Source organism: Balearica regulorum, chromosome 3, assembly GCF_011004875.1.
Source record: "Balearica regulorum gibbericeps isolate bBalReg1 chromosome 3, bBalReg1.pri, whole genome shotgun sequence".
NCBI lineage: Eukaryota > Metazoa > Chordata > Aves > Gruiformes > Gruidae > Balearica > Balearica regulorum.
The window spans coordinates 38,877,880-38,984,451 of NC_046186.1; the positions used below are offsets into that span (position 1 = coordinate 38,877,880).

The window sequence follows — 106,572 nt, forward strand, 5'->3', positions numbered from 1 at the left end:
ATTTACTACTAATTAACTTCTAAAATTTATTACTTATTGAATAATTGACAATCCTGTCTTTGAACACAAAGTAACTCTGAAGGCATTGATCACAGCTGCATCGTTTCCTCAAGGAGGGAAGGATGCTGCCTGAAATAAAGTCCAAATTTCACTTCTCCATGTGCCATTTTTAACAAGAAATTGTGATCCATGGAACAGACAACACTCTTAACTTACCTTGACTTTGTGGTCATTAAATTTTTATGTTCAAGCAAACCCAACTCTTTTTCGTAGAGGTGTGTCATTTTTTTATTCATACTGACAAAGCGCCAGCGTTTTGCCGTCAGTGGTGAATTGCTGTTGTATTGTATGGGGTATTGATTGATGAGAAGCTCAACATGAGCCGGCAGTGTGCGCTTGCAGCCCAGAAAGCCAACCGTGTCCTGGGCTGCATCAAAAGAGGTGTGACCAGCAGGTCAAGGGAGGTGATCCTGCCCCTCTACTCCGCTCTCGTGAGACCCCACCTGGAGTACTGCGTCCAGCTCTGGGGGCCCCAGTACAGGAGAGACATGGAGCTGTTGGAGCGAGTCCAGAGGAGGGCCACGAAGCTGATTGGAGGGATGGAGCACCTCTCCTATGAGGACAGGCTGAGAGAGTTGGGGTTGTTCAGCCTGGAGAAAAGGCGGCTCCAGGGAGATCTAATTGCGGCTTATGAGTATCTGAAGGGAGCCTACAGGAAAGATGGTGAGGGGCTGTTTATCAGGGAGTGTAGTGACAGGACAAGGGGTAATGGGTTCAAACTGTAGGAGGGTCGATTTAGATTAGATGTTAGAAAGAAATTCTTCCCTGTGAGGGTGGTGAGGCACTGGAAGAGGTTGCCCAGAGAGGTTGTGGATGCCCCCTCCCTGGAAGTGTTCAAGGCCAGGTTGGATGGGGCTTTGGGCAACCTGGTCTAGTGGAGGGTGTCCCTGCCCATGGCAGGGGGGTTGGAACTAGATGATCTTTGAGGTCCCTTCCAACCCAAACCATTCTGTGATTCTATGATTCTATGATTAATAATTACAATAATTGTACAATTGTAATAATTGCATTTTAATACAATTGCGGTTGTATTGTGGCTATGGCCATCGTGCTCAGGGGTTCTTCATTGACTGTCACTTGTCCAGCTTCTGTCTGCTCTCCCTTATGGCTGAGAAGAAATTAGCCATGATCTGCAAAGGAGAAAGCTCCTCTATACTTTTGCAAAAACAAAAGCCTGTCAAGAGAGGGCAATTTCATCTCTTGGCTGTGCCAAATCAGTAAAGCATAGCTGCCATCCTGAAGCCTAAGCCCAGTCTCTCACCTGCTTGTCTGGCTCTTGGCAGCAAATCTAGGTGGCAAATTGTCCATTTCTGTAGAAAGGGGGCTGCCATTAAACAGTAACTTTAATGTGCTGAATACTTTTTGGTAAATTATGTGCATTTACAGCATGTTTTTATTTTACATGTTGTCCAGTATCTGCAGGAGCTGATGGACAGACAATGTTAGGCAAAAGCTCTTAAGACAGCGGGCCTTCAGTCAACGCCAGAAAGGAGAACCCACCTCCTGTTCAAGAGCTCTGCCAGGTGACGTGAACTGTTTATTTGAGCTTTTCAACATCCTAGAAGCAGGTTTTAACCAAATGAGAACTTGATGTATTGTAAAAAGAAGCTGAACGACAAGGAAGAAGTTGCTGGGGTTCAACATAATGCATTTTCCTCACGGTCAGTGGAAGAGTGGTGCCCTCCAAACTTCAGGACTGAACTTTCAACCACATACTGCATGTCCCGTCTGCTGCTGCTCTAGGCTCAGAAATACACAGCTGTACAGTCAAGTGACTGCAAAGTACTGTCAAAGTCTGCTAAGAAATTTCTGAAGTTATAATTTCAGTGACAGATTTGTTCAGCAGAGGCTCAATAGATGTCAGTTACACGTCAAATAAAAGTAAAATTTTCAACCCAGAGGGTAGAATAAGTTTTAAGCAAAAAAAGAGAAGCACGTGTTTAATAGGGGAGGGAGATTATGAATTGTAATACGTTATAACCAAATACGGCCTCTGTTCACTTGAAAAGAAGCTGGATTAGACGGACACGTGAATGTATGCTAAAACTTACGTATATCGTAGTGATTTTTTTCCATGTTTTTAGTAATACTTAATTCCTCATCTTGTAATAGTTCTGGTATTTTCAGTGCACATTATAATTTTGCTAAGGCCTCTGAGCATGAAGCTCAGTCTCTAAGACCAAATTCTTCAGCTATGCTTTTGAAGTAATAGCGTGACTGGTATGGCTTGGTATGTTCTCACTTCCTACTCTTCCAAGCTTGAAGTTGCTCTTCAATCAAATCCGTCCACCCACAGGAGGACACTTTCGATTGTCCTGGCCTCCAGTGGCAACCTAAGGGCCATTTTGGTGGTGGGATGTAGTCAGTGAACTCCTTCTTCTTGACTTCATGCATTATACATTTAATTGGTCTTGCACAATGTTGACTGTGTCACAACCATATAAAAGACTAAGCCCTTCTGATTTTGGATTGCTTGGTAAACTGGGATCATTACCAACACTTTAGTACAGTCAAGTACATCTATCTAGAAGCAAATCCTATAAGATTACTTGCTGGAAAGCTTTTACTCTGAAAAAGGATTAGGGGTCATAGCAGGCAAACAACATATTTGAACTTCCAGTGTGATGCTGTGTGGAAAGACCTGGTCAGACTTACGACTTTATAATCAGATACCACCAACAGGACCAGGGTGTGATTTTCATTTCTATGTATGGCATGGATGACACTGGCACTACAAGACTGCTTAAATTCTGATTTTCATGGCCTCTTTAAGCAATTTTGAGAAAATGGAGTAGAGTGTTAGGAGGCTCTTTCTGTCCTCTTGAGAGAGAGGTTCATGTATCTCCTCATGATAGACATATGGACCATGGCTGTAGACTGCTTTCCATAAAGGGGAAGATTTTTTTCTACTTCTGCAAATTAGCTAAATCATTTGATAAAAGATGAAGCAGAAGAGGCCAAATAATTTTCTTTGTCAGGAGCATCTGTAAGAGGTAGGATTTTATTTCTGGCATTTTCTTCTGCCCAGCTATAGATGTGGCTACTATTTCTGTAGGGAGAGAAATGCATCCTTTTGCACAGGATGGCTGGTTCAAGCTGCCTCTGAGCCAAAAGAGACATTTTCCACTGGCTCTCGCAGGGGCAGGACTGTACTCAGGTTGTTTGCTATCTCCAGGCCTGACATAGAGAACTGTAATGAACAGTGACAAATGTAAGTTCCCCTACCCATTCCTTACCTCACTGTGCAGTGTGATAACAACTGCTTACTTGGAAAAAAAACATATATTCCAGCACAGGAGGAAAATTAACCACTCCTATGTTTGCACACACCCCATGCAGGTGAGTATTTGGCATAGGCATTGCCCAGTGCAACCCTGATGCTCGCTGCTGCTCTTCCTTCAGCAGTTCTATCCAGTGCCATGTTTGCGTGCCTGTGGGGCATTGCCCATTTCTTTTCTTGTATCTTCTGGTTATGGGATGATTTTCTCACTTCGTCAAAGCTGCTTATACTTGAATAGAAATCCAGAAAAACAGTCCTCAGTTCCTTGAAATTCAGGACTATAAAAATCAGAGGCATGGATTTGGCAATGGGTAGACAGTTGAGTTCATTTTATTCTTAAGACCATGGTAGGAATGTTTCCTTGTAGGCTATCGCAAGAAAGCATAATTTCCACAGCAGGTGCAGGACCTGCCTTTAGTTAGTAAATTAAAATATTACTTAAAGAAAATGCATCACAGTTAATATCTCCTTGAGTTTTGCCCAGTTGGGTAAGAACAATGTTGACTGCTCAAAATGTACAAAATTATACAAAATGAAGAGGTATTTAAACATCATCTTTAACTAAGCCAAACTGTGTTTATCTTGCTGCTGTAGAATACTGACTCTAAGAAGAAAACAATTACTGGTTAATTACTTTGTGTTCAGAAAAAGAGCCAGACATTTCCTGATGCAAGGTTGAGTTCAGCCTATGAGAAGAATGAGTCCAACATTACTGAGGTTTTTCAATCTTTGTTTAGCTATCTGATGAGACAGCCTCTTTTCTAGAAGTGCTGAGTGCCAATGCTCTCCTTGGAAGAGGAGGCATTATGAGTACCTTGCAGCTCTGGAAAGTGGTGGTGGGTTTTTTTAGGATCCAAAGATTGACAGGAGCAAGTTATTCACCCTGCCTCAGATTAGATATTACATATGTGGGAGCTAATATTTTGTTAAATTTGGGGTGAAGTAGGGAATTCAAGGCTAGAACTAGAAAATGCGATGCTGTTAAGCATGCACGCTTACATATGTAGCATGCATGGATTAAACAAGAAATGCTGCTTCCAGTGGGCAGAATGGCAAAAATGATCTCTAGGAGGAACTGTGATAAGGGAAGTGGCTTGATAATCAGATTCTCCCAGAGCGAGGCCAGACAAAGAAAGCGTAGTAGGGCCTGCAAGAGCAGGAGGCTAAAGATGATTATAAGTTCTTATGCTTGAAAGAGAGGAACAACCTCTAGAAGCAAACATGGATCGAGACCAAGATGTGGACAGGGATTGCCTACCCGACCATGTTTACCGGGCTACCTATTCATATCCCTGGGTATATAATTAAGTGCCTGTGTGGAAGACTTCACTCTAAAATAATAACTGATCCAGATCTAGCAGGAGTCTCATTTCTATGTGTTGCTAATAGAAAAATCATGGCCGTTATTGAATAGTATTGATTGTTGACATTTTTGCTTCACAATGTACTTTGCTTTAGCCTTCATTTCTATGGCATCCTCCATTCAAAGAACTCCAGGTACTTCACAAACACTAATTTAACCTCTCAACTTCACTGTGTGGAAGGTAAGTATTATTACCCCCAGGGACTGCCTTCTCTTTATGTTGGGGAAGTGCTTACCACATTGCTGGCACTGCTAGAGACTTTCTATAATAAGCTGTTTGCAGCGCTAGATAGCTAAGGAGCAAAACCAATGAAGGGCTATCTTTGTTCAATGTGAAACAATTCTGCTAGTAAATCTCTAAGCAGTGAGTTTAAAAATGGGCAGGAAAATGCAGTTCGGTGAAAAAAATAATCAAAAAAGACACAGCAAGGATGTTATATAGAAAACATGTATGCCATATTATACTCCATTGATATTTTGGTGTAGAAACCACGTAAATAAGCACGTGGATGCATATGTGTGGCTTTCAGCTGTATAGATGGCAGTTAATGAGTCTTACGGCTGTACTTATGAGTGGAGAATATGCAATTTTATCCTTTTACATCTTTTTTGCATTTACAGTGTCAGACGTGGCAGATCAGGGCAGAACACTCAGTATTTGTGGGTGTTTCATCTTGATGAGTTTGAGTGAGACTACTGTAGCAGGAGGCTAACCCACTGCATAGTGCTAACATATTTATATTTATATGTCTTTTCAATAATTAATGATATGCATTTATGTCTCTTTAGTAAGCATTCATTGGAATAAACATCCTTTTCTGTAGACACTGCTTTTTACTTACACTGAATTTCACTGGAATTATACAGCTATTTGATACCTATTCATGACAAAGACGGAAGGTCCGTACCATGACTGTAAGCCTGGAATGTATGCAGTTTATATGTGCATTAACAGTAGTATCAGCATTAAAGAAATTAATTTTTTGATAGGGATGAATTGTTCTTTCTCTCTCAAGACTGATGTTGGAGGGTTCACTGAATCCATTATGAAAGTTTGTTACCCAGAATGCTTCGTAGTCATTCTGATCTCTGATAATGACTTTGGAATAGATGTAATGAAGTGGAATAACTCATTTAGGTGGCATCTTGTCAACATCATTATTAATTTAAAATGCCCATTTTTGAAGATTAAAAGTAGCTGTTGACGATCTATATTGGCAAACAAAGACCTGAGTGGAACAGTGGGGCTGGATTTCCAGCCCGCTGCTGCCCTTTCATGTCACTCCTGCCCCATAAAGGATCTGGAAACCTACCGGGATCATCCCACAAGTATTTCTATTGGCATATAAACAATATATGGATGGCATGCTGTGTCTTTCCAGCCCTTGGGTAGGAAAGATGGCTGATCTCAACCATGAATGACAGTAATGGGGACAATGCAGCCCTTCATCATGGTTTTTCTAACCTATATCAAGCACCAAAGAGAATTCTAGTGGTCACTGCAATGCATCAAATAGGCCATAGCTCAGCCAAGCTAGGCCTAAATTGTGTGATAAGCCTTTATTTAAAATGCCAGAGCAGTTTGTAGAGTTAATTCAAAGTGTTAGAGATTACCATAGCATTTAGACTGTTTGGATGATATGAGACAACGCAGGAATACCCCTATGTGCTCTGATTTTTCGTGTGTTGGTTCTTCATTGCACTCAGACATCCTTGAAATGTTATTGAACTGCCTCAAAAAATTCTGAAGGAAGAAAAAGAAGTTTGCTTCTGTATCACTGGCTCACAAACTGGGAAAAACAGAACCAGTACTCTTCAAGCTTGCTTTTCTCTTGTGCGCTGGCAGCAAAAGATCATGAGGTAATGCCTCTTTACCCAAATGAATCAGACACAGGCAGCCTTGCCCGTGCATCCCTTGCACACTTAAAATTCTCTGCACTAGTTACCTTGAAGGGTTAATGTCTGATTGCCTTATTTTATAATTCAGCCATGCTCTGGCCCAGTATTCCTGTAGAAGGTTTTCATATAGATGTTTTATGAGAGCATGGAATGTAAGAGGAGGGTATATACAAGTACAGAATATAAAATGTTAAAATTTGGCAGATTTTCTGTATGTGTTTGATGCAGATGCAAAAGAAGAACCTGGGTCTTACAGGCTTCATTCACAACCAATGGTTTGAATTACACTAAGTGTAAAACCTTGCACGAAAGCTTTGTAAGAATGATACGATTCTTCTGAGACAGAGTGGGGGTGAGGAAGACAGAAGTCTTCATGAAAATCAAGCACATTCTCTTTACAATCCAAAATCCCGCTCAAATACAGGAATCTGAAGAACCTGGATACAGTAATGTTTTTTTATTACAGTTTTGTTGTTCACATTGGTGTAGAGGTTTATCAAAACTTTCAGAAATTTCTCTATTCACAGGTCTGGAAGTCAGGTTTCATTATAACCTTTGCTGTCAATCCTGACACACAAAGCTATAAACAAATAAAAATTCTCTTTGAAACTCACTGAGCCATCTTTAAGTTTTGCACTGAAGTTTGCTGATTTTGAACAATTAGATGTGGTGGATTCTTCATGATTGCTAAGCACTATGAGTCCATAAACTTAGTTCTGGCTTGAGTTCAATCCACAGCAATGAGAAACTTTTTTTGTTATTTTAGGGGAAAATTATATAACTGAGATATCTGTTCAAGTGCATATACATCTTCAGGTTGTAATTTTTTTTAAGGCAAGGATAACTAAGCATTTCTTCTCCATGTAACATACACAGCAGATAAAGAATTAGATAACATTTCTGAGTGGCTTTGGATATATTCCAGCTTGGGTCATTATATTTCTGTTGTCCCAAAAGGACAATACTAAACCACAAAAATTCACAGCAAAGAAAATAAAATAGGGTGTTCTTAAAACAATAATAAAAACTGCAGTGAACCTGCTTCAAGCACCCACTCGAGGGACAAGTAAAAAACCAGCTACTTAACATTTAATGATCTAAAAAAGATGAGTTGAGTCATACTCAGCTTGAAATCAGCTGAGGATACTTTGGGGATAGTTTCTGGAGAGGAGGTTACCTAAGCAAGGAATACTTTCATGTTGCTTTTTACAGTACCTAATGTATAAGTATTGTCTTGAAAAGAGTAAACAATGTGAAATTTTCTTAGAAAAATAATCACCGGGGGAAAAAAAAAAGGGTAAAAAATGTAAAAAATGAAAAGAAGCTAGACACTTGTAACAGGCAAATCACAAGATCATTACAGAAACATTGTTCTCCAGTTCTCACTCAGAAGGGTGATGTCCTTGCATTGGCTGTTTCTATATTCTATAACTTTTTTCAAAGTTATGTGTGGTGTTAGTTCTCATTTACACTCCTGTCATCATTGCAGCAGAGTACATTACTCTGGCAATATCACAGGTTCGAAGAGATGGAGATTGAGTTCTAGGAATGTGATTCATTTGTTGAAATGTGGACATCTATCTGAGCTATTTATCTGCTTTTTAGCCAAGAAGTGGCAATTCTGAGGTACAATCCATCTCATCATAAAATAGGTGTCTTCATTAAGACCAGATGAATCCCGCATATTTCTCTCTCTTGACGATAAAGGAAAGCCAGGTAACGAGCTCACGTACAAATATCCATGGTGTGGGCATCTAAAGTGACGTAAGATGAATTTTAGTCCTGGCTTCACTAATACAATGAAAACTCCATGGCCTTTATTTCCCTGCTAAGACTGTTATTAGCCCTGAATGAATGAAGCAAAGCAGAGGTGATAGGATAGGACACTTGACAAGTATTAGCTCTGGGAAGCATGTAACATGCTGGAACCTCTCCAGTGTCTTCTTATGCTTCTGCCAGGGATTTCAGGAGTGTAAGCAGGTCCTTATAGCTGACAATTTTGGAGGCTGCTGAAGTGCAGGATGAACACCTGGTCTTCAGCAATAATAAAGGCTCCGGGCTGTATCAAAGGTCACAAAACCTGAGACCTGCTGAGCTGCTGAAAATACTTCAGATCATCCTTTTTTGCAGTCCTCTTCTTTTAAAAGGAAAAGAGATTTTAGAGGGGGTAAAATTAGAGCTCTCCACAAATCCTGAGTAAATGGGTTTTAATATTCTTCCTTGAAACTGAGTGGGAAAGGTGGGGAAAGAGAAGGGAAAGGAAATTCCCTCTGTTTTGCAGACGCAGATGGAGGAGGAACAGGACATCTGCTCCTCCAGCGGGCTGCAGTAGTGGCTGCTTCCCTGGAAGAGACCATCAGGAGGGTTTCTGACCTATTTGTGCCATGTCCTTTTATCTCCTGCTACTTACATGACCCAGTAATACTAGAGCAGAGAAAGTTACTGGGATTTATTCGGCTGTTTCAGGGACTTCCCTCTCACACTGCTCAAGCACCCCACAGCCTAATCCTGTCCCCATCCTGTCTGTGCAGCTGTGTAGGATGGGTAGAAGGGTTTTCCCTTCATATTACCATCCCATTCCCTCAGCAAGTCGACTTCACTATGACAGATTTCACTAGAAATACAACACTGATCTTCATCCACTGTAAATCAGAGTTATTTTGTCTTAGGAAAAGAAACTGTCTGCAAAATTTCGAAAAGACGCTCTGTACTGTTGTACCCAGTTTAGTGACACAGACCCAGTGACAGCTCTAGTGCCTTTTAGCTAGTGGGGGTGTCAGAAGAAAATTTATTGAGAGACTGTGTGTGTGCATGCACGCAAGTGTGCAAACAAGCACACATAACACGATGGAGATTTTAGAGATCACGATGACACAAAACAAGAAGGCACCATAACACATGGGAAGTATATGAAGATGTGCCCACACAGTAGCCCTCGGTGCTTTTTCTAAGCTCGTACAAAATTGGAAAAAAAAGTCTTTCCTTGAAGGAGAATACAATTTCGATGTAAGCACCAGGGAAGCAACTGGTAGGAAAGATGCAGGTCACTATGTATCTACTGAAAAGTCCCTCATTGTGGAAGGTGAGCGCTGACTATGGGACTATGAAGGGAATAAGTTATTCTTTGATGAGTATAAAAGTTTTAGAATTTGAATCTAAGAAAGCATCCTGAATATGTTTAGACTTCCCTTCCCCAATTTTTGAACTGACATAGAAGTGGCAGACATAGATCATGACAACATACACTGCTCCAACGCTCTTGCAACAAATAGCTAATGCATAATCTTTCAGAACTGAAAAGACTCTTCATTTCATTTACTGTTTCTCTCTGCGATTCAGTACCCTCTGTGACTTCAAGATGCATTTGATTGCTGACAAATATATATATATTTCTTGTACTTAGTTATTTAGTTTAAAAAACCGATGCTTTCACTGCCAGAACATGAACTTTAATAAATATTATTCTGCCTTGTGACAAATCTTTTTTTAAATTTTTCTCTTTTTTGTATAATAACAGATGACCAACAAGGTACGTATTTCATTCCAGATTACTATGTCTTGCTTCTATAATAAAACAAACTGGTATTTGATCACCATATTTGATGCTAGCCTGCATTCTTGCTACAAGTTTTGAAGACACAGCTAGACATAATACTAATTCTACTATCAAAAAACTATCATGGAACAATTCACCACTCTAAACCTTGAATTCACCCCAACCTGCACACACGTGGGAGATGCTAATCTTTTTAATTTTTTTTCTTTTTTTTTTCTTTTTTTTTTCTTTTTTTTTTTTATTAAATATCTGTAAGACCATGGAACAGAGTTAAATACAACATTGATTTTACATGCTTGCTTTCTGGCTCACTTGTGATGGCAGTGCTCAGAGCATGCCAAGCAATGCTTGTTTGACATGATTTACATAGTTATTCTTCCTGATTTTCCCCTCTAAAATCCATCTCATTCTGTCATTGGTAGGACCAAATATCAAAAATATGAATCAGTGCAGTTGTTAAGGACACATATATTTAAAGAGTTATTAAAATAAACTACAATTTAATTCAGTGGGCTAACAGTCAGTAAAGGCTAAGTCCTATTTGCCTTACTTATGCGAGTTATTACATTGCAATGAGATTAGTCACCTAACATAAGTAGGAGTTGGTTCTGTAACAAATCTGCAAACACACACAAAAAAATTGAGTTAATTCTGAAATACCATTTTTAGCTTGCTCTCATTGTGTCTCTTTAATATTATAGAGGTCTCCTAGTAGTGACAGTTTTAACCTTGGCTCTCTTGCTTTTTGAGAGATGAGGTCAGCCCTTCATCTGAATGTTTTTTTCATAGTTTAATATCCTCATCATTTTTACTTGAAAGCTGGGCTAAAAAAAATGAATAATAAATTTGATGAGAGCTGGTTAAAGAAAGCATTGCATTGAATCTGGATTGCTCCCAGCTGTCTTAATTGAACAAAGGGAAAGTTTCCAAATACACCTTCTATATTGGCTGACTGCCTTAAAAGTTCTCTGAAGCCAGAAGAAAAAGTCCTTCCTCTCCAAATTAAAACACATACTGTAAAAAACCCCAAACTATTAAAATCTGTTGTATGAAGTTAGACCAGAAATAATACAAAACAGATTATTTCATTACAAGTTGGTGTCAGAATTAAGCTATATTACGTATCTGGTTTGGTGTTGGAATATATAACAGGGTTCTAGTTTTTGTCATTGTGTAATTTTGCATATGGATAAAAAAAATTATTTTTAAAAGCAAAAAGTCCTGTTCTTATTTGGGTAGATGTAAGTCAGTAAAAGTACCTGCACCATTTCCTAGTGATGTGGAAGTCAGTCTGCAAGGTCTGGCCCCAAACTGAAATGGGGGCTGCCAACACCTGAAAGCAATTGAAGAGAGATGGCTGGTGGCATCAAAAGAATTGGCTGGAGCTTGGATTATTTTACCAACTAGAGAGAAGATAAAACCGAAATGTGGTGTTTCATCAAGCCACATCGTCCCTTCAAAATATTACCCCAAGGTCTGTCGTGGCCACAGGTCTGCATAGCCTGGTTTTCCAGCAGCAGCTGAAGGGCGATGCGGTAAGTAGGTTGATGACTACCCGTGAAAAAAATTCCAGCCTTATTATATTGGTGCTTTCTGACAGTAGGATAGGGTTTCTGCATCCCTAAAGTGCCAGGGAACTCCCTCTGGTGATGCAGAGGGCCCATAGGAGATGCACAATGAAGCTTGTGGTGGCAAAGACTTACATGGACTTTTGTTGGGGTGGAGGAACAGCAACGCAGTAGTTGTTAGCAGTTGTTAGCATCCCTCCACCATGCCTGTTTTGAAACACAAAATCCATGCATCGGTGAGCAAAAATCCCTTTAAAATCAGCACGTTCTGCTTTTGCCTAGTATGGCACTCCTGGGGTGCGGTCTGCCAAAACCCACCGGTGGGATGTCAAGGGCCTTATGGAGATTGCTCTGCAACGCTGTGAAGGTGGTGCTTATGTAACCGAAGGCAGCGGTTTGTATGTCGTGTGTAACAGCCTGTGCTCCCACCATGAGACCAAAGATTTTTCCATGTGGAAAAGTATACCAGCTTGTCAGGAGCAGCAGAAACATGTGATTTTCATAGTAAATAAGCCAGAGCAGAGGAAGGCAGTGCAAATAAGACATATTTAAAACAAAGGGGCATTATTGATTTTTATCTGTGCATGACATTTCAGTCTGCTTGCAACAGCAATCCGGCTTGCCTTCTTTGTACATAATTCCCTGTACTTGTCACATGAATTTCAAGTTCAGGGGAGCTGCTATTTGCCATTGGGTTTATGGCAGTTACACCCAAATTATACTTAAAAAAAAAAAAATATACAAAGACTTCAGTATGTAGAAGCATGTAATAAAAGAATGTTAATGTTTTTAAAGAGCTATTCAGCCTCTTAAAAGTTAGGGAGTGCCAAAATTAGGAGAGTAACTTGAATTTAGCTCATTTATGAGTACAGTTAATAATACCGTACCTAATGACACAATCACATCCTTTCCCCACAGCACTCCTGCTTATTTTGTCCGCAGGATGGACAGACCTCATTGAGGGGCAAGCCAATCAAATATTCCACTTCCAGTAAGCTCAAGCCTTAGTTACACATTATTAACACAATTATTCAAACCCTCTATTGAGTATTGAGTATTGAATACTTGTCATGAGATTTATGACAATGATCTCTTTGCAATATTATCACTGTTTACCAACATTAATTAATGTATCTCTACAGCTCTGTTTTGAGGTTAATCTTCCCTCAATTTTATGCCCAGGGACCTGAGACAGAGACACCTGAAGAATAGATGTTAAATCCAGAATTATCAAGTATTGTCTAAATTTGGGTGCCCAATTTTAGAAGCTCAGAGCCTGATTTTTTCCATGTGTTCAAACTGCAGCTAGGAATTTTAAGTGCAGCTGTGAATGTTCAGCCCTTTTCTAATTTAGACCCAGATGCCTCCCATTGGGCCACAAGAAAATGAAAAACGACAGAGGCAGGGATAGCATCAGTCTCCCCAGGGCAGCATTCTATTGCCTGCAGTCCCCGGCCTCATTCGCTGCATGGTTTGTAACTCCTGGAGCTAGTGAAGCAGGAGTCACACTGACAATGGCTAGACCAGCTACATGACCCTGAAAACCTCGTTAATTATATGATTGCATATGGGTTTTTTCCAGTTATTTCTGCTTATTCAGAGTAGAGAAAGAACGATCTTCAGGAAAATACCATAATGAAAACAGACCAAGTTGCACATGAACCTTCATTCCATCCCAACTACTGAGAGCCTGACTTTGCAAACTCTGCTTTCTTTGACTGCATGCTGCCTAAGCCTTCTCTAGTACATCAGTGCACTAACATCCTGGGGGCATCTCCATGCGAAATATTGAAATTATTTCTTAATAAAAGGCCTTTTTCTTTTTTTCTCTTTTTTCCCTTTTTTTTTTTTTTTTTCAGCGTTATTCTCTGGAGAGGAACAGTCTTGTGGTGAAAGCCTAAGGCAAAGAAATAGGAAATTTAGTTTGAGAATTGGTTCTTCCATAGACTTTCTTAGCGACCTTGGGCACTCCTTATCCTTGCTGTCATTCCCTTTCATCATCTTGAGGTTGGGACTAGCACAAGGTCTGCTTCAGGGCAGTTTTGTGGAGCTCAACTCATTATTCTTGGTAGAGGATCAGATTCTCAGGTGGAATGAGCTATGAAAGTGTGAAGTATTATGCAACAGCATGCTGCAACAGAAGTGTCAAACACAAAGCGGTGTTATGAAATACTAATAATGGTATAATTGCATTAGCAGATAAGCCTTTATAAATTATTTACCTGCTGTACAAGATACCTTTATTAATATCACTATTTCTCCTTATCCTGACCATGATGATTATGTACCAAGGCTCTGATGGCTAGGATAAAATGTCCAGCATCGCTGTTTGGCTTCAGAGCTGTATTTACCCAGAACACCAAGTAAATACATACAGCTTGCCTTTAACTGGGATGACTTGGAGTCCAAATGGAATATCACTGTAGCTTTATGTATTTAATACCCTGCTTCTGGCAATTTCTTTACCTTTTCCATTTGCTGCTATAGCCTTAATCTTGTCAGCTTCATAGGAGTCTTGGCTACAGAAGCCTGGCCCTACATATTCCATTTTTCTGTGGGACTCTGACTTTAGTTGATAAATGTAGCTGTGTGATTGCCACCTGAGACACTTTTGTAAGGACATTCACCTGGCTTTTTGAGTATGGTTAAGCAGCGCAAAATACCAACAGAGAATATTTAAACAGGACTGAGAACAAGCTAAATGAAACATTTCAGAATTATCCTTGGGGATTACTATAAAATGTGAATATTTCTAATGGCACTCTACACAGGATGCATGGCTGCAGCGTATGCAATGCTCTCTGTGATCTAGAACAGATCTATAACACTCCTGGTGTGCAGAGGACAACAACTGGCAATATGGTAATGATGAGGACTGGGCTATCATACACACTGATCTGAACTATTTGGTTAACCACACCAAAATAAATTTTAATGTCACTCAAAGCAGTCATACATCTGGGAACAATGTACTCCAACTGTGTCTATATAAGGGAGATGTGTCCAGGAGGGCACGTAAGGAGCACAGCAGACAAGCTGCTCACCGTGAGAACTCAGCACCACACACGATGTGCTCGGATGGGGTTGCAACCAGCAGAAGTGTGGGAAGATAATGCTGTGGGTGGAGCTGGTGAGATGGATATTGAAACACCACACAGATTCCTTTGTATGCATCTTTAGAAGATAGGGGAGAATGAAAAAAAAAAAAAAAGTACAGGCAAAAGACACAGGAACGAGATAATTTCTGGCAAAGTGCCAGAAATTGCAGTTATTACTTTGGGTAGTTAAAGATGTTAGAATTTTAGAAAGAGATTAAATTACAGTGAATCAACCTCTTTCTGGAGAAAGTATGATAGGTAGGATAAGTCTCTTCAATTTGGGAAGGAAAGTGATAAAAAAATCAGTGCCTGAAATTTTAAACTGGGCAAGCTTAATAGGATAAAAGATAGGATTTTTTTTTTAGTGGGATGGTAACTAATCACGAGAACATGTCACCGCCAAGCATAGTGGTGGATTTTCTGTCCCTTTGGATTCACAGCTTGGATGCCGTCTGGAGGATAGGCAGTAGTCCAACACAACATCAATATCAATGATATACAGGACGATCTAATGATCCCTTTTGGCCTGATACTCAAGGAACTGAAGTTCACAGGAGTTCTGCCACTGACTTTAACGAAGACTGGATTTCATCTTCTGTTCCCAAGGCTTTAATAATGGAAAAGGCATTAACTACCTCTGCTCAAATGAATGGAGGCAGAGTGATGTGCGATACCGTGGAGGAAGGCTGCCAACTGAAAGCAGCAATGATGCAAGTTGAAACCAACTTTTTTTTTTTTTTTTGAGTATTTTCTGCATTTCAGCTGCATAGTCTCTTGAAGCACATCTGTGTGGTCAGTTCTAATTATAGAACACTCCTGAGACATAACCCCTTGTACAGTGGGAACCAGGGCTGCATCTTGGGCTTTGGAAAGCAGCAGATGAGAGGGGACATCCTAGTGATCCAGATTTCGCCAAAAGAATGAATGCAATTTTGGTAATTGAAGGTGAGCAAAGTTGTCAAAGATGGGGCAAATTGAAGGTTATTTGCATTCTCAGTGAAGGGAAGCAGGATTAACATCAGTGAATAATTCTGGGCTTTGGAGATGACTGCATCTCTGTCAATGAGCTGAGAAAAGATAGATTCTTCTGCTTCAGCGGGGTTGACCATTGCTTCAACTTCAGACACTGGCTTATTTGTATAGCTGCATTTAGATGCCTTGCCAGAAGTGAGGCTGCTGGCTATGTACTAGTTTCTTTTAATAAAGACATGTTCAAATGTTACAAATCTGCAAATGTTTCTTTCCTGTCTCTGCAGCATACCCTGCACATAAAAAACTGATGAGTTATTTAACCCCTTCCATATTAAGAAGAGCTAGAACATTTGCTATAATAAAAAAAATATTCTGGATTTAAAGGTCAAATACAGCAAATACTCTAATAAAGCTGCAGTTACTGAAAGTATACTTTTGGTTTTCCTGTTTTTATTTAGATTTACGTTTTGAGGCACCGGATCATGAAATGCAAGAGGTCCCTCTAAAGTATGAACATGATCCAGTAAAATATGGACATATATCCAAGATGAATGCAGACCTACAGGCAAAACCACAAATGTACCATGGATCGGAAAGTCCATGAAGTATTGCCCTAAAGGATTTCAATGTCAAATATTTCAAATATTTTTGATAGTAAGTACGTACAGTGAAGCCATCAGAATAGTCAAACAATAATGATTAATTCTATGCTTTAGGTCTTTGAAAATGTCAGTTCTTCCTGTAAACATGGAGAGAGAAAAATGCATAAAAGAGTGGGCTCCAGGTTATCAACCCTCCCTGGTATATATATGCCTTTCTCATTCAGAAAACCCTTAAATTCCAAATTGAGTTTGTAACAACCTCATCCTGGAACAAAGGTGATGTGAATACACCTCTACCCTAGCAAATCAGACACAGAGCTTGATCCCCTTGATCTTTCTTGGAAGCCAGAATCCTTTAGGGGCTGGTCCACAGAGTCCCAAGTTTGGCCTCTGCTTGGGGGTGACCGATGCTGCGGCCTGTCTGGTGCAGCTGAGCAGAGACAGAGCTTAGGAAGACAAGACAGCCAGCTTAGATCACTGCACTGAGGCCATGTGAAAAACCCTTCTTCCTACTCTTACAGGCCTGGTGTGTGAAAAATGTCAAAAGAAGGGTAGGGTCCGTTAAAAACAGTATTTTGAAAGAGCCAACGGGTGTTACACCATCGTATGATCTACTGTGAGTCTCTGCTGGGGCTACAGATCCCAGATTGGGACACCCTCATGCAAAAGAGACAAATTATAAGCTCCTTATAAATGGCTAGGCTCAAAAGTTCATCATCTAATCACAGGGAGGTAAATGTCAGGCCATAAATCCAAAAAAGAAATTATAGGATATATACTGCAAGGATTAAACTATATATGTTTATACTACACTGACCAGTCTAATAAAAAATGGTACGAATATGCTGAGATCCAAACAGGAAGTGAGAAAAAGCAGCACTCGTATATTGCATTTATTTTCAAATATTTGGAGATGACTGCATCTCTGTCAATGAGCAGAGTAAATGCTCATTGTCAATGAGCAGAGTACACAAAATGATTTGTGTAAAATTGCTGTGTTTTTTCATAATGATTAGACCCAGGACATATGAATTCTATATTGCTCTTTCTACCATAACCTATGATCTAAAGAATTCAGTCTCAATGTGTCTTCATCTCCTTACCCAAAACCAAAAAAAGGTTTTCTGTACTGTTGAAAAAGATGCACTTGTAAGTGCCAAGCGTTAGAATCCTGTCGTCTGAAGACGACCAAACCCATCATTTCAAGCGTACGTTGCTGAGGCTGGCCGCAGTGTTTACCACCGTTAAAGTAGTTGCACTTGTAAAGCTTAAAACTTAATTTCTCTGACTACTGATTGATCAGCTTGATTTTCCAAAACCAGATGCCTCTTCAAGGCTTCTATACACCACATTCAATCTGCAGACAATGCCAGTTATGCCACACCAACATGGTCACTTCAGGGAAAACATCTGTACTTCTGAAGTTCGTTGTTCCTTGGTATCCCCACTTCTTTTTTTCCTTTTCTGTCAGGCAAGAGGAGAATGACAGCATGTCAGAGAGGTCTGCCCGGTCCTGCCTTACTTCTTCCTCCACCCTAAATTGGAAAATAATAGGGTAATTGAGTAAAAGATCTCTTAAGAAATTGCTACGATTATTAGACTATTAGAGGATAGTTTTACTATCACTGACCAAATTCAGACACTCTTGACGGTGCCATATCCAATCCTATTTCCTGTTCTTTTGATATTACAAAAGCAATCAAAATTCTTTACAAGTGCTGCTGTAATGTAACATCTACTCACCTTGAGAAGAAAAGGTCCTAGTACTACAATGTTTTTTTTCATTTGACAGGTTCATCATATTAAACTCTCTTTTTCAGTGATCCTGCACCCACTTGTGGTATATTCACAGTTGGCTTTTTTTTTCTCTTTAATATTCTTGTATATTTTGTATGTTGGGGATACACATCTGGTGTGGTTTATGGGGTTGTTGTTTTTTTTATACTTCCCAGCTGTATTTATTGCTTTCTATTATATATATCTCTTAAATAGTTTAGAAAACTAGCATTGGTTCATTACATTTGGTTCCTACAGATGCTGGAATACTTGGAAACCATACCTCTTTCTAAGTATTGTCATTTTCTAAAATCCAACAAAGTAATTTACACCCTGTTGAAAGATAAACACAAATAGTGAGGAGCTTTCAAATTCTGAGCCTTCAAACCCTTGACTAGTAAAATTCCGGCTCATATGTAGTCTACAGCAATGCTATTATCAATGTGAAACAGCGGATCTTAGTCAAAATCTGGGAACGCATCTCCCATCCCCTTTCTCTGGCTCACAGAGACAACGTGTATGCACAACACCTTCTTCACTCGAGTATTACATCAGAAACCTCACTGGTGTTGTCAGGAGATGCACTGCATGAGTAAACATCAGATGATTGAGACTATAGATAAAGATCCGTAGACAATTTTTGAGTCATTTGGCTATTTAAATAATCTGTTAAAAGATCCTTCTTTTAAATTCAGTGGAAGTTCCCACAACCTGAACTGACTAACAGTTGCAGCTATGTCAGTAGAAATTATTGGTGCAATATTATGAGTAATTGGAGGAAATTCTGCGGTCTGTTTTACATAGAGACTACACCAGCTGGTCGTGTGTTGCCAGTAGCTCTGAAAAGATAGCAATACAGCCAGTGGGATTCAGCTCCAGGTCAACACATCTGAATTTAAGTATCTTCCATTGCCCACACACAGGCATCTAGAGCCTTTTGAACATCCCTTGGGTGTCCTGCTGGGCCACCAGCTCCTGCTGCAGAAGAGTTTGGGTCTCCTGCAGGTCCTGCTGTCGCATGTGGCAGCTCTCTGTGGATGAGTGAGATGATACACAATGGCATCTGGAATCACATGAGGCGTGTGTGCGTGGGCACTGCATCCCACTCATGCCCTCTCTCAGTGGTGGGAGTCTGGATGCTTGGCTCACATGTAGACCTAGATATGCAGACATCTACGTGCGGGTGTTTGCATCCTTCCCTGTATATCATCTAGGAGAGAGACTCATTTGAAGAGACTGTTTAGGCATACCCAGGGTTGGTTCTAGCCTTGGTGTGCCCTAAATTTCTCCGGAGATACTTTGGGAGGCCTCACAGCTGTCCACAAACGCAGAGTCACAGTGGGACTGAATGGAGAGGGACGAGAGAGGAGACACGGGGAGGTCTCCTCGGGACGGGGAGGTTCTCCAGGCAGCCCTGGGTTTGTGCACATGTCCTTGCTGCTGCTGCTAGCTGCCCCCACCCCCCAGAGGAGCTGCTGCTGGAGAGGGAGTCAATAGGCAGCACTGCCAACATTGATCACCAAGAGGTGGACACACAGACATGCTGGAGCACGGCTGGGGACAAACGATGCTGCCAAGACCTCTGCCTAGCCACTCAGTAGGGTTTTTTTACATCTGAGAGCTGGCTTTGCAAAACCACAGGCACAGCCAGACAGCATACCCCCAAAAAAACACAGCAACCTCTGGCCATGGCACGGACTGCTGCCAGTCTTTGAGGATGCATGGGAGGAAGAAGGGGAAAGGACACAGCAACTGATGTTTGTAATAAATGCATCATTTGTGTAGAAAAACAGATGTTGTATCTTCTCTGGCAACATGTTTCCTTTTCTCCAGTAGTTTCCTAACTCCTACCCCAAATTAATATACTCTGCTTTGGCTATGAAGGCAAATCTGAAAAGTATTTAGTACCTTCAGAAGCTACTAATAGCCTATAGGAGCTCACTGGTAGGATCCAAAAGCTGGCAGAGAAGTGATGCACTAATATCCATAGACATATTTATAGATGCATTGTGTATGAGTGTAGTTGCTGATCTCATTAAAAAACATCTGCATGCTTGCCTTCCTAAAATGATCCCGGGATGTGTGAACGATTTTCAGTATCTGGCCATAGATGGCACCAAACATCTACGAGCGGAGCAATCCCTTCTTGCTGCTGGAGCAGCCCTGCTTGGGGCTGCTGGCTTGTGGCTGCACCCCAGAGCAGCCCCAGCAAATGGGCTGTCTGCCATGAGATGCTAGAAATTTCACAACTTCTTCCAACACATGATTCTGCATATCCTAAAAAAATCAAATAGCTTTTCTGAGCTTCACAACTATTTTTTGTGTGTGTGTTTAATTCCCCCCCAGTCATCTTTCTTTTTTTTAAATACAGCAGCAAAAAAAAGCCCCACCATGGTCATGGATGGCACTTTGAAAGAGCACAGGAAGGGACCGTTGCTGCTCTGAAGACCCAGCAGTCTGAACAGGCTGTTGCACAGGATTGTAAGGGACTTCAGAGTCGTTAAGCCTAATTTTTGCTTTTGCAAGCAGTTAGGTAAAGTAATCCTATTCATAAACTGATGAAGCTCTATCTTAAATTCTAATTACTGGGGTTTATTCCCACAACAGCTATTGGGATTGCGTTTTGCTTCTGTACCTCTCTGCAGCTTAGGAAGGTGTTAATTTCCAGCCTAGATTCATTTGCGGACATATCATCCTTTTTCATTCCTGTACCAGCTTTGTTTTTTAGCTTGAATGGCTCTTCTCCCTACCCAGTATTTCCTCCTCAACAGAACTTCCCACTGGGCCCATTAGACTGCGTGAATCCCAGCTACATGCTCACAGGCTTGGGAGGAAGACCATGTGCTCTTTCAGCCTTCATCTCCCTACCCTGAAGATACGCCCAGAGCTTTTTGCTCCTAGGCTCTCAACAAAACGCCCAGCTGCCGGTGGTGGTGGAGCATCGCAGCCCAGGCAAAGGGCTTAGAGACATCAGCTTGCTGAGGGCCATCCGGAGGGTGTGAGCCAGGTGAGATTAGGGTGTGAGCAGGCGAGGAAAGAGGTGAGGGGATGGGATCTCTGGAGAAGAGGCAGTGGGTTGGGCAGTGGTGCAGAGAGCTTGGGGCACACGGTGTCTCTTGACTACTTTTGGAGGCTTCTGCCATTGCCTGTTATAAGCATAACAGAGAGTCTAGAAAACAGGCATCATAGACTGCACATGAGGTCGAGGGCTCTCTCAATTCAGTACACGCTATTACCTGTTGTGCTGGAGTCTTGCCATTAGGCTTATCAGTCTCCTCCAGCTTGCTGGCTGGACAGTCCTCTGATGTGCTGGTGTCCCGCAGCTGTGTGCACCTCGGTGCACACCCGTACCCCAAACTTGGCCATTAAACTGGATCCCAGTGGTGAACCTCCAGCACTTCTCAGACTACCTCCTTCAAATCATTAGCTTGCCTTCAGGTACAATGAGCTGTTATTGTCCCATCCCTCCTTCTCCTTCCCTCCTCCTCAGTTATGGCCACCTTGAAAGACCATGCCTTCCTTGTACAGTTGAACTAATAATTTTCCCTTTTGGAGTGCTTATTAAATACTTTGCAGAAGTCCACTCAGGCCTCTCTCTCCTCTCTGAAATAGGTCATCTGTTTTGAAAAGAGGAAACTGAGAGTAAGATTAAACAAAAACCTGGTGTGCTGATAACACTGGAGGTTCATCTGCAGTACTTACCCAGAGGTGGGTAATTTGCCCCCAAGCATAGCTGCTATACTTTTGTCCAACTCTATTACTCTTTTTGCAAACTTGAATGCACACATTGCAGTTTTGTGTATCCTCAGTAAAGAACAGGGGCTGGGAAGTTTGCACGTTGCTGGGGCTGAATGTCTGATTTCATAATCCTGAACCCAGATGTGCGGTATTACATCTGAAAGGAATCCTTTCCTTTCATTACATTTCCATTTCATTGTAGTCAATGAGTATTGACTGAGACTGAGCGATTGCTCCTGGGACTACGAAGAAGAAAGTACCACATGGATATGTAAACAGGATGGGCAACTTTTTATTTTGCAAACACAAATTAAGATCTTTAAGACTTTGTTCAGCACAGGTCTCTCATTAAACATAGATTATAAGCTCCAGAAATCAAGGATTGTCTTGTGTACTCTGTAGCACACTTTAGCTTTGAAATCAATAATAATTCTATGGGGACTTTTGCCTCAGTAAAGACTGAACACAAAGTGCAGAACTAGAATATATAAAAGGCTCAGTTGGCTCAACCCAAAAATTCATATACAGTCTTCATCCTAGGAGAAGGCAAAAAAAAGGACAGGGGGAACATAAAAGGATATTGCTTTACATCTGTAGCTTCCAGGAGTCTGGCTCTTGTTCTGGTTCATGTTCTGCTTATTTTCAACTCAACTCAACACTGTAGTAAAATGCACTTGGAGAAGTTGCATCTTGTTAAATAAGTGAGGGTTAATAGCTCTTGTTGCTTAGATATTTCATGTCTTTGATATCTGTTTCTTTCCTTTTGACCATGTGGTGGTGGCAAAGCTAATGTAGTCTCAAGGCCTCTGACTAACACTAACATTTATTTGAGCAGATGCATAAATTATGTGGAAGATGATAGACAAACTGACACCCAGGCTCAGATATCACAGCTTCTTCTCTCAGCACAAAGTAAAATATCCTGAGCATCCCTCTTCTAATGTATTTGCTACTGGTCATGCATGATTACTGTGATATGTCCAAATAACATCTGTATCCCATGTTCACAAGTTTTCTGTAATCTGTATTAGTATATTTTCTTCTTTAAAGTACATTTCTCCACTACTGTCCAACAGAATGAAATGTTGATTAATGTCAGCTCACAACGGGAAGGAAAGGTGGGATAACTAGACTGGCCACTACCCTTATCTGAGTCTGCTGGAATTAAACAACCATTTTCTATCACTATTTCTGTTTGTTTAATAATGTAACAGCAATTATATTTTATAGCTCTCCCTGAACTTCATCTGTCCTTCCATTCCTTTTAGCCGTTTAGTCTTTTTCTTTTTCTTTTTTTTTTTTTGCTTGATTTTCTGCATTACCAATGACCGCCTCTGAACTGATATTAGTATTAAAAATTGAGAACATTTTCAGCTTCCGTTTGGAATTTATTTTCTATCATCTCCTTCACAGAAATGAAGTCCAAAGCAGAGTACCAGATAAATTCACCTGCCTTCCTGCAGGTCCCAGGACACCTAGTATCAAACTGTTGTTTTTAGATAGCCTGAATGTTTCTCATTTTCCACAACCTAGCAGCACTGAGGGTGGGCTTGTATGATCTAAGGCAGTAAAACCATTTCCACATGCACAGGCAGGTAGGAAGTTCCCAAGGTCCTCAGCACGCCTGAGCTCCTGGAAAATGAAAAGACTCTCCCGCCAGGTCCCGGAGGGATTTGGAGCATGTACTGGTGGTGGCATGGAGGGTGTTATTTTTTCCTGACCCTGAAGCCTTGAAGCATGAGATTTGATTATAATCATTGTCCCATTGCAGAGCTGCAAAATTTATGAGCATTAAGAGCACAGCAGTGAGTTTTCTTTTCTCTGTAGAAGACCACCAGTGGGTATATGGGGTGACCCCCCAGATTTCAAATGCACACACACAGCTTTCTCTATCCACAGGCAGGAAGGAGACAGCTAATTCACCTGAAAGCACCTGAGCAGCATGTATTGCTTTCCTGGGTAAAGTGATCAGTCCTTCTCTCCTCTCTCTGCTCAAAGGAAGCTTCATTTCATCTAAGCTCAGCTGATAATTCCTGGACCACGTTTTGCTCCTATTTCCAAGGATGAAACCACCCCAGTGGTCAAACAGCTTCTCCATATGAGACTCGGTTATCGAGTCACCTCCTAGCTTCCTTTTGTGAAAGGTTTTTCCTAATCTCTGGATTATTCCTGGGTCTCTTCTCAAGGCCGGTGCAGTGCAGGAGCTCTCCCAGGTGGGCCGCTCGGGGGGCAGGTTTTGCCTCCTCGCTCACAGGCCACCTCCCTCCTGAGGTGCCCTCTCCTTCCTTACAGCTGCAGAAGCAGTGGTGTACCACAATTTGTCTTCTCCCCCATGTTTCCCTTTCCCATTTCATTCTCCTCAGAGCTGCTCATTTCCAGCACCTTCTCTCACACTGAAAATGTGTAGAAATAAGCTTTTCCCCTCAATAACAGGATCTTTCTTTTGTAGATGTTAGAACAAACCCTACTGCACCAGAACAATGTACACAGCAGATCCAGAGCACTAAGAAGCCAATTCTTAGTATGTGTTACTGATGCAGTCTTCTGAGATCCAAAAATCTTGTCAGCAAAGACTTTGTGACTCACCCTGTGAATCATCAGCGTAAATGCTGAATATCCTTGGACGAGAAACTGAATGCTGGGAGACCCAACAAAACCAGCCCGGTTCCCTGGAGGTCTCCATTCTCATCTAGCTTGAGACCTGTCTGTGAATGTCTGGATTTACCATTTGCCTTCTTAATTTCACCAGATAAAAGGTTTTAGATCTAACTCTATAAATATAAATACACATATTAAATATATATATAAATATATATATATAAATGCTCTGTGGAAACTCAAGTAGATGGCATTGACAAATTGTAGCTATTGCCCAAACTGTAGCCAAGTCAAAGACAGTGAAAATTCATTTGATGAGATCTACCTTCCATAAAACCATGACATTCATTATCTGTGGTTTTAGCCTCTACCTCTTTGCTGCTACAGTCTTACAGAAACTATTCCAGTGTTTTGCCTGTTAGGCTACCTTCTGTATATTTTCCTCTCTTTTTCATATTGCAAATGAATACATTGAAATATTAGTGTTAGTGGTTACAAGGTGTCTTCATATATTTCCTTTAAACTTGTTGGTGTGAAATCTCTAGATCTGTACATTTGAAAATGTTTAAATTTCGTAGGCACCGCTTTGCATTCTCCTGTGTTAATTTTATAAAAATGAAAAAGAAAACTTCTGTGCCAGCTGAAAAATTGTTGCTGTGGTTTGTTTTTTTTTTTTTTTTTTTTCTTTTTCCCTACATGAGAACCAAACAGAGCAGAGAGCTGGTTCTTTCATACCCCTGAAGCCTACAGAGAAAATCTGAGCCTCCTGTGAGAACTTCACCCAAAGGCTTTAAGGCAGCAGCTTTGGGGAGCCCTCCCTGCCACTGTGGCAGTGGGTGTTTGGGGTTACCTTCTGTATCACACATCCCCTGGCCACGTTCACCATCGCCCACAGCACCCTCATGGCTATTTCATCTTCACCTTCCTCTTGAGAAGCAGCCGTAAATCAAATTCCCTTTCAGCTACATGATTTGCAGGTTTTGGATTTGCATCTCGATCGGATATAATATGATTGACCAGATGATTTTTCTAAGCATTCAGAGAGCTGCAAAGAAAGCAACATTTCTGGTTTTAGTGCTCTAACCACTGTTTAATGATATGCTGTGCCTTTACTCCCCCCTCTGCTCTACAGCTTTTCTCTCCCCAACACTTAATTCTGATCTTCAGCGTGTATTTAAGCCCTAGAAAATTTAGTGGCTTGCAAAGTAGTTACTGTGTATCTTGGCAGTAATTCCACAGTTATTACTTATGATACTTATATCATCAGGCCTTCCTCTAGAGAGCCTAATTGATATTGATGTTATTGATGACTGTGGTTTGGGAATTCTGCCTCTCTATTGCGGTAGGGCATTTTGCTCTCAGATTGCACCAAATCCTAATTATCATTTTTAGTGTATCGAATTTTAAATTACAGAAATAGGAGCAGATTATTTAAATCACTTTGCCTTCACTATTGAAATAGGCTTCCTACAGCTAGCTTACATCCATCACTGGAGTCTCACTTGGTGAGACATAACCCATGGGCTGAGACTCATGGGCTAGCTTACATCTATCACTGGAGTGGATTTTGGGGAGACATCACACTGTGGCCACAGTAACCCTGAGCAGGCCACTGCTGGGGTGGTTTGGGATCGCTCAGTGCACTCCACCAATTTCCCTGTGAACTACAACCATCTTTGGATGTTTCCTTCTTGTCATATTGCACAATGAGAGCCAGTATTCTTTCCTCTGGACTATCATTGCTAATGAAAAATCATGATAAAAAGTCTGCTGTTTCAGAAAGCTTCCCTTAACCTGAAGAACAGCATTCATGGCAGGATGTGAAAGTGCCGGGAATTGGAGGGAGAAGCAGAGGCAGCAGGAGGGAAGGGCTGGGGAAATGCCAGGTCCGCCAGCCTGGGTGTATACGGCTCACAGAGTCACAGCTGCTACAGCACCACTGTGAATATTTCTTCTAGTAAAGAGCCAGGTCACGTTTACAAACCTGCCATCCTTCTGTCCTGCTAGACAAGACACAGACAGAGTAGCCCAGGCACACAAGGCCCCCCATGTTGTTCCCGATAACACAGAAGTGGGGGAGAAGAGGCACTGACTGACTCCAAGGTGTGGTCCCCTTTCCTCATTGCTTCATTTCCATAGGAGCTGCTGGGATGGAGAAATGGAGGTGTTGGTGCAGTTACCCTTGCTTTCTGCTAAGCTCAGCGGATGGAGCTGGATGGTTGGTATTTCTGAAAATCAGACTGGAATCCCAGCCAAGGCTCCAGTTCTGACAATATTATTATTTGTCATTTGGTCAGTAAAACAATAGTTTTCTTCAAGCCTAATTCTATTCCTGCTTGGTTTAAGTGTTGGGTTCTCATGTACTATGGGTGTGAACCTAAGCATCAGCTGCTTTAACTGAAATATTAAAAAAAATCCTAAAGGCTTTCTGCTGTCAGTTTGTTTTGTAAAACACTTCTGATGCTTTAACCAAATTGTCCACAATAGCTAGGCAGGTAGACAAAATCATGTCCAGCTAAGAGAAAGGGATATGCTCAAATAAACTGAACTATTGCATTATACTATTTTGTACTTAAATTATCTGACAGCATCTTTTTAAGTTAGCATATCTTTGAAGGCATACATGTGTAAGCGTAACTCATTCTTACTGTGTAAGAGCATGCACATTTAATCTCTCGCTCCTGTTAAGTGAGCTCATATTCTCAAGGAAGTTATAAAATACTAATGGGAAATATTAAACACAATGCTATGTTTTATAATTAATAGCTATGACCCCAGTACAGATGTGAAATGCTAAAATATGTTGATTAAATGCTGGCCTATGTTGGGCGAGCATGTGGAGCAGCTGAAGAGCAATATAATCATAAACATATAATTAAAGGTGGATTCTTCATCCTAAAGGAACCAAGTCAGACCTTCAAGGAACTGCAAAACCTGGGAAGCGTCGCTGACATTGGATCAGTGCACAGGCTGAGAGCAGTTACTGGCCCTCCATGCCTGGTGGTTCTTTCAGCTGAGCTGTGGTTTGGTTAAAGTATTAAAGATGCATAGCATCAAAACAACTAAATAGCATAATCAAGCCTTTTTAGATCACTCTGCTTTTTATACGTGACAATTACAGGTTCCCTAGACAAGCAGTGATTCAATAGATACAACATTAACACAAGTCACGCAGGCAGTCATAGTGCAATAAAACTGTTAGTGGACGTCTGGGAAAGCATCACTTTTATTACAAAACACATCTGTAAATGCATTTGCTTTGTGTGTGAGCTCCTCCACTCCTCTTTCCATGAGACACAGAGGGTACGATGAAAATATCAAATGAAACCAAATGAAACACAGTTTAAGACTAGAAGGTGTATTTCCCTGGCTTCTTGTTAGAAAAGCAATTAGCTTCCCAGACTGTCACTTACTTCCTTCTGTGGGTAGCATGGAGGATGCAAAAGCTGACAGTGTTCAAGTAGAGCCACAAAAGATGACAAGTGATAGGGAGGTTTTGTCCCCAGATCCTTTTAATGGGGCACGGGACTTCTGCAGTCTGCACAGCTCCTCGGCCTGAAATGATGGCAATCCCCAAGAATGCTTTGAGTGATGGCTTAGCGACGTCTGAAATCAAAGGCAATTGCTTTCAGTGAGCTGGTCTGAACACGGGAAGAATAATATATTTTTGCTGACGCTTCCCCAGGGGATACCCATATGGGAATTATAGCTATAATGTGGTAGCCAGTTTATTCAAAACGCAGTGCTTTACTTACTTAAAAGATGTGAAACCGTAACTCAGGAGTTACTCCTTACCGGCAGTTGGTTCTGAACTAATGACTTGGTTATAGTAAGTGTAAAAAAAGCTGTTCATCTCTAACGTGTCTAAGCTAGTAGAGCAGTAAAAGAGACTAAGCATTAAAGTACAGAACATGCTCAAATGAAACATTGTCATTAAAAAGCTTTTTTAATCAAGTGTCTGGTGTTGATACTTTGTACCATGAAATGTAACACGTATAGTTGTACTTGCACAGCCGCAAACCCCAACTTTGATGCTTTAGCAATTGTGACAAATGTGAGATGATGAAAACTTCAGGATAAAACGCCTGTCAGGGACCCCCCAAATTGAATTTCTCGGGACATTGCTCTATTTTGTGCTGTTAAATCTAGCTGAAAGAAAACAGGATCTCTGTTTCTTAAGACTTTGTTTCCTTCCACTATTTCTTTCCTATACTAAGCCGCAGATTGTAATCCTGTTTGTCATCATGATCTGTCGTGGGAATTATGATATGATGCTGTTCCCACTGATGGCAAAACTCATTTTGACTCAGGACCACAAGCAACCACATTGTATAATCTCTTTCCTCAGTTTGTATGATATAGAGTCAGTCCTAAGGTATCAAATGGGAAAAAGCATAAAACATTCAGTTCTCAAATAAGGAAAAGAATTAGAAAGCTGAATGTTCTACGTATAACAAAAATAATCTGATTGATCTGTTCCAGCGTCAAATGCCTTAGGTAAGGCCTTTCAGGCTTGAGGCACACAGAATCAGAGATTACTTACAAAAATTTCATCCTGGGCTCTATGTGTTCCACATAAGATTGTGCAAACTGTCCTGCAGAAGCATGAGATCTGCGTTGGATCAGGAATCGCCAGTCAGAGAGGCACCAGCACTGCTCAGCATAGCATGGTTCATGGCAACGTAAAGGGATGCTCTGGGAACTGAATGAATCCCCAGGACCAGTCTTATGTAATTTGCTTTCTTTTCAGGGTGACTCCAGTTTTCATATCATTTCATCATGAAGAAGTCTTGACCTTATTCAATCCCAACTGCTGTTTCCCTCCACTGCCCTCTTGTTAAATCAATATTAGCACAGGCAGTGAAATTTGGCTTATGAATGTTGGCATCTAATCTGGATCTTCTAAAAAATTGGAAAGAAAGAAACGAAAACATCAATAACTCTACAGAATTTTTCTGCTATAGACGGAACATCTTTATTGGAAAGAAAAGGTTATATAAGAAAAAATGTGCAGGGTACTGGGTGCAACACAATGATCTGCAGATTTCCCACTGTGCTTTTAATGCACCTGGAGCAAGGAATGTACTTTCAATCTATTTTTATTTTACATTATGGAAATATGCAGCCTAAGAAGAATACTGCATTAAATCTCCATGGGTTAGGAGAGAACATAAAGCTCATCCTCTAAAAGACTGCTCACTTTGAGTCTCTCCATGGGTGCTGCCCAACAAAGAGACAAGCAATCTCTATACTTACAAGGAATCGTACCTGCAAACTCTATACTTTCCTCACCTAATTTTGTGCATTGTGTCAGATGAAGGTACAGCCAGATCTGCTCAGAGAATTGTTGAGGTTATCAAAATACACTCTCAAGGTTTACAGCAAGGAAGACAAAAATGAAATGTTTCATACTAGCAGCAGAAATAATGAGGGAAGAGATTCAGACAGCACATGTTTGGCTTCTTTTCTCTGCTGATGTCTGGAGAAAAAGCAGGTCATTCTCATATTGAAGAAATGCCGACAGGCGGAGTTTAAAATTGGAACTCAGAAATCCTGCACTAAATGTAGGGAAGGTGAGTGAGCAGGAAAGTAAGGTAAAATCAGCTCTGAGAACCACTGTATCAGTGACACAGTTGGCAAAGGAGGATCTCAAGGAGGAAAAAAGAAGACACAGGAAATGCTTCTGTACAAGGAAGTCCTGAAAGCAAAGAAAAAAATAGACATATGTATTTGAGCTACAAATTACATTTTAACTACCTATCCTGTGAATGAGGATCTTGAGAACACCACGACTTTCCTACTTCCAGGATAATCATGCCAATAGATATAAATCACATTTATGCATTTGACAGCAAGCTCCTCATGTAGACTGCAGGTGGAGGTGTCTGTAGTAAGGCACTCACACCCGACGGCTGTGTCCTCTTCCTGCCAGCCCAGTGCCTCTGCTCCCTGTCTGGCAGGTCTTCCTCCTGATCTGCACCCCCCAGGTGTGTTTCCATGTGTCCCCCTCCTTATACTCATTTTCCCAGCCAATGTAGCTGATGTGTTGAGAGGGTTCAGGCTCCTAATGTCCTCTTGTGACCTGTTCACCTCTGCAGATTTGGGAGATGCTTTCCTCTATCTTAGGACTTGTGAATCTTGAAAGAGTGTCCTTGGGAGAGTTAGAAACCTTCTCCCTCCCCCATCAGGATGGCCTCTTGTCTTCTGATTAGGCCTTTTTCCAGGGAAGTTGAAGACATAAGCTTCAGTTCTTTCAGCTTGAAATAACTTGAGGACAGACTATTTAGTAGGGCCTGTAGCGACAGAACAAGGGATAATGGTTTTAAACTAAAAGCAGGTAGATTCAAACTAGGTATAAGGAAGAAATTTTTTATGATGAGGGTGGCAAAACACCGGAACTGGTTGCCCAGAGAGGTGGTAGATGCCCCATCCCTGGAAACATTCCAGGTCAGGTTGGACAGGGCTCTGAGCAGCCTGATCTAGTTGAAGATGTCCCTGCTCATTACTGGGAAGATGGACGAGATGACCTTTAAAGGTCCTTCCAACCCAAACCATTCTGTGATTCTATTATTCTATCACAGTTAAACAGATATGTCCTGGGGCAAAGCTCAGCTGAGATCTCCCAGCTGGTTTATAAGAATCACCAACCCCTCTTCAGCTGATAAATAAGGCAGATAAAATGGACATAACAGACTGTGGTCCACCCTGCCTTATCCTAGAATTTAGCCCTCCAAACGCGGTGATTTGTTTTTCTGCACAGTTCAAGATATACAACTCTGTGGGTACGAATAGGAAGTTCCTGTGCACATTACGTCTACAGCATTTCTAATTGTAATATAATTTTGACTTTCAGGAAGGCTGGTCAGATGTGAAAATGTAAAGGGAACTGATCCTGATGATAACGATAAGGACAACTAACTAACAAAGGGGTGTGTGGTGTTTAGCTCATGGTCTCTGAGACAACAGCCTGATAATAAAAGGGAACAAAAGAAACGTGATGAATGAGAGTGGGACTTCTAAGAGGAAACAAAACACAGTTGCAAACAAAGATAGCAAAATAATAGGGATCCTTTAAACCAGTCAGTGCTTTCCCACAGAACCTACAAGACGCAAAATTCACATAGGCCAAAAAGGCTGATTGCTAAACATGTATGCATTTGTAAACAATATGTAGTTTGGAGTCAGGAAAAGGATAAGGACTAGATGATGTGTTGATTCAACGGAACATTAATTGGGTCAATTGAGCCTTCAGTGCTCATAAAACTTCAAAGACTTATTTAAATAATATTCCTATCCTGTATTTCAAATGCAAAATAATCCTGGATGCAACACAAAATTTGCCACTTAGCAGCAGAACACAAAGTGACAAGTACAAAAACCTCAACAAGCGAACCTTTTTTTTTTTTTTTTTTGGTCCAGTTTGGATGAAATAATAGAAATAAAAAAGAGTATCAAAGGAAGTAACCAGGCCGAGGCCTGATGTCTTCCAGTGCAAATGGATGCAGGTACTTTGGTTTCCTTTTACAGAAATACTGACAATTCAGAAACCCCTTCAGCTTTCTCTTTCTACAATGTAACCAAAGGCATGAGAAACAAGATCAACAAAAAACCCATTTGACCATATTTTCACTGCTGAGTTTAAACATTGCTTAACTCAAAAGCAAAACAAGATCCAACTTCACTGCTCAGTCTCATCAGCCCTAAGTTAAAATTGCTGGATTTCTGATGCATCACTGGGCCAGCGTGCAATGCTCACATCCCCACAGCGCTCCTGAGCTGCCTTGCCCAAAACCCCCAACAGACCCTCCAGCTGGTCCACAGGACCTCAGCCATGCGGCCGCTGGTAAACCATCGCTCTACCACATCGTTGCTCCCAAAAGTTCTTCTTGTGAATGAGTTAAAGAGTTAATGGCTGGAATGTTGTTCCTCTGAGTATGCCCTGAGCAGAGTGCTCCTTCCCCAAGAAACCCGGGAGCTCCAAATGTGCGATCATATGGCACTTCCACAGTATCAGGATGGACAATTCCTGTACGGTTCCTCTGCATCCCCACCTGCCCACCTCAAACACCAGTCAGCGGTTAAAAAACCAACACAAATAAAGTGAATTCTGAGGAGTGTAGCGTTACACAGCCCCTCAGATGGGGAGAAAGGTCTGCTGGGGGAGAGTGAGCAAGCGACTGGCCTGGTACAGAGATGCAATCCCTGTGCTGATACGGCCACCTGAAATTTCCAGGAAATGCTGGTACGCCAGTGTTGGCCCTTATTGATCAATATATGAGCCCATGTATAACCATGCACATGCCTACACATGTGTGCCTTTTACATATCTGAAAAAAATGTAGATTGGCCAGATACAAACTTGGACAAAAGTAACTCTAGCCCCTCCAGTGCCAGAGGCAGGCTGTAAAAAATCCAACCTACTCCATGTCACTGGGGAATATTTGCAGGTTTAAGTTCTAGTTCCTTAGGGGGATGGGGGTTTTTTGTTGGTGGTTTGTTTTTTTTTTTTTAACCTATGGGAGAGCCATTTAGAGGCTTCTCAGCACAGATCCCCCCCTCATCCTTATCCCAAAGAAATCATTTACTGCATTCACACAAGAGATTCCACTCATAAGATACAGAATAACAGAGCAAAATTACCTTCCTAAGTGAGAAGTGTGATCAACACTTACTAGAAAATCTTTCAGGCCCATTTGCAAAAATAGCTACAGTTGTGTTGTTGATACTAGCACTCGGAACCATTCCTAAGCTGAGACTGTATCTTCATGTTTGCTCAGGCATAAGGAGGAGTGTTAATGTTTACTGAGTCAGAATGTTGTTGCTTAAGGAACTTAATTAAATTTATCATTCCTGGCTCATGGTGTCTCAAGACGAGTCACAGAATGCATCGAGCCACCAGAAAAAGGCCAATAAGCACACCGCCATCTTCCTTGATTTCTGAGTAACCAACTGTGACAAGGGGAAGCATTGGTCTGAAAATACCCCTGTTACTGTTAACAGTTTTTCTTACCAAATTCTCACTATAACAGAAGAATGTGAAAGTGGAACTAATTGAATTGCACATTGAAAGGGATATATTTCATATGAGTTAAAGATGTTTATCTTCATTGAAATATCCAGGCAGGGGGCTGCTGTGTTTCATTCAGTTAGGAAAGACTTGGTATTCATGTTTATTTTCCATTTACAAATGAGACCCCCTGGGGTATGATAACTTAGCTGGTGCTGTTCATCTTGAAATTATCACTTGGAATCCAGCTTGGTTTGCAATACTCAAAGGTTATTATCTGATGGGTAGAAGTGGAGAAAACAATAACTAGGTTTTTCCTCCAACTTTTAAATGACTTTGGTTAGAATATAAGAACAGCTATCGCCGGCTAGGAAGGGCGCCTGTCCAGTTCATTCTCCCACGCTGGATGCTGAGAAGGCTGGGATGTATCTGCCTTATCTATGTCCCATATTTTTTAAAACTCCTCTATGCTTTTGGTCCCTATGGCACCCTGTGGCAATGAGTTTCTCAATTTAATTACACATTATATGAAAAAGCAACTTCTGTTAATTTTAAGCCTGCTACATGGCAATTTTATATGATGCTTCTAGATCTCTGGTTATGAGAAATAGTGGTTTACTATCTCTATATCATTAATGATTTACAGATATACAGTCAAATTCTTTAAGTCACTTTTTTTCTAAGCTGAACAGTCCTGTAATGTTTCCTCCCCTTGCCTAGATGTTGTTTCGTCTCTGATCCTAATGGCTGCCTTTCTGTACCTCTTCCAGTTATACTGTATCAATGGAGCAAAAGCCCATGCCATACTCAAGGTACAGCTTCACCAATGGCTCACAGGGTGGTATAATCATGGGTTTTGTTTCATTTTGATATCTGCACTGAGATATTGATACCTTAAACAATGTCTAGTACATTGGTAAAATGTGACTTCAACCTTTACAAGCCACACTTACTCCCTCACATATAAAACATTTACCTTTATTCTTTTATGACTCTTGCACTTTACTTTTGATGAGCTTCATCATTTGTAAGCTGCTCCCTTCTTGGACTTGGGATGTTGGAGCCTTTTCCTTTTTCGCAGGGATACTGGATTTGAATACCTCAGACTCACCACTACAGAATTATTCCTCTGTAGCCATATGGAGAAATAGCTCCTGCAGACTGCTCAGGATTAAATCTAGAGTGGCTTTTCCTCTTGTGGATCATCTGGCTAGTTGGGCCAAGAAATAAAACTGTCTAAAACTGTCATAATAATAATACTACCATGCTCTGAACTTCTCCTAATCCCCCTGTTACCACTTGGGAACTTAGCTTTCTTTTAACAAAGATTACTGCTCCTCTAACGGTGTAATCTTCTCTCTTACTCAGATATATTTGTACACTCTTGTATTATAGTAACCCACTGAATATTTTCTAGCAAATGCCTACTATTACAAACATTTTAAATTAAATGTTCCATTTCACTAATCTCCAGCCTTAGATTCCCAGTAGTCACACAGAGCACTTTTATGTGCAATATCGATCTAATCCCTTTCTGTATGTGCGATTTTCTTTGGATTGTTTGCGCCAATCTTTGTTGTTTCCTATCTGGATTTTGTCATCTTCTCTCAGGCACGCAGAGTGTTTTTGGTTTTACCCTTTTGGTAATGAGGCACTCCAACTGGCATGCCTCCTGCACCTGTCATCTTATCCTTAATCCTCCATTTAAAAATGTTCCTACAGTCTTTTTTTCATTCTGAGTGCTAGCAGGCTCCTTCCACTCCGCATTGAAAGCTGGGGTTTTCACACATTCTGCGTTTGCCTTTATTCTGTTTACTGGAATGCTGCTTTATGGAAGCAAACACTCTTAAACACAATACTGGAGATGTTCAGGGAGTAGAAATCTTAACTGATAAATATGAATGTGTGTAATGTCCTCATGGGAAACTTAATCATAGCAGTCCAATTCAACAAGAGGGCAGAGAGACACGGTGAGTCTCTCCTTCTCACTGACAGACTTTCTCGAGGCAGCTCAGTTTGGTTAGGAGGAACTCCAAAACCAGTTCGTGCATAATTTATTAGAAACAGAGATGCCTGTTTTCAAATAAACAAGCAGAATTCAAATATTTCTCAGCCTATTCACAGCTATATTACAAAAATAAACACGTACGCTCGCACACACAGAGATGAACATTTTGAAATAAATGATTTGTTGAAAATTATATCCTCAGTTCCAGTGTTCACCGAGGCATGCTGTTAAGCTGAGCTAATTTCTTGTGTCTGCCTCAGAAAGCCATTACTCCAACTGTCGCTATGGTTTGCGCTCACAGCACAGAGGAGGACACAAAACCCGTGTCCTCCTCCTCCAGGGAGTGCTCCCAGAAAGCTTACACCGCCACTGCTTTCCATCCTTGAGATCCATCCAGATTTGTTCTGCTACTTGGCCCGTGACAGGGAATCCCGTGTCCGTGTAAAGCCCAGGAAAATAACACAGCCTTATGCCACGCATGCCTCTACTCTTTCTCCACCATCCGCCTTACATACAAACCTGAAGGGTGTCCTGGGGAGGCTGGTGACATCCATAAATCCAAGTCTTTGCAGAGTATTCCTGATGCTTCCTCTCTCATTCCACTATGCCAAGGGCATCTTGGATGCAAGGGAGGATTAAGCCTGGTCAAGGCAGTACTTCCCAGGGATATTATCTACCCTCCCCCCCGCCCCACCCCACCCTCAAAAAAAAGGGAATTCTCCAGAAGATTAAAGCTATTAGCATTTATGATATGATGCCTGAAAGCAAGGAACTGAAAACTCCACATGGAACTTCCTGTATGTTTTGTGCATGCAGAAACCCTTGGGTATTTTACACAGAAATGTTGATTATAATTATAGTACTAGAACATCTTTATCTGCCAAAGCGTCTGCCTTGCACCTGCTCTCCTTCCACGGAAAGAGAGCAATGAGAGAGAACAGAGGCTGCAGCAGGAAAGGGAAGAAAAATAGTAACCTCTTTAGAGAAGCTCCATCAGTTTTTCTTCAAACAATTCTTTTCTCGGCCTCAGCGCGGGGAAAAACAAGCACGGTTCCTCTGCTGTTCCTTGCTGACGGATATAAGCAGTCTTGTGAAGGGCATCTCAGCTCTACAGTCCTTTGAAAAACTGAAATGAAAGGATGTGTTCTCAGGAGCGGGTATTTTCTCTGTCTGGTTGAGCAGGGACAGGTCTAGCGGTGTCAGGCCACGCTTTCTTTCCCTCCCTCTGAGAGGAACGTGTTTATTGGCACTGCGGCATCAGCTGAGAATCCACACGACTCCCTTGCAGTTCAAAGTAAAATCGCTGCAGGTTTCTGAGGGAGCCAGGGCAGGCTTTAAAACTGCATTTCCTTTTGAGGCCATTGAATCCCTTCTAGATTGCCAGCGTGCTGCCAGTCAACATGAGGGGGTTTTCTGCTAAAAGCAAAAAATGCACCAGGAACTGAAAAACCCAACTATTCTGCAGTTATTACATAGCCCTGTTTTTCACCCATTACTAATATAGGTCCCAATTCAAAGAGAAAGACTTTGTTTCAACAAAGTGCGTAAGAATGTATATGTATAAAAGTTGCTTTAACAGAGCATTCACTTAGTATTTGTACAAATTTCACACCTAACACTCCCTTTTCATGTCCTCTGAATCCCCTCTAAGGAAATCAGTAAATAAATAAAACCACTGTCAAATGTACATGTTTCAATGTATTTAAAATATTTATTTCAGACAAAAAGCTACTTGGTGCGCATGTCAAACAATATTTTGTTTCGGAGTATTTGCCGAATGCTAATGTGACGGACAGTATGAGTGATCTCTTGCAGTGCTGAGATAATGAATACCCATGGTAATCATTTCCATGATGAGCTCTGCATTTCAGCTGGAAAACACTCTGAACATTCGTTGCATTTTAAATTATTTCTTCTTAATAGCAGCACCCATTTTTAAAAATATGTATTTGTCAAAACTTAGGTACTTAGGAAGAGATATCTGGCAACGTTTAGATTTGTTCTGTGTCAGTTTCCAGCTAGGTCATATACATTTAGGTAAAAGTTAATTTAATATGTATTTTGTACATAAATGTAAACATACCATATATATTCACAATATCTATATCTATAATACATGGTAATAATATATATTATTCGATATATGTTTTATATAATATATATTTGCACAGCATAAGTATAAATATATAAATATATATATAAAAATATATATATAAAAATATATATATAAATATAAATATAAATTCTGTGAAGGTAAGAAAAACCAAATGGCAAGAATTTACAATGTCTAGTATAGCCATAAAGTGTTTCAATAACAAAAAAAAAAACCCAAAACCAAAAAAAAGATACAATACAAACTGTTATTTTGGAGAAAGAACTAGTTTAAGAAGACAGGAGGTAAATGTAATGGAAAAATTTCAGACTTTTTTTTATACTTACGCTGCAGTAATGCCTGGAGGCCAGAGAGATACTTGGCTGACTAACAAAATGTTAATTATTCGGAGACTTCTGTTCCACAGAGTAAAACCACATCAGTAAGTTGGAAAGTGGGATCCATGGAATTCTTAAAGTGTACTAATGAAAAAGAATCCGTCAGGAGAAAATTTAAAAGGTGAGACAAGAAAATTTTCAATCATGTGATACCACACTGATTTGCTATTCTGTATTTCATCTTGTGATGCTAGGATGTACAAGAATGCAATGTGTGATAATGAGACTGTGGCTGCAGGTCGAAGAGGAAAGAAATCAATAAAATGTTGAGCAGAGAAAGCTGATAAAAATATTGAGGAATCAGCTTTAAAAACATTGTGATAGTGACCTTCAAGTTGTTTAAAAATGACAAATTTATGCCTCAGAGAAAATTTGCTATCATCTACTTTGGAATTTTTCCCTGTAGTAATCTGAGTGTGTACATATATATACATATATATACACACACACACACATATCAAAGCCAAACATTGCATCTCATAGTTTATCACCCAGTATAAAATATATTTAATATTATGATATATTTTATAGTGAATACTCTAATATCTTCACTATTAAGTTGGGGCATATAAAAACATGCACAGAAGCTTTTGAGGGAAATTAAAAAGGGGAGGATCTTAGGCAAAATCTCCAGATGGAATAAACCAGACATATCTGTCTCACATTCCCAGACAATCGTGTATCAAAACAACATTATTAAGACTGTGATAGCAAACGCCAGAAAGTTAGAAAAATGCCGGTACCATGGTTGGCTACACAACATAAACTCAGTTTGTGGGTGTACATGCATTATGGCCGTCAATGGTATCACCATCTTCTGTTTTTCACAAGTCCCTTCCCTCTCTCAGTGCCCAGAATAGGCGATGACAATGTATTGAATTGCTATTCAATATATCATTGTTCTCTGTACAGCCTGCACGCTCCGATAGTTTTCTTGCACAGCAGAAAAACTTACAGACGGGATTTCAAGATGCTGCTCTGATGAGTTTTCTGCAGTGCCAGTAACCGTGGTGGCTGCAGCAATTAATGAACAGGCTCCTCAGAGCCTTCAGGGATTGGAGCTGCCTTACTACTCCTGCCATTTTATACATAGGTAGCTAAGGACACACACTAGCATTAAAAAGGCTCTTCAAACCTGACTGGCCAGTTTGAGATAATGATGATCTCATTTTTCCATAGCCTTGAATTATACAGTACCGCATTTCAGCCATAATTCTCATTAATTTCAGCGGCATTCATGAGCCCCAGATCCACAGTGTCCGAGGTATTTAGGACACACAAATGCAAGAGGGAATTTGCACTTACAAACCCTGGGAGGGCTGGACTTACATATTTCTACAAATCATACTGCTGACTCTCATATCAGACACACAAATACAGAAACATGTCATTGGGATTCACATTACCTAGCTTAAGACATCTAAAAGCTATTTTCAAGCTGAACTGGATGTTTCTAAGCTAAACTAGTCATCTTTTAGAGTGAGTAGAGAGACAGACTGTGCCAGAGAGCTTGTCATCTTGCCTGCCCTGTACATTTTAGACATCCTAGACATCTCATCTTCAGATGAAATTAGTTGTCACCTGAAGGTTTCTACCTAATGGCAGCCTGAATTCACCATCTTAGACTTAGATGATTAACCATTAAACACTTAAATTAGATGAGATATAACTCACATGTGAATCTCACAGATTTTTCTAATTATTTTTTTTTTTCAAAAGTTTCAGGATTTTTGAGTGACAGACTTTGCAGTGTTAAGTGTTCCCCATCACAGTCTGGAGGTGAATTCCTGTGTTTGTACAAATGCAAACGGAACAACTCTGTGGGGAAAAATCATCAGGTAATGCAATAGTAGGATCTCAATAGGAAACTTCAGGTCTATGATGCTGCCTCTTGTTACTCGAGCGAACAGAGCAGCTGTTAGTGGCACCAACTTGGAACCTCCCTAGAAGGAGATGGGATCTTGCCAGCAGGTTTCTCAGGCTTTGCTGGGGTAGAGTCTCTCCAGGTCCATCCCAGGTTTTGGAAAGTTGTACACTGGGCCGACTACTCCTATATTTATGTTTTTCCAAACTTGATTCCTCTCTCCCTTCCCATCAAATGTACTAATATTTTAGTCATGACTCTTCTCAATTCTCTATTTCTTCTCTATTTCTCTCTCCCGTTGTCTCCTCCCATCCATCTTTCACCCTTCACACAGAACCTGTTCCTGTCTGACATCACCATGTTACTCTTTTCCAGTCCAAACTGTCCTTCTCATGCTCAGTGCTTTCTTTTGTCAGCTCCTGTTCCAGCTGTTCTTGCTTTGCTTCTGCAACCTTGCTCATCAGTGACTTGTCCTGCCCCTTCTCTCCTCCTGTTCTCCACTGCCCATTGGGCAGTCTCCTTGTTCAAACATGGTCTGTTCTCCCCACATCCTCAAGCTACCCTTCCCCACATCTACTGAAGCCAGCTCCTCCAGGATGCCTCCCCAGGACTTAAGCTCTTTGGTCAGCCAGCTGTGATGTCCCTCATGAGCTCAAGCCCTGGCCTGGCTGTCCCCTGGACTCAGAACACATGGGTGTCCTTCTCTCCTCACCTCTCTCCTCACCAAGCCTGGTTCCAGTGTCAGGGCTCTGGGTGCACCAACAGGCTCTGGCATGCAGATATAGGAGCATTATCTTGGTGGCCAGTCTGCTGGAGAGGGAAGGGTGACCCACTCAGCATGGAGGAAGTTGCTGTGACCCTGGAGGTTTTGCTCCAGGATCTGATTGTCTCTGTCCATGGGATGGCGGGTGGCTTGAGGAGAAGTGAGTTGGCCTTAGAGGAGGTCCAGGAGCTACTTCCAAAATCTGTGAAGAGGCTCCTCTTCATCTCCTTTTCCAGGCTTAGTCTTCCACTGGGCTAATCAAAACCCCCCACTACCTCCCCTGAACATAATTTCTAGTCCTGGTTCTCAATATCCCACAAACCCTAGCCTCAGCCCCACTTCCCAGTGTGTGTCTGCCAACAAAGCACTTCTCTACTTCTTCCCCTTCTCCTCCTCTTCCTGCCACCCTCCTCTTGCTGCAGCCCAGGTGTTTGGGCAATTCAAAGGAAGTGGAGGAGAGCAGAAGAAAAGCAAGTGTCTCCTAGTATGGATAACTCACTTCAAGATCTACGCCAGCCTCCAGCAACACAAAGTTCAGGTTGCAAGGAAAGCCCTGATCCGTTCTGGATGAAATGAGCCCCAGGCAGATTTAATTCTTCACAGAATTTAGTAAGTAAATTCTTCAAAGTTGTTTTAGTGAGCCACTCAAACTATGATTTTTATAGACCTGGAAACTGGCTGAATTTGAGTGGATTTTCAGAGAAAAACCAAAAGACAAATACCTGCAGTGATGGCAAACTTCATGGTCCAAAACCATGCACTGCTCCTGTACTTGTTAATCTCCTCCCCAAAAAGGGCACTGGAAGTTTCTTACGTTGCAAGATGATGTTTCTACCATTTCTCCCTCATTCTTGGAAAAGGCTCAATGATTTGAGCTGTCTTATTTTGATCACAGTTTTCCCCCAAACTAAGCCTGAATAAACCAACCATGGAAAAATTTAGTCCAAATAAAATTTGGTTATAAACCATGGAAAATGTTATTTTTAAGGGAACTGACAGGCAGTCTTAATACTAATATTTGCTGTTGGTACCTCTGCCATTCATCTCCATCTTCATTAAGACAGGCCTGTACAATGACCTTCCTATTCCCTGTGTTCAGTGATACCATTTAGGATCACCGGTTTGTGATGATAAGCATGCGATGAAAAAGTACTGAAATTCTGCCACGGTGGAATTTGCAGCCTCATAACATCAATCACCAGAAGCCAAGGAGGAACCACAGGACTACGGGGTCTCTGTCAGTGCTTATCTCCGGGCGCCTGTGTAAGAGCTCTGACATCCCTGCAGCGCAGTACAAGACACCGCGTGTGCTCCTCAGAGCTGGCACTGCTATCTTTAGGACTCACGTTGCCTTTCTCAGGTGCTTGTTTGTCAGAGGTACGGCTCACGCATCGCCATTTCTTGCAATTCATTCCCTCCTGCCAGAGGTTAAATACTGCGTTATATACATCACCCGCTTAGTGGCAGGCATCCTTTTTGAGAGTTGATGCTGTGCTGATGCCTTAGAGATACAGGGGAAATTGAAAAACCACCACTTTGCTTCCACGACTATCTTTGCAGCCAGGAAAGCAATAAATCTGAAGAAACAGTTAATTGAATGGAACACTGTGAGAGGAGAGATGACACTGCTAGTGTATTACTGTATTACCAGTCAGAGAAGTCAGATCAGGACATTCCAATGATTATCTAATTTCTACATCTCTTCTGTCATTAGCTGTTGGGCTGGAGCGACTTCATTTCATTTGGCTGCCTCCCACTTCTTTTTAGAGGTGAGAGGGCAAATCCTGCCAGTGCCACGCTGCAGCACCGCGTGCCCCAACTGCAGCAAACGCTGTGACATTATGCTGCATTACGCTGAGCGAGCCAGACACTTCTGCTGAGCCCTGGCATTAATGATGTATCAGTGTTTCACTGACTCCCATTCTATTAAAAGAAGTTACAAGATTGGTGTTCAGCACCGATGTCTGTTTCTTATCTGCATGGAATTTAAAGTGCCCATAACTCAACAGCAAATGATATTCTTATTTTTAAAAAGATCCACGTAACCAGTGGCTGATCCCATTACACATTCTCAGTCCCTTAACGTGTCACTTTCCCATGTGGATACATTATCCTGGACCATTTGCCAGCCTGGGCCTGGGAGCGGAGTGCGATGGGGGAGGGAAACGAGGAAGCCCAACCTGCTGTGGGGAGTCACACCTTGCCACATGGACACGCGGGGGCCTCAAGGAGGTGTGCCACACACACACACACACACAGAGACGTATTGCGTATTCCACAGCAGATATCAACATCCACCTGAACGTGCTCATGTGACCACAAATTTATAACAGCAGCAGGGCTGGGATAAATCTTGGAAAGTTGGAGGTTTTCAGCCTCACTGACAGAGCGGACTGTAGAGCTGTGTCCCGTCGAGTGAGGCCATTCGCTGTTGGATCCTCTAACCCTAAGTCACCGGGAAGAAGGTTTCCACGAGCACAAAGAGGGTGAAAAGCCATGTGCCTTCCTGGAAATGCATCCCTCCTTTTCCTAAAGTTTTCCTTCCAGCGTTCCTGCAACCTTTCACATCCAGTGGAATAGAGGAAGGGGAAGAATAACTTTCTCCATAAAATGGCAGAATGACGTTTAATGCTATTCCAGCCTAGTCAAAATCCAGAGATGGGGAGAAGTGGGATGGATGTTTCCACCAAAGAGGGTTCCATCTCTAGCCTCCAAACATACCTCTCTGCAGGAAACACTGGGCACCCGGGCTTAAATGGAGTTACACTGTTTGAGTATGTGCTGCATTTTTGTATATAAATAGGATGGAAAAAATACACAACAGCAATAAGACAAGCACGGTCTTTATTAGTCAAGCAATAGTTTTATAGCCATTGGTAATGTGAATAGACATCTGCTGATTAAGTTCTGTTCCTTTTTTTTTTTTTTGCCATAAGAAAACTGAACTTGTATTTATTTTATTTCTCAGGACCTAGTTTGGATCTAATATTATTTACCGACAAAAAAAATCATTTTGTGGAAATGTTGAACCAAGCCCACTTTTAGGTACATCAGTGATATTGAAAATACTGTATCAAAAACAAATAACGGTGAGGGTAGAGGTTGGTAAAACCACCTGTGCTGTTCTTTGTTCTTTACAAACTGACGTTTTACTTTCAAATTATAGCAGAAAAAATGCCCTATATATCATATCACAAATAAAAAAAAAATGCTTGATGCCTCATAAGACACTGCTGTAAAGTTTCCAGTAAAGTAATTATAATTGCACACAGATGAACATCTACCAAAGTTGTGCACATAAATTTCCTAGGTAAACTTTACATTTACTGGCAAAGAATGACCCATTTATGAGCTAATAGAACAAACATGTAAATAAATGACATATGCATGTACAGTCAATATCTGTATGCAAATACCAGGCATACGCTTACTTTCTAAAACCCATTCCTGAAGTGTTGCCAAAATTGGAAGCATCAAGATGAAGCTAGGCTATAAAATACTCAAGATCAAATTTTGTCTGTTAATCGGTTTCCTCAGTCTGGTATCAGTAAGCAGAGGAGCAGTTCCACATGTTTGACCTTGCCTTTCTCACTAAAACAAAGTCCTAACAAGATCAAGCCTATTCGCTCCCTGTATCAACTCATGCAATGATTTTCATGCAATTTACTAATAAATGAGAGCCACCACTGCCTTCGGAGAGGCTAAAACGAAGCCAGCTAAGTGTCCTCTGTCCAGATATTCCCATGTCCAAGTGTGATTAGCACTGTCTTGTCAAATTTAGCTCTAAGCCATTTGTGAACACCTTCTTTGTTTATAGTAGCACACTCAAATCTGCACAGACCTCTGTGTTTGCTCTTCTGTGTATCCTATTAACAGTACATTACATTTCAAGATGTCATGCTGCAGAAAGCCACAAAAGCACTTTTAATCAATTTAAACCAAACCAAGTGAATTACTTTAATTCTGGATAAATACTGCTTGGTATACATTCTGAGAAAACAAACTTGGGGTTTTAGTTTTACTACTGTAAACCCAGAGTGATTGTACAAGAATTATTTGTACAGCATTTGAAATGGTTCAATTGCAATTATATAAAAATCCCTATAAAAATCAAACTGTGGCTAAACAGAATTGAACCCTGTAAATTGCCAGCTATAACCTGCCTGGAAAGTGATATAAGGCAATTAAAAAAAATCTATGATCTTGAGAGAATTTTTCAAGAAGCTGAGAATGGATGGAATGGCTACATATTTTTATTATTGCATAAGAGAGTAAAGAAAACCATATAACATCATATTTCAGTTTTCATTCCACTATAATATTTACAGCACAGTGTAATACTGACAGCAGTGTACAGTACAGATCCTGACTCCCAGCCCTGCTTTACTAAAGGTAGTCTAGTTATGTACATACAAACAAGAACAACCTTCAGCCCAGGAGTTACACTTTTTTTAAAAAAAGTTGAAATACGAAAAGGCAGGAACTAAGGCACAGAAAACAGAATATCATTTTAGATGAGTCAAGAATGCAGGCATGGACTGCCTTTATCAGACTTCATGTTGAATTCAGAACTATGCTTTCCACTACTATATCCCAAAAAACTCTCATTTTTAAGCATGTTCCATCACTCCCGTCTGACCAACTGTTTGCTCAGCAGCAGTATGTAGCTCCTGCCTACAGAGGTTTTAGTACGATTAAACGATGGCTCAGACAGTAACTTGCCAACACACTGTTACTCTTGCTCTGTGCACAAACTGAAGACAAGACAGCCATGACAATCTAGTCTTGATTTAATGATTCCTAGCCTATATTTCAAGGGCAGCGGGAAGATAGCAAAATGTTAGGGGGTGGGTGGGTTTTTGTTTTGTTTTTTATGGTGTCAAGGATAATAACTTATTATTGCAAAGACAGAAAATTTGTATTTCTCTCAATAAACAGGACTGCATTACTAAAGTATAAAGCCAAGAAGAGTCATATAGTGTGAAAATATGCAGGGCAACAACAGCTGTTAGTCATTATTTTCTCCTTATCCTTTCAACACCTCTGTTTCAGTTGGCTCTCTAATGGGTAAATCACACTTTCTCCCTAGGACATTTTCTCATTTCAGGCAGGTACTAAAAAGAATCCTGAGACAATTAAGAGTCATTGGCCAAAGACATCCCTTCTTTTGTGGCTTTTACTGTAGACTCTGAAACTGATTTTTATGCTTTATCAAACAGATAAAGCTGATGTTGTGTTCTCTTAGGCCTTTGTCACTACTAATGTGATGGAGGATGTTTCTGCTTTTCTTCTTTAGACAATGCACCTAGTCTCTATTCTTTTTTTTCTTACACAGCCTGTGTTATATTTCTCAAAAGAGAAATACCAACTACAAAAATTATTGCTCTCACTTCATTTAGGCAAAAGAAGAATCTACCATCAGACAGCTTTTAAACATCTGTTTTACAGTTTCCCTCATCTGATAAGGTTTCACAGTAGCCATTTGGAAACAGAGAAAAAATATATACAATTTTGCTTATGACCAAACTCAACTTATTGCACAAGCTACTTTGCTCTGTTCTCCATTTCTTAACAGCAAGATGAATATTTGGGGAGTTTGAGCCTTTTGTTCACTCTGATTTTAATTAATCTGACTGTAGGCCACAGTGAAAATGAGGCAGGAAAAAATGCAAACAGCTACAAACATCACGGTGCAGTTCAATTACTCTGGAAATCTGATTCTTTTAAACAGTTAACCCTAATGTCCTACTAACTTGGGCTTTTCACTGTGAAATATTTTCCTTTAATAACTCTTAAAGTCATAATAATTGTTAATTTTTCCAAGTGGTCAAATGGCAGAAACCTCCAAAATGACAGAATACATCCACTGATGAAGTCGGAATGTATCACGGCATGCACAAGCTTAAATAAATGCACTCTTCCATCTATTTGTCTTTCAAAGGAAGAGCTTGCTTTTCTTCAGAAAGACAGTTCAGTCTACATGTGCTTTTGACTTAAAGATCTGGGGAAAAAAAAAGCTATTAATCTAATGCTACTAATCTGTTTACATTTCCCACACAACTTCTAATATGTAACATCTTTTACAAGGTGTACTGCTGGAACTATAAATAGTGAAACAGATTGTGCTGAAGATCTGGTGGGGAAGACACAAGGAACCTATCTGCAGCTATTCTTGGGCAGTGCTAAGGTAGACACGCTCCTTATGGCTACGTTCAAAAAGGCAAAATATTATTCCAAAGAGTACAGTGTCTCAGTCTTTGTGGTGCCTCAGTAATGGCAGGCTTTAATGGGCCAATAAATTACCTGGGTTTGAAGCCTTCCTTTAGCATCCAGGGCAGCTCCATCCCACCAACCCTCCTAGCTTCCTCAGGGCTGATGCTATTACTGTTTACTAGCTCTTATATACGATCACTCTGCTGTTGATGTCCCTCTCACATGCATCAGTTATTGCAATCTCAGAAAGAAAAGGAAAAAAAAATATAAAATGGAAATAAAAACAAGCTCCCTTGGTACCAGGGACCATGGAAACGGTACAAGTTTGGCATAAAACCTTGTGCGTGTAGCAACAGCATCAGATGCTGGCAGCGGAATCAAGTATCAGTACATGGAAAAGAATAAAAGAAGGCACGTTTCCTCAGTAAAAATACTGCACCACCACCACCCCCCCCAAAAAAAACCAAAAAAAACCACTATGCTAAGTAAGAAAGCAATGTTACGTTAGGGGGAATATGTCGTGGAGTGTATTGGGAGGTGACGCGTTATGAGATAAGGACCCCTCTACGGAGCGTCATCCTCTCCCACCACCCCAGAGTGAAATTCCTTTGTCTGTGGCTGCGCACCCCGCGTGGGTGCCGCGGGAATCGCCCCCCCCCCCCCCCCCGCGGCAGCCCCGCTCCCGCCGGCTCGGACTCGGGGAGCGGCGGGCGCTACCGGCACCAGCGCGGACCGCAACGGGCGCGGAGGCGCTCGCGCTCCCTTCCCGCACGCCTTGCCTTGCCGCTCGACGGGATAAACAAACACGGTTTTAACAGCAAACGGCCGCGCTTGCGGCAGCTCGACCCCCGCCGTCGGGCCGGGAGAGCGGTCCGGGCACGTCCCCGGTGCTGCCTCACTCTGCGCTCGCCGCCCCCCCCCCGCTCCGTTCCCACAGCGGCTCCCTCCCCCGCCCTCCTCGCCTGCCGGCAGCAGCCATGTGTCTGCTCAAGTGCGATTAACACCGACCTGCCAAATCCCCCCCCGCCCCCGGCCATTTGGGACATGCACGCGTCCGCGCCCCGTGTTTACACAGCGGCGCCTTCGCGCGGAGCCTTTTTGTTGATGGCGCTGGCAAATGAGCCGGGGGAGGTGGGCTCCGCGGCGCGCAGGGGCCGCCGCCGGCTATAAAAGCCTCCGGGCCCGGGGCGGACAGGGCTAGGCGAGCGGCCGTGGACCGGCGGAGGATGGAGGGCGGAGGGATGGGGTGCGGATGTCCCCGCCCGCCCTCGGCGGCGCTGCCGCCCCCCCCGCAGGGATACTCGCCCTTCTCCTCCCGGTGCGGGGCTCGGCCTGGCCCCGCCGTAACGGTCCTGCCCTTGCCCCGCAGGTCCGCGCCCTTCTGGAGGCCCTGGGTGCCCGCGCCGGGCGAGGCGGGCCGGCGGAGCGGCAGCGGCCCCGCCGTGGTGAGTGGGGTGGGGGGTCGGACGGGGCATCGCCGTAGTAACGTCTAGGCAGTCCCGGGGGGGGGGGGGGGGGGGGGGGGCGGCGGCGGGGCGGGGGCTGGTCGGAGTGGGCCCCCCCGAGGGCTGCGTGCCGTGCCGGCGGGCTCATCTCTGCTTTCTCCTCCCCAGCCTCACAGCCCCTGCGGGCTGGCGGAAGCCTCCCGAAAGCTGGCTCAGTACACGCACCCCGTCAGGTAAGTGGCTGCCCCGGGCCGCCGCCAGTTCCCGCGGGGGAGCGCCGGGCACCCGGTCCCCTCGCTGCCGAGGCCTCTGGTGCTGCACAGCCAGGAGGGAAGAGTCTCTTGCTCGGCAGGGTAATGCCGGGCTGGCCAAGCATTCACTCCCCCGCCCCCTTTGTTCCCACCCATATATTTATGTAGATATTAAAGTGCCTTCGGAGTGATTTAGCCATCTAAGTGGATTTGAACTGAGACATCAAATGGGCAAATGATTGCCAGCTCTTGTGGATTTACCAGATCTTTAAGATGAGATGTTGACGTGCTTCTGTGGGACTCATACGTTGCACAGTTATGTGGGGCTTTTTGTGGTGGCAGAGTTGGCTGGAGCACCTTGCTACTCATTTCTGTGTCCAGGATTAAAAAAAAAGAGGGGGGGTTTATTCCTAGGCTGTCTTGCTGTGCAAACCTCCAGTGTCCTCCTGGTGCAAGGAAGCAGGTGCAGGCATGGGAAAGAGTGGTATGAACTAAGTCAGCATTGCTTAGAAAAATACGTGTGTAACTACTGCTTTAATGATGAACGTAATGATAGTATCTGCACTCAGTTCTGAAAAGGAAATAAATACAGTTGAATCTGCAGGACAGCCTGTGTTCAGAAGTACTAGTAGGTATTGCAAGGTGCTTAAAGTAATTGCACAGGTAGTTCTTCCAGATAAGATGCAGCTTTCTCTCAAATCTAGGCTCTGATCTTTCAAATACTGATGCACGGCCTATCTAAGCAATTGCATGGACTCTGACCTTACTGTGGCTGCTCCCATGCTTACGTATGAGCGAGTGCTGCAGGGAGCACTGGGAATGGGGAGATGTTACAAAGCCAGTGTCAGTTACTCTGTGCTGCAAAGGAAGCAGGGTTCTGTTAAACAGTAGAGAGAAATTACTTTTCTAATTGCTAGAAAACTATCTAGTTCTGTTTCTTAATGTATTTCTATTACAAACAATCTGTAGTCAGCACTTCATTATGTTGCAATGTGCTAGTCTTAGTTCTTGGGACTGCTATTGCTTGTTTTTTCCAGCTACTTCCAAACTGTAAGCAAAAGAGGATGCTAGGTGAAAAGGAACAGGAACTGTGGGGTATATTAACTGCAATATATTATCTCACTAGCTGATAGCCCTTGCTACACCATGATATTATCTGCAATTTTTATGTTATTTTCTAGATACAAAACAACCTACTTTAAAATATAGACCCATGGGGCTTCTTCTGTAAGGAGTCTGGATGATTCCTCTTGAAAAGACAGGAGTTTGGGGTGAAATACCATGGTCTGATCCCCTTAGACCTTTAACATTCCTTCCACTTTGAGATTTGTCTCAAGACCATTGTAAACAATGACTTAGGTTGGGGACCTTCAGCAACAAAACTACTAATTTAATCCAAATATATTTGGGATCCTGTTTGACACCTATTATATTTCCTAGGAATAGTTCCAGTGAGGGCAGTATTAGTTGTTGGATCAGATCCCCAGGTAATACTGGTATTGTGGTACTGGAGTGGTAAGTTTCAGACGCAGTGAATCTTGCCCTTTTGAGTAAGTTTGCCACAAAACTAGTGCTTTAAGTGCATCTTTAGGTCTTCAGATGAAAATACAGACTCCAGAAAATATTTTTTTCTGTTTAAATATAGAAAGCAAAGCAGTTTCACAATTGAGCACTTGAGGAAAAACTCTGTAGGCTGCTTAACAGAACTTCACTACTGTTTCTTGTCTGTCAGCCTCCAATTAAAATATGTAATAACAATAAGCAAACCTATTGTATACTTGTTTCAGACTATTTTGGCCCAAATCAAGGTGCTACGATTACTTATATCAGGAAGCTGAAGCACTTCTGAAAAACTTTCCAGTTCAAGCTACAATTTCCTTTTATGAAGACTCTGACAGTGAAGATGATGAAGATGAACTGGAACAAGATTCAATAACAGAATCAGATTGCTGATTGCAGGAAAGGCCAACACAACTTCTACAACTTAATTTAAACTTAATATAAAAATGTATTATAGTATTTTTAAATATAATTTATTTGTACGTAAGTTATTCTTAATAAAATTCAAATGTTTTGTAATTTTATCTGAGCCTTTTTGTTCTATTCCTGGGCTATTTTAGGCAGGGGAAGGTATTGATTAGTATTTTTTTTATCTGAGGTCCTGTATTCTGTAGACTGTAACTTGAATATCAATTTTAGGAGCAGAGAACAGATGCCTTGCTTTAAAGGGCTCTGTGGTTATGTGACTTCCTCCAAGTTTGAGGACACAAGGAAAGCTTTTTCATTGTGACTTCATAGGCTCCATGTGGAAGCACATCAAGGAGTCGTTGGATTAAGTATTTTAATGCTGTGCCTGCTGTTACAATGGAGTTTCAAACATGGAAAAGAAAAATTATATACCTGTCTTCCAGATTGAGACAAGGGTCCAGATTCTAGTCTAGTTTTTGCTTTTAAAGGAGTTGCTGTAAGTCACTCATGCTGTCTCATGTACATGAGCTGTATTGATATACCTAAATACAGTATGAAATTTTCAGTTTTGTTTGTAAAGCAGACATCAAGAAATGAGAAAAAGGTTTAATGTGAGTTGTTTTGATTGTGACTTTGATAAGCAAGTTTGGTACCAATCATCATGCAGGCCAAAGCCCCTAAAGGAACAACAACAAAACCATCCAAAACTGTAATTCAAATGCTAGTGCCTGTCAGGTACAGCCCGTGTCCATGCCAGACGCTGTCCTTGCCTGGGTGCTCCGTGTGTGTTGGTGCAGGCTGGGCAGGCTCAGCACGGCCATGGCACCCCTGGAGCCCTCGCCCCTCACCTCTCCTGCCGGGGGCCTGGCGCAGCTGGCACACAGCCCCGCTCACCATTTTACCTCCAGAGCGTGGGTAGCGACAGTAACGCCCGCTATAATAACCTTCGCGCTCGAGCACCATACCTGGCGCTGGGAGACCTGGATTTAAAATCGGCTTCAGTGCAACGGCGCTCTCTCCTCAGCACCATCCCGCGCTGCCCTGGGGTAGGGGGGAGCCCGCCATCGCCCTGCGATGGGACCCCGCGGGCCCGAGATGGCAGCAGGGATACCCGCGCCCAAGCGGTTTCCACCGCAGACTCCCACTAGGCGACGCGGCCGGGCCGGAACCGGTAAGCCGCTACCGCGCCTGTGCTCCGCCCGGGCCCGGGCCCCGCCCGCTGCCGCGCCTGCGCCCTGTGCCGGAGCGCTCCGCCCGCCGGGGCGCAGGCCGCGGCCCGGGCCGGCAGGATGCTGAACGTACCCCCGCAGGCTTTCCCTGCGCCCAGCTCCCAGCAGCGGGTGGCTGCAGGCGGCCGCGCCAAGGTAGGGGCAGCTCGGCCGCCGCAGGGGTGGGGGTTAGCCGCAGCCGGCGTTGGGGCCTTCTCGGCACCGCGGCTCAGAGCCCTGTGGTGCTGCTTATGCCCCGGCTGCGGGGCTGCCGGTAACCGTCGCTTGGTGCGGGGGTGGAGGGTGCGGGCCGAGGCCTTGGCCCGGTGGGGTCAGCGTTTTCCCCCGCTTAGTTTCTGCCGGCTGCGTGGCCTGGCCCCTCTCGGCCGAGCTGCTGTGGTTTGCCGGTCGGTTCCCGGTTGCGACTGAGGCAGGTCTGCGTCTGTCCGCTTCCTTCGAGAGGCCTCGTACTCCGGCAGCCGCCGAGGGGAGGCGGTGGCTGTGGCAGGGCCCCGGGTGGGGGGGCTGAATCTGCTGCGTCCCTGAAAAGTACTTGGTACTTCTCGTTTTAGAAGGCGGTGGTGATAAACGCTTCCTGCTCTGCCTTCCCAGGCTGTCTCAGGGTTCCTCCTGTGCAGAGACGGAGACTTTCAGCTTGAAATTACTGCACACGGTTTATGCTTTATATGTTGGGTCTTCATGTTTGGAGTGGTTTGGGGGTACTTTGTGTCTGCAGACCTCACTTGGGAAGCAAACTTGTACTGAGACTAAAGTAGCATCAAGTGATGTGGGGCTATATGCGCTTGAGTTTTCTCACTTGTGGTTTTGCTGCAGTTTTGTAAGACCACGATTCTTTAACCCTGTTCCCTGCTGTTAGAGTTTGGATCAAAGGGGTTCCCAGTCTGTGGTGCTGTTGAAAAGGAAGGTGCTAGACACCTTTCAGGGCAGGCCATGGCTAATCCATCCCTGCTATGCTAGAAGATTTCAGTTCCAGCTTTCCCTGGGTGAGATTTCCAGTTGCTGTAGGGCTTGCAGAAAGTCTTTATGAATGCTGTGAAGGTGAAATTCCCTACCTTGTCCTACCTGGCCATGATTTTCAAATCTGTTTTTGTTGCTCATAGGTTTTCAGGCCATATCTCAAATATGCTGACAAAAACCTTTTACCGCCACTGTAGCACTTGGTATCTGCCATTTGTTTTGGGAAGAGTTGTTTGTTGATGTTTGAGAATTACCTTGTGTGGGTTACTAGATAGGATACTTCCTTAAGCACCCTTACTGCTGAGTAGGGCTCCCAAATATCAGTGAAGAATATGGGTTGTGTTATTTCTTGTTTGGTCAGAGACCTCCTAGGGATCTTAGAAAAGTGTATTGAATAGCTCTTTCTTCTTTTAGAGTTTAATAGTGTTTGTACATTTGTTATTTTTCAGGTACCTTTAAAACCGGGAAGGAGTCTTATGGATTGGATTCGGCTAACTAAAAGTGGGAAGGACTTGACTGGTTTAAAAGGGAGGCTAATTGAAGTGACCGAAGATGAGCTTGCTAAACACAACAAAAAGGAGGACTGCTGGATATGTATAAGAGGTTGGTTGCTGTGATGTTGCTTCTGCATTTTTTGCCTAGCTTGTCTCTTCTGTACTTAAAGAAGAAGCAACAAAACCCGAACAACAACAAAAGGCACACCCCAAAACAAATTATGTGCCTTCTATGTTTAGGCAAGTTGTAATCTTGACATAATTGGACACAAGTTTAAGTTAGAGTTTTTGCGTCACAAAGATTTTTTTCTTTGCTTTCAAGCCTTTCTTAAGAAGCCTTCCTAATAGGCATATCTTACATCTGCATAGGAAAATAATAAAACATGAGATTGTAGATGATGCTTCAAACTACAAATGCTTAGCAAGAGTAACACATTGAAAATTCTGACATGTACTTACACTCCTCAGTCTTGGAGAGTTTATTGTCTTTAGCAGTTAACTATTTTTAGTGATTGCTTTAAAGCATCTAGAGCCATCTAAATATTAAAAATGTTACTTAAACCTGTAGAATGATCTTTGGGAAATAAGCGTGCAACCCCTTGTATTACTTCATAAAACTTAGTAAGGCAAATGACAGTTGCCACACAGAGCAATTGTAATCTCTATCTAGCATAACAAGTATCTATGGTAACTAAGCCATTCTATTTATGTTATTATTTTTATGAAATTTTAGCTCAAAAGTTGAAAGTATCGTATGTTCTAAGTTAACAATGTGTGAAAGGTCGTTTGGAGCAGTAGCCTTGGCTAGAAGAGTATTTTCAGTGCTGAAAATGAAGTTCCTAGTTGTCTTACAGAAAGGAGTAAGATGTTTGCTCTCCAGTTTTAGAGGCTAAAATACATTAATATCGCCTTAAACTTGTTATAAGATAACAACACTTCTATGAAGATAGATTAAGAAGATCGGAGTAGCTAATGTGACATTTCTTTAGGAAGAGTGGTTCATTTAGTGGTAACTTTGATTTGGTAAGGAACAGCACTGATATTTGACATAATGTCATCTCTGAACTCCAGCGAAATAAAGTTAAGAATTTATGAGGGTGACTGTTTTTTTTCTTGGGTGTTAAAGGGGATGAGAGTGAAAATAAGGGTAAAATGTCATAGGTAAAATAATAGGATTGTTAATGCTTTGTGTGCTGCTCTTGCATATGCTGGCAAAACTAGTGGGAGGAGAGCTAAAGAAAGCTTATTTACTGTGGAGGTCTCTTCTTTTTTCTCCCTTAAAAATGGACAATCTATTAGTGCAGACAAAATCACTGGTTAAAATTGCTTCTGTTTTGGTTTTAATCTCTTATTCCTCCTAGACTGCATCTCTGAGGTTGGTTTTTACAAGAATTCCATCATGCTGCTTCTGTATCTGTGTTTACATTTTTCCATCTCCGCCTTTTCTTTGTTCCAGAACTACTAATGAAATTGGACATTTGGCTAATGTTTGGGAGGTCCTAACTGTGTAGATAGTTACTTACATTTTATTGCGTGCAGTAATCAGTGCTGCACACAAGATGGCATAGTGAATACATTCATCAGTAGGTCAGGTCAGTGAAATATGCAAAGATCCTTCCTTTGTTGTCTGGGGTGGTTGTTCTTAGGAGCTAGGATAGTCCCAAGTATGTCTCCTTCCTGCCCAGTTCTGAATTCTGCCTCTCCTTCTGAAGTAATTAATGTACACTTCTTAATGTGTTAAAAGATTCTTGTGAAAGCACTGGCACAGTTCTGCTTCTGGTAGCTTCCTGTTTTGATAATGTTATATATCTTTAAATATTCTGCTAGGTAGGGCCTGCAACAGTCCTCTAAGCAGCAATATGTCCGTAGTTAAATCTGTTTATAGCTGCATTCTCCAGGATCTAATTACGCTGGTTGCCTAGCAACAATAATTAGATTTCATCATTTCAGACCTGTGAGGAAGCATTGTTTTATCTCCCTGGAAATACTAAGAATAGTACTCGTGTAGAAAGAATGCTGAGCCAAAGTTGATACCAGAGCTGTAAGCCTTTAATGATCATAGGCTATGTTCAGGTTTTTTAGATTGCTGAATCTGAAGAATGGAAGTTTTGTTGCTGATGGTAGTGGTTTTTCCTTATGGGAGACAGTACATTTCAGTTGGCGTTTTATTCCATAGGTGATGGGTGCTAGGGAAACAACTGTGACAGCACTTTAGCAGTAACTTAATTGGAAGGGGGAGTGAAAACAATTCTGTGTGCTAGCTGGCTTGATTTTATGTCTCTCTTTAAACCAGCCTCTGGTTCTTTTACCCCCTAGCTAGGATACATCATGCTCAACTTCAAGGGTTTATTTTGTTAAAGTCTTAACCCTGCAGGTTTCTCCAGATGTTTGCTAGGAAAAGTGGTGTGGCATTGTAGGCCTCTCTATGTAATAATGTATGTCTTGTGCTCTATGTGATTGTGTAACTCATGTTTCTGGTTTTGAAAAGTCATACTGTTTGTTCCGATCGTGTCTACTGTTTGCCATTACACTATTTAATATGCAGTAACCTTTCGGCTGGTTTTGGAGATAGGAGTGGTGGTAGCAGTTGTAGAAATGCTGCTCACGTTTCTTTATTCTGTTTTCTGCAGGATTTGTATATAATGTCACACCATACATGGAATATCATCCCGGGGGTGAGGATGAACTAATGAAAGCAGCAGGAACTGATGGTACAGATCTCTTTGATCAGGTGAGAACAACTGGCAGCAAATGACACTTGCTCACTGAAAGGTATTTTGAAAAATGCATGTTTTCTGATTATTTTTAGGGCATTCCAGTGGAAAAGATGATTTGATATTTTTCAGGTATAAGGAAAGGCAATGGGTTACTGCTCACAATGGCTCTTATGTGTGCTGAAAGAGGCATATAGTGTAGTTTAAACTTGGTACCAAAAGTCAATAATGAAAGTGTCACTTTATGTTGTTGGAATGATGCTTCAATTTGACCATTTTATTAATTTTTTTTTTAGCAGAAATAACAATAAAGCTAGCGACAACTAGAGATACCACCTTCTTAATAAATTATGATAGCATTTAATTGCTGTTTGAGAGGCGTTTTCTTCTCAGAACATTCACTTTTTGAAAAATGCTTGTGGTATTCTTTTGATTATTAACTTGGCTGCTGCATTATCAGTGAACAAAGTACTAAGGAAAAATGCTGGGGCTGCTATTAACTGATTGTGAACAAATCACAAGATGACAGTTGTTCTCTTCCTCGTTTACTATTTTTTTAAATGTTTTGAAAAGACTCAGAAAATAAAGGGTCTGCAGAATGGGTGTACTTTCTGTAAGGTATCATTTGCAAACCTGGTACTGTAAAGGAGTTGGTATTTTTTAGAAACAGGCATTCTTTGAGTCTCCTTGGCTCACAAGGTTTGTCTGAGAAACTGGGAAAGACCGGAAAGGAAATCTTCTCTGCTTTTGAAAGGAAATCTTGATCTCTTTACAGTTCATGCATTGCAGTATTATGCCTTTATTTTTTGCAAAATGTTTTTAACAATGAGTGTAAATAAAGATTTAGCTTTGTTAAGTTTATCTTTGGTTAATCCTTTCACAAATGAAGTGTTGGATTCAGGCATAAACCTCTGGTTTCAAGAAATTTGGAATTTATCGCCTAAAAGTTCATCCAGTATCAAGTTGTGGCCTTGGAATTCTGTGACTGTATCACTGTCAAGTACTGTATGATGTACTTGGAAACAGAAGTCTTGACATCAGGAATATTTGGGGAAGCCCCTCAAGTTTTTACTAAATTCAGATACATACTTGCTACCTTTTTTTTCTTTTTTTTTTTTTTTTTTTAGTTTATTTTCTCATGGGAGTGAAAAGCAGTGTTCAGATCGTTAAAATATGCTGTTCACATTTTTGTTTCTGGCTGATGTCTTTGCTGTTCTAGAGGCATTTCTGTTTTTATCCCCTCTGCCTTAGCATTATGTCTCTGTGGGATACTGATCTCTTAAAGAGTCTGGTAGTTTGCTAGTGTTTCTCAAATTTCTGGAAAAAATAACTGTCATTCAAAATCCTTCATTTCTTTATTATCTGTGTATGGGGAAACTACAACTTGTGGATGGGATTCTTTCTCTCATCTTCTTAGCTTGTCCAGTTTAAAGTTTTTATTTTTAAATCTCTACATACCATTCAAATTTGTCATGCAGCACTTTGTTTCCTTGTCTCTTCTTGTGATGTTATTCTGGATGTCCTTTCAGAAATGGCTTTTCTGCCATCCATTTCCTCTGCAAGTTCTCCAGTTCTGGTGTGTAAAGCTACTGCTTTTTCTTCACTTCTGTTTGACTTTCTGAAATAAGTAATTTCCAAATAATTCAATGATAGTAAGACAGAAACAAACAGAAATATATCAACTTGGTAGGAGGTGTTTGTGTGTCTAAACTACTATTTTTTATCTTTGTGTCCTTCCCCTCACTTGTATCTATCAAGACTAATTACCCTTGTTGTAAAGACAAGGTCTTTATTCTGTTAATTGCATAGCATACATCATAAAAATGCTCTTCTGAAATATTTTCTGTAGCCCAAGATTATGATGTTCAGATACTGCAAAGCATAAAATGAAGAAGTTAAACTATTGTCACTTTTTCATGGTCCTATTTTTTTCATTTAATTATGTGCTATCTGTGATAGAAGTAAAAAACAGTACTGAAAGATGGAACGGTGAGTGTCTGTTTTAAAAATAAAAATCAGCTAAATGAATTACATTAGCCACTGTACAAAAATGAACTTTTCTATTTCAGTGCATGGAACAACATAGCAAGAATTACAAATTTTGTGAAAACCATTTTTGTTAATACAGGTTCATCGTTGGGTCAATTACGAATCAATGCTGAAGGAATGTCTTGTTGGGAGAATGGCTGTCAAGACTATTGCTGCTCCAAAAGGTGAGGTTTTTCAGAATGAGATAATTTAGTTTATGTTTTATTCTGAAGCTGTCTGGAAATCATGCGAAATCTTAAATCATCATATTTAAGAGAGTTTCTAATCTTGCATATATTCAGTCTTTTTACAGCAGATACCTGAAGATGAAACTATTTTATGCATGAAGACTTTTAGAAGTAATGTACTGCTACATTTCTTCTTTTGTTTTTAGTCATCAGAAGACAGACACGTGTGTGTGTCTGTATATAGAAATATTTCCCCCCCCCCCCAAGATCCCTCTTTGTCCCCTGGGATCAGAAGAAGAAACTGTCATAGGCAGCTCTCTAATCTTGGAAATAAAAGTCAATATTTTCAGTCCAATCACTTCAGCACCAGAGATAGGTCTGGCAAGTTGTGTACGTATTGAGATATTTGAATCCACTTTAAGAACAGATATCCTTTCCAGAACACTTTATTGGGTCCTTTAGTTTGAATTTACTTGGAGAAAATTTTGCTGATACAACAGACTCCTCTGAGCCAGGACAGCAAGAGATGTAGTATATTGTCTTACAATGCTGGTGATGGTTTCCAGAGACTTTAATCTTCCATATTTGTTTTGGTTTGTAGGCCACAGCAAAAATTTGCTATACCTAGGAAGCAGACATTATTACTGAAGACTGACCCTTAGAAAAACAGCAGTGAAAACATGAAAGAATTCATGTTTGTAACTATTTTTCTCAAATTCTTAGGCATCCTTTAGTTCACAAATTTAGCCATCTCTTGTAGCTCTTCAACTTCGGACAAGGTGCGCTGCATACCTGGTTAGCACTTAGATCACGTTGCCCAACAGTTAGACTGAGTTTAGTCTGTACATGAAAGGGAATATTGCACGTTCCAGTGTGGAGCCTTTAAGGTAAATGCTGCAAAATGTGAAGAAACCTCGACAGCATAACTGCTTTGTGGAGTTGAGGTGTTAAAGATAACTTTGTCAGCTGAGTTAGAAATTTAAAAGTAAACCTGACTTTTGTTCATTTCATTACTCTAACTTTTCTGCAACTGAAAGGAATTCTTGTGACAGCCAGTCAGTAAAAAACAAACATGTCTTTGCCCCTGCCAGCTATGACAGTCCATTTTCTACTGTTTGCTTTTTCTTCTGCTTTCCTCTGTAATAGGACTGCTCTATCCATTTTGCTGTAGCAAAATTTGCTGGATAAAGGTTGCCAGCTGTGTAAAAATGGTTCTGTTGCCTGTGTCTCTTTTGGAATTAAAAAACCGTGATTTCATTAATTAAGAATGAAACTCAGTAGAGACTGGATTTGCTGAAATTCCTTGTAAAATTCTCGAAGTTTACTTTGATTCCTAGTAGGCTATGTATCCTTCTGTTTCGAATAATCAGTTATGAAAACCATGATTGACTAACTTTGCTATCGACCAGCAATAATTCTTGTCTTGCATCCTTCCAGAAAACCATGTTCACTCAAGTTTGCATTTGAAAATGGAAGAATAAAATACGGAGTTAAGGTGCATGTTTTTTGAGTATAGGATTAAATGGGCCCATAGGTGTAGAGGAAAGACAGGAATTCAAATTATGGAATGCATTGCTTGCATTTTGTGGCAGAGGGTGAGTGTTTGGCAATAGGGCAGTTTGGTGCAGTCTCAATACAGATGTAGGCTTGTTGAGGCACTGCTGGAAGGTTTGTGGTTGTTTAGCTTAGTTTCTTGTGTTCTGGTGGTTTTTTGGAAGGTTGTACAATTATTAGCTCACTGAACTGTTTAAGGAAGCTGAAGCTTGTCCTTGCGTACTCCAGGTTTTTTTAAGAAGAGTCTTTTGAAGTTGCTAATGATAGTGTTTTGTCAACTTGTATTTTGGGAATGCTGCTTGATGGTGTGGTAGGAAATTCTGAAGTGTCCCTTCTGTGATGTTACAGAGTAGTAGAGCTGTGCACTGAAATGTGTAGTGTTCGTATGTGCTGAGAAGGCCAGTGCGGTAACTACAGCAGTACCCAGGCATGTAAGAGATTATTTCAGTGTCTTCCTTCTCCTTCCATCTCCCTCAGCAAACCTGTACAGCATTAAACTGCTTGACTTCTCATCAGGGTACTCAGCTGTAAATATTAGCACAGACATTACTTTGTCTGGTACCCTTTGCTGCTGCTAATTTTTCTCGTAGATGTATCTTAGTATCTATGTTGCTCTGTTACTTAAGTGGTAACATAGCTTGGGAGTTGGAATGTATGTTGTGTTATTGTTAAGTCAATGAGATTAGGCTGAGAGCTGTGGTGTCGTATGAGGAAGAAAGGTAGAGCTGTGTCATGGAAATGCCTCAAACAGTCCTTAAATTTGCAATGCCAGTTTCAGTGCAGTGTGCTAAAATGTACTGAAATGAGAGTAGACTTTGGAACACAAAAATTATCTTTAATCAGAAATTACTTTTTGTGAATGACTTGCCTATCCTGGCAGAAGACTTGAAGTAGTGTGTAGCAGAATACACAGACAGATACCATACCCAAAAATTTTGGGTGAACTGTCCTGTTCATCTTGTGGAGTGTTTTGTTTTCACCTTTTAGAGGCACAAAAGCTTCTGATGAAGGCAATTCTCGGTCAGCTCTGAAGTTGTTTTGCGATACTGTATGCTTGGTGCTTCGTTCCAGGAGCCATTCCTTCATTTCTCTCTCAATGACATTTTTTCTGTAACTCTGGCTGCTGTGATGCACAACACTTAGAGGAATTCAGAAGAATAGGGGAGAAACATACACATTTTAGTTTTCATAATAGGCAGCAGGATAAACACATTCATTTCTTCTACTTCTCCAAACCTGGCTCCCATAAAGGAGACTATAAAATGGGACTTCATAGTGGGTTGTTCCAAGATATGCACGTAGAGAAGGCAGAAGGGGGCCGGGATACATCCAGAGGACTAGTTTTCCCACAGATTTGCTATGAGCAGCAGAAGGATATGTGACTGAAAGGGCATAATGCCTTTCCCCTAGAATTGAGCACTATATATGTGAATTGACACTATATAATTCACCTGCTTGGTCTTTATCTTAATTTTTCCTGCTAATGTTTGTTTCTTTGTTGGGAGTAGTTGCAGCATACTGTACATCTAATGAAAAATTCAGATAAATTGTCAAATAAAACCATTTGACAGAAGGAGCTTCTAGGAAGATTTTCTTTTTACTGGATTTCTGCCAAGGATTGGGTTTTAGATAGTTGTAGGTCAGATGCAGTGTCTACTACATGTTGTCTTGAGACAAGTGTCAGCTGAAGTCTGACAGATTCAGCAAGCTTCTTAGCCTATGAAGTTTATAATTGCACAAGATAATCTGTGATGTTTGTTATGAAGTGCCAGATTAGGGTTCTTGCGTTTCCTACCCTTTAGTGCTGTGCAGCTTCCAGCATTTTTTAACATAATATTTTTTTAAATTTACATAATCTTTTTGAATGGTAATCACTGCTGCATTTAATTGTGACTTCTTGATGTCTGAAGCATCCTGGTCAATCTGTTAATGTTTTGGAAGGTTTATTTGGAGATCCTTATTTTGGCTTATTTATTTCGCATGATGTGTGCAAGTACTCTGCCGTAACTTCTTACTGTCGTGCTCATTTTTTCTTAATGCTTGTAGAGATTTCTTCTAGTCTGTCTGAAGAGAAGAAACAGCTTAATGGTAAGTATTCACCTGGAGCAGGGTGGGGAATGAATCTTAAACTTCTTTGAGTATTATTGAATAAGCAGTGTTTATCCAGACTTCTGTCTGTCTTTATATTCGAATGTGATCCTGAGGCTGTAGTGATCTGTGGAAATTCCGGAAGGCAAAATTCTAATCAGGTATTGTGAATTCAATGATTAAAAGTATTATAAGACGGCAGTAGGGTAATATAGAAAAGGGAGGTGTGAGAGAGAGAAGCTTTCTGCTTGAGTCAGACAAGATAGGTCACAAATAACTGTGTGCTATGAAATCTGCCACTACAAAATTGCCAGGCTCTTTGATCCTTCTCTGTGTCAGAAAAGCTAGGTGGCCATGGGGCTGGAGTAGGAGAGAGAAGACAAAATCTTGGGGAATACATAGAATTAATAAGTCTCTACTAAAAGCTGGAAGGGTTATCACTGGGAATCAAGTTGAAATGGAGGTGAATTAGCTGATGACAGTGTGACGGAACTGCTTGAGATGTAACTGTGAGAGTGACTGGGTTGACAATTGGTGTAGCTCTAAAAGAAGCAAGTGTAGTTCTGGGAATGTATCGGGAGGTTGACGGTAGCCCTTGTAGAAATGGGAAAGGATTCGAGCCTTCACTGAGCCCTTCCTTGAGTACTGGAGGTAGCTTTGGTTGCTAGTGATTAAGAACTATGCATTTGATTTTGATGCTTTTAGGGAAATGATTAGTCATATTAGTATAAGAGGCTTCTTAAAACAATATGGCTTATGAATCATAGAATCCTAGAATGGTTTGGGTTGGAAGGGACCTTAAAGATCATCTAGTTCCCATCAAATAATGTGTGATTGGAGTGTGTTGATGGAGCAAGTAAGATGAACACCTGTGCAGGGAAATAATACAATTTGAACTCAAGGCTGACCTATTGGCATGAAAGGGAACAGGTGCAACTCAGTCATGGAAAAGTCTAGGCTGAAACTTTGGAAAAGGAGTCTAGAGCAGTGAAATTTTGGAATGGCAGGAGGAGCAGAAACCTAGATGTGTCTTAAGATGAAGCCACAGAAGTGCTCAGGACAGTGTCCCAGCAAGTCAAGACAGTGAGGGATAGCTCATGTTCATGCTTTCTCTGGTGAATTTGAGTTCTCACTTGTTTTCTTCTTTCTCATATTGTCTTCCTTGCCCTCCCTTTTAGTATGCAGAAGCATTGAGCTACACAGAAGGTTAAACATACATCATATAAAAGTATGCAAGACTGTGATTTTTATTTGTTCCTGTTTTGCTGTATAGCCTTGTAAGGTGTTAAGGTAAACTTTGACAGGGTCTGCTGCCTGACTATCCTTTTTTTTTTTCTTCAGCAACAAAGTTGTTGCTGGAACCTGTTAATCTTGCTTTGAATGACAGAGGGAATTAGAAAACAAACTATTTTATCAGAATATCATCACCAGCAGCTAATAGTCATTAAATACATCATAAATATTTTATATTCAAGTAGAAAACTAATTTTACCATCTATTTCAATGTTGTTCTCCTCTTGGTTATTTTGGTTCATGAATTCCTTACTCTTTGTGCTTGTCTAGCTGTTCGGACCTTTCCTATGCATCTTTAATATTCACATTAGATCCAGGTAAAGAGAAATAAGTGATCTTCCCATCTTGCTTCCCCTCATGCTTCTAGCAATAACTTTTCTTGTCAAGATTATGTGACTTGGAGACATAGGAAGTGATTCTGATGGTAGACTCTAACAAAATTGCCAAAATACTGATGCTTGTTGTATTCACTTTACCAGTTTAGCAAGACTTTTTCCAACATGAGAGAGGTCAGTTCCTGAGGTTACCTTCCATGAGGTTTTTCATATTCAGTTATTGCATCTCAGTGCTTAGCTATTGTAAATTTAAGTCAAAGTCAGACTAGAAATAAGCATCATTGTCTGAAAGGGGGAAAGAGAAGGCTATGTCATGGGCTCTGATTTTTTTGGAAGTTGTTGGCACTAGTAAAGACATTTTTGTCTTATCAATCTAAAATGTAGAAATAATAATTGTATTTGAAGTCTGTCGGTTCAATTAAATATATCCTTGATTTTTGTGAATTCTGTCAATTGTATGTAATGTTAGGGGCAATTAAAGCTGAAGTTTTCAGAATATATTGCTAGTGATAATAGTCAGTGTGGTGAAGCCTAATGTGCTCTTCAACATTTGTTCATACTCGAGTTTCAAACAAAAGACATCAAAATTTCAAAACGCTGCCATTACCCAAGCATGCCTAAAAACTTTGTATTTGATAACAGAGATATCAAAGACTTATTTTAAAAATTATCTTTTCAGTCTTTCATCTTTGACCTAAATGGAATTTCTCTTTCATCCAAATTATTATGACGATGATTTCTGTTATATTAATAGTAAAATAAATGACTTGGGCAGTTCCATCATCTGAAAACAAGCTGATGTTTGAGCATATGCACATCAGACCTTGGAAAAACTTACGATGTGAAAAAGGGTGATGGGAGGAGAGTTTGAGCTAAAGTTTCAAGTACAGAAGACTAAATTTTTGGGTTCAACCAGCTGGCATTCTTTAGCATAAGTAACATAAGTGTTCCTGTTTTTCTTAGTAATATTTGGAGTTTATGGGTCAGGCTTGTACTGGGCCTTCTAAGAACAAAGCAAGCAATAGGGACAAAAAGCTTTCAGAGAATCCTAAAATAGTTGAGGTTGGAAGGAACATCTGGAGCTTGTTTGGTCCAGTCCCCTGCTCAAAGCAGGGTGAATTTTGATACTAGAACAGATTGCTCAGGAGCAATCAAACCCTCATGGGAAGGGAAGAGGTGTGGCTTTTTGGTTTTTCTTTTGTTTGTTTTTTGTGGTTTGGTGTGGTTTGGTTTTTTGGTTGTGGTTTGTTTTTTTTTTTCCTCCGGTATACATAACCAGAATTTTTGCTGTTACTTGTCTATTGCCTCTTGTCTTTCTGCTGTGCCCCTCTGAGAAGAGTCTGGCTATCTTCTCTATACTTCCTTCGCTCTCACCCCCTTCTCTTTAGGTAGTTGAAGACTGCAATTGGATTTCTCCTTTAGCCTTTTCTTCTGCTTGCTGCACAAACACAGTTCCCTCAGCCTCCTTTCATATATCCAGTGCTCCAGCTGCTGAACATCTCGGTGGCCTTTCCCTGGACTTGATCTGGTTTATCAATGTCTATCCTGCACCGAGGAGCCAAAACTGGACACAGTACTCCAGATGTGGTCTCACAAATGCTGAACAGAGAGGACAATCACTTTCCCTGAACTGATTGCTGTGCTCTTGCCTGGGAAAAGTTGGCCTTCACCACCACAAGGAAACAGTATCTGCCCAAGTTTGTCTTGTCTGCTAAGTCCCTGGAAGGTTTTCTGCCAAGCTCGTTTCTATCCAGTCAGGCCTCCCACTTGTTTTGTTGCATCAGATTTTTTTTTTCCAGGTGCAAAATTTTGCATTTGTTTTTGAGTTTCGTGGAGCTTTTGTCAGCCCATTTCTTATGTCTGAGTCCCTTTGAATGGTAGCCATAACCTTTCATGTTTCAACTGCTTCCCATGATGTGTTCTTGCCCACGTACTTCCTGAGAGTGGGACAGTGTGTGCCCTTCAGGTTGCTGTTGACAATGTCAAACAGCATCATCGTTCCCTGTTCCCAAGGGAATGCCAGCTGTAACTAGTCACCAGTCGAACTTTGTACTGTTGGTCACACCTTTTGTGACTGTCACTTCTACTAATTTTCCATCCAGAATGTAATCGACCTATCAAACCCAGCTCTTTCCAGTGTGGCTACAAGGATAATGTAAGAAACTTATCACTAGCTTGTCTATCCCATCGGATTCTGCAAAGCAGTTCCCCGAACAAGCTGAAATTTGCGTTCGTGAGATGCAGAATTGTAATTCTGCTGTTCATCGTGGTCACCTTGAAATCCTTCATTTCATGCCTGCCATCAGCCTTTGGCTTCATCACCAGCTGTTCTTTATTTATGAACCACCTTGACCAGTAGAGCACTTTCCTTAATTGGTGCATTGATCAGCTGAATCATTGTCTTTTTATTGCCATGTGACTTCTTGTTTTCTCATAGCATCTTACATTATTCATAATAATTAGTAAATAACTTGGTTTGCCAGAACATTCTATTTTATTGTGGCTGTTCATATGTTTCTGTTGACCTGCAAAAGCAAACAGGAGTCTGTATGTTCATGAATTCCTCTTACCCATGGAGGCCAACCTAAAGATGTGATATATGTCCTCAAGAAAGGCTTAGCCTTTAAGAAGGCTTTTATCATTAAGTGATTGGTTTTCTTTTGCAATGATCTGACTGCTCTGCCATTTAGCTTCCTTGGCAGCTGCAGATGGTGTATACTTAGGGGTAAGTAAGGATCAGAGAATAAGTAATTTCAGTGAGTTTTAATTGCTTTGGGTTAATTCCCCTATCTGGATGATCAAGCAGTTTTGACAGATTGGATTAGACCAGAGTGGCTCTTTTTGTTTTTGTCTACTTCCCAAGTGGTGGAACCATTAAATTACTGTGCTTAAACTTGTAGTCAAACTACAAAACTTGCTGCTGTTTAGAAGATAATGATCTATGTAGCTGAGAATTAATATGTTAATTATTTTATGCATAGCCATTTCAGGTTTGCAAGGTTTGCCTTTGAATGGGCTTGAAACCAGCACATACCAACTGTTATCTTAGACCTAACTGTGCAATCCCAAGCACGACAATAGGCTGGGCGAGGAATGGATTGAAAGCAGCCCTGAGGAGAAGGACTTGGGGGTACTGATTGATGAGAAGCTCAACATGAGCCAGCAGTGTGCACTTGCAGCCCAGAAAGCCAACCGTGTCCTGGGCTGCATCAAAAGAGGCATGACCAGCAGGTCAAGGGACCTGATTCTGCCCCTCTACTCCGCTCTCGTGAGACCCCACCTGGAGTACTGCGTCCAGCTCTGGGAGCCCCAGTACAGGAGAGACATGGAGCTGTTGGAGTGAGTCCAGAGGAGGGCCGTGAAGATAATCCGAGAGCTGGAGCACCTCTCCTATGAGGACAGGCTGAGAGAGTTGCGATTGTTCAGCCTGGAGAAAAGGCGGCTCCGGGGAGATCTAATTGTGGCTTTCCAGTACCTGAAGGGGCCTACAGGAAAGCTGGTGAGGGGCTGTTTATGAGGGAGTGTAGTGACAGGACAAGGGGCAATGGGTTTAAGGTGAAGGAGGGTCGATTTAGATTAGATGTTAGAAAGAAATTCTTCCCTGTGAGGGTGGTGAGGCACTGGAAGAGGTTGCCCAAAGAGGTTGTGGATGCCCCCTCCCTGGAAGTGTTCAAGGCCAGGTTGGATGAGGCTTCGGGCAACCTGGTCTATTGGAGGGTGTCCCTGCCCATGGCAGGGGGGTTGGAACTATGTGATCTTTGAGGTCCCTTCCAACCCAAACCATTCAATGATTCTGTGATTGTCCAGGAAAACTTCTGCTGTTCATGTGGTGTTACAAATCACTTTATAGTTCAGTCTGTGCAGCTTCCTCCATCATGATTCTGTATCACTTTCTTGTATTAAAATTGATGAAGGATTGCAGTTGCTTTTATCTGTCATGTCTGCTCAAGTTTTTGCCAAATATGCTCAGTTTCTATAAGGCCAGAGATTAGTACAGTTGACGTTTTCGAACAGTGACCAAGTGTTGCCTCCTAGCAAAGGCTTTTTCAGACTCTTTCATGTTGTTTAATAATTAAAGCTAGTAGCAGAATTCTGTGAAAATTGCTAGGAAAGTGCAAAGTAGAGATATTAAGGCTGATATCTTTGCTTAACTGACTGATGTGAAATTTTACTTGTAAATTAGGTTAGACCAGACATCCCAAATGGGATTTGTTCATCTGAATTGTATAAACAAATAGTTCCATTAGAGGAAATTAATTTGGATAACCTTTTTTCCATGCTTCGCTATCACAAAATGTGAAAGCACAAGCTAATAACAGATGAAACTGAGACCAAGCTACGTGTACCAGAAGGACTGCATGCGCAGGTTCTGTGGTATATAGATATCTTAATTTCTGAAGTGGAACTTCATGTTCTAGGAGCCTGCTCTCCAAGAGAAAGTGCTGGAATAAAAACAAAATTTAAAAAGTACATGAATACTTCTGTCTGCCTGTGGAAATAAAGCCACTAAATATTGTGGAGATGTATTCAGAACACTCAATTTAAAAAAACATAAACTATCTCTGATTTTGATTTCTATTAAGTGAGCATCACAGCAAATATTTTAATGACTCTCTACTCTTTGTAGGTATGCTTCCTGAGAAGAAAGTACTGGCTGCTTCTGCTAAAGATTTAACTCTAAGGTAAACCTTTGTCTTTTGCTGTCTGTTGAACATTCCACTTAATAATTCTGTGCATTTCTTAGTAAATGCTGGCAACCTTTTCCATGGTTAGTTCTTGATGTTTCAGCTACATGAGTATATATTATTAGCAGCATCTTAGGAAAGTTGAGATTCAGGTTTAAACGACTTGCCGAAGCTCCTATTGACCATATAGGCAGATGATGATGCAAAGTTCTTGGCTTGCTCTGTTGTTTTCTAACACTTGTACTGCTTTGCATCATATGCAAATGTGTGGCTTATATTTGCAGGTTCCTCAGCCTTGCTTCTTGAGAAAACTCCTGGAAAGTGACCCCAGCTGGGCTGATTTCTTTTTTGACTTTAGTTAATTTTTCCATAAATGTATGAGTTGGCATGCTCTGTAAAAGTACTTCATTTCAAGCTGGAATATATTAAGATGTGATAGCTGTAGTCAAGTTTCTACAATACTCAAAGCAGGCCCTAAAACCCCACTGTGATATGCCTGCTGTTGTCACTGAGGTATGATTTTACTCCATGATGGGTTGAGCCACCAAGGTTCACTTTCTCACTTTGTATCAATATCTCCGTGAATGTGTAATCTTTGGGCTAGTTACATGCAGTCATGTAAAATATTGTGGCTTGTGAACAACTGGAATGTGACTTACCTTCTGGAGCAGTCCCCAAACCTTGCCGCCTTTCTTCCTGTGTGTGTCTGGCATGTTCTAGTGTGTGACTGGAAGATATATAACCTAGAACGTGTTGGCCATCAGGAGTGTCTGCTAGAGGGCGCATCCTCTTTCTCTGCCTTCTTTTTCTGGTCTAAGAGTCCAAACAGTAGACAGAAGCGGTTAGGACATTGGGGAAGTGAGAAGATCCGAGGGGTTAACCTTGTTGTGAGGACAGAGTTGGCTTCACTTGCTAGGATTGCAATCTTTGAGATGCTGGCGTCAGGTGAGAGTTACAGATGTTATATGATGGAGAGCCAGGCATGAGATTGTCAGATGTATGGTCCCCAGGAAAAAGGCTAGAGAAAGGAATAGCTTTTCTGGGGCTGGATGGGTAAGTTACTGCTTGGCAAGTGTTAAGGTGATACAAGCAATTAACATTTGAAGACTTTCTATTTCTTACCTTGGATTTATTACAAGGTTTGGGGAGCTTGGGAACATAGGAGTGTAAAATCTTGATTTGGGGAGATGAAGAGAACTGTGGTTTTACGGTATGTGTGGGGAATCCATAACTCCTGGATGCCACCCTGGCTATTTAATACTTTTATCTGGAGTCAAGGATTTGAATCACCTTGTTAGGAAGGTTCATACGGTGCAAAGAGGATGTACATGCTTTTTAAGTAAAACCAATGCTATATAATTTTAGTTACAATGTGCTGACTATCAAGATGCATAATTAGACTGTTCTTATTTTAATATTCTTTTCAAAATTATTGGCTCTGGACTTATCTCTTCAAAAAATAGTAAATAATGTATTTGGCTTGTAAATTAATGAAAGAAGCTCTGCTTGAAAACTGCTAGTTAAATATATTTTTGTATGCCCAAAGTAAGTATATATTTTTTTCTTTACTGTATTTTTTGTTTTACAGTTATGACTGGTTCCAAACAGATAGTTTGATCACAATTGTCATATATACTAAGCAGAAGGTAAGTATATTTTATGAAAGAGAGAATTACAAGATCCACTTGTGATCCAGCTTGAATTCTGGGAAAACTTTATTAATAAATTTTTTTTCCCTTGTCTATGAAAGGATATGAATGCAGAGTTGGTGATAGTTGACTGTCAAGACAAACGATTAAGGGGAGAGATCATTGTGGACGACCACTCATATCTTGTAGAAGTTGGTAGGTACTGTAATTTTGCAGTTTAAAATACTGAGTTTTCATTTTACTCTATTAAAACCCTCTCATCAGACTATATGCATTTTACATAGAGTGATTAATACTTTATTCCTCTTTCATTAGAGATGAGTACTTTAAAGTACTTTGATGTCAAGGAATTGTTTATCAACTTGCATCTTCATTTGTTTAGTATGTACTTAATTTTTTACATGTGGAATAAGATGTAGTAAGAAAGTGATGTAAAAGTCATATAAAATTTTTCTTCAAGTGTGTTTTTGATGGTTATTAAAATGCCCTTATTCAAAAAGGGCAAGTGGAATGATTTAGATGTAGATTGTTAGCTTTACATGAATCATTGTTAAAGTAATGGGGAAAATGATGCCTTTCTTAATGTTCTGTATTAGACCTGCAGAAGTCACTGGGAGTGATATGATGCATGAGTGAAATTTCAGGGCCAGATAAAGGTGTATAGGGTTCTAGGCAACTAATAAGTTCACTCCGTATTTCTGCCTTCAAACTGTATGTATATATGATGACCAGAATGTAATTTTAGTTTTGCTTAAAATAAGAGGTTTTTTTTCTATTTCAGACTTAGATTATGCAGTTGAAGAAGACTTGGCTGGTACGTTCCGTCTCTTGCAGCACTTCTGTATCTTTTCTGATATCAGAATGTGGAACTTCAGTTTATTTTTCTGACTCATCAGATACTTCAGTTTTGCTTACTACCAGGTTCTGACACAATCAAATCAAACCATAACATTGAATAATTTCTTTTTAAAATTGTGTCATTTGGGCCTCTGAAAGTATTAAGTTGGTGCTCTGATCCCTCTGAGTATGACTGAATGTTAAAATAATTAGAAGTTAGTTTCGTTGTGTATTTGTAAACTGTTCTTTGCTTAGACAGTGATTTTCTTGGATTTAATTATTCATTCAAATGGCCTTGAAAAGAAAGGAAGAAGTAAATAGTGGTAGTTACCATTTTCCAATAAATGAAGACTCTGAATTCATGAGCATTCTTTTTGACCAGATGGGCTTTGAAGCTTTTTACACTGTGTTTAGTAAATAAGATACATTAATTATGCATATTAAGTTAGTGCTTGTTGTTTTAAATGCACTGTAAAACATTATAAAGAGATAGCTGGCAGTACATTTGATTTCATAATTTAATGAATTAATTCCGTGTGTCTTGAGAAATGACTAATCCTTCTAAAATTTTATTACAATGGAAGAGTAATTTTTTTTTATTATTTTTTTACAAAATGTAAGTTAAAGTAGTGGTATGAAACCTTTTCTCTTCTAGTGAATATTGCTGAAAAAGTTGGGAAAGTAGAGATTATTTTAAAGAAAAAGGATAACATTCATTGGAAAATGCTAGGACAGCCCTTGGAGAATCATAATACATTTATCAAACGCACAGACAGAGGTGAGCATTTTCATCACCATTTTACCAGTTGTTTTAAGACTTTTTGGAGCCTTTTAGGCATATTTTGTTTCTCCCAGGATTTTCTTTTCCTGTAGTCATACTTCATTTCTTTCAGGAATGTTCTCTGGTCTTGTTAAAAGCTGTGCAGGAATTCTCCTTGAAAGGGTTCGGCTTAGAGGTGTTTTCTTGCTTTGCTTTGTTGGTTTGTTTTGTCCTGCAATAGAATTGGAGGTCTTCCAGGCTTGCAGAAAGTCTGGAAGAACTTAGTAGGGGAAAGTGAAGACTGCTTGAGTGTTGTTGCATCTCATGGCTACCTGTGTGCTTAATATCCTTTCTGTCTGTATGAAAACCTCCAGAAGACCCTGGGGAGAGTGCATGAACTTGTGTCAATCATTATAGCAGTAACCCTAGTGAAGGAACAAAACCCTCCACTTCCAACTGTTACTACAGACGTGGTAACATCTTTCAATGCAGTAATGTTGTTCCAGCACTCTGGAACAGTATCTTTGTAACTTGAGCTATGATTAAACAAAGCACTTCAAGCCATGTATAGGTATCAGCGTTAGTTCTGAATAAGCTGATGTGTCTGCAAGAAGGAATAGATGTTACCTATGAGTTCCTTTTGTGGTAACAGAATAGTATGAGCTTGATGAAAGACCAAAATGCATTGGGCTGATTAGTGTGATGGCTTTTTTTTTTTTTTGTAGCTAAATTAAAAATTTCTGCACACTTACATATATATGTATAAAAATATATATAAGCATGCTCCTGATGCTTATTGCAGCTGTCCAGCTTCTCAAAAGCCCTCTTGGCCCTCTGTCTAGTAATGCTGAAAAGTTTACTGACGTTAGTCTACCTTATTATGTGTGAAAGCAAAACTGTACACTTTTAACAGCTAATTAAATGTTGATCACCGTGTTGTACACCTCTTGTTGGCTCTCGGTTATGCTACTTAGGCCTTTGAAGTTGAGAGATTACTGTGCTACAAAAAGGAAGACTGACTGCATAAAAGCACATCACCTTAGCTACCTTTAACTTATGTAGAAAGTAATCTTCCTTATGAGAATTTCAGAAACTGTTGAGTCATCCACTTTAATATTAGATTTTTCAATATAATCCTCTGTATTTAATGGGATACAGCCTGGACTAATATGTTGTCTACTGTCTATTGGTCATTTTCTCCCTCCTTATCGCTTTTCATGATTATGGAAAACAAAATGAGAAAGTAACCTGAAAGAACAAGAGGTGTAGGATATAGTGGCTTTATAGATCCTTTGCAAATGAGGAAAGTGAGGATGAGTGGATTCAGTTATCAAAAATCCACATTGAGTATTAGTAACCAATGCTTCCTAGATGATTACTCTGCAGTTTTTTAAGAAGTCGGTCTCCAACATAGTGTTTGTCATGTTATGCAGAGAAGTGTCATAGGTATTGGATAACTTTCTTATGTATCACTAACTGAGTTCAGATCAGTTTAAATTGAATCTCCAGAAAACTTAAGTTAAAGGGCTTGCTAAGCCTGATTTTCTTCAGTTCCCTGATTACAAGGGTGACGAATTTAGCAAATATATTGCAATCTATGGCTTTTTAATCCCTACTCCAGAAACTTTTATTATGCAGTTTTTTTAATTTTAAAACCCCCAAATTTAAAATTGAACATGCCAAAAAGCTTATAGAGGAAGAATGTTTAGGTCTAGATGTCTTTCCCTTATTCCAGCGCTGTGCTTTCAGCTCAGCCATAAAATCTATGTGTTGGAGGCTTCTGTTCACTCAGTTTAATCTTAAGTAGCCATTCTCCGTTTCTTAGAATTGTGTTCCCTTACTCTAAATTGCAGAGTTTTCAACTTTGCTTCCACTCCTGTGGGAACAAAGTAATGTTATGGGTGACGAAACTCTACCTTGTGCAGTGTGAGCACAGAAGTAATAATTAAGAACTCTGGATAATACCCTTATCTTTATTGGGTGTGCAGTTGGTTTTGTATGCAAAATTACTTTTTCTGAAGCAAAATAACTTTACTCCAGAAATAAAATAGTCAAGACTGCCAGCCTCATAAGTAATCCTGACCTAATAAATGAATTGATGCATTTTATATATGAAGTTAAATAGATCTTTGAAGAGAAGATTAGATTGTTCTTTGATAAACTGCAGAAACACTTAGTATAGAGTGTGTTGCAGATATAGAGGTTCTCCTTCATACTACTTATACTTTATTTTGCATGCTGGGATATTAATATTAGCAAGGTTGTACACACATGGTTTGCCTATTTACCTGTGCCTAAACTAGGAGCGCTTTTAACACAGGCAGAACATAATGTTAAGTACTAGTAAAGAACAAGTAAATCCTGCCGTAAGATACCATAAATGTGTATGCTGCTGACCAGAGTCTGATTTGCTATACTTAGCCACTTACACTATGCCATTGTGTAGCTATGATGAAAGATCAGTGAGGACTATAAACAGGGTGGAGGAAGGACATATTAGCTTTGTAAATAGCTATACTTACATGATATACCGGTTGCTATTAAAAACCCCCAGCAATGTGTGTGCTGTAAATGAAGTAATTTACCCCTATTTCGTTGAGAAGTAGAGTTCCTCAGATTTTATCATGGCTGAAAACTGGCATAAGGTATACTGGACTTTGAGTGTGAGCAGCAGAAGCAGTACCAGTGTTGAAGCAGTTCTTTGTGAGAGCTGCTTTGCTTTGAAGACCTAAACCAGCTAGTTAAAGCTATTATATGGCTTTATTTCTCATATTTCTGTGTAGCACTATATATAGAGTAGCACATATGCGTTGCCTTAAATATTCTGGGTTTTTTTCACTTGGATTTATTTATCTTCCACTGTTTACTCTCAGCATTACCTTTTATTTCCCATTAATATGAGTCTTGTTTGAAGACAGTGTAACTGATAATTTCCACTTCTTGAAAGTACCTGAAAATCTGGAAACAGGTTGGAAAGTAGTTATGTTATCTTGGTGTACCTGGGTTTTTTTATTTACTTCAGTTTTTGTGTATTTGTAGTTTTTTTGGTAAGTTACTGACACTTTCTAATAAAAGTAACCATTTTACTCAATGTTTCCACACTTCCAGTTTGATGTCAAGGTCATTCTGAGACCGTGAACAGTAAGGGCTTATGGGAGCGCTGATGTTTAATTCCTCAGGTTTTTCTTGTCTTTGAGTTTTTCTGTAGTATTTCCTTGTGTGTTGATAATTTCAAACATTTCCATTGTATTCAAAACACAGGAAAAAGGGCTGAAAACCAGGCAGGATTGACACTTGAAAATTTTACTTGATTTTATGTTGCTATTACCTCTTCATATGAGAGCATTTGTGAATGAGTTTGTAAAGGGGGGGTGACCACCATGGCTCCCCCCCCCCCGCCAAAGCCCCTATACTTTTGAGTTATTTAATCTTTATTTTTACAACAGACAATTCTAAATTCTACAATAAAGTGATGAAGCTCTTCAGAGATAATGACATCATGCAGAGATGATACTGGAAGCCTATGATAGCTCTGTGCTATGAAGAAACAATCAGCATAAGCCCCTACTTTTTCCCCTGAAGCTGGGAAAGTCATACTCCCAGATAAATTGGCTATGGACTCTCAAATTCCTGCTGAGTTTAGACTAACATTTTGGCCACTGTATCTGTTAATTAATTGGGAGGAAAGAACAAAATTGTGGATTTTCTTCAGCGTTGAAGGGGATTTTTTAAAAATTTTAATATAATTTCATGGAGCTACACTGTATCTTAGGATGTATGAGCAGATTCAGAACAATATTCAATACTGCTTCTGCTCCCCGAGAAGGATTAAGTGCTTAGTTTCCTGGAGGAATAATTATTTATACTCCATAGTATTGCATAGAAAGCACAATTCTATATAATTAGATTGTCAGTGTAGGGAAGTTGGCGACATTACTCTTAGGTAGTTGTTATGAAACTGGTCATTAGGAAGCATAAATAAAAACTAATGGTTGTAGTGCCCACATCCTGTGAAATTTAAATGCAGCATTAAAAAAAGTAAAGTAGAACTTTCCCATTAAAAAACAAACCAAAACACATAGCACAGTGATAGAGTGCATTTTTTCTCATAGGTATTAAGACCTAATTTTCTCGTAGGTGCCTTTTCTGGGAAATAAGATATGGAAGCCCACTCATGAGGGGATAGGTTATAATCACTGCATATCATGCTTCCGTATCAAGGTACAATTGCAGCCAAGTCTTGACAGTGACAAGCAAGCACTGTAATACTCTTACCAAGATCTGCAGTTTATCAAAGATTGTCTAAAAAGACACTCAGTGGAAAAATATTTTAAAAAGCAGCTTTTGCTGTGGAATTATTTTTTAAAATAAATTGAGCTTGAATTTCAGCTATCTTTCTTTATCGTTGTTTGTAAAACCAGATCTTTTTACTTCAATTTTTCTGTATTAGTGTGCTAGTTGTTTTTGTGGAAAAAATGAATTCTACCAAATTAAAAAAAAAAGACCTTCATTGCTGACCACTTAAATAAAATTTCATTGTTGAGTACAAATCTGCTCATGATGTCCCTTCAAAACACTTATTTCTCCGAATGAGATAACACTTCTTATGTACATAAAATATTATTATGTATATACGGCTTTTAGTTTTGACTTCTGGATAGTTGTTCAACTGTAGTTGTAGCCAGCAGAAAGTGAAATTTTGAATTATTTACATTAATCACAATTTTTTACATATTTTCTGTTTTCTTAGCAGCTTTAGCCAATAGAATAAGCAACTGATATTGGGGCTGTATGTGTTAATACCAAATAGCTTTGTCTTGAAATTTGTTTCTACACAGTAAAAATGTAAACTTCAGCTCACCTAAAGAGTGTGCAACTATTGGCAGATGCTTAGAGGGTTCAGTAAAGAATCAAGATGATGTTGCCTCCAAGGACCAAACTGGGATGTAATTTCGTAGTTTAGTGCAGTGGGTTTAGTCCACATTAAGTGGAAGATCATAGACTTTTTCTTTGTTGGAAGTAATAGAAGGGAGCAAGATGCTGATGCAGCACTTAAGGTGTATAAGCCAGACGTACACTGTGACAGTGTGCTATTTGCTGCATAAACAGGAGAAGTTTAGTAGTTGTTGATTCAGTGGAAACTATTTTGGGAAGGGAGGGAGACAGACCATCTAGGAAGAACATGGCTGACCTCTTTGGATAATAGGAGCTAGCTTGTGAAATCTAGTAATTAACTGAAGCATTTGAGGGTGCTGAGAAATTGATGGTGAGCATAAAGGGTTCGTGGTTGTCTTAACTCCAAGACTGGGCTGCTGCCAGGAGTGATAGGCAGCCACCTTCCTTCACCTCTATGGTCTAATCTCCATTATGTTGATGCTAACGGTGCTTGAGGCTCCGTAATCAAGTAACCTGAACAAAATTATTAACTTTCAGCTGGCTGATGGACACTGTTGGGTGGTATGTGCTTGCTGGGAGTGGGGTGGAACTCCCCTGCAAGAGATGGAGGGGCAGTGGAGGGATGCGCCTTTTCTACTTTGAAACTCTGTGTCCCAAGCAAATGGGCTAATCTTGCTGCTATAACATTACTAGGATTATGGCTAACAAGAAGAAATGAGAATTGTCACTGAAGTCTTATCATTGAAGAAAAGCAAGAAACATCATTCAAGGAAAAATTCTTAAATTAAAATCCCTTTCATAATGATGAAGAACACAGTAGGCAAAAGGACGATACTCTCCAGAAGGTATCATTATCTGTGCAGCACTTTTGTTAGTAAAACTCATTTTGTATGCGTATGAGTTAACGTGCTGTAGTTCTTGATTCCAGCAGAGGAGGACGTTCAGTTCAGAGAGTGATGTCTCTAGTCTGGCACTGTATCGGGTTTATGTCACAAGGTTTTGGTGGTGGGAGGACTGCAGGGGTGGCCTCTCTGAGAAGAGATCAGGAGCTGTGATGCTGACACTTGATGTCTGCAGAAAGTTTGAATAAACCTTACGTCCTCCCTAATTGCTTTTTCTACGTTGAAAAGTAGGGATTGCTACTGGGCGCTTGTATCATGCTCCAAAACTGAAAGAGGAGCCTTTTGCATATGTATAGTAGCAAGTTGTATGTCTTTGGCATCTGACAGTTAACTTGGCTTTGTGGGTTGCTGAAAGCAACTGTTGTCCTTCAGCTTGCTACTAGAGGCTGCTGTTGTCTTGTTGAAAGGCTTTTCTACATTGCCAATTGTTTTTGCTTGTGGCTCCAAATTTTACTTGGACCACTGATGATGAAGTAATTTTATTTAATACAGCAAAGAGGACAACCTGAACTAGGAGTTTGCTTAGACCTAGAAAGGTCTCTGTTTTCAAAAATCAGATTGAGTGAATCGGGACAAAAGTTCTTTATGGCAAATTAAAAAGCAAAAGGGAAAAGTAAAGGTTAGCTCATTACAGGTGGAATTTGTCAGGTTGGAAAGGTCAAAAAATTGTCAAGAAGCAGTGAATCAGTTGATGAATCATTTTTTAACTTCTCTCCCCACTCCCAAATATCTGGAAGAGTATTAGCTGATCGGTATTGTGGGATATATCACCAACCTCCTATATCCTTTCAAGTAATTAAGTCTGCAGAATTGACAGCAATCTTAGCATATTTATTTGTATATTCTACTTTGCAATCTTAGTATGTATTATTTTTCAAAAGAGTGGTAGAAAAACAAATTACAACAAACTTTTAATAAAATTTCTTTTATATAGCTGGAGAACTGCTGATTTTCTTGTTTTACGTCAAGATTGGTATGAAATGGAATTAATGCCTTTCATTTTTCAGGGCTGTAGGCATTCTTTGGTACATCTGAAATGGTTGCTCATTCAAAATAAGCAGTTTATAGGATGTTAGATGAAACACATGAGAAAATATTAATGAAGAAAGATTTATTCCATGTCAGAGGCTTTACATCATGTCGCTGCAGGCATTTATAGTGGATAACTCACCAGTAGGCATTTGAATAATTTAAGAAAACAAGTGCATGCAGAAAAATGCCATGGCCACCTATTGTGGCAATAGTGGTGTGTAATGAATTTGATGGTAACTTAGGCCATGCACAAATTGCATGTGCAGGTGATTTTTAGTAACCTTAATGTATGTTCCTATGCATAACTCATGTATTTAGATACTTGACCCTTCTAGCAGAGTTTATTTGGAAATAAAGCCAATTAGCAGCATGGCTGAGCTGGAAGATCTTGTTCAAACCCTTAACTTTTAAGCATTTTGTGGATAAATACTGTTTGTTTGAAAGCTTTCCTCTGTTCAAAATTTTTTTGTGGTTGAATTGACAGGCTGTGATCCTGTACTTACTGAAGAAGGGAATGTTCCTTCAGAATGGCTGTTCCTTAAGGCAGCAATTAACTGAGCTGTGGCAGAGCACTCTGTAACTAGTCTCCAGCTGACTTGAACTCTTTGGCTGGGTTTTTAATCCAGAATATCTGGGAATAGCAAAATGTTTGGCATATTAATGCTGCAGTAAGGAAACTGCAGTAGTACAGATAAGCTGCTTGGAAAATAAGTCATTAGATGAAATTACTGAAATACTCAAAGCAGTCCTTGAATGATTCTTAGAAAATACTGGGGAAGGAGAATGCACCTTCTCAAGTTTGGGTGGTTAGATTTTTGGGGTTTTTTTGTTGTTGGTTGTTTTGTTTGTTTAAGTTTAAGTCCAGCAGTTGGTGTCTGTTCTCAAACTGTAGCCCTAGTTAAGAATAAAGTTCAGCCAGTCTTACTGGCTTGCCTTCCCTTTAGTGGTGCTGGTCACAGAATCATAGACTGGTTTGGGTTGGAAGGGACCTCAAAGACCATCTAGTTCCAACCCTTCTGCCATGGGCAGGGACACCCTCCACTAGACCAGGTTGCCCAAAGCCCCATCCAACCTGGCCTTGAACACTTCCAGGGATGGGGCATCCACGGCCTCTCTGGGCAACCTGTTCCAGTGCCTCACCACCCTCTGTTGGAAGGTAAAAGCAAGGAAGCAATGGCTGTGGTCACTTAAGCTGCAGCAATGCCTAGAATTTCCTTTACATTTTGCATGCATTTGATAAAAACTTTGCTGGAAACTTGCATAAGCCCTCAGTCAGCTAAGACTCGCTTAAGAAGAATTGTTGAGAGAGAATTTTGGCTGACTTCATGATTTAGGCCATGTACAGGTGATGTATACTTACTACAGATTTTCTGGTAGTCCATTCCTGTTCAAAAGAGAATCAGCATGTGACTAAAGTCAGGAAGTAAGGAAGCATCTGCTGGTGCAGTGGCAAAATACGAAAGGTGCTTCTACTTCTAACTATTAAGACCTAAAGAACTATTAGAATCACAGACTAACTTAGTTGAAAGGGACCTCTGGAAGTTGTCTGATCGAACCTCCTGCTCGTAGCTGTCCAGTCAAGGTTTGAGTATCTCCAAGGACAGAAACTCTTTCTGGGCCGCCTGCCCAGTGTTTGACCAGACCATCCTCATGGTGATGCCTAGTTGGAATTTCCTGCATTGCACCATGTGTCCTTTGCATCTCATCCTGTTTCATGAGTAGCTCAGCTATTGATGCTAGTGACTTGAGTGTTTTTTCAATAACATGAGAAAAAGAGGGGGGAAGAAATGTTGCTTCATTAATACTGCTTCAGTGCAGAAAGTGTTGTTAGAAGGGTGACATGCTCAAGTATTCTCATGTATGAACCTGTCAACTTTTGAGAGGCTTTGCGTGAAAATATTCACTGGGACTGGTTACAGATTTTACATTGAAAATGGTAAATGATTGTTGTGGTTTAGCCCCAGCTGGCAGCTGAGCACTATGCAGCTGCTCACTCACCTCCCTTCCCTCAGTGGGGTGGGGAGGAGAATGGGAAAGACAAAGGCAAAGCCTCGTGGGTTGGGATAAGGACAGTTTACTGAGATAGCAAAGGGAGAGGGAAATAACAAGAACAGTACTTAGAATATACAAAACTGGTGGTACACAATGCAGTTTCTCACCCAACGACCATACAACTCAGACACACGCACTCGGACCTATCCCAAAGCCGGACCGTCCTGGAGCTGCATTGCCCCTCCCTGACTAGACCCCCTTTTATGCTGAGCATGACATCACATGGTATGGAATACCCGCTTTGGCTAGTTTGGGTCACGCTGTTATTTCAGGTTAGACCTAAAATACTGCAGTGCTGAAACAAAGGTTTAGCAGAAAAAATGCTCTTCTATAGGTAAGAAGAGCAAAAATTACTTCTGTTCATCTTCAATTTACACCTCTGGTTTTGTATCTGGATTTCTACAATATGCCGTCACTTCCCTTATGCAGCAATTGTTATTCTCATTGGGGTTTCAGGAGAGTCGGGAAACTTGTTCCTAATTAGTCAAATACTAACCTATTGTGGTAATGGCCGCAGGCCTGTATCAGTTAGTAGAATATTGTAGTTGAGGGTTGAGGAATGCCTTCCTATCTTTGGCATTTGTTGCTGAATTAACCTTTGTAAGCATGTTTCTTTCCAGAGTGAAAGGTAATGAGTGGTGATTTTTGCATCCCTGCCCTTTGCAGTAATTGTTCCTTCTGCTGCTTTACCCCCACTTACGTTCTGCAGTCTCTGGTCGTAATCAGCAGGGCATAGCTCTCTATTTTGTTGTATTTTCAAACCTTCCCTTAGACCGTGAAGTGTTGTAATGATGCAGATTACATAGATCAGGATGGCTGCTTAGTTAAAACTGGTGCGAGACTGGCCAGCCTTATACTGAGTGCTTTGTCACAGAGATTTTCCAGTATAGGTGATCAGTTACTGCCTCTGCTATAGCAAATGTAAATGACTTATTTTGCTCTCAGCCTATTGCAGGTATAGGGAAAACACATTACGTCAAGCTTCCATAAGGTATTGGTGAAACTGTTAGAGTTTATTTCCCCTTTGTCCTTGAACAAAGCTAAATAATCTAGGGTGTTCCTTCCTTTTTTTTAATCCCCATCAGTAATAGGAATGTACAAGGGTTGGGTTTTTTTATAGTTACTCTGATTAGTAGTGTTCTTTCCCTGATTTCTTTCTCGATTTCTTGAAAAATTTTGGTGGAAATGCAGACCTTGCATTGTGAATTTAAGTTTATTTTTTAATGCTTTCTTTTTTCAAGTACCTTTTGCCCAGTGTTTAGTTGATGCACAAGTTGAAAAGCACTGTATTTGAAACCCATGTTCTCACCTCCAAAACAGCTGTACTAACAAAAATTTGTGCTGTACATATGACCTTTAGTTGGTTTAAGTAAGCATGTGAACATAAACTGGAGTTCATAATTTTTAGTTAGCCAAAAGGCACCAATTCATGTCTAAAACATTTATTGATAGTGCTGCTGTGTAGGCACAGATGTTAGTTTCATTTTATGTCATGTGTAAGCATTTAAGTATTAGTATTGTGTACCTGAAAAATTGTGAAAAAAAATTGTATCAGAAATTGTGATATATCATATCATTTTGTGCTAAAAGCAGTGAAACCGCAAGAGTGCGGGGTGGTCAGCCCAATAAATACATGGGATGCTGGCTGGGCTTAGATAGTCTGTTAGCGAGGACTCTGGTGCTGTGTATTGCTTATGTTTCATTTGCGCTACCCAAACTGTTTTTAGTCTGTATATGCTGTAGTTGTATGGTAAATTTAGTGCAGATGCAATGTAGTACAGGGGGTTCTGCTTTCTGATAGTATTTGGTATTTTCCTACTTCTTCCCAATCAATGCCAGTAACTCACAGATTCAGTCTGTTATAAGCCTAATGTAAGGCTAGAAATGTGTCCTTAGTCCAAAATTAGAAAAATAATTATAAGTAATAGTACAAGAAGCATCTGTTAGTAGTCTTTTTATAACTGTATATAGTCAAATACATACTATTTCTCTATCTCTTATTAAAAGATGTATAAGAATAAAAAGATTGAGATTTAAGTAACAACTAAAACCGTATTTTTAGGACTGTTCTACAGAAAATGCAAGTTGGTTTCTAAGACAGAAGTTACTCATGACACCAAGCTCTTCTGCTTGATGTTGCCTAAGAGCACACATCTCCATGTTCCCACTGGGCAACATGTTTACCTCAAACAAATCATTGCAGGTAAGAAAAATTGAGAATGTAACTATGTATATATTAACATAAATCCCTTTTCGTAGTCTTGGGAGAATGTCAGGTGCATGGCCACTAATTCCTGGTTGTAGTGAGAAAACCTGTGCTTCCAGCATCTCAATCACTGCTTAATAATGAACTGACTGGATTAATATTGCTGGAAAGCTACGAGGTGGCTGACACTTACTGTTGACCTTATTGACTCTTCCCCCTTTAAAACATTCTCTCTACTGAAGTGATGCTATTTCATTGAAGGGGGGAAAGCTCGTTGTACATCTGTTATGTAAGATTAGTCAGTTCCTTTTAGTTTTTTAGTTTGCAGCTTTTCTGGCATGCAGAGGGTAATGTTGCAAGTTTGCATTTTTTTTTTTTTTTTTCTTCTGAGCAATTTATAGCAGTAACACTACTCAACACTCCAGTTGCATGATATGAATAATTACATGAGGTTGTGAGAGGGATACATCTTGAAAAGCATTGTTTAAGCACTATTCTTCAAAATTTTGTAAAAGGCCAACTTAAAATGGTAGGTCAAAGAAATACTCTTTTTTTTAAGGGTACTTTAAAAAATTTGCATGTTAATGATTATGCTGATCACTGTGCTTGCATTGCACTATGCATGGCAGAGAGATTTCTTAGAAGAATTTTTAAATACCCTGTAATTGTGAACTGATTTGTCCTCTACCTAATTCTTTGCTGGTATCAAACTCTTGCAATCTTTCTTTCTATCATTATACGATAGCTTTTTGAAGTGATAGTGGAAGAAAATATAAGCATGCAGTACTAAAAATCTGCTATTTCAATTTAGGAAAAAATCAAGCTGTGATACTTGAAATTAAATGCAAATCTTTAGGTTTTTCATGTTCATTGAGGATGACTAAATCTTTTCTTCCAGTGTTTTGAATTGCTAAGTAGTGTAGAAATAACATACTGTACAGTGGTATGAATATTTTATTTGGAAATGGAAGGCTACTCTGATAGGAACTGGTGCAGTGGAAAGTAACACACTTGCTTAAAATCATGCTATGGTGTTATTTTTATGGGATATGCAGATTATTTGTTTACTGTTTGCTTGTTTTGGTATTTATTTGCAGTAAATTTGCTGGATATAGAGTACTTGTCATATTATTTCAGCTACCCTTTTGTCTTCTGTCTAGGGACAGAGGTAATAAAACCATACACACCTGTATTGCCTTTTTTGCCACTGGATTTCAAAGAACCATCTCGCAATGCTGGTGCACATATGTATTTAATGATTAAAATTTATTCCTGTGGACTGTTCACACAGGCACTTGACCACCTACAAATTGGTAAGTATATGTTGGGGGTTTTTGTGTTTGGTTTTGCAGCAATTGCTTTGTGTTTTCAGATTCACTGTCTAGGTATTGTGATGGTCTTATTGCTGACTGACTTATGCATCGGGACATGCTTATAACTTTTTTTTTTAACCTTATTCTCCATGCCCCAAATGTACTGGCTTCTCCTCACTGTAACTAGGCGTTGTCCATTACCTAAAGCTCTCCTGATTGATCTTCCAAATGTGTTCATATTTAACTATTTGGATGTGTCAACTGTATCACTCATGATAGTTGATTATTTTGTATTTGATTGTATATATTCTTAGAATGACTTTTTGTACTGTTGAATAAAGATAGTTCAGTTTTATAGACTTAAGATGCACTTCCTTTTCTGTTCCAGATATGAGGCAGATTTTTAACACTGACTTCACAAATGTTTGTGTACTCAGAGTGTGAAATCCATTAAAACAAGACGTTTTAATTGAACATCTGTTCTTTTAACAAGAATGATCCTTTCTGGAAGGAACTCTAATACTACAAAGACGAAGGCAATATGAAAGGGCCTTTTAAAAATCATAATGTTAATGAGCTTGTTTTTATCTCATTAATGTTTGCCATTCTATTTTTTGTTTGTTTGTTTTTATAAAGGAGACTATATTTCTGTCAGCAATCCTGAAGGTAACTTCAAGAAGTCACAGGTTCAAACTTTAGAAGATCTCTTTTTATTGGCAGCAGGGACAGGCTTCACACCAATGGTTAAACTGCTAAATTTTGCTCTGACTGAAGTTAGTCACCTCCGGTATGTACACTTATTATGATTTAATGCCAAGCTAGAATAGGAAGGATGAAATGTAATGGGCAAGCTTCAGTGTTAATAAAACAATGTTAAAAAATTAATAAATGGTATGAAAGAAAGCATTTTTCTTCGGCTTATGCCAAAAGCTGACATGCCTTAGGGAACAGTCTGTCAGAGTGTTTGGGAAGTTACACATGTTTGGTTATTGTCTACCATCAGCAAAACGGACTGATTTGCATTTTTAATTTTTGTTGTGATACAAAATGAGCTCACCAAGTAGAAAATCTGAGGGTTTATTTTTGAGTGCCTTTTTCTAGTATTGGAATACTTCAATGTTGCTACTGTATTTTTGGACTGAGGAGGTTTACAACTGTTTAGTTATGGCTTGTCTTTAGTTGAATAGATAGCATACTTTTATATTGTTTTCACCTGCTAAGCAACAGTGAAACATTTTACCGGATGAGTCCCGATTTTCACAAATGTGTGACTTAAGTATAGCATTAATCATATTCAGATACATAAAAAGGTGTGTATTGCATATGCATTCTGTACTCAACTTGTAAAATCTACAGAAAGAAGCATTTCTTGTTCAAGTGAACAGGTCATTTTGACCCCTTATGTCCTTCAGCCCCCCAGAGTTAGTACTTCTGCTTTATGTGATTGTCCATTTACGATTGTAAGGGAGTATACAATAGCTGAACTTGAAAAAGAAATGCAAAGAGTTACTGCAGGGGGCATACTTTGATAGACATGAGGGGTGCTTCCATTGCTTTTAGCAAAAGTTTGCCTCTAGAATCATGTCTTGCAGAATTTCTTAGCAGATTACATATTTGTCAATGTGAACTATTGTAATTTGGGAGAGTATAAAAATGAAAAATATGCCTGGCCTGTGTTTTCTTAAACTGTCCTCTGCAACAGCTTTAAACAGATTGGCTACTGTTTTCCTGTACCTTTGAATTCAGATTCTTGTTATGGAGATTAATTTCTAAGACTGAGTTTTATTCAATATAAGCACAGGATGTTTCAGTTCATTATGTCTTCATGAAGCACGCTTTGAGATTAATCGGACACTAGTCTTCATAGTAAAGCTGAAAAGGATTACAGATACTGCAGAAGTCTGTTTCTAGAAAAGAACCTAAACCCAGACATTATTCTTGTATTGTTCATTGTCCAGCAATTACATATAACCTTATTTTGTGAGCAGAAGAGACTGCGTACTGTTTGGCTCTTCCAAAGCATCATGTGTTGTCAGTAGCAAATAACACGTGGCTGGCTGGTTTTGTGAATCCAAAAGATAGATTTATCACCTGACAAAATGCTTCAGAAGCACTACTAAGTGAATTTGGAATCTTTTTTTTTGTAGGAGAAAACAAGTATGTCAAGTAGTTGTGATAATATGAAAGCAAAACTAAAGAGACCAGATGCAAATCTTGACTTTTTGTCCACAACCAGAATGAACAGAGTAGATAACGTGTATGAAAGACTACTTCTGCACAGATGTTGCTGGTATCTACTCTGTCCTTGAAAGATGACCAGAGTGGCTTATTTTAACTCTCTTCAACACAATTTTATATGGGAACTCAATGCTCACAGTTAGCTTAGGATGCAACAGCATATTTTTTCTTACTAGTCAAAGTAAACAAATTCTGCCTTCTCACCGTGGAGGCTTGTTATGTGCTAGAATGACTTGATCTGGTACAGGTTCTGTTTATATACAGATACAGCATTAAGCTGGATGTTTCTGACTGCTCTAGGCATCTTAGTTTGATGGCTTTATATTTGCTGTTTAACCCTCACTTTATTTTTTGGGAAAAATATTGCAAGACCATCTTTATTGTATTTACACGACCGAGAGCCTATGGGTCAGGATTAAAGGGAGGGCTGCGGCAGGAGACATTATAGCGGGGGTCTGCTACAGGCCACCTGACCAGGGGGACTGAGCAGATGAAGCCCTCTATAGGCAGATAGGAGTAGCCTCACGCTCACAAACCCTGGTCCTTATGGGGGACTTCAACCACCCTGACGTCTGCTGGAGGGACAACGCAGCTGAGCGCAAGCAATCCAGGAAGTGCCTGGAACGTGTTGATGACAACTTTCTCCTCCAAGTGATAGAGGAGCCCACGAGGAGAGGTGCCATGCTGGACTGTATTCTCACCAGTAAGGAGGGCCTGGTAGGGGACGTCAAGGTCAAGGGCAGCCTTGGCTGCAGTGACCACGAAATCGTGGAATTCAGGATCCTCAGGACAGTGAGGAGGGTGCACAACAAGCTCACTACCCTGGACTTCAGGAGAGCAGACTTTGGCCTCTTCAGAGATCTGCTTGGTAGAATACCATGGGACAAAGCCTTGGAAGGAAGAGGGGCCCAAGACAGCTGGCTAATATTCAAGGGTCACCTCCTCCAAGCTCAGGAGCGGTGCATCCCAACAAAGAAGTCGTTGAGCAAAAACACCAAGAGGCCCCAGTGGATGAACAAGGAGCTCCTGGGCAAAGTCAAACAAAAAAAGGAAGCCTACAGAGGGTGGAAGCAAGGGCAGGTAGCCTGGGAAGAATACAGAGAAACTGTCCGAGCAGCCAGGGATCAGGTTAGGAAAGCCAAAGCCCTGACAGAAATTAGTCTGGCCAGGGATGTCGAGGACAACAAGAAAAGCTTCTATAGGTATGTTAGTGATGAAAGGAGGACGAGGGAAAATGTGGGTCCCCTCTGGAATGAAATGGGTGACCTCGTTACCTCGTTACCCAGGAGATGGAGAAGGCTGAGGTGCTCAGTGACTTCTTTGCCTCAGTCTTCACTGGCAAATGCTTGAGCTACACTGCCCAGGGCACAGAAGGCAGGGACTGGGAGAATGCAGAACCACCCACTGTAGGAGAAGATCAGGTTCAAGAATATCTAGGGAACCTGAAGGTGCACAAGTCCATGGGACCTGATGGGATGCATCCATGGGTCTTGAGGGAACTGGCGGATGAGGTGGCCAGGCCACTCTCCATCATATTTGAGAAGTCCTGGCTGTCCGGCGAAGTTCCCGCTGACTGGAAGAGGGGGTTACATAACCCCCATTTTTAAGAAGGGTAAAAAGGAAGAGCCAGGGAAATACAGGCCGGTCAGTCTCACCTCTGTACCTGGCAAGATTATGGAGCAGACCCTCCTGGAGAGTATGCTCAGGCACATGGAAAATAAGGAGGTGATTGGTGACAGCCAACATGGCTTCACTAAGGGCAAATCATGCCTGACAAATTTGGTGGCCTTTTATGATGGGGTTACAGCATTGGTGGATAAGGGAAGGGCAGCTGACATCATCTGCCTGGACTTGTGCAAGGCATTTGACACTGTCCCGCACAACATCCTTGTCTCTAAATTGGAGAGACATGGATTCAACGGATGGACCACTCGGTGGATAAGGAATTGGCTGGATGGTCACACTCAAAGAGTTGTGGTCAACGGCTCAACGTCCAAGTGGAGATGAGTGATGAGTGGCATTCCTCAGGGGATGGTACTGGAACCGGCGCTGTTTAACATTTTTGTCGGCGACATGGACAATGGGATCGAGTGCACCCTCAGCAAGTTTACCGATGATACCAAGCTGTGTGGTGTGGTTGACACACTGGAGGGAAGGGATGCCATCCAGAGGGACCTTGACAAGCTTGAGAGGTGGGCCCATGCAAACCGCATGAAGTTCAACAAGGCCAAGTGCAAGGTCCTGCACGTGGGTCGGTGCAATCCCAAGCACGACTATAGGCTGGGCGAGGAATGGATTGAAAGCAGCCCTGAGGAGAAGGACTTGGGGCTATTGATTGATGAGAAGCTCAACATGAGCCAGTAATGTGTGGTCACAGCCCAGAAAGCCAACCGTGTCCTGGGCTGCATCAAAAGAGGCGTGACCAGCAGGTCGAGGGACCTGATTCTGCCCCTCTGCTCTGCTCTTGTGAGACCCCACCTGGAGTACTGTGTCCAGCTCTGGGGGCCCCAGTACAAGAGAGACATGGAGCTGTTGGAGCGAGTCCAGAGGAGGGCCACGAAGCTGACTGGAGGGCTGGAGCACCTCTCCTGTGAGGACAGGCTGAGAGAGTTGGGGTTGTTCAGCCTGGAGAAAAGGCGGCTCTGGGGAGACCTAATTGTGGCTTTCCAGTACCTGAAGGGGCCTACAGGAAACCTGGTGAGGGACTGTTTATGAGGGAGTGTAGTGACAGGACAAGGGGTAATGGGTTCAAGCTGAAGGAGGGTCGATTTAGATTAGGTATTAGGAAGAAATTCTTTACTGTTAGAGTGGTGAGGCACTGGAACAGGTTGCCCAGAGAAGTTGTGGATGCCCCATCCCTGGAAGTGTTCAAGGTCAGGTTGGATGGGGCTTTGGGCACCGTGGTCTAGTGGAGGGTGTCCCTGCTCCATGGCAAGGGGTTTGGAACTAGATGATCTTTAAGGCCCCTTCCAACCCAACCCATTCTATGATTCTATGCCTTGCTGCTTGAGGGCACAGAAGCAGCTTCTGTCTGTAGTGCTGGGCAAATGCTGCTGAACCTCTGAGGCTGCACTGTGAACGCTGGAGAATCCACAGCTTCCCTAGGCAGCTTTTGCTGTGATGTAATGGGCTCGGATCATTGGATTTCCATTCTTACTGTCTAGCCAAAGTCTCCCTATTATCTTTTGTGTCTGTTATTTCTTGCCTACAGTAAATGTCGAAAACTATTTGTTCTCTTCCTGTCTGCAGTATCTTCTTGTGCATGAAGTCATAATGCTCTTCCTTCAGTCCTGTTTTTTGTCTTAGAGGCCAAATTGTATTTGGCCAAAGTATTGATTTAAAAAGAGTATCAGTCCTCTATGCTGTTTTCTCCTTTTTAAGATGAGATTTTTTGCTCCTTTTTACTCTTGGTGTATAACTGCAATCTGGTGAGTAGGTTTCTTAAAGAAAGATGAGTGAGGCACAAAGGCACTGAACACTAGGTTTAGAGGGGTAATGCTCTTCTCAAGTAAGTATAGGATGCTTGTAGTCAATTCTTGATTCTCCTTGATAGTTGTATCTTGTTTTATCTCCAGCTTTTCATTCATAAATTACCACTGTGTTCTCCTATTCACTTTTAATACAGTGTTCCACTTTCATCATCATTCTTTTCTGGTTTTGAAGGTGATTGTGTAACTTCTTCTACCTCCTCTTCTTCCTCTGTGTTAAAATCCTCTAAGGGTCTCTTTAACTCCTCTCTAGATACAGCTTTCCATAACACCTTTCATGTAATTTTTTTGAGTTTACTAAAATCTTCATCTTTTGACATAGTTTCCAGTATGTTAGTCTCCCTATTTATATCTACTCTGCTCTTGTGAGACCCCACCTGGAGTGCTGTGTCCAGCTCTGGGGCCACCAACATAAGAAGGACAAGGAGCTGTTGGAGTGAGTCCAGAGAAGGGCCACGAAGCTGATCCGAGGGCTGGAGTACCTCTTCTATGAGGACAGGCTGAGAGAGTTGGGGTTGTGCAGCCTAGAGAACAGAAGGCTCTGGGCAGAGCTTGTAGCAGCCTTCCAGTACCTGAAGGGGACCTACAGGAAAGCTGGGGAGGGACTGTTTACAAGGGCATGTAGGGATAGGACAAGGGGTGGTGGATTTTAGCTGAAGGAGTGTAAATTCAGATTAGATGTTAGAAAGAAATTTTTTACTGTGAGGGTGATGAAGCGCTGGAACAGGTTGCCCAGAGAAGTTGTAGATGCCCCATCCCTGGAAGTGTTCAAGGCCAGGTTGGATGGGGCTTTGGGCAACGTGGCCTAGTGGAGGGTGTCCCTGCCCATGGCAGGGGGGTTGGAACTAGATGATCTTTGAGGTCCCTTCCAACCCAAACCATTCTATTGTATTTCCTTCCAAAGAGCTGATGAAGTTTGTCATTTGTTATCTAAACTTCTGTCATCATTCTTCAAACAGCTCTTCTGTACTGGTGGGGACCGTATCTCAGTCTCTGCCTTTTAGCTGTTTTCTCCTTCATTTGTAGCAAAACTGTTACCAGTTCATTCCAAGTTTTTGGGTTGTCTGTTCTCTTTATAGTGCTGACTACTGTGCAGTACTACAACAGATATATTTATCTGCACTGGGGATTATCAGTAAGGGTGTCCCAAAGCATTATTCCTCAAATAACCCAATTCCTACTTTTGTGCCCAATGACAAAATGCATGGCTTTCCTATGCATTTTTATTTACTTTTATCCTCACCTGAGTAACACTTGATGTTGTGGTGCACCATGCCAGCTTTGATGGCACTACATTTTTGCAGCGAGCTTTATTTTCCATGTTTTTGAGGAAGTGGACCCTGGGAACCATGTAAGAAACCTATATTTTTGGCACATGCTAGCCTCTGAGTAAGTTGATTTTATAGAGATTCAGCATAGCTGATTTGGGTCTGTTTTATTCTATACCAGACAAGTTTTCCAAAGCATGGTAACTTATGAGTTTCTTTCTCTGAGTAACACTCTTGATGATGTGTATTATACACAACTGTCATACCTCAGTTTTATATTTTGGCAGCAGAAAATGAATGTACTTCTCATAAGTAGAAGATGATCTCTTATCTTTGGTGTAGCTTTAAGAGATTTCCTGGTGTCTTGAAGCATGACCAAACTGCAAAAGGGGAAGAGGTTAGAAGTCAGAAAAATGTGGAATCTTCAGACTGGGAGAAAACAGGCTTTTAAACTGCTGTTTAAGAACAGCTGGAGATCATGAACTCTGCATAGAAGCCCTAGCATATGTGATGCGCATGCATGAAAGATGGCTCTCTGCAAGGTACACAGCATGAGGTCCTGGGAATTAATCATTTCAGCACAGCATCAAATAAGCATACTACTGTGTGGAGCGCTAGTCTCTTAGAAGCAAGGCTGGCCTGCGTGTAAAGGGCAAGCGGGTAGTGGAATGCCTTGTTGATGGACCTGTGTGGTGTGAAGGACCAGCAGGCTTAGCTCAGCCTCAGTGGTGGCCCTGACACGTACCTGTGTGGTTCTGCATGCATTTTTGTGCCAGGTATCTCAGCACTCTGGCTTCCTGCAGCTATGGCACTGCACTTACTGCTTCTGGCACCACAGCAACATTCTCTCTGCTCAGAGCTGTGCCTGAAGGGAAAAAAACAACAGTAACTTAAAGCCCTGTGGAGTGTAGTTGAGGAACTGCTTGCATTTCACAGGAGATCATCTGTCTTACATCAGTTGTCACCAGGGTATTAGTCTGTCATTAGCAATAAAAGAGAAGTTTATATGGCTTTATCAAATGGTAAATCCTGTTTTGTAAAGTGAGTCTTTTTGTGTTTTACCTCCATTGTAGCATAAAAATCTGAAGAAATAATAGTACTGACCTTAATGACAGAGCATTTATTTTTATGTGAACTATCTGGCAAATGTAATGTTTGCAAACAGTAGCTTTCCAGGAAAATAGATTTTATAAATCAACAAATTAAGTAGGAATAAGATAACCTGGTACAGAGCTATAGTTTGATCTTCAAGTTATGAGTTAATTTTCTCTTCTATGTGTTTAGATTCCATCTTTGAGAAATTAATATTGACATAACCTTCTTGAAATTCCAGTTTCACCTTTACAAGGTGGTGTATGTAATATTAAAAAGATGTACAAAGTTCATATTCCAGCTCTTAATTGAGGTAGTAGCACTGAAACAATATTGAGAAACCACTAGATAAAATTTGACAAGCTATACTGTATTCTCAGTCAGGTGTTAGTAACTTCAAGAGACTTTATTTTTCTTAGGACAGCAGTTCCTGAACTAGCGGTTGCAACCACAGACAGGGTTATGACGTTTAAAAGAGAGGTGACAAGTTCAACAGACTTTGAGGTACAGCGGTAAAGATACTCTATTGGGTTAGTGACAAAAAGATTTGAGGATTGCAGAGTTGCAAAACAAACAAAATGTAGGTAAAAGGTTTCTGAATAATGCAGTAAGTTCTTATTCTTTAACATATGTTTCAAATACAGAAACAATCTGCAGTTAATTTTTTTATTTTTATTTTTTAAAGGACAGTGAAGCTGATCTTCTTCAACAAAACAGAAGATGACATACTTTGGAGAAACCAACTGGAGCAATTAGCTCTTAAAGATGAAAGGTATTTAAAAGTCTTAGGGAGAACAATTTATACAATCCCAGTGTATGGAAGAACAAGTCTTGGGGCTTAGACTAACTGTACAGCTTTGGCACAGAGACAGATCCTGATCCTGGAAACTCTTAGCTAAGAATTTAATGAGACCTAGGGAGTGGAAGGAGGTGTGTTTATATTGGTCACAGATGCATAGCACTGGGCTATGTCATTATGTTCTGTAGGTCCCATAGGAAGCCAGGGATTTGATTTGACTGATAGATGTGTGTTGGAGATGATATGTTAGGTGAGGTGATTGTTAAGACTGTCTGAGAAGCTATTGGAAGGCAAAAAAAAATCACCTTAGCAATAGAAAATACAGATGTGCAAGGAGAAGTGCAGAAGTGATAGGCCAGGACAGTGTACCGTGGGAGTAACATTCTCAATTTAGAGAGAAGCCTTGAAAAGTCTCTTTGGTGTCACTTAGTTGAGAAATGTATCTAGAAATTCATCTAGAAATTCAAAGTTTAGATTAGGTCCGTTACTTTTGATTTTACTTCCTGCCTAATTGTTGCATTTTTTTCCTCAGTTACAATGTAATTATGGATTAAAATGCACTAGTGCACCTGTAACATCAACTTAGTTTAGCAGGCCATAGTTCTGTCAGGAGATATAGGAACATCAGGTTGCCTTCTAATTTCAGTACCTTCGCTTTTGTCACTAGATAAATTGTCATTTCCTATATTCGACATGATAGAAGTACGTTTTGGTTATGCTTACTTAGTTGAAATTGTATGAACAAATTAATTTCACTTGTTCTTCACAACATTGAAGTGAAAAAATCAATATTGTTTCGTAACCTGGAGATGTCTGGCATGTTCCAAGCTTCATAGTCTAGACATTGTGTAAACTTACAGTGAAAACCCTTTCTCCCTTTCACAAGGAGCCTCAGACACGCCAGAGTGTGGTTTTTTTACTCAGTACCTACACTTAGTGGGGTTTTTAAAACAGTTACAGTATTTTCTTATTCATGAAATTGTACTGACATTTTCACAAGTTTAGCTAAGCATTCTTATTTCATTACTTGTGTATTGAGCTCTGCCAACATTTGTGTAAGTGAATAACGGAACAATAAAATCTTCATGCTTCAGTGTCTAATGGTTACCAGTTGTTTTGCTTTGTAAGGTGAAATACACAGCTAAAACTTTTAAGATTGAAAGATTGGGTTAAATCATTAAATACACAATACTGGACGTGATTTGATTGACTTGATTGGTAGGAACAACTAAATGCCTGTGAGATCTGATTCTGTGCAGTGAGAGCTGAACAGAACAAGAAAGTAATCACAGGAAACATCAGTGTCTTGGTCAGTAGCATTTTGCGTAGCAGATTTCTAATTGGAGGCAATATTTCTGAAATAAATTTCTGCTTACCAGGTTTGAGGTTCAATTTGTTCTTTCACAACCAACAAAGGACTGGGCGGGTAAACAGGGGAAGATTTCTTCATCTCTTCTCTCTGAGTTTGTGAAAAGAAGCAGAAAAGAATCCAAAGTGCTTATCTGCATCTGTGGTCCAACACCTTTTACAGAACAAGGAGTACAGTGAGTATTTTAAATGATGAACTACAGAATGAGGAATTTCTGTAAAATTTGATCAACTAACCAGCTATAGTGTGTCTGACTTGGTAGTCTTTCAAAGAAGGCCTTATGTTTTCTGCTTTGCAAGAAAACATTTTAAATAAATTTAAAAAAAAACAACAAACACCTGGCATCATGCTTTAGGAGTATATATAGTGTGTAGATAAGTAAATATCAACAATATGTAAATTTCGTGAGCTCTGCTAAGTTGTCCGAAACTTTCTAAGAGCATCTCTTTAATAGTGACCTTTTTCCCCCAAAGTTTTAAATGCTGCTTTTAATTTGAGGTGCATAGAAAAGTTGCTATTACAGGAAATAAGCTTTCTGTGTTGGTGTTAGCTTGACAAATTAAGTTATTAAAAATAAAATTCAAAGCAGTTCTATCACAAACACTTCTCTCTTTTTAATTTTTTAATTAATGCATTTATTTACATCTGTACCCAATACTTTCCGTATTTTATATGCCATGTATTTAAAGATAAAAGACCCTCTAACGTTTTCTTGCCCAGCTTCAAAATATTCAACCAATATGGACATCACTTGCATTTCTGCAGCCCTACTGAATTCAGGTGCATGGATCTAATGGAGAGTGGAATTGGCTGATAATTATGCTACCTCTTGAGAAATCTGAGATAATTCAAATGATACCTGTGTTTATTTTTAGAAATTTTTTCAGTAACCTAAAAGATCATGTAGTGCATATGAGCTCCTGGGCATGAATTGTTTTTCTAAATGTATTTGCAAAGGTAAACTTCATTGTGTATGTCTGAATAAAAACAAGATAGTGGTGCTGAAGTTGTGCTTCAGGTGTATCTGTGGTAAGTTTTGGATGCCAAATATTAATATTACCAACTTGATTTCTGCCTTGCAGATATCTGAAGGATCTTGGATACTCCCAAGAAGAGATACATGCTTTTACTGCATAAACACATAGGAGGATATCAATGTTTGTTTGTATAATTCAATCTTATTTATTTACCTTCATGAATTTAAGTGAGAGAGAAGCAATTTTGTAAGACTTGAAATTTCACTCTTGGTACCAAACCGTTTCTTGGAAGAAATATCTTTGAAAAAATTTTATACTGTGTTTTACCTTTTTTTTGTAAATATTTTTGCTAATACTTAAGTCGTCCAGGGTGTTAATTTATTGTAGAGACAAGCAAAAATGTATAGTATACATTATGTAACATATTTCGTGTTGTTAGTTCATGAGAATTCTTAAATTTATGACAAGCACTGATTTAGGTTTTGACTTGAAAAGTTTATTATTTCTTACTGTAAAAAGTCTTAAGAGCAATACTGTCTGAAATTAAATATTGCACTGTAACTCAGGTAACCGGTCATTGAAAAATGTTCTTTTTCATCTGGTATCTCTGCCTGGTGATCCAGATACATTTTTGGCTTTGTAAACAAAGAATAGAAGTACCTTTGGTAAAATATAAAAATGTTTGTCAAATAATAAAAAATAATAATTTTACAGTACTTTATGCATTTTTGTGAATGTTTTTTGTATTTTCAGTTTGACTGTTGTACAGAAATGTTTGCACAAGCTTAGGGCACCTGTTGAGAACTCAGAACAGAGGCAGAGTGTCTTGGTCTCCTACAAAACTTTCTGTGTGACCTTGCTGGTATCAGGCATCCCTTGTCATGAGCCATTCTGAGGCTAAAAACATGACACCTTCTGGCCTGCAGATCCCAAGGTAAGGACCACAGAAGTACCTAAAAATATTTGACAGATTGCAGTAGTATTAAATCAGTTTATTTTGAATCAGTGGGTTTGCTTTTTTTTTACTCCATTACTAAAAGTATGTTATCATGAGGCAGTAATCTGCTAACAGTAGTTTGGAGAAAAAAGCAGCAAAGCAGCTACCCCCCTTCTAGATGTTGTCCGTAATATCTGTAGGCATTGTTTCCTGTGACATCTAGTACTGTTTGCATCTTCCTCTTGTGTTGGATGGGTATTTCTTCCTCCTAAGAAGCCAGACTTGATGTTAATACTGCAGCAGTCATGAAAAATGTTTTAATAATACCCTTTAAAAAGGTTAAATTGCTATCTGACAGTGACTGGCTATGCTAAACTAAGTTGTCATCTCTTATGTGCCCTCTCATTTATTAGACTCGAAGTTAGAAAAGGCTCTGGTTGTCAGTCATTGCCCATAGGTCACAAGTTATTTCAGAAGAGACAGTGGTAGTGTCATCATTTTGTCATCGAGAAGGATCTAAATGTTTTCAGATCTAATCTTGCAATGGATTATTTGTGGAGATTTGTACTGCAAAGCTCTGAACAGGTTTCTGTTCTGCTGAACAGAAACATCAGTGCTATGCTGGAAAAACAAAACACTCGTTGAATTTTATCATTTTTTTCTGTCACAAACAAAGATTACTGTGGTGACTTAAATTACATTTTGGTGTTAATGACTAAACCTTACGTCTTCCATAGGATATTGAGGAATATCTCATGTTCCTGTCACCCAAGATCTGATGGGATGGTCTCCTGTGTGAAAGAATTTCATTAATTGCCTCCCTCGCAGGCTTTTTGGTTTTATAGGTTACTTTGCCCTTTGTGCTTTGATCGTCCTTATCTGTCTTTATCCTGAAAGATAAAAGAAGGTGTTTTGGAAAGTAGCTGTTGTCACGCAGTACATAAATGACTTTATCCTTTGCCTTAGGACATAGACCGTATTTGTCAATGGATGATGACTCTTTCATGCTTTCCAGCTTTCATGCAGTCCAGGTGGTGATCTGAGATGTGGAACTACTTCAGAGTAGGTCTAGAAGCTTGCGCAGTTAGTGTGCATCCCCTTTGGTTTTGGAAAAATGTTTCCAGTCTAGTGTACTAGTGCTCATTGCTGTTCTCAGTTGCAGCTTGAAGTTGTGCTCTTGGAGACTTTAGGACTATCACCCTGAAGCAAGGAAGACCATGATGCGATTGGTTGTGTTCAGTGTCATAAGGCATGTGCATCTTAAATAACTTAAATGTGAAGCAAGGAAAGCAACCAAATCGGTAGCTGCCCTGGCAAGTCCAGCAAGGCGTTGAGTGCAGAGGTAGTCAGCTGTGATGATTCCTCCAGGTCAGACCTTCATGGGATTGGAGTAAACTTCCTTGATCTTGGGCTGAGTCTGTCCACAGGGAAAAGAGGAGTCTGTTTCCAGGGCTTGTGACCCTGTATTTTGCCTGGAAATAATAATACTCAATCAAAACTGAGTAATATTGAGACGCTGGTGTTACTGATGAGGAGCAAAAGGAGTCTGTGCCATGCAAAAGAGACATCCTTGGGAGTTTCAATGTGCAAATGCGTTACTTTTGAAAACTTTTGAATGGTTACTGTGGTGTGTTGAGTTTGCATGGCAAGGTTTTGGTAGAGGGGGTGGGGGGGGCAACAGGGGTGGCTTCTGTGAGAAGCTGCTAGAAGCTTCCCCTGTGTCTGACAGAGCCAATGCCAGCCGGCTACAAGATGGACCCGCCGCTGGCCAAGGCCAAGCCAATCAGCACCTCTGTGATAACATATTTAAGAAGGAAAAAAACAGGGAGCGCTTTTGCAGCTGGAGAGAGGAGTGAGAAGATGTAAGAAACTCTGCAGACACCCAGGTCAGTGCAGAAGGAGGGGGAGGAGGTGCTCCAGGTGCCGGAGCAGAGATCCCCCTGCAGCCCGTGGTGAAGACTATGGTGAAGCAGGCTGTCCCCCTGCAGCCCATGGAGGAAGGATGAGGGGTTGTAGAGATTCCACCTGCAGCCCATGGAGGACCCCATGCCAGAGCAGGTGGAGGCACCTGAAGGAGGCCGTGGCCCATGGGAAGCCCACACTGGAGCAAGCTCCTGGCAGGACCTGTGGCCCCATGGAGAGAGGAGCCCACGCCAGAGCAGGTTTGCTGGCAGGACTTGTGACCCTGTGGGGGACCCAACGCTGGAGCAGTTTGGTCCTGAAGGTCTGCACCTCATGGAAGAGGTCCACACTGGAGCAGTTCACGAAGGACTGTAGCCCGTGGGAGAGACTCATGTTGGAGCAGTTCGTGAAGGACTGCCTTCCATGAGAGGGACCCCATGCTGGAGCAGGGGAAGGATGAGAGGAGTCCTCCCCCTGAGGATGAAGAAGTGGCAGAGACACCGTGTGATGAACTGACCGTAACCCCCACTCCCCGTCCCCCTGTGCCACTGAGGGGGGCGGAGGTTGAAGCTGGGAGTGAAGTTGAGCCCGGGAAGATGGGAGGGGTGGGGGGAGGTGTTTTTAAGATTTGGTTTTATTTCTCATTCCTCTACTCTGTTTTGCTTAGTAATAAATAAGAAGAATTCCCTCTCTAAGTTCGGTCTGTTTTGCTCGTGACGATAATTAGTGAGTGATCTCTGCCTGTCCTTATCTCGACCCACAAGCTTTTCGTTGTACTTTTTCTCCCCTGTCTAGAGAAGGAGGGGAGTGATAGAGCGGCTCTGGTGGGCACCTGGCCCCAAGCCAGGGTCAACCCACCACATGTGGGTAGTTAGTTTCTGATCCATTCATTGTCAGGCACTATCAAGCACAATTCAAAAGTGTTTCCGTTCATAATAAAACCGGAATATCTAAATCTGGTCTAGTAAAGGGGAAAGTCTGGAGATTCCTACATGGTATCATCTGTGAATCAACATCAAGTTATCATTTGGACCAGTATGTGATGGGGATCCCATTGCACTGGGGGGAGAAAAAGACTGATGATCCTAAAGGTGCAACATTTGATGATCTTAAGGGCCTTTTCAAACCTAAACGATTCTATGTTGGGCATTAAGTAGTGAGTGAGTGTTTCTGCTTTCTTTTGAGATGACTGAATAGACTTGTCAAATTGTCTGGTTTAAGTAACACAGAACTAGGATTCTTATGCAGAGCTTCATACTTTGATATTTTGACTGTCACAAATTATAATCAATTAGTGCAGGTAACTTAATATAGTCTCTTTTGTTGTTGTTGTTGAAGTGGAGTTTTTTAATGGATCTGTACTGCAACTGTGTTGTAGTTCTACTTCCCAAAAAGTGGCTCGGGTTACCTGGCAACTTCTGGTGGTTACATTCTATGGTTGGTTGGTACAAAGAGATCAATGCTTAAATATCTTCTGGAAGTTAAGAAAATACATATATACGTATGCACATCTGCAGTATTTCTGTTTCCCTAGCTAGATTGGCAGCCTGTGATTGACTTTAGGAATTTGCACATCTCTGGGAATACAACATGTTAATTTCCCAAAATGTGGGAGTTTTGTTTCTCCCATACTGGTACATCTTTCAATCCTTTAGCAGTAGTTCACTCACTTGCGTTGTTGAAATTGAATGGATCTTCCCATAAGCTTTCAGGTGGTTAAAATGACTTTGTACAGTCAGTTTGTGCTCAGCAAAATGATTTACTACCCAGCTTCTCTGGAAGCTGGCCGGCAGATTTAGAGTTACTGGATGGGAAGGGAAGAGAGGGAATAGGCTCTCATGTGCTGTGCAGGGATTGACCAAAAGAGCTGTTTTCCTAGGAAATAAGACTAAAAATGGAAGATGACATCAGAAGAATATTCTCCTATTCCCGCTTTTTATCAATTTCCTGGTTAATGTCGGATAAACACTCTCTTGAATTAACACTCTGGGCCATCTCTGGATGGTATTTCACCAAGCAACAAACCCTTTTGAGTTTTGAAACATTTATCAGAAGGCACTGGCTTAATTACTCTGTTGTCAGGCTCAAAGAGGGAGCTTGCGTGGCAAATAATTTATGGGGGGAAAAGGGACATCTGCAGTCTCCCCAGCTCTTTGTTTGGAACATATTCTTGGATAAACTCTTCATGTAATTCTTGTTACATTTACAGCTGTAGATACATATTTTGTGTAATTAGAACAGTAGCTTGAAGTAAATACTTTACTACAATAATAGTCTGCCGAGAGACTAATCATAAAATATTTAAGTGTTTGTCCACACAAGAAACATGAAAAATACAATCGTTAATATACAATATACAGTGTTTATATTGCATTTTGTTGTTGAAGACATACAAATTGAAATCCCAGTTATAAATTACAATTCATTAGTAAGACTGCTTTATAGCTAGCTGCTGCATGCTGCTGATAATGAAAAAGGATGATAAATTAAAACAATTATTTGCCAGTTCTATTTTTAAAAACTCAACTTCTTGAGTTTTGTTGCCTTTAATAAATGTGAGGAAGACCATTGCTTATAGGAACAGCTTGCAAATATATCAGTTCTAGTTCTGGAATGCTTACATGTTCCAAGACTGATTAAAACAAGGTCAGAGGAGCCAATATGAGGTGGTGTTAGTTGATCATTTCTCTGCTGCTGCTCAGGGAGATGTTTGTGGTGGTCATTGAGAGAACTGTTTGTAGAATAGTATCCTCAATAAAACCACACAGTAAATGTAAGGAATCTGAAGAATGCAATCATTCAGTAGGTCTTTGTTAACAAAAAAAAACCACCAAAAAAATTCTAATGTTTTGTTTACACAGTGTTTATTATTTCAGTGCATCGGTTGTTCTGACTCTTCTGAAGGAGATTCATTACTCAGTAAGGTGGAACAGTTTTCTCTGTTGTCTCCTCCCATCCATTTTTTTCTGAGCAAAATTGATTTTAGGGACAAGTGACAGAAACCTCCATGTAGGTGTATCTTTTATCATGCTAGCCCTTAGCTGCTTTTCTGCTTTTCTAGAAAAATTCCTGCATTACAAAACTGTGCAACAGCCACCTTATTTTAAAAGATGGTCACAGATTTTATGCTTCAGTGACCTCAACATCAGTGGCTCACTCTACATGCAGTTGAAATAAACAGTTTCTTTTCCTCCCTCGCAAGAAGGTATACTATCAATATCTTGGAAATACATCTTCTGCCTTTTACCTCAGACTGTTGCATTGTGCTTTTGCAGTTTTAAAAACCAACCAAACTGAAACATAAACTCACCACACAGGTTTGTGGAAGTCACACTATAAAATCTGCACATTAAGTCACAATTTGGGAATTTTCAGAAACAAACTTATTTTTTTAATGAACTATTTCATAAAATTCTTTTGTAGAAGACCGATGCATTTCTCCCCCTCTCATTGTTCTCTTGCAGATAGGTCTGTAAAGCAGCTCTTTTGAGCTGTGTGGTTTGGAAAAAGGAGAATAGTCCCCAAATGTTTCGATTCCACGTACAGTCTTCATTGCTCTGACCTTGTCAACGATGATATCCCTATGGTGATTCCTTCTAGACCACTTCAGGAGGACCTGGTATTCTGCATGGTATTCTACACTTCCAATTGGGGAAATACCTATTTCAGCATTGTTTTGCAACAATTAAATCCAGATCACGTCCAAGTGTGTAGTTGAGAGCAGTCATAAGTTTTGACATCTGTGATGGAGTGAAGCAGAGGGACATTCATTTCCAAGTTCGGAAGTGGACATTCTGGTGAGATGAGCAGAGTTGCTTGTTTCTCCCAAGACAGGCTCTCAAGACTTTGAGGCACTTTGAGGATTTAAGATGTAATTTAGGATGAATTGACATACTTCTAAAAGCCTCTGATTTCCTTTGAAGTTCTGAATGGATCTGTTATTACTCATAACTTGCTTTGCACAAGTAGCTTAGCAACAAATGGCCATTTGACATTATTTCAACTTTCTGATCTAGATATGATATTATTTGTTAAAAGTGGCTGAAGTGTAACTTTAAATTTTACTTTTATTGTTCTAATACTTGAAAGACTTGTTGCAGATAATAAATTTTATAATAAATTCCTAAAGTGGTGGACATCAGGCTAAACATCTAAAATCAAGGCGAATTTATGTTAACAAGTAAAATGGTTTTTTGAAGGCAGTGATGCTCATGGTCTGCCTGCTTGCATCAGGTAGCATCACAGCCTTATGTAGCTGTTAAAATGGAGCTGCTGACAGTCTGGTTTTCTCTTGCAATTAACCTTTACTGCTGGTGATGTGATCAAACTGGCACATTCCTGCAACTGTTGTGCATTCCTGTGTGAGCTGCTGTCTATAAGGCATATTGCAAAGCAGGTTCCATAACTTATAAAACATACCAGAGAAATAAAGTACTTCACATCTCCAGATGGATGCTTCCACTACTGTTCTTGAACAGGATTCTGCAGAAACCTTGGCTGGAAGAGCCTGCTGGAGAGGTGGTGCAGTCTCTGCCCCTGGGGGCTTTCCAGAACTGACTGGCTACAGCCCTGAGCAGCCTGGTCTGGACTAGAGACTTCCTGAGGTTGCTTCACACCCAAATTATCCTTTGATTCTATGAATGTGTGTGGAAACTTACTTTTTTGTGGTAACAACTCCTGTTAATCCATAGTTCAGTTTCATGCAGATTCTGTTCTTGAAGAGCATAACCTGCCTATCACCTTCTGAAGACCACATACCTTCTCTGTTCATCATGATTTTTCACCGGTGTATTCACTTAACCTGTTGTTTTGCAGCAAGGATGACAGCAGCTGTAGCTGATTCCTTTCCTTGAAGCATATAGCAGTTGGAGCGTTGTAGCCGTATGTGTGGTTTTGTAAATAAGTAACAAACAATTTTGCCTACAGTATTGGATTACTGGATAAAATTTGGATATTTGAGTATCCAGCAGTTTTTTCCACACCATGCTTTTACTTATGGTATGGTAGCTAGTCTACTTAGGAAAAATAATATTCATAAAAAGGAGGAATTCTTATGACTTAGAGCTGTAGGGATATTCAGTGGCTGTGTCTGGCTTGTTCACTTTTTTAATACCTGCAAATCAGATCAAGACTATATCATATTGAATGGTTTTAGAGGTAAAAATAGTTAATAGCAGGTAGAGAAGTATTCTTTAGGGATTTTTTTTTTAAATAAATTAACAATTGAAGTAATTTTCTCTTTGCTGAAAATAACAGAATGTAGGTACTGCTTGTGTATACTGATGGCAGGTTTTTACCAAAGGAAATCCTAATAGACCAGGTGCTTAGGGGCATGGTTTAGTGGTGGGCTTGGCAGTGCCAGGTAACAGTTGGACCTGATGGTCTTAAAGGTCTTTTCCATCCAAAATGATTCTATGATTCTATGACTCCAGAAACCGGTTCTGCTCAGTTCTTGTAACTGACAGTCCTGCACAAACACTCCAGAACGTGCACAATGCGTTGCTGTTGATTGTCTTCAGTACAGACAAGGCATCTCTTAAGTGCCTTAACTGTGCAGAAAAGACTCTCCTTGGTCTTACATTACTATTTCTGTAGGAAAAATTTCTCTTAACTGTTTACAAACATCTGTGTAGAAGTTGATCAATTCTGTAGCAGGGACCACCCCTGATGTTAATCAACACATTTAAGCACACAAACTGAATGAGATACAGTGGGAGCTGTCTGGGGGGGGGGGAATTTCAAGAACTGTCCCAAACTCCCATCCACTGAGCTCCTGTAATGACAAGTCAATTAATTGTGACGGTTCAATTACAGAGGTTCAAGTGCACTGGGTGTGCACACAGGTACTGATACCCTGCTACACCACAACTGTAACTAAACAGCAAACTTGGTTTTTGTGCTTATAACTCAGAACTGACGTGCTGTAGCTCTTGCCCACCCCCTGGTCAGGTAGAACTTGTCCTCTTGGCAGCAGCCAATTTTTAGGCAAGATGGCCCCGTCACCAAGCTCATCTGAGGCTTTCCCAGCCCTAGGAGCCATCGTCAAAGTCTGACCAGTTTGTCACGAGCCCAGGAAGGGTTTAATTCCAAAGGCAGCAGGAAAACTAGCAGCAGGGGCAGGCAAATGCAATGTTCTACTTTTTAATTGTGCTCTAATCAATGGCACATTTTGTATGTGGGGGATACGTGTTCTGCAGTTAGAAACACATCAGCATGCGTTTTACACATCAAGCAATTATCTCGGCACTAACGAGCACTAACTTGTAGCAACTCTTTTTCTTCTCTGTAGGATGATACTAAAAGTACCATAACAGTTTTTGTCAAGTTGAGATATTTTCCTATTCTTTCATTCATACGCAGTATTACATATTTAAAAGTTTGGAGGAGGAGGAGATAATGACAGGAAAAAAAATCATTAATAAAAAATTAACCACCTTACAGTTCAGAGTTTTGGCTGTCTATTTTAAGAATCTCCCCAGAGCAGGATTTTGCTTGAAACAGAAAGGCCTAAAATTGAGGTGCCTGCAGCTGAGCTAAGTTTCTGAGCTCCCTGTGTAATCACTAGAGCTCAAATCAGCACAGCCTGCCCAGGTCCCAGAGTTGGTTCAGCTGAGCTGGGTGTGGGATTCAGGGTGCCCAGTGGCAACCCAGAGCTACATACAGGGTCTTTTTTTTTCTTTCCCTTCAGTTCATGCCTGTCAGGCAATGTTTTCTACATGTCTAAAGCTCAGATGGCTGCCTCAGAAGTCTTTATTTTCCTCTGAATATACATAAATCCTTTCTGCATGGGGAATGCAAACCGTTTTCAGAGACTGATCAGTAACCCAGCAGTGAAGAATTTGTGAATAACTGTGGTTACTAATCTGAGTTATGTTTTGGAGATAACTAACCTTTAATTTCACAGGTTTTAGACTAACATGCACAGTTGTGGTTTGGGTTTTTTATTTGGTTGGTTTTTGTTTTTAATAGGATTATTGAGCATCAGTGAGGGAGGGATGTGGCAGCCCCCTTCTACGTGAGATGGGGTGAGCTACGAGCTTCCCCACTGTATTTTGCTTTCTCTGACAAGAATTTTTCAAAAATATCTGTAACCTGTTGCTGAACCTCTAAATAAGTGGACGCATAGCCATTGCCCATGTGTGGAGGTGATTTTCCAGCCTATGTCACTAAATCTCCTGGCTCATCATCTAGGTCTTTGATCACTAGTGATGTAAAGTAATAATATCAGATTAGAACTGAAGCAGAGGTGTTTCCAAGTGTAGTTGTAGTCTGGATGTATCTCTCTGGAGTCTTTCTGTGACAATACTTGCAAAGTACTGTGAAATCAGGTTTAGGTTTTATTTTTTTAATTTTTAACTGTCTTCAAGGTAGATTTTTCCTGTATATTTTTGTTTTTTAAAAAAATCAATATACTAATAAAATATTAACAGTTTTATAATATACGTGATCTTACTTTAAATGGTCTTATTAAGATACATGTTTTGATGCAATCATTAGCAAAAATAATCTTGCTTCATTTTATTCCTTTCTACAGGTATATAAATCTACTCAGGGCAGGGGCTATGTGATTTTCCTACGCTGGCAGCATAAATCTGGAGAAATTTGGATTAAAAAAAAACCCAGACAAAACTCTCTTTACCCCAGTCCCACATTTCAACTTCTTGAGCAGATATTGTAAATATTAAATATGTCAATATTAACTGGGGGGAAAAAAAACTTCATGTTTTTATAGAGCTGTCTTAGTGTGCGAGATCAGTGACTTCACATTCGAGTCAGAGTCCAAATTTACTTAGTCCTGGGCCAGAGTAAATATTCCCTGGTTGTCTCTCCATACAGTTCTATGCGTATGCAATAGAGATTCACCTCTTAATTAACTACCTGCATTTCATTCTTTGATTTTCCTTTTATTGGCCAAATTTCATGGCCTGGATGCTTTGTTCCTATGGAAACAGATGTCTTCAAACAAGCTGGGCATGCTGAGTTGCTGTGGCAACACAGGTAAGAAATTCTAGTGGGTGCAGAAAGGTGTCAAGCCTGTGCCAGTTCCAGCGTCTGGCATCTGCTGGGAGATGGTGCTGGGCGCCCCAGAAGGGAGTGGGGTTCCCAAGGGTGCAGATGATGGTATTAAACCTTAAAATATCAGAATATTCCTCCCGGCTTGTATCCTTCTGCATTCAGCCATGAAGAGTGCGCTCGCCTGGTGCGTTTTGTAGCTTCCCAATGGATTTATTGATTCTGTTATTGATGATTGGGCTTGTAGAGGTCAAACAGGAATGTCTGGGCTTTGATGCTAATTTGTAAATGTTTCTAATTGACATGCATGCGCTGGCAATCCTGTCTATGTATATCTGCAGGTAGAAAACAAGGTCCTGTTGGAAGTGCCTTCTATTTGAAATAAAGAACTCATTTAAAACACACTGAGAGAAGGTGAAATTTGAGTCACTTGCAGAAGAGACACAGCTATCTCTATCCACCTGGCAGAAGATGGGTGGGGAAGAGCCTCTATGGCAGAATAATAACTTCATGCTGCTCAAATTGACTACAGATTTAGTCATGCAAGAGAAGCTTTTGCTAATGTATATTTAAAGTCAGGTATGTTAGTTAAAGCACAGTACGATACAAACTTTCTCCTCACTAAGTCAGAAGAAATGCCTAGCTCATTCCCAATAAAGATGCAAAAAAGTTGCTAAAGTGATTGACCAGCTCAGGATGGGGAGAAGGAGGTCGTCTTGCTTCCCCTTCTGGCCTTGTTGATCTCTGCTTTGAACTGT

The 106,572-nt window shown here is 40.6% G+C and overlaps 2 protein-coding genes across 5 annotated transcripts; both read left to right on the top strand.

Annotated features, from left to right (window-relative positions):
* Nucleotides 1–47,972: 47,972 nt before the first annotated feature.
* On the top strand, nt 47,973–50,540 carry RIPPLY2 (ripply transcriptional repressor 2). Its single transcript, XM_075747612.1, is given in 4 exon segments — nt 47,973–47,989; nt 47,991–48,300; nt 48,469–48,533; nt 50,339–50,540. Coding segments are annotated over 4 exon segments (558 nt in total). The 3' UTR covers nt 50,505–50,540.
* Nucleotides 50,541–51,751: 1,211 nt separating this feature from the next.
* Nucleotides 51,752–95,678, top strand: CYB5R4 (cytochrome b5 reductase 4). 4 transcript variants are annotated; one of them, XM_075747613.1, is made up of 16 exons: nt 51,752–51,883; nt 53,155–53,308; nt 55,830–55,930; nt 58,042–58,126; nt 61,730–61,771; nt 68,027–68,081; nt 69,673–69,730; nt 69,835–69,928; nt 70,515–70,547; nt 71,226–71,348; nt 82,275–82,415; nt 83,579–83,731; nt 84,368–84,518; nt 92,503–92,589; nt 93,996–94,160; nt 95,068–95,678. In XM_075747613.1, the coding sequence occupies exons 1-16, from the start codon at nt 51,809–51,811 to the stop codon at nt 95,120–95,122; spliced, it is 1,572 nt and encodes a 523-aa protein (XP_075603728.1). In that variant the 5' UTR covers nt 51,752–51,808; the 3' UTR covers nt 95,123–95,678. The 4 variants fall into 4 exon arrangements, 2 of the variants coding, with proteins under 2 accessions (XP_075603728.1, XP_075603729.1); XR_012834457.1 differs by lacking the exons at nt 93,996–94,160; nt 95,068–95,678 and adding an exon at nt 92,237–92,397 and having other exon boundaries at nt 51,757–51,883; XR_012834456.1 differs by lacking the exons at nt 92,503–92,589; nt 93,996–94,160; nt 95,068–95,678 and adding exons at nt 91,068–91,267; nt 91,799–91,873 and having other exon boundaries at nt 51,757–51,883.
* Nucleotides 95,679–106,572: the final 10,894 nt, after the last annotated feature.

Coding starts and splice junctions, on each gene's coding strand:
- CYB5R4 (XM_075747613.1), top strand. CDS start 51,809: ATGCTGAACGTACCCCCGCAGGCTTTCCCTGCGCCCAGCTCCCAGCAG. Junction 61,772..68,026: donor AGAGAAGAAACAGCTTAATG/GTAAGTATTCAC, acceptor TACTCTTTGTAG/GTATGCTTCCTGAGAAGAAA. Junction 84,519..92,502: donor ACTGAAGTTAGTCACCTCCG/GTATGTACACTT, acceptor TATTTTTTAAAG/GACAGTGAAGCTGATCTTCT.